The sequence below is a fragment of the Melopsittacus undulatus genome, chromosome 4 (genome assembly GCF_012275295.1).
Source record: "Melopsittacus undulatus isolate bMelUnd1 chromosome 4, bMelUnd1.mat.Z, whole genome shotgun sequence".
Classification (NCBI taxonomy): Eukaryota; Metazoa; Chordata; class Aves; order Psittaciformes; family Psittaculidae; genus Melopsittacus; species Melopsittacus undulatus.
The window spans coordinates 8,117,556-8,240,032 of record NC_047530.1 but is presented as its reverse complement, the minus strand read 5'-3'; the positions used below and the strand labels follow the sequence as shown (position 1 = coordinate 8,240,032).

General features: G+C 44.5%; 3 protein-coding genes across 5 annotated transcripts; all 3 read right to left on the bottom strand.

Moving 5' to 3' along the window:
• Positions 1 to 1,466: 1,466 nt before the first annotated feature.
• On the bottom strand, positions 1,467 to 5,833 carry LOC101871727 (acyl-coenzyme A thioesterase 1-like). The gene is made up of 3 exons (XM_034061964.1): positions 5,305 to 5,833; positions 3,837 to 4,039; positions 1,467 to 2,335 (listed from the first exon to the last, which is right to left on the bottom strand). The coding sequence occupies exons 1-3, from the start codon at positions 5,756 to 5,758 to the stop codon at positions 1,733 to 1,735; spliced, it is 1,260 nt and encodes a 419-aa protein (XP_033917855.1). The 5' UTR covers positions 5,759 to 5,833; the 3' UTR covers positions 1,467 to 1,732.
• A 612-nt stretch (positions 5,834 to 6,445) lies between these two features.
• Positions 6,446 to 15,430, bottom strand: JMJD7 (jumonji domain containing 7). The gene is made up of 8 exons (XM_005143919.4): positions 15,361 to 15,430; positions 14,543 to 14,696; positions 13,352 to 13,605; positions 12,529 to 12,585; positions 12,038 to 12,133; positions 10,225 to 10,301; positions 9,134 to 9,293; positions 6,446 to 7,567 (listed from the first exon to the last, which is right to left on the bottom strand). The coding sequence occupies exons 1-8, from the start codon at positions 15,425 to 15,427 to the stop codon at positions 7,479 to 7,481; spliced, it is 954 nt and encodes a 317-aa protein (XP_005143976.2). The 5' UTR covers positions 15,428 to 15,430; the 3' UTR covers positions 6,446 to 7,478.
• A 134-nt stretch (positions 15,431 to 15,564) lies between these two features.
• MAPKBP1 (mitogen-activated protein kinase binding protein 1) lies at positions 15,565 to 114,724 on the bottom strand. 3 transcript variants are annotated; one of them, XM_013127716.3, is made up of 30 exons: positions 114,403 to 114,519; positions 85,697 to 85,788; positions 62,944 to 63,006; positions 62,295 to 62,352; positions 59,351 to 59,521; positions 56,518 to 56,655; positions 55,546 to 55,728; positions 54,218 to 54,378; positions 52,138 to 52,327; positions 50,999 to 51,145; positions 49,902 to 50,086; positions 49,699 to 49,790; positions 49,192 to 49,317; positions 47,273 to 47,343; positions 46,710 to 46,831; positions 45,617 to 45,692; positions 44,488 to 44,599; positions 43,872 to 43,935; positions 40,409 to 40,534; positions 33,913 to 34,061; positions 33,178 to 33,227; positions 32,448 to 32,684; positions 31,339 to 31,508; positions 29,569 to 29,714; positions 28,901 to 29,071; positions 27,956 to 28,034; positions 26,090 to 26,400; positions 24,273 to 25,325; positions 21,331 to 21,416; positions 15,565 to 20,368 (listed from the first exon to the last, which is right to left on the bottom strand). In XM_013127716.3, the coding sequence occupies exons 1-30, from the start codon at positions 114,517 to 114,519 to the stop codon at positions 20,075 to 20,077; spliced, it is 5,040 nt and encodes a 1,679-aa protein (XP_012983170.2). In that variant the 3' UTR covers positions 15,565 to 20,074. The 3 variants fall into 3 exon arrangements, with proteins under 3 accessions (XP_012983170.2, XP_030900403.1, XP_005143979.2); XM_005143922.2 differs by having other exon boundaries at positions 19,861 to 20,368; positions 24,423 to 25,325; XM_031044543.2 differs by lacking the exon at positions 24,273 to 25,325 and having other exon boundaries at positions 114,403 to 114,724.
• Positions 114,725 to 122,477: the final 7,753 nt, after the last annotated feature.

The window sequence follows — 122,477 nt, the reverse complement described above, 5'->3', positions numbered from 1 at the left end:
GTTCTTTGATGCTTTGTTTTATCTGAAGCCCTTTTCAATTACAAGTATAGTACAAGAACAGCTTTCCCCATCCAGTTTGTATTAGTGATATCAGTTGTGCTTGATATAGGCTCTTTTGCAGCTAAAGGTCAATTATCTTTAGTTAAATAACAGCTTTCACATTGCTCTTGAATAATGTTGTCTGTATTCTGTACAGATGACTCTGTACCCTGACTCTGTAGGCTGCAATGAGAAGAATTTTTGCCACTATCCTGGAAAAAATGTGATCTTGGCCTCATTTGTCTCAATCATCTCTTCAGCAATGAAACATCAAGTAGTCAAAGCCTCCTGCTAAAGAACATGCTTAAAAACAGGCACAAGCACCTTATGGATGTTAGGCCATTTCCCATTATTTTATATTACTCTCCCACCATTTTCCAGTTTTTATTTCCTGAAACCAAGTTTCAAACTTGAGTTTAATTTAAAAAGACCATCTGATCTAAAAAGAATTCCCAGTGCAACCAAGTCGGCTGGCATATTTTCAAGTCACATTCGATTCTTTGGTTTTCCTGTTTGTATGTGGCATGGAGCTGCTCTGCTCAACCAGCTTTTGCAGCCTCGCTTGCCGGATGCCATCCATGTGATAAAAAAGGGCTTTTAACTGGGTAGCGAAGTTTTCATTCCAGAGTGACAAAACAAAGAGGTCCCATGTGCTGTTGTTATCGATGGATTCACCCTTTAACCTCTAGTTTCAGCACTGTTTTCCTTGCACCTGATTGATGAGTGTAACAATATAAGAGCTGGTATGAAACCACCACTGACCATATTGTTGATTTGCTGATGGAAGTATTTTTCCTTTTACTGGGAATTTCCTATAATGTATTTTTCCAGAAGCCCACTCCACAGGGCTCCTGAAGACTCAGCAGCAGCAGTGGCTTTATTCCTTCTCTCCAAAATGGTGGCTTTCAACATTCAAAAGCAGATACTCAGCACATCTGTATCACCCCCATCTTCAGCACTGTGCAGATCCCTACTGCAAACTCCACCCCTCCTCTTACTGATGGGATGTAAGGACTTCCATATATCAACTCTTCTGCAAGGCAAATGGAGTTTGTGACCACACCAGGATTGCTGCCTATATATTTATAGGCATAAAGACAAAGACTTCATTCAGATAATTTCATAAACTGTGCATACACATATACACATTGTCTTTATTGAGTAATGATATAACCCCAATACATAACCCTGATATGTAACTTATCTGCATCAGAAGGACGTAACAACCAATGCAACCTGAGTTAGATTCACTTCTGGGTTTTGAGGTAGCAGAAAAAAATAGTTACCACTGCACTTCAGAATAAGTCAGGAGAGTGCCTCTCTACTTAGTTGAGATCAGAACTGCCACGACCCTTTTACGAGGAAATGTGAGGAAATGATATACCACAAGGAAAGGTAAGTGTACTAAAAAAAATGATTACAGAGTATAAATGCAGCCCAGAATGATGAGAAGCTGGGCTTTCTCAGGTGACGACAGCACACAGGCAGATTAGATGGTGATAATCTGCAGTGCAGCTGGGGCCAGAAGACAACTAAAATTCTACTAAAAAAGTGGAAAATTATTTAGGAATGAAAATAAAAGCTATGTAACAGTGGGGGTTGGAGGAAGGCAGGCTAGGAAACTTCGAACAAGTTTCCAAGAGTCAATGAGAGCTGAAATACCAACCCTACTCAGCATCTTTGACAGCTGCCACTACAGCTTGCTCTTAGGGATGTCTGAGTCCATCAAGTGTTGCCAGAAAAAGGCCTGTATCCTGTGCCATGCATCTTCTTGGGCTCTGGCATGCTCCCTCCACCGCCCTCCCCAACGAACAAACATCCCAAGCACTTTGTGGATTGAAGCCTGGCACAGAGGTAAGTATGGTGGCTCCAAGAGGTGCCCTGCTCCAGGGTAGGAGCAAAACTCCACTTCCCGTTCACACTGCTGAAGGCGCTGAACAACATCCTGGCAATAGAGGTCACTTTTCCAGTTCATGTCATCCTGGCCAGACAGGAAGAGGAATCTGGCCGAGGACCTCTCCATGGGAATGCGGCAATCCCAAGTTGCTGGGTCCCTGTGATCATCTAGGACATCGGAAAAATCTACTAGGCAAGAATCATCACTGGTCTTCACCCTCCCCAGATTATAAGGGTGGGTAGGAAGAGTGAAGCCATTCCCCTTCAGGGGAATGAAAGAATTAAAACCACTTCCAGATATGCTGACAACTGCCTTGATGCCAGGTAGAAATGTGGCCATGGAAAGGGCTAGATCGGCTCCTTTAGACAAGCCCAAAATGCCAATCCCAGTATCTTTCACCTGAAACACAGTTATGAAAACAGCCATTATCAACCACTCCTCATTTCCTGGGCTGACAGAAGGTCTCCAATTCCAATTCCTCACCCCTTATCTGAACAACACCACCCGTATTTTACCCCTCCCCTCTCTCCATTCATGTTACATCACTCCCGTATCTATCCCTTTGCTGAGCCTCCACAGGAGTGACTTTGAATTCAAAACTCTTCAACATTTCTCCTTCTGTTAACCTCTGTAGACAAAGCATCTTTGCTTCCTCCACATTCTGGCTACACACTTGCTCTCACTATCATATTTTCTACTGCTCCTGCCTCTGGTCCCCGTTGATCTTCCCTCCTCAGGTCCCCTTTGCAAAACCACATTCTCATAGGTTTACTTGCACTATTTGCTTCCATGCTATTGTTTTTTTTTACTCTCCTACAGCTGACCTGTTATCTTCTGTTTTATCTTGGAACCAAAAGGTTCATCACACCTGAGCCTGAGTAAGCCATATAACTATTTAAATCAACTTCTTTCTAGTGAAGACTCTTCACACTAGATTCAGTTTGTTATGCGCGTCTTGTAAGATACTCTGGGAGTTTCAGAGCTCTATGAGGAACAAGACCAACAAGCAAGGCTGAATTCTGCTCTCACACTGGCTACATTCCTGGTGTCCATATGCTAGAAAATAAATAACGTTGTGAGATGAATACCGCATTAAGTAGCATTCCATTCAGTTTAAATGCTACTTGACTTCTCTTGGTCTCTGTTGGCTTAAGCGTCATGATACATTGCTATAAAAGCATCTTTCTGATCCCACATACTTGTCCTAATACAGCCCCATCTTTTTAAGACATGGCACGCTCCCCAGTGCTACAACTGTAAGGGATTCTGTTGTTAAAGTGGTTTAATATTGTCTTGTGAAACTTACTCAGAATCTAAAGCCTGTAACATCTCAGAAATAGTAGGGAAAAAAAATCAATGGAATCTTTTTCCTCTAAAATCTTGACAGATGTGAGTTTTAGTGTGAGGTGTCCCTGCCCATGGCAGGGGGGTTGGAACTGGATGATCTTAAGGTCCTTTCTAACCCTAACTATTCTATGATTCTGTGTAAAAGTAGGGGGAAAAAATTAAGATTCCCTGCTTAAGCAGGAAGTTTTATATAAAATTAAAGGTCTTTTATGACCTTTATGAAGTTTTATATAAACGTAAGACCATAAAACATAAAAAAACCTTCAGATTTTTAAAGTAAATCTTAAGTTTTATCCTCCTACTTCAGGAACTACCTTGATTAAACTTTACACCAAGACTGGTTTGCACAATGCTCTATGATGGTTACAACACACTGCAAAACCAGCTATTCAGCTACTTGGGGTTTTCATCTCTCAGATGATGCTGCCATTCAGACAATGCTGTCTCCTTATAGCACCTTAGATACTTAAGTGCATTTAGTGGCATATAGCATTCCAATTAGTAAACCAGAAAATAGTTTCCTACAGGAAGATTACCATCATTAGTCTCTTACCTGCTGCTGCTTCCGCAAAAAATTCATAGCTTCCTCAAAATAGCTCATTTCAAGAACCTCTGGCATAGCAGGAAGATCTTCAAAGGCCATGTAAGCAAGAGCCAGAGTCACAAAACCTCTGCTAGCCAAGAGACTTGCTCTGTATTCAACAAGACCTCCTCCTGATCCATACAAATCGATAAGCCCAGGGAATGGACCAGGCCCTGCAACAAAACGCATGTACATATATAATCAGAAAGTTCCTACAGTCATCCCTTCAGTAGTGCCCCCTCAGCACATATCAGGACAGTAAATATCAGAAGGAATGCACCCTCTGAAACTTTCCACAGGGGCTGTCATTCTCAGGCACACTCACAAACACTGTAAAGACACCAATTCAGGTTATTTCTTCTCTCTCTTAGGAATTCACTATAGGAAGTTCACGTTGGGCATCCTTCCACCATGAATATCAGCGGACATTGGCCTAGATGTTCTCAGGCCATTGGAGACTGATGAACAAACAGCTTATTTAGAAGCTGTGCTGGCAGGTTTTCCTAAGGGGGGGAATACTTGGGTTATGAAACGCACCACAAATGCCAGCACTGGCTTATGCCAACTCAGGCTTTAGTGTGATGTAACTAGCTCTGAGCTTTCCAGTTCTCCTGCAGCCATAGGAATTTCTTTTCCTGCTGCTGCTCTGCTCATTCTTATACCCAGACTTCCTCTACAAGATTTGGTGTCACAGCAGCTGCCAGGGGACTTTTATTCATTACAGAGCAAGATACCCTTGTTTAAGTACTGCTCAAGGAGCATCAAGAGTTCAGGGCTCAGAGCAGCTTTATACAGTATTCAGTTTCAGCACTATCTCTGTACAGAGCTGTGGAATATGGCACCTGTTTAATTAAAGACCTTGCTTTTCCCTATGTGTCTCCTATCTTCCTAAGCATCCCATGTGGTCAAGCTGCTCAACAAGGTAGACGTCTGTCTTTTCCTTATCCAAAGAGAGAGACAGAGAGACAAGTCCAAAGCCTGCAGGAAGATCCAAGGCAGCTGCTGGAACAGCCTAGGCTGGCTGCAGCTCAAGTCCAGTGCTCCCACCATGCTTCCTGATTCCTCACTCCACAGCCAGGGCTGTCACACTTCCCAGCATTGCTGAAGACCAGGGGCTTCTTTGCCTTCTCAGCTAAACAGGAGAGCTAAGAAATAAACACACTTCCCCAGAGCTCTCACAGCAGAAGAGGTCCTGACCCCTCAGTCAGGAGACACCTCGTGTTACCAGTGCTGCCATCCCTGCATCCCTCCCTGCCTTGGCACTTGACCTGCCTGGGCAACAACCACTGCTCCCTCTGTGTGAGGATCCAAGCAGCTGGACCAGGTGCAGGTTGAGGGAACCTGGAGCTGAGGCTTTGCTCTGGGTTGCTGAGGGCATCCAGGGACCATGGGGCACAGCATGTGACACCTGGAAAACCAGTATGGCATTAAAACTCACCAGCAGGGAGGAAGAGGGTTGCTTTCAGACGGCCTTCTCTGACTGGAATCCTCTTCACACCCTCTCCTAAAAACCATCGTTCATTGGTGCATTTTCCCAGCAAGCAGCTCATGTCCCCGTGGCCCTCATACACTTCCAAGTCCACATAGTAAGGGGTCAGCACATTCCTCTTTGCCAGCCGCTTATAGGGCGCTTTAGACTGCAGAGACCACAGCAGCCCCATCGGCTCCACTCCTGAATAGCTGCCTCCCACGGATGGGGAGCGGCTGAGGTCCAGCTCTCCGTTGCTCCCTGCTCTGTAGCGAGCGTGAGCTTGGAAGAGCTCCCCGCTCTCATCCAGCAGGCTGGCTCGGAGGGTGACCTCCTGCTGCGGCTGCAGACCTGCCACACGGATCTGCACGGGGTCATCGAACAGACACTTGCTTGAAGGCAGAACCATCACCCGCACCGCCATCGCAGCGCTGCTGGGGGAGAGGAGCTGCGCTTGGCTGGGGAGAGACACGAGTTGTGTGGCACAGGATCGTCGGGAATCAAGTCGCCTGTCGCTCCTCAGGTTTAAAATCCCAAAGTCCAGGAGGCACCCCCGTGACGTAACGGCTTCCTCCAGCCGGCAGGCACGGGCTGCTGGGAGACGTAGTTCAGAGCACGCCCTCCTCCAGGCATTGCCGTCGGAAGTGGCACACCACCACCATCCACTTGTACAGCCACAGGCTGTCATTTGTTCCTTACTTTTGGTTAGAGAGACGCGAAATTAAAACCCCCAAAGTGACAAAATGAGATATTCAAATCACTCTTCCTCCCATGGTGGGAAAGTCCGGATTCCACTGCAGAACTGGCTTGGGCACCTTTGCCCAGTGAGCACAAGTAAAATGGAAAGCCTGAAGTAATGCTGTATCTTAATGTAGCTGTGAAACAAAGCCTGCACTTAATGCCTCTGGAGTTTTCAGCAATTTCTGGACAAGCACCAGAAGACAAAAGGATGCTTTAAGCTTTATGTTTCTTTAAACACAATAGAGACAAAATGAAACAATTATATATTTTTTCACAATAATCAATCTGTCTAAAGGGTATCTGCATTGTCCTAATTAATACATGGAAAACAAATTTCCCCCTATATCACCAATGTAAGAACTATTCGATGATCTGATGTCAAATACCATCTTTTGGGTTTCATAAACAACAATACTGCATTTTTGTAGTGTTCATGTATTTAACAGCCTCTTAGTCCTACCCTGCAGGTCTCAGACACATGACCAGTTTCATCCCATTATGTGGAAATACAAATGGGACTTAAGGCTGCAGAAATAGGCTCCTGATTCACACAACTTGCCTCATCAAGCATTAGGCAGCAATTAATAGCAAAAGAATAAACAATGAGCCTACAAGCTGCAGAACCAAATCATGCCAGGAGACCACAGGTGATGTGCATATTGACTGTAGACCTGGCAAACAACTCTAAAATCACCACTCAGGATGCTGCTTGACTTCTCTTGATGTAAGAGAATGTGGTTACATTTAAATGTAACAGTGGAAAGAAACTAAAACCAGCAATAAAAACATGTAGCCTAGGACAGAAAATAGCCAGCATTTACTTACACATGTCCTCCTAGGTGTCCTCCAGCCACCACATCATTAGGAAAAAGAAAATAAGAAATTAGCACAGAAATAAGATTTTAGGCTGACCTTTTATTGCGGGAGTTGTAATTTCTCACTATGAAAACATCACAGCCACCGAACTTAGTGAATTACAGCTGGACAGGACTTTTGCCTTAAGCAGAACGCATGTGTTGGACTGATGCAGCCTGATGGTGATAGAGCTGATTCTTCTTTGTCCACTTGTGTTGTTATCAAAATAACCCGTAGAGCTGCATAGTCATGGCTTCCGTGTTGGGACTTCCAAACCCTGTCTTGCCTCCTTTCCAATTTTATTTTGCTCACCACCACTGAGGCAACACGCAAAGACCTCAAAATGCTATTATCAAACCTTAAAGCCAAAAAAAATCTGGCCAGTTGATCTGGTCTCTGAAATCAAGCAAAACAGCCATCTGTCTGACAGACATTGTCAAAGACAATTTAATGTTAGTTCTTTTCCCCTTAATCACATTTGTACTCCAGTCACAGATGCTGATGGTTGTATCACAGCAGAGATCACAAGTGCAAGTTTCCCACCTCTGCTATAGCCCTTTCACAGTTTTTGTGAGACAGTCTAGTAGCTGATAGTAGCTGTACTTAAGGTCATATTCCATGTCATACCAGTAATTCACTGAGGAGACAAGAAAAAGGAAAAACATTTCTAAGGCTAGAATGTAATGCTTTACAAATGTGTTCACAGGCTGGTTTACACAGTTCAGTTAGTACAGGCTTTTCATTACTGATTGACTATTGAAATGAGCTAATCTTTGACTACAGCCAAAAATAACATAAACAAATATTAGAGGTCTTTAATACTCGCAATGCAACTCTGTCTTAACCCAAACTAGCTCAACTTCAGACTCTGCTGGGGATTCCTTTGAGCAGAAGCTGGCAGAATGTTCAGAAATAGAAAATGTATGCTCCTGTCTCGATCAAAAATACCAAATACAATAAAGAGTTTAGTATCTGGATGGGAACCTCTCTTCCTCTGAGTAAGTAACAGATGGGAAATTCACCACTAATTCACAATGGTCATCAACTGGACAGTGCTTTAATTCTGCTTCTCGTTCTAATTTGGATGTATGTCTCCCAGGAAAAAATAATCCAAGCAGTATAATATTGTACCAATGCCTTTTGGAAGAGCATATACTCTAGCTTCAGACATTCACTGGATCAGACCCAGAGAATACTGGCTTTTCAAGTGTATACAAACTGTAGTGCAGTTAACAGACTAATGGCCAAATAATGTCAACTCTTTGGCATTTCTGCTAGACAGACAAAAAAAGAGTGGCTGAAACAACTCTGCTTTTCTCTTAAAGTCTTTAAGGACTGGTGCAGCACTACTGGAAAAAGAGAATCAGAAATACTGCTGTAGTGATAGCTTGTCTTTTTATCAAAGTATCACAAATATATTGTTCAAAATACTTTTCCTGGGTAGACAGGATTATTCCAGACAAAGGACAGCAAAAAAACTCTTCCTCAAACCATGTAAAACTTAGGGGACCTAACGATCATGCTCTCCACCATCCCCACCCCTCCATCTGCACCAAATAAGCAGTGCTTCAATTTCTGGGAATCTCTTGTGGAAGAAATAAAAAAGGTAGTGAGGGATGATAATAAATCTTACAAAGAGATTATAACACATTTGATACGTGCAGGGAATAGTAACACAAGCACAGGCTTATTAGCAAGGTAGGAGACTTGGTTAGAGCAGATTCCAGCTCACATGACATCTACGTTGTTTCTACAACCATGCCTAAAACTCATACACTTTCTGGTTTCCTTTTCTTCCCCCAGGTCCTGTTTTGCTGGTGTGATAATGGCACAAGCAACCCGCAGTTTCTTTGTGAAAGGTATGTAGATGAGCAATTTGCAGTTGGCAGGCTAGGCAGACAAACTGCTTAGCTCCATGTCATAAATAGAAACTGGATCATGATCACTGAATTAGCTATCCTTCTCCAGACTTGGAAACAAGGAAGACTTTTTACTTCTGCTATATCCCTCGCCAACAATATTAAGAATTATAAGCAGGACTGCAAGGAGGTAGCCCCAGGGCATCTGCCAAGACTTGTTTCCTCCTGAGGAGAGGTAGATGACCTTAAAGAGACCTTTGGACCTAGTTACTCTTTGCTGTGGGATATCTAGGTGCATACCCACCACAGTTCAGAAAGGTATCTGGACATACTGTGTATTTTACCTGCTATACAGCCATGTGATTGCCGAACATGATGGAACCAGAGAGAAGGCAGGTATAACATCTCACCAGCTCTCACTGTACACTGCAAAGGTTTTGCCTGAGCATATTCTGGATATTGTTTCAGATTTGGGTTCAAGGGGTCCAGGGGGATCCAAGGCACCTAAAAGCAAAAGAGTATGTACATAGTACTGACCCCAGAAAAAAATTCCAGCAAGCTTACAGAAAAGCAACTGATAACCAAACTTAGCGGGTGACAAAACCTGTATTTTCCTCGTAAAACACATACAACTATGCAGCTTTCCACATTGAACCGGGAGCAGGTTAAGGATGCAAAAATTTGCATCCTTCAGCACCTCCTTCAGTGAAGCATTTCTAATTGGGAAAAGGTGCTAAATGTCACAAAATGCCATGAAATTTCAGTCTTTGCATACTTTCAAAACACCTTCAACCCCTTATATCACTTGGTGCTCCTGCATTTAGTACTTTACTTTATGTGAAACTCTCTTTTTAGACATTCCTTTCTTCTAAAGAGGTAAATGGGGAGAGATTAGATACAAAAGGCTACTAAATTTCTGTAAAATGCCTGTAGAGTTTCTGTAAAGTTACCAACTTCTGTAAAATATATATAGATCAATATATATTTGATCTATATATGTTTTAATCAAATAAATATTGCTCCTAGCAAGAAAAAAAAATATTAATTTAGACAGATATGTTTGATGATATTGCTGTAGAGCAAAATCTAGCCCTGAGTAGAGGGCACACAGAGCATGAATGCAGAAGAGTTTACTGCAGTCTTAATGACATAGATTCCCATATTGTTGATTCATTTTAAAGTCCTTTACTGGATCTATTTAAGTTTGGTGCAGTGAAGACAGTTTTTGATATCAATTATTTCAGGTGTGCAGTAAATTTTTTTTCTGGAAGCTGGGTATCCTTTGCAAATAGTAAAATACCAGTGAAATATCTGGGCATTCTCCTAGCAATGAAAGATTTCTAAATATCAATCAAAACCCTCCATCTGAGATCTCAGCAGTGCCCCAAACTACTTTTACTTGTGTATTGACTGTGTTCTTTATATATATTTATACCTTATCTGCACTCTTCTCATCCACAATTTCAAATGAGCCATCTTCTGATACCTGGTAGGTTGCTGGCTGATAGAGCTCTGGAACCACAGAAGGAATTAAATGACACAATTCAAGAGTAGTACTCAGAGAAACTAATGGCAGGCTACAGCACACTTTCACCAAGTAAAAGAAAATTAAGACAAAACCATTTTCAACTTGCTGTCCTCACTGTCCTTTGTCCGTTTCAAATTTTGCCCATTTTTCATTAAGTCAGACTGAATTCCTAACTGCCTTCAAGTTTGGAATTCCAGTCTTCTTTCTTCACAGGAATTAGTCTCCTCAAAACCATTTTATTCCTGGTCCTATGCTGTTACAGTAACTGACTTGTTTCCCTTTCAGAAGTCATAAATACATCCCTGACTTATGCATTGTTCTGTATTCTGGTGTTTCTTCTTAGGTCAGTCTAGCAAGATAGCACTCACAAGAATTAGTGCCTTGTGGCCAGCCTTTCATTTCTAATCTGATAGGGCTCATTAGCTCTTCTGATGCTGAAGGCTGCTTTTACATCACTGCTTCAGCGTATTTGCCTTTCTAAGCCTTCTACTGAGAGTTTCTCTCCAAACAGATGGAGTTTTTTTGCTATACACTATAAATGTAAGCATTCTCTCTGTTCTATGCTTTAATGGTAACTTGTTTTACAAAATATGACTCATATATGTATTTCATACATTCATGTAAATATAACACCACCTCTTCTATGAAGAAAGGCTGAGACAGATGGGGTTGTTCAGCCTGGAAAAGACTCCAGGGAAACCTTACTCTGGCCTTTCAATATATAAAGGGGGCTCATAAGGAAAAGGGAAAGACTTTTTACCAAGGCCTGTAGTGGCAGGACAAGGGGAAATGGTTTCAAACTGAGAGAGGCCAGGGTTAGATTGCATAAAGGAGGACATTTTTTACAACGAGGGTCATGAGGTGCTGGCACAGGTTGCCCAGCGAAGTTGTGGATGCCCCATCCCTGACAGTGTTCAAGGTCAGGCTAGATGGAGCTTCAAGTAACCTGGTCTAGTGAATGGGAGGGGAGATGGAACTGGATGATCTTCAAAGTCCTTTCAACCCAAACCACTCTATGAATCTATGATTTCAAGGTTGTAAACAAAATAAAACCAGCATAAATAAAATACTGCAGCAGCACATGTATCTAGGCAAAACGTTAGTGTCATATAGCACTCTGCATTCACTTAATCTGATGGTTTGAAAATCCAGGGATGGGAAGATAAAGTCTTATTTTATGAGGTATAAAGTTAAGCTGTCCATCTTCTAGATGACACTGCAACACAACAAATTATTCTACTACTGTGCACATAGGAAGGAAACAAACAGAATATAGGCACTGTGAAGTATTGCTGCCATAAAAATCTTTTTTCATTTCTCCAGTTTTCAGAGATTCAGTTGTAACTTAAATATTTCATTAAATTGCAATTTATCTTTCAGCTTCCTGCCTTTTTTCCTAGAGAAGAAAATGAGCAGGCAGGACCCAAAGCTGTTGAACATCAAAGATAGCACGCTATAATGCTGACAAGGTACTTAATAATTTAAACATTCTAAAGCTGAAGAGACTGCCATGGGTATCAATGAACCTATTACTTTACAGGACTAATGCTTGTATGACAAACTACCTGCAGCACAAAACAGAAGAGATTCATTTTCACACTGTAAAGCATAACACTGTATAAACATCACAATGTTATCCCTGCTTCTTTTTTTGTATCTTTCAACCTCTTAGTCTCCTCCTTTCCAGCCTCCAGATATAACTGCACAGTAAATTATGTACCATATGGGATGAAGGGACGGTCACTCGGTGGATGCAGTAGAAAGTATTTCTCTCCAGATATCACACAGTACAAGTTCTCATAATGATCTTTATGTACTAGGATTGAGAGAAAAAAAAAAGAGATGTGGAGAAAGAGAGAAAATAAGTGTTACTTCCTTCTCTACACCAGAAATTATAGCAAACAAAGTGCCAGCTTCTCCTCTTACTATCGGGCTGCTTCTTCCTCTTGCTGCCAGTGGGAGTGGAAATTAATATAATGTTGTAGCAAATGTATTCAACAAAGCAAATCATCAGTGCTTTGTATGACACAATGCCAGGTAGAGGCACCCAGAGACACAGCAGCAGAGGCTGCAGAAGTGCAGAAGAAAGAAAGTGTTGAACTGCCTTGTCAGAAAAACCACACAGTCCTACTAAGCCACCAACCCAAAATGAGCCCATTTAAACCCACAATGAGAGCACTCAGAAGACTTAGAATGACAGACAATACATACAAGAGGTCACAGCAGCTGATTCCCCAAGCCAGAAATTCACAGCATCGGGCTTCTTCCCTGTATGGTTAGGGAATAGAGAAATGCTGTCAGCAAAAAAAAAGAAAAAAAAAATCATGTTTAAAAGTGTTTTTTAAAGTAACTTTCTGCCAAATGCTGTCCTTTAACTTCCTTCATAATTATGCCTGGTTTCATTGCAAATAGCATTCTGTGAGCAACTGCAGCCTCCTTCTACACTGGAAGCCACTGTAGCACAAATCAGACTTGTGACACCGTACTATCCATCCCAAAACTGATGGTTGCAACCCTTTGTTTCCACATTCTGAATTCATAAGACTCAGCTCACAGAGAAACTGCATACAGTTGCAAAAACAAGATGAGATCGTGGTAATTCATTTTCATTGACATTTTAAGGAAAGCCATGCTGTAAAATAGAAACCAACTGAAGCAGAACAGGGCTTAACTAAACATCTGTAATTTTACAAAGGGGGTAGGTCTGTGTGTTGTTTCAATCCTTTGTTATGCTGCTTTCAGTAGCAACAGCATGAATCTGAGTAGAAACATGACTCTAAATCAGAGAAAAGCCTCTCTATGAAAAGAAGCGCTATTTGGCAATATCACCACATTGTTTCAGTTCCAATACACAACTGAGATACTGATTCTGGAGTAATCCAAACCCAATATGTGGATCACTCTGTCTTCTATTTTCTAAGGGGATGAAACCAAACTGAGCTGTGGCATCCAGAAAAACAAGCATTCATTATGCACATGATTGTTTTAAAGCTCCATACAAAGTATTTACAGAATACAGGAGAAATAAGGTTACCAAGTGCCTCACTCATCCATGGTATGTCAGGCTGCACATCACAGACCAGTTCATGGAACTCCTCGGTGAGGTTTGAACACTGCTTCTGCACATAGAATACGTTGGGAGAGGTCACTTTCTTCTCCACAATGTCCAAAAAGTCTGCAAAAGGCATTTGGCGCTCCTCTGGCATGACAAAGCGGTCCTGAAACACGGCATCTGCATAACCATTTGGTGTTACTGCCACACTCACTACCTTGGGACCTACTACCTCCCTGCAAAACAAATCAAAGGTTTGCAGCCAGATCTGCACTTGGGCCATCTATTGGACACTGGTTACTTTACAAACAACATTATACGGGCAGCAAAAACAAGAAGCCTTTTTTACTGTCTGGCAAGGACTCTGGGGTTCTGCTCCAACTGCTCTCTGCAGTCAAGGATACTGTAGTACCTTCAGCCTCTCTTATTCCTCTCCTAATAGGCAAGTTCACAAGGAGCTCCCTCTTCCTCATCTTCAGCAACCCTCTCTAGTTGAAGATGCGCCTGCTCATTGCAGGGGTGTTGGACTAGATGAGCTTTGAAGGTCCCTTCCAACCCTAACTACTTTATGATTTGATGATTCCATGATTCATCTGGGCAGGCACAGGGCCCTCTGCAGCCACTTAACAAATCATGGCAGAGCTTGATATCCCTGGGACCACTCAACCCAGCCAAAACCAGGTGGCCACATCAACAGCAATCAAGGAAGAAGATGTGGATATAGACTGATAGATACACACATCATAAGGCTAATAGCCCTTAGTTCCATAAGAGATTTGGCTTTAAATTCACAGAATTAGGTTTAACCATAAATCCCCTTTAAAGAACTTTTCTTTCAAAAATTCAATTATCATTAAAAGTCTCATTGCTTGGTTTTGGTTTCTGTTTTTCAAACAATTAGTACTCAATCAAAACCAAGTCAGTCTCTTCTATCCTATCACTACCATCCCACTCCAGCTGGGGGGCTACAGGTTGGATGGGTCTTGATAGCCTGAACACAGTGTCTGTAGGAAGAAATTTACACACGTTGGGCAAGACTGAATACATTCATACATAGAAGAAGCACAGAGGAATCTGAGCTAATCTTATAGGTAAAAGTGAAGATCAACCAAGGGCCTCCCACTGAGGTCAACCGAAGCTGGCCCCGAGCGCTGCTCCAAGGCTCGTTCATACCTGAGGTACGCTGAGGTCCATTTCTGCAGAGCCGGCCAGTGGCTGATGGCATTCTGAATTATACAAGGCTTATTCGGACTTACCCATTCCCGATAAAACTCCAGCGGGGTCGGAGGCCCATCAAGGTAGGGTATGGACTCTGTCCACCCCAGCTCTGCGCAGGCAAACGACAAAGAGCTTTAGAGATCCTTAGAGAGGCATCCCCTGCAAGCACACTAACAGGCTTCAAACCCCACACCACAAGCGCTTCGCTCACAGCAAGCCATGTCCTCTTAGCCCCAGAAACTGCTCTTAAAACCCAAAAGCCTTTAGGGAGGGTTTCAGGCCAGGCAGATAGCCCAGGCCACCACTCTGCTACTCTAGTGCTGTCAGGCATAGCTCATCTTACAGGCAGCCACGCTGTGGGCTGACAGGAGAGTGGGCATGATCTATATTATGTCCTTCACAGGACGTGTTACAGGAGATGCACATCTGACACAGATAATACCACAGCAGGATATTTGGAAGCTGCAACAATGCGCTGTTTTGCTGTTTCATACATAGGAAATTAACCCGAAAGGCCCTTTTTTTCTTGAGTTTAGTTTCCTTTCACAGCACCCTTTCTGCTGCTTCACCTCAGAAACATGGGGCCGAGAACAGAGCAGGGGCGCGGCTGCTCCAGTTCAACCCATGCGGGCTCCGAGGCAGCGGAGACCGGGTTTTCCTTCCCACAGCGCAGCCGGGGGCCCCTGAGGATCGCCAAGGAGGAGGTAGGGCCCGGCCCAGGCGCCATCACCCACCGCTTCCCCCCCTCCCGGCACCCCGGGCCCAGCGCTCACCGCGGGCCTCCCTTGGGAAGGCGGCGAGGCAGCCCCTGACGGCCCGCAGCGCCGCGGCCTCCGCCATGCCGCTGGGCCCAGGGGCGGAGAACGGGCCGCGGAGGAGGAGCTGCGACCGCCTCCTCCTCCCTCCTTCCTTCCCTTGTTCCTCCATTCCCCCCAAGCACCCCCAAGGCGCTGTAGGTCGCGCAGCAAAACCGCATCTCGGTAACAAATGGTCACATTTTATTGAAACGTTTTAAGACAGGGAGTACAAATGAATACAGAGTTAAAAACAGCCCCCGGGGGAGCCTCACAGTGCAAAACAACCCAACGAAAGATTCGTAGTATTATTTCTTCCAACTAAAAAAAAAAAGGACATTTAAAGGATTATTTTACCTAAAGCCAAAAGTATAAAAACACACATTTATAAATAAAGGAGGGATTTTGTCTTTGTCTAGAGGGGTGAAGGAATGGGGTAGTGTTGGAGCACACGGTGCTTGCCTGGTGCCTCAGCCGTACACAGGCATGCGGAAGGGACATGGCTTATTCCTAACGCTCCTGGCCCCTGTAGGTTATCCCTACGGACATTATCCCTACGGACACAGCTGCCCCCGTGCTATTCACACATGCGATCCGAAATACGGGACGTGCTGGTCCCTATCCAGAGAAGGAAGAACCTGTTCAATAAGGGGCTGTGAGAACAACCTGTCTTTTAAATGAGGTTTGTGTCATGTCGTATCCTGGATGCTACACATCCGATGGGGTGGGGTGGGGGGAGACACCGCATACATGCATGAATTTGCCAATGGTGTTTAAATACCTGTATTTTTTCCTTATATATAATTATATACATACTCTTTCTTCTTTAAAAAATTAGGTCTGTAGGTTCCTACTCTCAGGAAGAAACGCCCCAATTCCTCTGAGTCTGCAAAACGGGGGACTGGAGAAGGTGCTGCTCTAAAGCCTGCCTCAGCCATGAGCCTGGGAGGTGGCTTGGAATGGAGAGGACAACCTGAGAGAGGAGGTGGGAGAAACACAAGACTCCCAGACACACAGCTCCTGGGTGCTACAAGGGATGGGGAGGAGGAAGGTGGTACCTGCCTGCAGCCCCAAGTAAAACAGAGTGTGCCGCCTTCTCAGCTTGCAGCCCTTCCTACTGCATCAGTTTGAGAGAGCCCAGGAGTGAACCCAGGGGTCCCACAGGCAAAGCAATACTATTTACAGGATGGGAAACAAAAACCCAAAACCAACTACTGTCATTTTGACCAGGAATGTTGGGTTGGAGGGGGCAAATGGATGTAAAGAGGATAGGCAGGGCCAAATTATTTCTTCAGGCTTCATGTTAAACAAATAACTCATCTCAATAATATTTCTGGTTGTGCCTAAGCTAACACCAACACAAATCAATAAGAGGGATCACAACCTAGTAAGAGGGATAGACTCAAGCTTATGACCTCCTCCCACAAGCCTCTTCACTTCCCAAGCAGTTTTACCACTCGGTCTTTCTCTGCCTGGCCCAATGGACAGCCTGTGGTGAAACATATTCACAAGGTGCAACAAAATGTAACTCATTTACGCTCTCTTTGTTCTGTAAACTAGAATTTTCAGGAGTACTTCCTACCGCCAGCAATAGGAAGCTATCAGGGAAGAGTAAGTTGGATCTGTCTCAAAATATAAAGAGCAACACTTATCTCCTCACCACATATTATTAGCACCAGCATCTCCTTTACTGGACTTCTACTACTAAGTTCATAACATCCAAGCTGAACAGCTCATGACTTTGCCATTCAAGAAAAACTAATTGCTTAGAGGACAGCAAACAAAGAAACAAGAGGTCCAACAGGACACACTGAAAAACAAACCCCTTCCAATTCATTCTCCAATTACAGATCACCACCTCACTCCTAAATCTACTTTCCTGAAGCTTTTCTGTACTATCTCTTTCTCAGGTATTGGCCAAATGGTGTTCCTCAGGCCAAGACCATCTCTATTTCTACTCTGTTTTCCTGAGTATCCTACATCTACTATTCTAATTTATTTTAAACTATACAACCTCCTCCAGCTGATCTACTTGCCCAACACTTCTCTTGCCATCATTCTGATCACATTTTACCTCTGGTTTCCTGTAGGCAACTATGACCCCAAGCAAAATCTATTCCAGGAAGCAAATCTCACTCTGATCAGCTTAAAAACTATATTTGCTTCACAAAACTCATTTTCAAGGAGCTTTATTTCATATGTCTATGCCATCGTCACTGGCTGTCGCTCTTTATCTTAACAGGAATTCCATTCTTGCCACTAGCTTTTCCGTATCATCTCTGACCCTTTTTGTCACTACCTCAAAGATTCATAGAATGGAATAACATTGCACAGGGAAGTAATATAAAAGACCCTCAAACCATTATTACCAGTACCAAAAGATACTTGGGTTGAAGGGACTGCTATTTTACCTGAGTGTCTTGTGGCCCCAGTATTTCCTGTACACTAGGACATATGTTCACAGTCTGAAAGTGAAGGAACTAACCACCTCAAAAGCAAGCTTAACCCATACTAACTCCATCACAGACCCAACATGACTGTCACCATACATTCCACTCGTGGCATCTCCAGCACGCCTTCTCGCTCAAACTGCCAGAAATCTCTCCCCTGCTTTTCAACTTGCTTTCCTTGGCAAAGTCTGTCTGTGCAAGAGAAGCTGCCTACAGGACTAAGCACATGAACTGATTCAGCACACAGCAATGCCGAGGCAGAAGTAGAAAGCAACACTTTTAAAGGTTCAGTACAAGACCATGGAAGGAAAGGTTAGCAAGGACACCTGAAACATGATTAGGCAGATTTAACTTACAGACAGAAGGAGCTGGAAAGCTCTCAAAACTGCAGAGTATCCAGCCCTGGAGTTATTCGGAATCCTACACTGGTCCAGCCAGCCCGGTGTTAGAACAGGCTGCACTGCAGATCTCCAGTCACAGAAAGACAGAGAAGTCAACAGACCACATTTCCAAGTGCCATGGGGTTTCAAGGAGATGACAGCCAGGACAGTAAAATGAAAAGAAAACTGCTTCAAGCCTGTAACCTGTGGAACCAAGTGATGCTGCCTGGCTGCCTTCCACAGTGACTTCCACAGCTGCTAGGAGTCTCTCTCCCATGAAACGTTGCTTGCATCAGTTTTATAAACTGGGATCAGTTTTATTCACTGGGACTACTGCCTTAAACTAAATACAAGTCAGGCTGCAGATGGAGGAAGAAATAAATAATTTGGGGTATTTGACCCTGTTGTGGAAAGGAGTGGGGCTAAGGGGGAAGGTGCTGAAGAATTTCATTGGTTTCAAATTATTTTTTCTTAGTTAATCATTGACTAAAAAAGCTCACATCACCGGACAGTTTTACACCAGAACAAACACAAGTTAGCATGGGCTTCAAGAAGCTCCACAGGGTGAGAAGAGTATTGCACATACAAATGCAAGAAGCAAAGATTTTCTATTTCTCAAACCAAGAATTCATGAAAAGCAAAGAAGCTGGGGAATGGGGAAATGCTGGTAATCACATCCTAAAATATCCTGTTCAAAGTTCTCACAAAATCATTCTCTGTGGGTAGTTGAAACAGGTTTAACAAAAGATCTTGGGATGTAAATACTCTGTTTTCCTATCATAATGGAATGAACAAATACCATGGATGAGCTGCTGCACTGAAGATACCTCAAATCCAGTTACACTGTAAGAGATGGAAACCAGCTTTTCCATGTTCTCAATAAATAAATCATCAGCTCAAATTTCCCAGTTACAACAAAGTCAATATCCAATTCCTATTCATGAAAGGTGGCTGAAACAAATGTCCATATTTGTATCCAAATCCCACTTTTAAAATGGCTGCAGAAAACCCAGTCACGAAGCATCAACATAATGTCAAATTCCAGATTAAAAAATACCACTACTGAATTCATCGATGAATCTCCAAAGCATGGTCCAAGGGTTGCAGAACCTTCCCCCAGAGGTGAATGCAGATAAATACAGTGTGGGGACTGTCTTGAAAGAGAAAAGCAGACAAGGTTGTCATGACAACAGGAGGATTACTCTACATAACAAAGCTGAAGCAGGAAAAGAAAGAACACCAAGACAAGATTTAAGCAGAAAACAGTTCATTAATTGCACAGACACTCCAGCCTGTCTCCCTGTTGGGGGTTTATAATACAGAGATTGTTTCTCGCTGGGATATGGGAAAGGGATTGACAGTTTTTGTTAAAGGACAAAGATAATAGCCACAAATGTGACACAGAGCAACAGTCAGAAAAATAAATTAATAAATAAACTCATTAAAAGTCTGCTTCTTGATTCTCATGAAGCCTTGGAGAAGGGATTGGCTTCAACTGGACTCCTTTGTGTTTAGTCAGCAGTTCAGAATTTCTTGGATAGCTTGTGTGCACTTTTTCCTTAGGTGCCACCCAATCCTGACCTCCCGGCTATGAAGAAATCTCAAGGCAATTTCTCCAAACTCCTCTTTCAAGATTTTGTCTAGAGACGGGAAGTTGAAGACCATTGGGAGAAAAATGTATCAAAATTGTGGCCAGCACATTGCTAAGAATTAGTCAGTTGTAGGGGCTTGAGGAAATCAACTTCTAAAGGTCTCCCCACCAGCCCTAGAGCAGTGTGATGATAGCATCAGTCTGAAGCTCTCTCTCTGGTCCTCTTCGTGGGATTATCTCTGTGTATTCACAACACCTGAAAGCCACCCCTCTTAGAGTTTTTTGTCCATGCGTCGTTCCACAGCTTGTAGCAAGAGCTCTGAGTACTGTTCCAGCAGAGCTAGTGTCTGCTGATCCCCCAAACTCTTGGGACTTGGTAGATTTGCACCACATCCCTCATTTGATGGAGTAGTGGTATCTTGTGGCTTTGTCAGTACCTCCTTAACCTTTGGAAGCTTTTCCTCTTCCTTCAGAGAATCCAGTTCTTTCTTCATTGAGGAGAATGTTTCTGTCAGGAGGCCCGCTATTTTATCTTTGTCAGTAGAAGACTCTGTATCATTTAACACCTGGAAACAGAGAGGAAAAAGAAATGATGTATTGGGATTTAGGCTGAGCACTGAGTAAGCGGTTTCAGTCCTTCAGAGAACTGAAGCCATGAAGATTTGCAGACCACTCAAGTGTTGTTTTCTTCAACATTCAAGACTTCCAATTTAGGCATAAAGCAGGACATGCATCCAGTTCTGCTAGTCACACAAAATCCAGAGGCATCACGCCAATAGGATAGACGGGAAGCATATTTTCAGGTAGTGTTCCCCTTATACTGCGCCTAAGGAGGTGCTATGTTTCCCAGCTGCAGTACATGGCCAGTCTCCTCTTCTTCCTGCCTGCCAGACACAGGTGGTCACAGGAACTCAAGCAAGGTCAGAGGAGAGTTAATGCAAGCACTAAGGGAAGAGCTGCAGAGGACCACATGGCAGAAGCCTGATGTGGAAGTTTCATGCTCATTACAAGAGACCTGACAGACTGGTGCTAAGCAAAGAAGGGAACAGTTATGATATTGCTCTGCATGTAACTCTGGTCTGGCAGTGAATGGGACAGGTGAGTGGTTGCATGTTCCTTCTCACAGCTGGATTCCCATGGTATCTCACTTGCTAATCCTTTTCCCAGGCATCAGAGACAGAACAGATGGAGATAATAAAACTTAAAACTCTTAAAACATTTCATCTCTCTGAAGCACTGTATAAATATTAACTAATTCCCTAATACCCTTTTGAAAAAGAGCATACCATTATCTTCAGTTAACAGATAGGCTAAACAGACTGAAAAGAGTACCACAGCAAGCCACTGGAAAACCCAACAGCTGGAAATCAGGACTTCCTGCTTCCCCAGATCAAGCTTAAGGTGCAGTCAAGTGGACAACCAGGCAGCAGTAAGGAGAACCCCTTGAGCCGGGAAGCACATAGATTCAATGCCCGTGAGCTGTAAAAGCCAGATCACTGTAACAGAGCCCCTGTTGGAGGTCACTCACCATGCGGTAAAGATGAATGGCTTTGCGCATGCTGTCCTGGAGCTCAGATACCATGTGCTCACACTGCTCTACGCTGATGCACGATCCTGAAAGGGAGGAAAAATAAAAACCCAAAGTAAGGCACAGACACACTCCAATATCTGCTATCTCACAGTTGGGTACATAACCTTCCTTTTGTTTAATATGTATGAAAGACAACATGCACACAATTCTCATTGAATTTATAGGGCTGCTTTGAGCCAATTATTAAACAGACAAGTTCTACATAATTTTTCCTTCATACCTAGAGATGCTGCTTGTTTCAAACATTGCTATTTTTCCAGTCTTTAACCTCTCCAAAGTGAGCAATGTTTTTTCTCAGATCACACATTTCTGCTGCATTTAAGATCAGCACAGATTACCCATGCCATTCTCAATTACAATTAAAGTCAAGTTTGAATAAAGGCTTCCAGTAGCAAAAGGGACTGATTTGAGGAGTCTCTAATTTAGCCTCCACCCGGTCAGAAATCTACACGCTTTCCCTCATGTATTCTCCACATGGGTACAACAAAGTGTACCACACAGTATAGAATTAAGTGCTGAAGATGAAGGATTATACTGAATTATCACAGTGTTCTCTAGTGAGGACTGAGGTCCAGAGGCATGTGGACAAACAAATTCAATCACAACACAATCACATTTCTGAGCCACCCAGAATATGCACTGCTGACACACTGTAATTCAAAGATGAAAAATAAAAGCAAGGAACTGAAGGACAACATCTTCTGCCTACCCCCACCAGACATTATCCCAAAGCATCATTTTAAGGCCTGCAATGTTTTAATAAAATAAACACTTTCATGAGTTAAACCACAAAGACACAGACACACACACAATCTGCAGTTAACTTCAGTTTGCAAAGGCCTGGATTAAGGCCATTCGACTTCCTTTAGTTAACTAAAACCAAACCTTGGTCACATTAGCACTATTATTTCTGCAGTTCTAAGAACACTGGCTTTGAATAGGCTGGAGGGGACCTTAGCTAATTTTATGAATACATCTAGATGTATAAACAAATATTACCTAGAAGAACATCTATCTATACATAAACACATACAGAAGAACAAAGGGGCATGAATAAATCCTTCCATCTGCAGTTTTTGTTCCCAAATCACCCAGCCTTGTAGAGTTTGAGGACAGTAGGCTTCAGTGCAGTCCAAGATTCTTGCCTTTTTTTCACCCTTTCTTCTTTCTGTCCCCCCTCCTCCCCTCTTTTTGGTTTAAACTCAGCTGTTTCTTCTCATGATCATTCCTGGATTTCACCTCTGATCATGCGTTTTATGCTGGTCTCTGGCTCTGTGAGCTGCCAGGTCACAAACATAACAAATGCTTGAGTAACAGGCATTTTCTGCCTCTTCGGTGTGCACAACAGAGCTCTTCAGAAACCAGCAGAGAATATTAAACACAGCAACAGTACTAAGCACATCTATAGCATTGTAAGTTTAGATGTCAAAATGCTTTAGCAAAAACAATTAAGTCTCTTTTATCTGCAGCTGTTATACAGGCAGGAAAATGGAAGGACGGAAAAGTTAAGTGGAAACCCAAAGTCACAGAGCAGGTCAGAAGCAGAACAGGTCTCTGTCAACCCTATAGTTCTAAACTGCTATACTACGATATGCAGAAGCCACAGTGGAAGTTTCAGATACTCTCACTGTTCTACAGAGCAGCTATGCTATGAGAACAGCAGGCCCTCAGACATAACATCACACTTCCTGTTCTACATGAGAGTGTTTCAATCTTAGGCATTTGATCCCTCTAGAAATGCAAAATGAAAAATAACAGGGCATGAAACCCAATCTTTCTGCAATGCTTCAAATGCAGAAATACTGTGCTTAACCATTGTGATGAATGGTGGAGCAGCCTGGCACCACAGATAGTAATCCATCAGGGGATTACAGAGGTATCCCTTCACAGATGTAAGAACAACACAGCAAAAGGGATCTAAACTGTGCGGTGTATAGCCCCTGAAGGTACAAGGTATCAGTGCAGTACTTAACATCCAGCTTCCTACTGCACGACTCAGCTCAGTATTTCAGGAAGATGCATTTCCAAAAGAAAAAACTCTGTCAGTTTCTCTGCCACTGGCCTGGAGGGCAGGATTTCTGCTTCAGTTTGAAGTTACCTGCTAGTTTTCATTTGACTGAAGTATTCTAAACCAGGGCCTGTAACAGAGCTGAGGGCTGTTCCCAGCAAGTAAAACAGTTTCCCACCTCGTGCCTTTTTCTCCAAACTGAAATTAAACTATGTTCTTTATGCTCAAAGCAAAGTCTAGGCCTGCATATGTGTTGCATGCCCAGTCCGCAGACATTCCTCAAAGCACAGAGACTTTCTCACTCTCACAGGTCACTACAGCAAGGAACTCACCTTGGTCAAGCCTTACCTTACACAAGACAGTTGTATGCAAACCCTTCTGAAGCCTGCACACGTACACATTAACAAAGTAAAGCCTGAGCTGCCTGGCATAACCACTGCCACTATTATCTGTGCTTGCTATGTTTAGCTAGCTCATCTTGGCCTGCACATTCATCTGCTGGTCAGAAATGCTCAGAGAGGGGCACAGGGGATGTGATCAATACATTCATAGAATCATAGAATAGTTAGGGTTGGAAAGGACCTTAAGATCATCCAGTTCCAACCCCCCTGCCATGGGCAGGGACACCTCACACTAAACCATGTCACCCAAGGCTTTGTCCAACCTGGCCTTCATGGGGATTCCAGCACATCAGCTTTTAGCATTGACCTGAAAGAGGTTAGAGCCCCTACAGGTTAATTGTACACCTGCAAACATGAGTGAGCTGAGGTCTACAAAACATTCAGCTAAAAAAGGACTTTCAGACATAAGACCCAGAGAAAATGGAAATCAAAGACTGAGAAAAAGATGTCAGGTTGAAGAAGTGTCTCACCATTGAGGGTATGGCTTATGGAACGAGACAGGTGCAGACAGGACGAGACAGGCCAGAAGCTGGACGTAAAGAAATGTGATGGGACCGTGAGGCGGTTCACAAAGACAGGAAACAGAAGGGGGAAGATAAGAGATGGGTATCCATGCACACCTGAGACCTGTGCCAAGGCAGTTATAGCTGTAGGAGACCTCGGCCTGATGGGGTCTAGGGGGCACAGTCCAGGCTGGTTGTCCAGCACACAGGCGATGCCGGTGATCTGCTCCCTGCTCCTGGGCAGTGCGCCCTCAGGAGATTTTGGGTGCTGGCTCTCTGACAGTTTTGGACTAGCAACCCCTGGCTCATCCTGGCAACCCATCCTTGAGGCTGTACTCTCCACTGGGCTCTCCTTAGTAGGTCCTGTTGAAACCTCTCTACCAGGAACCAGAGACCCAGCAGTTAGGTTCTCCTTCTTGGAGGCTCGGATCTCAGGAAAAACAGGTTTCTTTTTACAGGCCCCAGCAGGTGACTGTGGAGACTGTGGCTCAAGCAGGGTTTTTGTTTTAGTAGTGGGTGAGAAGGAGGCCAGGGTGGGTCTATCAGGCAATGGCTTGGGAATGTCAAGAATCAGATGTGCTCGGTTTGATGATGCCAACTTGCTGTGGAAGGACTTGGGAGATGAGCAGTTTACAACTGGCGGAAGTGCTGGCTTCACTGGAACATTTTCTTTCACCGGTGGCTTCATCTTCTCAGCATCTGCTGTGGAACTAAGTTGTGTCTTCTCTGCCACTGGAGGGCTAGTCCTCCCATCTGCCAGCATTTCAGAGGAGTAACCAAGGTACAGATTTTCCCCTACAGATATGCTCCTTGACATCTTAGCCCGGAAGCTGGTTGTAGGGTTCATGTAGGACTTGGGTTTTGCAGCCCTGACATCTTTGGCCAGCAGAGCACCAGATCCATCCATCTTCAACATACTAGCTGATAACACCCTGCAACTGTTAGGTCTGGGATCCTTCTCAACCACCAAAAGAGTCTGAGGACGCTGCTTGGCAGAGGATATCACTCCAGGACCCTTATCTGTAAAAATTAAACAGACAAACATACCAAAAAGAGACAAGAGCCTGCCGTGAATTCCAAAATCGGAAAAGTAACAGAGCTGCTCCAGCCTCAGCTCAGCCCCTGGGAGAGGTGTACAGAACCACTGCTTCAGGTTAATACCACCAAGCCTCAACAACTTTCTTTTTTGCCCGTCCATCATCCTGCTTACCTGGTAAGAGAGACTTGTTCTTAAGTGTATGGCCAGAAGACCACACACCACTGTGACCATTAACTGAGAGGCCAGAGGAAGCAGGCAAAAACTTACTTATGATGTTGTGGTGGTAAGCTTTATTTTTTATTTAAAACAAACTGAGTGCTTATTGATGGTTCATAAGTTGATTGTTTCAAAAGCAGAGCTCTTCCATACAGAGGACATGGATACAGTAAGCTCCCTATTACTGTCTCCTCCTTCCCTCTTTCTTTCCTCCCCACCCTGGGGAGCTTCAGTCTTGGCCTGGAGCAACCACCCACAGCAAGAGAGAATTTCTTTACACATAGTTCATTTCACCCTTGGCATTGCTCCTCTCGCAGCTGCCAGACAAGTATCAGAGACTGATAATTAGGAGATCAGCATCTGCATTACAAATCAAGAATATCTTCCCATGACAGGCTAAGAGTTAGAAGACTCTAGAAGCCTGTAGCTCAGAATGCAGAAAGACAAGCTTCAATTGAATCTATAGTCAAGCTCAAATCTACCCATTTCATTCTCAGGTTTAGACCACCACCCCAGCCTGTGTCCTTACCCTCATGAACGAGGTCATGAACTGACTGTGCCTTTCTCATCACTGCATTCACAGGGCCTTCTGGAAAGGATGCAATAACCCGTCCAGGAGCCATACCAACTCTGCTGGCCTCCAAAGCTGACCTCCGTTTTTTCTGGACATAAGGAGCCTGATTTGAATTTACACTTTCCAACAGCTGGTTGTTCTCCAAAGCATCACTAGGCTGGCTGCTGCCATTTTTCAACAGATCTGGTGTAAAATGACTGTTCTGGGTTGGCGGCTCGATGGGCTTTGAATCCAGTATCAGATTTGACGAAGAGAGTGACAATCGTCTAGAGAACACGATAAAGAAACCTCAGTTAAAACAAGTAAATATAATTGCCCTGGACAAACAGGCACGCACATTAAGCCAGTTTCTCTGGGATAAAGAGCCCTTCCCTATCTGTTTGTTTTGGAGGGTTTTTTAAAATAAAAAATGCCTTAGTCTGTTACCACTTTATTCTACCCAGCCTGAAGCACTGGTCTTCAGGCATTTGACCTTAGGCTGCACAATCACATATAGTATTGGGTCACTGTTTCCAGGGAGAACACTGTGAAAGGTGAAGGCAAAAGAGTAGGAAAAATTTCAGGCAGAGGGAAGACTGGGCAAAGTCAGGTCTTTTCTCCCAGCTCACCTTACCAACAATTAAACCTTTTCAATCCTAAGATAACCTAAGAGGAAATACTTATGCTTTCCTAACATTCTGAAAGCATAATTACCAGGAAACCTGGTCAGTATCTTCAACAGGAAAGCCTAATTTCCTCCTTCTCTCCACTTCATACAAGCACAGTGGGCTTACTTCAGAAAGGAAGCGACTGTCAATCTGGCATGTTTGAACAGCTGAAGTGATTAAAAGCCCAGAGATTTTTATAACATAAAACTGCCTCTCTTATTACATCTCTAGAGCACCAGTGACTTCCTTCGCTCACTACTGCAACTCTCCAGAAGCTTACACATTAGCTATCCACTGGCTTTCTTTCCAATACTTAAGGTCCCAACACAAGACAGACTAAGAGGCACTCCTGACAGCAGCAACAGCAGCTGAATACAGCAGTGAGAAAAAAAATTCCCTGACATGGTGAATCCAGACACAGCTGGTGAGCCATAGAAGATGTACTCAAATCTGCTCAGTCCTATACAATGAAATTACTTTGAGCCAAGATCTCAGGTTGTCATTTATGGGGAAAAAAGGAGTATTTGTATAAAACATGTATGAGCCCAAATCAATCAAAGTATTTATCCCATTTCTTGTTTGCTTTTTTTGTTTGTTTTGTTAGGATTCCTTTTAAACAAGGGAAACAGCTTGGAGAGGCCTTTTGGGGTGTTTTAGGGTTGAGGTTTTATTGGAAGAATAATATCCCCATGGAGCTATTATGAGACACCAGAGCACTCCGTGAAGGCATGGGACTGAGAAACAAAGCTGAGTAAGAAAGGACTGCAAGACAAAGGCAAAGTTGACAAGCCTACTTTCATTGTCCAAGCTGAATGAAATGCAAAAGAACAAAAAGAGTATAAACAGTGAGGAGTAAATTAGATTAGGAGCAATTCCTCCAACTTAATTAATTCAGGCATTAATAATGAAACAATTAAGTACATCATTGAAAGAGGAAAAAGGACAAAACAGCATTGCTGTAGGAAGAAACATAACAGCTGAAGTGACACAGGATGGCCTGTCCAAATCACAAGGGTCTGCAGCCAGCCTGCCAGGTGCTATGCTAACACTTTTCTGGGCATAAGCACACCAAGAGCAGAAGTTTGCTCAACTAGTTTGATGCAGGGCCTAGCGTAAGACCTACTCACATTAGTAAAAACAGACAGACAAACACCCAAAACAAGCAGAGCCATACCTGAGAGCCGGGGACTGGGAAAGAAAGCGAGAGGAAATGCTGAGGTTTTCACTTCCTTCCAGATTCCTACATGAGCCACCTAAAATTTTGGTTAAAGGGGAGAGAAAAGGGAGCAGTTTAGTTACAGAACAAACATTCTGACATACGCATTTTCTTATTGCAGAGACTAGCAAATGTTCCCCCATATCCAAGGGGATTTTCTGAGCTAAAACCACAGAGAATGAAATCATTTCACATTGCCTTTGCCTTTTCTCTTCTACTTAGATTACTGTGCCTTAACTGCTACTCTCCCTAAGGGTACGCCTCCTCCTTTTTCGCTTCCCTTTGTGTCCTATCCTGCCTGCAGGACTGTGAAGAGCTGGCATCAAGCAGAAAACAAACCAATCAAAAGAGGAAAAGAAATTAAAAATTAAACAGCAACCAGACAACTCACATAGATATTGCTGCCTGCAACCATTATCAACTCTAAAAAGAAACGCTTTGTGCTGGAGTTGGTCGGGAAAGACTAACCAGCTTCTTTGCCACTCTGATGTCTCCTCTTATTCCCTCCCTCCACCCAGCATTTCAGCCTTTTCTTTTGTGACATTTGTTATGCCTTAACAGACCACTAGAGGCCACTACATGTCACCTATGGCGGGTGAACACGCAGTATAATACCTTCATACACAGCTAGCCTGGAACTAAGAGGATGTTTCTTCAGGATTCCATGGACAACCCTTAACCCAAACTGACACAGACCCCAATCTCATTCACACAGACTTACACACAGACCGATGGAGTTAACATGTCACTTTTCTTTAGGCCTCTATATTAGCTACCCCATTTTTGCCCTCTCGTACACACAGCCACAAAAGCCTAGCAGAACTTATAGCCTCATTTGATTTATACAGGGAATAAATCTGGAATGCCATCCCAAATTCCCCCCCACCGAGCAGAGAGCTGTACCTTTGCCATCAGTGCTGCCCAGGCTCCCAAAATGCTCCTTGAGGAACTTTTCCTGATCATGAATCTGGGGGATTTCTCCCTCTGGCACACTAGTAGCCACGTCCTCCTCTCCTTCCTCTCCCTCCAGGTCTGAGATGCCGTCCACACTGAGCGGCTCAGTGCTTTCAGAATCTGGGAAAAGGCAAAACACCTCAGTGCTGTAACAGCATAATCACAGTAACATTAGCCAGGGTAAAAAACTGAACCAAACCCCAAACATTCAGCAAAGATGCTAAATCAAACCTAGAATGTTAAAGCAAATGTCAGTCAGCATTAATTCTCTAATCTACCATATCCCACAAGCAGCATAGCCTATAGGATAATCAATACTAAACCTGCCTCCTTATCTAGGCAATGTAAAAGAAAACCAAAGGTGTGCACGGGAAATGCACTTTAACCAACTCCTGCTTCAACAGTGGCTTCATTGAAGTGTCTGTTGAAATGCACCTCAATCTTTACAGCAATACTAGCAAGATTAATAGGAGTGTGACCTCAGTCCAGCTTATTAAGAGGATTAAGTATTACAGATCAGGATAGAAACTGATAAACACAGCACAGAACCACCCCAGCAAGGTCCTGCAGTGTTCAACATCATGTATAATCACACTTGTAATGTCTCTGCATCTTACCTTCATTTGGATGGTCTGGGCTGGACAGACGACTGCTGCTGTAATCTACAGAGCAGGCACTGTCAGGACTGTGTTTGTCTGGGCATCCATTACTGTGGTAACCTCTATTTAGCTTCCCGTGGGGCAGTGCTTTTACCTGGAACTCACTACAAAAGAGACGGGAAAGATACAGCACTAGAAGACATATTTGTTTTACACGTAAAGAAGCACATTCTAACTTTAGTGAGGCCTTACCTGTGTTAGTAACACCCTTGATTACAGAAGTAAGGCTTTTAAAGAGAAAAAGTAGTTGATTTGTCTCATTACACAGTATGGGTTTTGCATTTCATTAAGCTTGGACAGTGAAGTCTCAAGGGGACTGTCTTTCTGGGTGTTGGCAGTTTCCCATGACTACCAGGCACCAGCACAGCACTGCCCTGGCTTTATTTCCAGCACAGGTGAGGAACAAATAGTAGAGGTCTCTGCAATGAAAAGGGGACTAAACCCAGGCCAATACCCACATGAAACAAACTCCGGTTTGCCATAGATTTGAGCCCTAATACACTATTTTTTCCATGTTTATGACCTGCTTATTTGGGCAACTTTTGTGTTGCAAACTAGAGAAGACTGTGGGTTCGAGCAAGACTAATTTACTGAAGAATGTCATAAAAAATACAATGTTTTGGGACAGGGTTCCTCGTTTCTGTTGTGATCTCATGAATCTTACTTTGTCAAATGATGCCAGCACCATTCTTTTGCCTATTTTGCCTGATAAACTGAGGACTTCAGTTTTCCACTTTATGAAATCCTTTGGTTTCAGATGTACTTCAATGCAAAGGTAGGATGCAGAAGTCACCCAATGGAACTGAATGGCAACTACCCCTCCCAGCTTGCAAACTCTGAGATATGTCCAGTCTGTATCTAACATCACCACAGGGCCTCCCTTTCTTACATGACAGAGCAGCACATGGGTCTGCTCTGTCCAAATGTTATCATAATAGAATTAAAGATGTAAATAAAGAGAAACTGGGAGAAGCCTAGCAGCTTCAGCTGCAAAACCTTGGCATGCACTCTTGCATAAAAGCCTGTTTAAAGCTGTCAACCCACTGCGACTCTTTGTAACAGAGCAGAAGGAGACAGAGGAATTAAACAGCTATTTGCATCAGGTTAAGAGGGGATGGGAAGATTAAAATTCAGGGAAGGAAAAAAAATGGAGCACAGGAGGAAACAGGAAATTAAATGAGGTAAAACTAAACCAGAAGAAACAGCAGCAGAAGAAAAAGTCTGTGCTGTCTCCAGTGTCCTTTTCAATTCCATCTATCTCATGCAAGCCATTCTATTTCTCACAACAGGGTCATCCCATAATACATTCGTTACATTCTTGCCCAATTAGGTTTGAAATTCTCATGAGTAAGTGTCCTGTCAGTTCTCCTGCGCAGACATTTCACTGCCATGTACACATCAGTGTTGGGTTTTTTCCCACTTTCCAAGTTTTCCCTTGCTTATTTCAACCCAGATAAGGCAAAAAGCAAAAAGGCTGCTCCAAGTTGTTTATTCAACAAAAAAACTTGGAGGAAGCTACTAATGTGCAGTTTCCTCAGAGGAAAGATTATATTAATGGTGCCTTCTGAGTTTCAGATTCCTTTAGTATCCGGCTGGCATAAAGCTCTCAGCTAAACATGCTTGACATCAATCAGACAGTAAGTCAACTCATCCAAGTTACCACACAAGCTACAAGCAAACTAAACCAGAAGCATCTAAGCCATGCACAGCAGAGAGCTTATTTTTAACCTGCTAGGGTCTGTGGGATGGATTTCATCTTGCTCAGGGTAGATTACACATTCCTCACTCTCAGAAGGTTCCAGTTCCTGAGAGAAAATCCCCTCCTCACAAGACACAAGCCGAATCATCTGGGGTCGCACACAGGACCGGTTATCTTGGGGAGGTACTGAGCTGCCAACCTGGTTTCAAAAGAGAGAAAACTGGATATTAACAGTGCTTTTCCTTAAGGCAGCAAGTGCTGTGCAGAGGTAGAAAGCAGGCATTACAACACAGAATATGATCAGAAATCTGATAACAGCAAACACAGCACTCCTATGACTTTCCTGTTCCTTATTTACTGAACTTGACAGACTACTGCTGTAGTTTCCTATGTTGTTAACTGTTTGCAATCCTCTAAAATTCCCTGGTAAAGTACTGAACTCCCTATCCCTCTTTGACCACACATCAGGAGTAAAGCCATGTGGCAGCAGGTTCTTCCATTACCTCTTATAGGCTGATCAGACATAATCCAGAGAAGGCTGTGGGCCATGGCTGAAAACCACTGATTGACTGCATGCAACAAGCCCAGCCCTCTTCTCAGTCATGCAGTTATACAGGAAGGAAAAATTCTAATGAAGTTAGGCACCAGGAGAGATTGCTACTGGAAAACAGGCATTAGCTTTCTGAGGTATGAGTACACACTACCTGTTGTGATCCATTGATATAAAGATTAAAGAGAACTTCATAATCTACCACAGCCCACAGCTAAGGGCGTCATACGAGCCACATTTCAGTGGCTACTGGTCAAGAAACTGCACCCCAGCAGAGCCAGCTAACAGGTAATCAGGGACACATCTGTAATTCTGAGCTCAGCTTCTTTTTTCCATAATCAAAGAGCTAGAGAAAAACATGAGGGCTTCCCTGTCATTGGAAAGAAACCTTGATCCTAAGATGGCAGAATCACACAGTGCAGGAGTACTAATTACAACAGAATTATCTAAACAAGCTTCTCTGAAGGCATTTAGAGCCACTTCTAATGATATGAAAAATGTCATCAGGTAGTAATATATGCAGGTAACAATAGAGGCAGGACATATGCACTCAAGATTAGATTCACCTCAGAGTTGTAATGCCCTTACTTTGTTAATGTGCACAGGAAGATCCGTCTGCTCTTCTCTGTCATCCCCATTGCTGTTCTGAGACAGAGAGTCTCGACTTGGAGAACGGGAAACAGAGAAAGATTCCAACTGACGCAAGTCGAGCATGGATTTCACAGTCATCTCTATGTTGCTGGTTGGCTGGGACCAGCGCCCACGCTGCCGAGGCATCTTGCTCATCGGTGCCTCTGAGCGCTGGATTGCTGCTATCTCTTTGGCCTGAAGGAAATTCAAAGACAGGCTTAGGGATGGAGCTTTCTGCTTATGGAAAGACAGGAGAGGAAACACAAGGCCCACAGAAAGACATGATTATGTCCATCTCCATAAAAGCTGTCTGTGAGACAGCTTAAACTTCCTCCATTAATCATAAAGCATTAAGTAAAGATGATGTTGCTGCTTCTTGTATAAATGAACATTTAAATGCATCACTCAGATCCAAGTATATGATCAGCTTCAGTATCACATAAGATTCAGGCCAGAATAAGGGAGCAAAAGCATGACATCTGATGTAAAGATCCCCAGTGATCCCTGTCTCTTAAACTAGGCTCTACTTTGCCACCCTCCAGTCACTCTTCACAGAGAGGCTTCTCAATGGTTTCCCACCGCAGCTGCACCTTTCCCACCAGGGTAAATGAAGTTTTTGATCTCCATGGGAATTTCTTTTCCTGTTTCACTATAACAAAAAACACAATTTGAAGGTTTAACAACTCACCCTCCTCATTTCCCAGTGGGAAAGGCTTCTTGAAAGGGTAAGGTCTGGATCTGGAATGGCAAAAAGATATATACCTAGTTGATATCTTTGACCAGCAGTTCAGCTTTTTAAAGACCTCCTATCTCATTTTTCCTCAAAGGCAGCATTCCTACACTTTTTGAACCAGCAGGCATTGCTAACACATGCTTTCCTAGACTACTACACAATATTAATGGAGGTGTACTGTTTTATATAAGATTTTTGCTTACTCAACAGACCCACTGCAGAATGCTTGTCATAGGGCAATGGCCCACTAAAGCCTTAGGAAAAAATCTGCTTCAAAACACTAATATCAGTGGCAAAAATACCACCAGTCAGCAATGGCAATCGCCATGGTGAGTTTTATCAGACATCTCCAGAATCCTCCATGAGGTACCTTTTGATTTCTGTGGATTTCTAGCAGCTTGTATACCCAAGCAAGGACACCAACTCAGACTTTATTTGGCCAGTTGGAACAAGCAAGAAACTTGGCAATTTAACAACTGATCTCTAATCAGAGAACACCAAAACACATCCCTCTTCAGACACAGGGATGGGCAACTCCACTTTTCTCATTGGTATCAATCCGTCTGTTTCTGTCTTGGTCTTTCTCCTTCTGCCCATATCTTGTTATCCCTAAGCCAGTGTGTTTCATCTCCCACTTCACATTCATGCCATTTTCCTCCATCTCTGCACATGCCCCTCTCCCTTTTATACCTGAGTCTCTGTCAGTGTTGCAGCTGGACTGAACATGGAACGACTGCAGCCCACGCAGCTCATCTTCATCATTCCCTTCATCTTCACCATCCTTGTCGCTGTCTGATGAGAGTGCAGGTGCAGAGGACAGGGCAGAGATGGACTCATGCCTGGGAAGCAGGAATTGGAAGAAATATTATGGTCTATCTCAAGAACTGCCCACCATTTCAGTCCTTACACCAGGTACTTCTCCACCTTACCTTCATAAACACTCAGTAGGCTGCCTCAACTCTCCCAAAGAGTCCTTGGCTCTAGCAAACCCCATCTCTCAGAAACAGGGTAAGTTAAACCCTGCACAAAGGTGTGTAGATCCTACCACAACAAATCACCTCATACATGTGGAAGGATGGCAGAAATCAGAACAGAAGAAAACAAGTCTGAGAAAGTCAACTGGAATGAAGCTTGGCCTTCTGTATCAGACCCTGCCAACTGATAAGGTCAAGATAGTACAGGATATTTGAAAAGCAAAAGTTTTTACCACCCTTAAGCATTTCCACTCTGGAACTGTTTTACACATCAAAAACGTCATAGAGATACTCCCTGTTTGACAGCAATTGGGTATATGGCAAATTACCATATAAAAGACAGGTTCATACCAAGGATTGCACAAGGCACAACCTGAAGGCACAGCCCACACACTGCAAGAGCTCCGTGCTGCCTTTTTTAGCCTTCAAACACAAAAAATGATGTAAAACATGTTTTGGGAAGATCCTTAATCAAAGTAGATGAGACAAGTGCTCCCACACAGACCTCAGAGGCACTCCCAGCATAGAATTCCCTAATACCAATTAAGGATACTCAGCAAACTCTACCTTCCCTCTTTCTTCTCTTCTCCTTCCTCCCCTCACCCCCCTTTAGTCAACAGAACCAAATGAACTTTGGACAATACTTGAAAAAATGAAGAATTCCTTAAATTTGAGTAGCACCCACTCCATGGTTTTGAGCTACAGTGCCAAACTCATCATTAGTGACAGCTATAGGATATCACTGGTGGGTGTTGAGTGCCAAGCATTATTCATGGCTTAAAAATAGTTCATCTACCAAATACAGAGCAGCCTGGTGAGGGGCTGACTTCTGCAGCTGACAGATAGCAGGCAGTATTGAAACATGGTAAGAAGGAGTTAAGGCATTTTAATCTTTTCCCATACAGTGCAGAACATTCATTTCCATTTTATTAGGAGTGGCTCAGCACTCACTACCCAACCCTTTCATAGGAGCTTTGAGGTGTTCTGCCAGAAAGCGTTAAACTGACTGCAGTCTGCAGTGAAACAATTCCATGTTGGCTCTCCTCATCTCCTTTGGACATTCAGTTTGTCAGTCTCCTCATCTCTCCTACTGTCTCCTTATGTGTCCATCTTGTCATTCTCACGTCCTTGTGTCTGAGCAGGGGAATCCCAAGACAGTTCAAGCACCACAGTACATTTGAAGTTATGCACTGTTTTATCCTATAATGTATACTAATTACATTGATACATGGTAGGAAATACTAACTTTGTATCAGTAACTTTGACAGCATCCTTCTGCTTGTATTCATCACTATGAGGGTGGTGAGGCACTGGCACAGGTTGTCCAGAGAAGCTGTGGCTGCTCCATCCCTGGCAGTGTTCAAGGCCAGACCGGATGGGGCTTGGAGCAAGCTGCTCTAGTGGAAGGTGTCCCTGCCCGTGGCAGGGGGTTGGAACTGGATGAGCTTTAAGGTCCCTTCCAAACCAAACCAATCTGTGATTTATGATATGATTCTATGATTGTTTAAGGAGTTTATTGAGGAAGAAGGGTGGGGTTATTAGACATTTTAATAGACATCTAACTGGTTGAATACCTCATTATGATGAAATGATATGACAACACAAGGTTAGGTGTTTGCTAAGCTCTCACAAGTGCTGTCATTGGTGTAAATAGAGAAAGGAGTATTGCTATCAATGTAGTTTATGTTACAAATAGAAAGATGGCCTCTGTCCATCTTGTGACTGACAAAATTAGTAAGGGGGTGGGGAGGGTAATGTTCCAACATCCTCAAAGGAGCTGAGTAAAAGAATGTAAAAACATATTTTTGGCGTTTTTTCATACTTCAGAGCAAGTTCCAAACAAATTATGAAGTCACATGTGTTTGATACAAACGTAAGGTTTTTCTGCATTACCCCTGCAAAAATGTATTCTCCCCTTCCACACCCTCCTTTTTATAACTCAAATATGCTTTTCAGACTCAGCCCTCTGACTTGAAGGGAGATAAGTGAATGAGGTTTTCAAAAGGACCCTGGGCCCATTGACGTGCAGCTGAGATATACTCCTGAAAATGAAATATAGGTTAGCAAGGTCTTGAGTGTTTTAACTATTGTGGTTGCCCAAGTCAATCCCTCAAGTTGGACTTCATTTCTCCTTTCTTTCCCTGCCTTCTTCTATGTACTTTGGCTTTTCTTCTAAGCCCTTCTGTTGCACACGTCTCGTAACACTCTTATTCACAAGTTCTTGTTCACACTTAGATGGAAGGCAGAGTAATGCAGGATGAGATTTCAAGCATGGAAGCTGCTTCCAAATAAGCACCATACAAGAGCAGTTTGAAAGTGAAGGATAAGAGCTCTGTGTTTTGCTGAATTCTGGCTGAGAGTGGGTTCAGCCAACCCTAACAAATCATCATTATATCAGAGGGAATGTTTCAGAGTAGCTATTCCAGAACAGCATGTACAGACATGTCCAATTCTCACCATACATGTGAGTGACTCAGAGCAAGGATTTTAACTGTCCTTGCTCTTCTTCCTTTGCTGAGGAACTATCTCATTTTAGTACTAGGCCCGGATCCTGATCTGTATGGATGAGCACAGCCAGTTGCTCAGCTTCTAGTTCCCAAAGGGTGTGCCAGAACAGTGTCAATGACAAGGAAGGACCTTCAGTTACAAAGTCTTCAGGACAGATACACAGACTTAAAGGTGCCACAATGCCTTTACAGAGTTCTGTATAAAGACATCTAATATTAGGTACTCTGTATTCTTCTGAATACATGTCCTGAATGTCCTGAATTCAACCCTTCTTTCTTTTGTTAAAACAAAACAAACAAGAACGACAACTATCCATTTAAAGAGGTATGTGGTCAGCATTCCGCATTCCCATTCTGATCTTGTGCTACTTAAACCCTCAGGTTTAGGGGGCATGCTTATGAAATCGTACATGCTACGTGGTAGGGATCACTAGCAGATTGCTCCCCCTCTCCCCCACAGATGCCTAAGGGTTTAAAAAGAAACTCACCCTGCTCTTCCCCACAGAAAGATCACAGTGCTGCTGACTTCAGAGTTTCCAGGGTGTTTCAATTGCAGTAGTTCAGCACAGACTCAGGCAATACTTCTAATCCAGCACCAAAAGCCTGCCACATTCTGAGCCCTGGAAACCACACAGCTTTCCTGGACTGGACCAAAGCCTCACTGAGAATTTGATAAGGAGTTCTTCTTTCCAAATATATCTGACAGCACACAGTGCTTCTTCAGCATACACATGAGACAATTTAATCTGGACAACGTTTCCATCTCCTCCTATATTAGAGCTTCAATAAAAGTCAAATAAAAAGTGACTTTTAAAATTACAATTAAAAGCTCAGCTCACACATGGCTCTAAGCCCTGTAAACATTCCACAGGACAATTCATTTAAAACTTCCCTTCCAAAAATTTGAGACAAGCTTTTCTAAACAACAAATTCATATTTGGATCAAAATCAAAATCCTACTAAAAGGCCTTTACATGGTTCTCTGAAAATACAAATGCCTCAAACCCAAAATGTACTAGCAATATCAGCTGAGTACAAGTTCTATCATCCTAAACAATCAAAGCTCCTCATTTTCAGCAGATGAAAGAAAAGGACACATCCGATTATCACAACCAGAGGGTCTCAGGGGTACTTTGGAGAACTGTGGGTCACACAGGTCAGATTAGTTCCAAACTAGTCCAATGTCTCATAAAGGTGAGTCAGAGAAATCCTTCAAAGGAGAAACTTTAGTCTCTCTAGAAGTTTTTGGAGAAAGGGAAGAAAGATGGCTGGGATGCTTTAGTTTACAGAGAAGGCTGGATGGAGAGAGGTTATGATAAAGGTTTACAAAACCATGGGGACTGCAGATAGCTGGATGCAGAACAACAGTTCACCAAAGCTCACAATATTCATAAGTAATGAGCTTTCAACCAAACCAGGAGAGTGGTTTAACAGAGATAAAAAAGTTATCCTTTCCACAAACAGCAGTGAACTCCAGGAACTTGTCACCAAAAGGGGCTGCAGAGGCAGATGCACCTCCTAACATCCCTGATATAACAACTGAGCATGAGGCAAATGGACCACATAGGTTCATATAGCAAAGCTCACAGTGTCTCACCAAACACCATCTTCCACTGCCAGCATCACAGGCAGAACACTGGGCTTCTTGAAGCACTCGCTTGACCCAGAAAGGCACCTTCTCTGTGTGTTTACACCCCAGCTGTTATTCACCTGGGCCAATCCCTGCCCTGGCAGTCACAGCTGGACAGAGACAGCACTGTCCTGAATTGGAAATCTTCATCTCCCCACTGGCTCCTCAGCTCCGTTTTGTTTCCCAGTATTACTCTGATTATACATCCTGTTGTACACTCATGTACACTATGGATCCAACAAAATGCATTACTTCCCCACTAAGTTCTAGCAATACTGTTCTAGAGAAAACCTCATAGAACAAATAATATCTCACCAGGCAGGGAGCTGTCTTGTACTACTGTTGAGTCCTTTGGAGACAAAAGTTTTACACCACAAGATACAACCCAACTCTCTACTGCAACCTAAAACAGATTTTGGAAACACAACCAGAACTAGTACAGGAGATCTAGAAAAACCAATCTTACTCAAGTTCATTAGTTTCCCTTCTCCCACCTTAATAATGCTGGTCCAATAGGCTCTTCTTCCATCTTCAGTCCCAATCCAAAATGCTCTGGAGTTATGTCTTTGCTGATCTCCACTGACCACAGCGGTCACTCAAAACTGAAACCGAGCTTTCAGAGCTGACCAAACAAGTAGATTCCAGCCTCGTAAAGAGGTTACCAAACGAGTTTAATAAAGTTCTGGGCTTGGCGTGGCACTAACACCGCCCTTTAGCAAGCGTCTGTGATGGAAACAAGTATCACCTAATGTGGAAAGAGGACTGGGATTATCTGACACAGGCTGAGCCTCGGTAGGTTAAGGCAGCAGCTGCTGGAATAATGGAGAGTCTGCTATAAAAAGCACATTGCTTGACAGCTCCAGAATTTTGGCTAGGAAAAAAAGGTTTCCTGAGTTCTCCCTGCATCATTACCACAAGCATTTATTAGACAAGACTTGTTTTAAGAATGAGCAGATCAAGGCTTTCCCAAAAGAAACTATGCAGACAGACTTGTTCCAACACTACTTGCTCGCAAAGGGAGTGGAAGGTCCTTGTGATACTCAACAATCAGTGTTGTAAGTCCTCCATTGCTGTGGCACTTTTTTATCCAGAACTCCATTTGTCGTCATTTGTAGGAGGAAAGTGGTGGGATATAGCATCAAATATATCTGTGTTTATCCTTTTTTCCCCCACTTTTATCCCATATCAGCTTGGTGAGGACTCTCTCCTGCATTGCTTACAGTCAAATAAGTCTCAGCTACTTACTAAGTACAGAGAAACCAAATACATTACGCTAATAATCCATAATCCCATCGCTTCTGTTTTGGTTAAAACAGGGTCTGTGTTTAAGCATCGCTTTTTAAAGAAAGGTCACCAGATAAATTTAGATCTATTCAGTTTGTAGGTTGTGGCAGTTTGCTTTTGGATATGTCCCTGTCCACGGAAGGGGGTTGGAACTGGATGATCTTAAGGTCCTTTCCAACCCTAACTATTCTATGATTCTATGATTACCAAGCAAAAATAATATGATTTAGCTGCCAAGAATTTTCCCCATGGAAATGACTTTTAGCTTTATTATTTTTATTATAATTATTTTTAGGTGAGCTTTTTCAAAGCCTCCAGAAAACACTTAACAAAGACTTTTCCAGAATCATGATTGACATGGCAAACTCATACCACTCACAAGTATACAGTCAGTACTGCAGAAAACAATCTTTAAATTGCATTCAGGCTAGATCCAGAGGAGTTTATTCATGAAGGAGCAAGGCTTCCCTGGTGGGATGCTGTGTAGCAGCCACAGGACTGCTACATAAACTGCTTATTAAAGTTTCTGACCACATCATTAAACTAAATTAAGACACAAGAGGCATTGCATACACATTTCAATCAGTGAAGCAACACTAAGTCTGTCTGGAAGATCTATCTCCAAAGAATTGGGGCACAAAACCCATGGCAAATCAAACAGGAAAATCAGAGAACTTTTGGAAGACACTGTCAGTGAAGACTGCAGAAACCTTACAGCTGATTCCCAGAGCCACACTTTGCACATTCAACCCTACAAAGCCAACCACCTCCTCTTGGTCTGCTCTGCTCACCTCATGAGTCCAGCAGTCTTGTGCGGAGGAGACTTTTCTGCCTGTTTCCCTCTCTGCTTCATGTCAGACAGTCGCTGCCGCATGTTGATGGTCATCTCTGAGCTCAGACGCCAGATGAAGATACAGCTGAAAGAGGGAAAAGTGAGGCTGAGGTCAAGTCTCAGTTCGGTTCATCGCTATTATCAGTTTCCACTGCAGAGGCCAACAAGAGCCCTTCTGCCTGTGGTGGGAAGAGACACACAGAAACTCAATCCCATCACAAGCCTCATGACAAAAGAGTAAAACCTGCCTGGCAAAGACTCCCTGTGGGCGAGAGCAACTGCAGAGATACTTGCACAGACTCATCTCTGATCCTGCACCTTTATTTGACTATCTGACCAGATGCTGAAGGAAATGACATAACAAGTCCCTCCATGGTCAGGAGGATAAGTAGGGTCTACAGATGTCGCTAACAGGGGCTGAGCTGCAGCCTCTAATTGCAACTACACCCACAGGCAGGCCCTTCGTAATGCCCACCAATCTGATGGGGTCTCTGTAGTGTTACCACAGTTAAGCTGATGTGGCAGTACTTTCTGCAGCCACAGTGCTCCTAATATTTTACATGGGCTTCCTCCAGCAAACTTCTAAGGAATTTGATTGAATTTGGTCAGTGGATTCAAAAGTGTTTGAGAGCAGGAAAGAAACAGTGTGAGCTCATCGGTCTCATTTTCTTCAGAAATCTGGCTAAAGAAAAATAAATTCCTCATCACATTAGAGAATAAATACTGTATCTCATCTTCAGCTGCTGCAAAGTGAAATTATATACATGTCCTTTGAAATTTAACCTCAGTGCAAACTAATTCTTTTCATCTCACCCATCTTTCCTGTCTAGCTGGGTATACTTACACTGATGTAGAAATAGAGGTGGTGCTTCTGCTGTCACTTATAGAATAGAATAGTTTGGGTTGGAAGGGACCTTAAAGCTCATCCAGTTCCAACACCCCTGCGATGGTCAGGGACACCTTCCACTAGAGCAGCTTGCTCCAAGCAACATCCAACGTGACCTTGAACACTGCCAGGGACGGGGCAGCCACAGCTTCTCTGGGCAAACTGAGCCAGAGACTTAACAGGGAAGAGCTTCTTCCTAATGTCTGATCTGAATCTCCCCTCTGGCAGTTTAAAGCCCTTCCCCCTTGTCCTGTCACTACATGCCATTGTAAAAAGAACCTTTCCAGCTTCCTTGTAGGCCCCCTTTAAGCACTGGAAGGCTGCTATAAGGTCTAGGCTGAGCAACCCCAACTCAGCATGTCTCCATAGCAGAGGTTCTCCAACTCCCCAGTCGTCTTCATGGACTCCTCTATACTTGCTCAAACATCTCCATGTCCCTCTTGTGTTGAGGACTCCAGAGCTGGATGCAGGACTGCATATGGGGACTCGCAAGAGCAGAGTAGAGGGGGAGAATCACCTGCACCATACTTTGGAATCCAAAGAGGATTTACTCCAGTTCTTCAAGACCCATCAATGCCACCTTACTTCTGGATACTCAGTTCCTGAAGGAGTTTTCAATGTGAGGCTTTCCCTTCTTCCTTGCTAGGCTGTAAAAATTCATTTCCTCTGCCAGTGCAGACCATGAACAGTGACCATGAACTCTGGTTTCTCTGACCATTGGCAAATGCCAAAAATGCCAGGATCCTGAATACCTGCATCTTCTACAATTTTTCCCTCTCATGAGAAGACATTTTAAAAGGTTTTATTTCCACACCACAGAAGTAGGAAGCAGAAAGCCCACTCTGCAGTCTGTGCACATCTTAATGAAACAGTAAAAATGCCCTTCTTGCCCCTTCTGTGACAAAGCTCAGGAGCATCAGCCCAGCTACAGAAGTCACACACAGAAACACTTCCCATCAACACTGTCATCCTCCTGCCCCAACTTTTGAGCCAGGAGAAGTGGTGAAGTGCTGCATCTGAGAGTTATGGCAACCTGGGGCAGCCAGCTGCTTCCCCTCAAGCAGCAACTCTCTCAAACACAACATCAACCCTGAGCTGCTGATGGGAAAACACAGAAAAAACAGAAACAAAATTCAGAAAGCAAATCTGGCTTATTCCTTTATCCCACCCCCACAGCCATCAAACCTAGAGATAAGCAGCAAACAGCATGAGATTGTAAATACACCAGCGTTCAACGCAAAGCTCTACAGAAGAATGTTCCCACCTACTCCTTTTGCTGCTGTTTCATTTTTCCCTTGCAGTACTTTTCTCACATGGATCTCCCAGTCCTTGTGCCCTTCCTCATTCTCTTTCTACTCTCAGTTTGATTTTCTGCACATGCTGCTACATGTGAACAGGCTGTTCTCCCTGTTTCCTCTGAAAAACACATTCTCATCAACTTACAGCAAAGTTCTTTGCGAATCCTTTCCTTACTTCCACCTTCTCCACACCCTTAGTGAAGAACATTACCCTTTTGCTCATGCAAATGGACAACAAGGGAATCACAAGCACCAAGGGACCTCAAACCTTCCATGTTTCTGGAATTTATTAGAAATCCACAAGAAAATGGCTCCTCCTCTGCAACTTTTCCCCTGATCTATTCACACACATGAAAGGTAAAGAAAGAGGAAAATTATTTACTTTTTACTGAAAGGCAGAAATAACCAACTGATGTGATTTAAGGTGATCTATTGTATGGTCTGCAACAACTTGCCCTCTGCAGTGCTTTTTCCAGTTTCATTGTGCTTTATTATTATAAAAGAAAAAGAAAGAGAGAATCTGGGTTGCTCCGACCTTGATGTCGCACTCCTGGAACCAACTTTCTCAAAGGAAAAAAACTATTCAGCTCAGCTGATCCCAGTAGCAGGTCTACTCACCTCTACAATCATCGTATTAGGTATATCATCATGTTATGGTGAGCTGATTTAGCTCACCAGATCAGCAGAAAACTCAGCTGGAGGGGGGGCTGATGTAGCGACCTGAATCAGCTTAATGGGGGCTCAGTCTCACCTCAGCTCACTTTGGGGTTTGGGGAAGAAGACCATACGGACATGAGCAAAGAGTGGGGACAAACCTCTCCCTTTTGCTGCCACACAGGCTCATTCACCTGGTGAAACCTCACTAACAGGACCACTGCAAGAAAGTTTTGGCACCCCTGGTTAGAATGTCATAAGCTGCCTTACATCACAGGCCTGAAGGCTGGTAAGGAAACAGGCCACAACCCTGCCTCCTTGCAGAGAACAGTACCTACACTCAGAAAACCACAAGGGAAGTACATCACATGGGCATCTTATTCCATGAAGGGATAATATAAGCTCTGTGAGCTTTGCCAATGGTATGCATTTAGGATTCAGAAAGCTCTGAGGTTAATTTGGAATTCATAAAACATCCCTCATTTAAAATAAATAAATAAATATTCTAACTTCCTTCAGGACACATACTGGATCTAGCGTGAGATAGCATGAGCTGACGGCACAAACAAGCAAACCTCTCTTACCTGTCACCAGAAACAGAGATCAGATGTTTGCAGTCATTACTGAACTTCATCCCGGTTACAATCTCTGTGTGAAATAAAGCACCAGAAAACAAAACACCCCTGAATTATTGCAATGGACAGAAGAGATCATCAGCCAAACAGCCCATCTGCGCTTAGCAACTCAGATTAAAGCCAACAAACTCCACAGATCAATATGCTCCAATTAGCATAACCAGCTAATAAAGAATCTAGGCTTGAAATGGAAAGGGTATCCCACAGTAAAATATTACAGAATAATAGCATAGCCCCTGCATGATAGGACACAAGGGTAGATCATAATGAAACTTAATATACACTGAAAAAACCAGACTCCCTTATAGGCTATTAGAAAAACTGTGTAAACAAATACATGGCCTGACAGGCATACGTGGGCTTGTGTTTTGCAATGCAAAATGCAGTCTGGAAAGGTTGAAACTGCAATGAAATAAGCTATCATAATTTCATCCAACTATGACCTACTCCAAAATACCCACTGGGTAAACACTGGTGGGGAGGAACCTTCAGAAAACTTTGATTAGTATCAGACCTTACTATATAGTCATCAGCAGAAAAATGCATTTCAGGAAGTGTACCTTACCTGAATGTCCATACATGGTTGCAACACACTCGCCAGAATAGAAATCAAAGATGGAGAGGTTCTTGTCAGAACAACTAGTTGCAATGTAAAGACCAGAAGGATCTGTTTGCACCTGGTTTAGGAAATGAGAAGTACAAAGATCTGATGAGAAAGTGCCTTCAAACTTGATGATAGCTAACAGAATAAAAGGCAAGTAGTTTGCACAGGATTCCAACCAAACATGAGCCTATCCAGCATCCCAGGACAAATCTCCAACCTGGCTGAACTGTTAAAACCAATCTCCAATATAATCAGAGACTAAAGGCATTTACATTAAAAGCCTTCATGGCTGTGAAGGCACCACCATCAATGGACAGGCTTATACCTCTCTCTCCTACCTCATTTTAATCACTAGGGTCTTGCTTTCTTATTAACAAAACCCAAACATGCCAAGACACACACACCAAAAATAATCAGAGATCACAGAGTTAAGTGAAACATTAAAAGACTCCAATCTTGAGGAGAGAAACCAAAAATAACTCAGCACTGCAGAGAAATTATCTTTGATAATGATGCTGTCAAATCTCCAGTATCTGCAACTTCTGTTTTGGCATTGGTGTTGCTTTGGAGTTGATTTTTTTGAGCAGTTCTTGTTCATTTTCTGCTTGGTTGTTTGGGGTTTTTTTCTCATATACACCCATTTAGTGACTCTACCTTTTTATCAACATGCAGCTCCACCTTAAAAATCCTAACAAAAATAGCCAAGAAAGCCAGAATGAACTCTCTGGAGCAGAAAGTAAAGGATTAAAGTAAATGGACTAAAGCATCACCTGACAGGTATTGGTGCAATTCTACTTGCTTTTACAGCATGGGCCTGTGCCTCACTTCAGAAACAAGACAGACAGAGAAGTTATGTATCAACTTGAGCATTTATTGGCTCTTTTCCTGTTTAGCCTAATAGAACCCAAATACATTACCAGCCCTTAAAGATGGAGGTAGAAGGAAGCAGAACAAGGGACAAAGCATGGAGTGAGCATCAACCACCACCAAAACAAGTTACTGTGTCCAGATTTGTATTTAATTTTCCAAGCCCTGAGCTGCATCCAGAAAGGAAAAAAGGAAAAGGGAAGAAAGAAAGAAAACCACTTACTTTGATGAGGGTGCCATCTTCACCTTGGGATCCCTTGTAAAGCTTCTTCTGCTTCCCACTGCTTATATTGAAAACCCTGAGGGAGATGACATAAACCAACATGGTTCATTTTGCCCAGGTACTGTTCTGAGGCTCTTGTCACCAAGGTGCTTTTCTCTTTCTGTTCTTCATTCCATACGAGATACAGGGCATAGGGCCAAGCCACAGGAAGTGGAGAAATGATCTCTATGAACTATAACCACCAATCATTTAGGTGAACCTCAAAAGTAATGTAGAGGCCCAAGACTGAAGGATATGATATCAAGCAGATTATCTGAATTAAAATTGAGGCTTGATTTTCAAGCAGATAATAAAAAAAACAAGCACAGCATCATGGTACTGAAGGAGAGATCAAATGGGAGGAGAAAACCTTGTCACACCTTTTAATGGCTAATGATGATGTAGCAGAAATAGCACCTAATAAGCTTCAGTTAGTCCTCCCTGCTACAAAAATGCCTATGGTTCCTTCATATTAAGGCAGAAGGTTAAGAGAGCAAGACCCTTTATCTACATTAGAATACAAAACCAAATTACATTCACTAGTGGTATTTAGCTATGACCAAAACTCCTGCATCTCACCCAGATACAACAGGAGACACACAAACAGAAAGTCTCCTGTGCCTTGAAGGTAGAAGCAAACAAATTGGAGAAATGGGTAAAAAGGGAGCAGACAATGGATTCCACTTATCCAAAGACAGTCACACCCAGCTCTGTTTTAGGTTTCAATAGCCTCAGCTGTCCCACAGGACCTCACAGCTTCTCACTAGACACAACTTTAAAAGCAAAAATGACCAAAGCACAGAAGTTCTTGCCCCAAAGCCTAACGATGTGCCAAGGAAGGCACACTTGCTCTCCCAGTAGAAAGACTTTGCTCTGCAAAGCAACCCAGTGAGAAGCCAAGGGTCCCATAGGCATCTGCGTATAACCACAGGTTTTTATCTTCTTTTTTTGTCTGAAAATGCTGTGCCAAAGAGGAACAATGATGGGGATGGGGTCACCCTGACCAGCTCATTTATGACTGCAAAAATATTTTCAAGACAAGTAGTAAACTAACCTGATGTTACGATCCTGGCATCCAATAGCTGCGTATTTCCAGCTGGGGTCCACATCCATGTCATACAAAGTGGTCTTCCTAACAATGTGATGTGTTCGGGTAAACTGAACCCCTTCTCCTGTCTAAGCATGTGGGCAAAGATTGTGTCAAAATCAAGTAGTTAACCCATTATCAAGAACTCCTAAATATAGATGAGTCTTCCCACACAGCCAGCACAAACCAACCATTCCCATTAACCAGGTCTGCTGGGAGCAGCTGGGACTGCAGGCACAATGAACTCTTCCCTCCAGCCCTTACTCTTTCACCACTTCTCACAATAGCCCTGGCACTGAAGTAAAAGCAGATATCCTAACAGCTCTCTACTCTGCATCTTGCTGAGAAAGGTCAGACTGGGAGCAGCTGCATGCTTCACAGAACTGGCTCTCTGAATGTGATCTCTTGAATTGAGTCAGTGGGAGACACTAAGACTGAATATCAACAAGCTCATACAGAAACACTGATATCACTCTTTAAAGTAGCTCCTTTGTGGAGAGACTATTAAAAAAAAGCTGTAATAAGTTTACCTTCTGTGCAGTGCGGAAATAGATGCTCTTGTCTGCCCCACAGCTTATCATTCGCACCTTCCCATCATTGGCTGCAACAAAGAGGCAGGAGCCCATCAAAAGACAAACACAGATACAAGGTGGAGAACATGTTTTAATTTATACCATTTATTCCAGTCCTGATTAGCTAAGACTGACTCCTACTTAAGCAGCAGGATGCTGCAGCAAAACAGAAGCCCCTTCTCAGGGACGGCATTTAATGCTCAGTGTGCTTGAGGCCTTAATACAGAGGTTTTCCCCAATATATTAGCATGTAATTCTGTCTTCTCCTTCAACAGTCATGCTCTGTGGTTATTCTCTGTGTGCTACAGCACTGTTGCAGTATGACAAGTTCACACTCAGTATGAGCTGAAGTTGGACAATGGAAACTGAGAAGAGCCTAAGGTCAGCTGCACGTTTCTTACTGGCCTGTCTTACTGCAGTCAGGCTTCCCTTAGCAGTCTTTTGTAACCAATCTGCTCCTTCAGTAAGGCAACACCTGATAAATCTCTGTGTAATGAAAATGGCAGCAGCATTGCTGACCTGTGCCTGGCCACATACCCTAGTGGTACGAATCCTGACACTCACCCATGGACTCAGCTTCCTGATTTCAACCTGAACCTGCCTTGCTGCCATGGGTTTGGCAGGCATTGAACTGTGGCTGAGCTGTCTCACTGCCTCCAGACTGATCCTGATCCTGAACTGCTGACCTGTCTTTACCACTATGGATTACTGCTGTCCTCAACATAAAAAGGACACGGAACTGTTGGAAGAAGTCCAGAGGCCACAAGGATGATCAGGGGACTGGAGCACCTCCCGTATGAAGACAGGCTGAGAAAGCTGGGGCTGTTCAGCCTGGAGAAGAGAAGGCTGCGTGGAGACCTCATAGCAGCCTTCCAGTATCTGAAGGGGGGCTATAAGGATGCTGGTGAGGGACTATTCATTAGGGACTGTAGTGACAGGACAAGGGGTAATGGGTTCAAACTTAAAACGGGGAGGTTTAGACTGGATATAAGGAAGAAATTCTTTATTGTTAGGGTGGTGAGGCACTGGAATGGGTTGCCCAGGGAGGTTGTGAATGCTCCATCCCTGGCAGTGTTCAAGTCCAGGTTGGATGAAGCCTTGGGTGCCATGGTTTAGTGTGAGGTGTCCCTGCCCATGGCAGAGGGGTTGGAACTACATGATCTTAAGGTCCTTTCTAACCCTAACTATTCTATGATTCTATGATTTGTCTGGTGATCAGGACTATTGGCTGGATCTAGTTACTGTCACTGAACTTGAACTGTTCCACCTTGTTTAGGTACTGTGGGACTTTCCCATTGCCAATAAAGCCACTACCTTTGACTGCCTTCCTGTGATCCTTGGCTATGGGTTTCCCCTGGCAGAGCAGCCAACCCTTGCTGTTCCTTGGCAATACATCACACTCATGTCTGACCATCAGTAGTACCTGAGTGCTGGGGATGCAATGTGCTCCATTACCATGAATGCAAAGTCTTATATTGGTTTGTTATGACAAATTTATTTGTGAATAGTTAATTCCAGAAGATTTTTGTGGGTTTGGGGATTTTCTGGGAGGACGATCGTGCCACAGTTCTCCTCATTAAGAACAGCATGTAGCCATCTGACAACAGTTGAAGGGAGTAAATCATTACAGAAAACAGCTTTCCAAAGAAATGCTGAGGACTTCAATCACAAGAGGCTTTGTGAATGGGGGTGGAAGTGAAGATTAAAAAGCAAAATGGATAAGATAGCAAGTATAGTCAAATATCACCTTCTGTTAGGATATTGCAGCTACAGAAGATGCCTAACCCTGTGTTTAAGCAGTTAAAATTACTTTACAGCCACAATGGGACAACAGCAGTGCTCGAATCCAGCTTTGGAAGGAAGCCATGATTCTCTACCTGCAAACTTGACAGCAGTGATGGAAGAAGAATGTTCATCCAGGGTCTGCTGCAGGCTGTAGTCCTTTCCAGCATCCAAGACATGAATCAATCTATCCCGACTGGCTGAGGCTAAGAGCTTTAAGCCTGTCAAAGAGTTAAAAAGAGTGCAAGACCATTACTAAAAAGTCATGTGCTTTTCCAGTCACTATTTTAAAACAGCTTCTCAAATCATCTTAGGGACATCATACTGTGGGTAACTGCATGGATGGATGCAAAGGAATGCCCCTGCATTTCACCCTGTGATTACAGGCAGAACAATTTTCAACCTCAACCTACAATATTCCAACGAAAAGTATGAGAAAGAAGCTGCTTTCAAAGTCTGGCTCTACTGCCCCAGTGCTACAAGCCTGCTCTGAAATCCAGGAGTAGCTCAGCACTGAAGGTTCTGATATACCATGGGTGGACATACTGATTTGCTCAACGCTACATTCATATGCAAAAGGGAGGAAGCTCAACTGTATTTACCTGTGTCAGGTTTGGAGTACTCCAGACACAGGATCTCAGAGTCATGGGCTTCCACCTTCAGCATTTCTCTCAGAGACTGCAACTCATATATCCTAAGACACAACACAGCTGATTTTAGTACGTTTAATAAAATTAGCAAGATCTGGTTTTCATTCTCATGCCTGCCCAGCCCACAGTCTGCACAAGACGCTCCTTGGGATTACCTGAGAGTGCCTATCCTGTCCCCCGAGGCCAGATGCTCCCCACCGGGACTCACACAGACAGTGCGTATTCCCACCTTTGTATCCATCACTTGTGCATCAGCTTTGTCTGCACTTCCTGCTGAGTTGTAGTCAGTGTCCAGGAGTACCTGAGTGTTGTCATCTACATAGATGATTTTCATCAAGTCCTGGGGATACAATGCACCCAGAAATATGAACTAGTTACAAAACATGAAAGTGAAGCATCTGCCTTAGAAACTGGGCTCCTCGCCAACATACACACTTCATCAGCAGTAATGCTGTAATCGGTGGGATCTTTTAGCTAGGTGTAAGCACTCAGCCCCTTCATATTGTATGATGAAAGTTTCACAGCTGTGTCTCACAGTCACCCTTTGCAAATGATATCCCTTCAAGCTAGAGACTAACAGCATGTCCTGCACAGACAAGCTCTAGGATTAGTGATTACAATGCAGTAGGAGACACAGCTGGAATCCAAATGACTTCTAGGGATCATCCAAACCAAATCATGCCTTTTAAGAACTGACAGAAAAAGGAGTAATTTTTCCACTATGAGCAGATTGTTAAGAACAGGCAGGTCAGGGCTGCTGTGCTCATGGATCTTCCAGCACTACTGAGAATGGAAGCAAATGTCCGTAAGTAATGACTGTTCTGTACAAGTATCCTCCCTGTTATATAGATGAAGTGAGTGTAAACTGCTCCTCATTCAGTTCTCCCAAATCTCTGCACCTTTTCCAAACAAATCTTAAAGTGGTTACATACTGTAGAGATGAAAAAGTGAATCCCAGCATACGGGATGAGCCATTTTGCAAGAGACTAAGCTAAGTGAATCCTTGGGTGGTTTGTGGAAAAAGCAATAGTCTCCTGGACCATTTCAGACAAACCATTCTTTCCAGCTGATACTTCCTACTCCCCATTCATGATTCTTGAGGTTCATAAATTTTACCAGATTTTGCTCTGTTTACAGAGAAGTTTGTGTTGACTGACAGATCCAAAGAAGTTTGGGCCTTAACTTGGGAACAGCTGTGCATGAGGAAGAGCAACCAAAAGGGCAAGAAGATGATCAAAACCTAAGATCTTACATTGCTAAGGATGTTGCGGTGCAGAGCTGTGCCATGAATGTTGGAGCTCTCAGTATTCCACAGGCGAATGGTGTTGTCAGAGGAGCAGGTGATGAAGGAACCAGGGGGAAGGCACGACTGATTGCTGTCCTTCACCTCTGGATACACCTACAGACAGGTAAAATCAGCTCCTGAGTGAGACTGCCTGATAGACACGAATAGCAAGTTTCAAAACAAAATGAAAGTGCTGTCCTTTCCTTTGTAAAGGTGAAAGCCAGCCACTTCTCCTACTGAATACCTGCTTGCAGACCACAGCTTCATATTCACTTAAAACAAATGCTGAGCTTCCCCAAATGAAGAACGTCTCCTTAAGAGGCATTCAACAAGCCAGCATCCTTTGTTTCCAATAGTTCAAAGAATGCCTCAAAGATCACGCAACAACAACTGTGCAGCAACCTTGCACTGTTGTTTGCAGCTTTCAACTACTACTGTCCATTTATAATCCAAAAGGAAAGGGTGAAATGCACTTAAGAAATAATAACAGAGTCTTCAGCCTCTTCCCATTTTCTTTCCACTTCCCCCTTTCCTGACCACTGTTGGACACATTTCAACATATTACCAATTACATTGTTTCCTATACTTCCTTTCCTTCCCTCTGAGAGAAAGCCAACCAGACAGACTGGAAGATGATAGCCACTTGAGGGGCTAATCATGGGTGTCCTGGTAAATAGGTTAAGAAAGATCAGAGTTGAGATCTTACCACTTGTTTTGTTCCTTTGACTATGGAGCACTTGCTCACCACAGACTTCAACTAATTCCTTTTGAGGTCTGCAGTAAACTCTTGTGAGTTTTGTGAAAGGAGCCCCTGCATTCATCTTTGTGCAGTTCTGCTCCTTCTCCCACCTCTCACCTTCAAATGGTGAGATTTTATTTCCCCAGTAACACACTGCACCTAACGCATTTGGCCAGACACTGCAGTGCAGCCAAAGAGCTGTTCCTAGCTCCAACTCAAGCCCCGCAGCAACCACACTAACCACAGGAGGAAATCTGAGCCAATTCTTTCTCTCTGCAGTAAGTGTCTGCATTCAAATTCAGCAGCTCTGCAGATGACTTCTGCAGCTGCAACTGCAATCCAACACTTGTGTGTACAGACAACATACCTCAATGTTCCACACGCAGGAAGAGTGGTACAAAGCAGAGTACACCTTGCCCACTTTCTTTGGGTCTTTGACATCCCACACATACAGGCTGTGGTCGTTGTATACACAGGAAAGCCACTGGTTGGTGGGGTCAAAAGTCAAGGCAATCGTGTCTGGATACTTCGCATCAGCCATACCAGAGAAAAGACGACTGCACAAAGAGAGAGCAACAGCCTGGTTAGCCTGCACTCCCTTGGAGTGGCAAGGAGTCAGGGCATGAGAGCTCAGACTGTCCACAGGGCATTGGCAAGGTGAACAGTACGTTGTGGCATGTATAGGTAGAGAGTAGCTGCCAGGGAAGACCTGTCTCTTGAACTAGCAGAGTCCCAAAAAAAACCTGAAAGCTCCATGGCAAAAGTCATTCTACTTGCCATCCAACTCAAGAGTTCCACCACAAAAAGGCCACTGACTTTCCCTGAAGGACCAAACAGAACACTTAATCATCACTGGAGATCATCATTATTTACCCCCACCTAAACAGGTGGTAAAAACCAACTCGAACAATCTCAGAACAAAGGAGAAGATCATCTTTTGGTGGGTACTGTATATTGCTCACTGATTGCAGAAACTGCTCTTGTGTGGGACCAAGCAGAAGAGTACATACTACACTCAAGAAGATAGAAGCACACCAGCACTAGGGACAAAGGAATGATTCATTTCAGCAGCAGCTTCTCTGACATGGTTCCCTTCCACCCCTAACCCACACACAGCTTGGGATGGGATGGGGGCCAAAGTTCATGTAGCACACCAAACAACTGAAGCCTTGCTTCTGCAAGTGCAAAGCTCTGAGGGCTAGGAGAACACAGCACAGATCCTATGGAAAAAACAAGTCCTTGATACAGTCGTGGGCAGTTATAGGCAACTGGCATCTTACAGACAGGCTCTGGCATGCACAGGAATATAAGGAGTCCTGTGTTTCCAAGCTTCTTTGGAAGTAATTAAAAACAAATAAATAAATTATTAAGATGCAATCAGTGCTACAAATGCATGTTTAAGACTCCCATGAATATTTCTGCTAGACTGATGAGTGAGAACAGCAAAGAGCATTTTTAAAGGGTCCACATGTATAATTGCTTGACTTTAGCTCTATCAGAAACTGGTAACATTTTAAATTGGAGTTCCTTTTCCAGCTCCCTTACTGGAATATCATTATATCCCACTCATCTTCTGGATGAGGACTATACAGTGCACTGTTAGAACCTTTACCTCAAGTTCCCAAGAAAAGTTTTAAAAAAATCTGTTAGGGGGTTGGGAGTATGTATCTGTAGGTCTGGGAACATCAGGTATCCAGTGAAACAATGGCTGGTAGATTCATAAGCCTTTGGATGTCATTCCTCAAAAGTGACAGAAGCAAAAGAAGGCAACGTAAGATTGGGCAAGCCTTCAACCAGAACTGACAAACAGCAACACATGAAGGATTTTCTCTAGCATAAGCCTTCACAAGCTGGCAGACAAAACTGTAGAGAAATCACATTACCCTCCTCAGAAGGTGAGAAACAGAGCTAGGGCAGAAGATACTGGAGCACGGTAGGAAAACAAGACAACAGAATGCACAAGATTGAGTCAGCATAAAGACTACAGACAACAGCAGATCTAGGGCTATAAAAGATTGCAAGAGAGCCCTTCAAATAAAGCCCCATGAGAGCCTGGGCCTCTCTTAGCAACATCATTATATTGCTACAGAGGAGAGTCTTCCACCCTTACCAGTGATAAGCACAGGAAGTACCATGGTAAAGGAACAACTGAAGTATGCCACAGCATCCTGTGCCCTCTGCCTGCTTGCCTATAGCAACCAACATCAAAAGGCCACCAGACCCTACCAGTCCTAGAGACATGAGGAGCAAGATATGCTGTTTCATCCAGCAACTGGCTTTGGGCTGTAGCCCACCCATGCAATGCAACCCTGCAACACCTCAGGCAGATCTGCAACAGGCTGCCAGTTTTAATCCATATAGAGAGCACACACCAAATGGCAAAGATCTGGGGAGCAGTTCTAACCCCCACAAGCCTCCCTTGCTCCCTTCCACCCTCTCCACGGTACCTGGCCTCAGTCACACTTGCGATGTCTGTTCCCAGGCAGTGCGGCTTTGGCAGTGTGGTGACAAAGTGAAGGTTCAGAGGGTTAAAGATCCTCACGGTGCCATCAGCGCAACCACAGAAGATGTAGTCATGGTTGACAGAGATGCAGTTTGCCACAGTGGTCTGAGGAAGACACAACACACAAGAGGGTGAATAAGCAATGCACTCTCACTTCAAAAGTCACCAGACACATGACAGGGAGAACAGCAAACCGACAGACAAAGGAGTCATGGTCAGAAGAGCTGAAGTCGAGCACTGGGAGTAAGGAAAAGCCTAAAAATCCAATCTTCCTTTCTGAGGAGGTTCCTAACCACATGCTATTGTAGATTCCAAGTGGCTAAGGAAGAAGCCCAGCTCCCCACTGTGCTCTCCCTCCCCACTGAGAGGACAGCAGAGCCACACATTTGCTCCAGATGAGCATCTCTGAACACTGGGGATTTTGTTCCTCTGTGACATTCAGCACCACCAGCAGGCAAGGAGCATCTCCCCCTGTACTAGAAAAGCCAATATACTACCTGTCACAAGGGGATATGAAAAGAAACAAAATGGATTTTCGTCCCTTCCCATTGGGATCTGTACAAATGGCAGAAAATGGTACGAAATGGAGTGTGGTGATAAGGGGATGAGTTCAACGCAAAACTGTTTTCCAACTTACTGTGAAGCTGTCTGTATTCTGAGCGAGAGTGAAAGGCAGATTTTAGAGAAGAAAGGAAAGAAAAGAAGAGGCATTTCACTTCAGTGAGAGAGTGGAAACGTTTTTTTCCCCTTGATTTTAATACGCTGGATCCTTTCAGGTGCCATCTTACATTCAATTGAAAGGAAAATAAACATGATCAAATTCTTAACTATGGGCCAACCTAGTGGTTTAGAATAGCCAAACCAAATAGTTCCTTGGGAACCTGCATTTGAGATGTACAAGCCAAGTAAGACACTGCAGAGTGGGCAGAAATCAGAATCTTTTTAAAACAGAATCTTTCCTGCTCGTCCAGGCCAAGCCAGGAGGGACAACGCAAGGGTTGCCAAAGCTATATAAAGGACATTACTTTGCCAGAAAGGCAGTAGCTGTAATACTGAGGTTTGAGAATGAAAAAGCTTCAATAATTAATAAAATCCCTTTGCCAAGAAACAATGCTATTTTTGCATGGCCTTCCAGAGGAAAACAAAGTGGCAGAGGCCCAGTGACTTTCACTGCTGGTGGTCAGCTTGTGCTTTGAGTGCCCTTATTACTGCTTGTTCGTGTTCTGCTTCAGCAAGCACAAATATTGCAGGACAGGAGGTTGTAAAACTCACCCTCAGCTCCACCCACTTGTCCAGCAGCCTTTTTTCATTGAATTCACAGAGCAGGCCTGAGGATGTGATGCAGAAGGTACTGTCAGCTTTTTTGCCCTTTCCACAAGCCACGTCCGTAAAGAAGTTGTTCCTCAGTTCTCCAAGCAATCCCGAGCGACCTAGCAAGGGGACTGTGGCATTGACCTACCAATAAAACACAGTTTGTTAGAAACGGAGCGAGGCACTCCAGGCAGACAGACAGGTTTTAGAACATTAAACACTGTGTGCTGAAGAGCCTCGCAGAAAAGAGAGCTGCAAACAGCCTACAAGGAGAGGTAGTGACATGTTTTACTTGCTGCAGACCCATTGCTTCCATAGTGTATGGGACCATCAGTATTAGTACATCAGTGGAACAGAACACTACTTATTCCACCAAACGGTGCTTCCAAACATATGATCCAGAGAGAGCAGATCAATCACTGGAAGAACAACCTTTCCCTGGCCAATGTGTGATTGATACCAAATGCCAAAGCAGGGCCCAAGCACGAATGAGGAACATCTGCTCATGAGCATGCAGAAAAATTCCCACATGTGGATTCTGTTCCCCAGAGAAGAACAGAACAGCTGTAAGTTTAAACACTATAGTTGACCCTTCAAAATAACACAACATCAAACAGCTCTCCCCACCTCTGTGCTCCAAAGGGTTCAATGACTGCAGCTCTTTCTAGTCTTTTGTCCTTCATTATATGTGACTATTAAGGAACAAACATGGTGCTATTCAACTCCAGGGGCCGTGCCTCCACATCAGTGCAGGATAAGACAAGCTTCTGGTGCCACCAGCCCATAGGACACTGAGACTTGAGAGCCAGAGGTATGGGCTATCCCCACAAAATCAAAGAGCTCCCACTTCCCACAGCTCACTGGGGCAAAATCCATACTGCTGCAAGATGGAAACACCTATTCACAGCTTGGCCCTGATGCACCTTCTCTCACCTTTGAGGTTTTGCTGTCATCCAGGTACCAGAACTTGATGTGTCGATTTCCAGCAGTGACAAAGTAACTGCAGTCCTCTGAGAATGACACCGCAGTCACTTTACTTGAGACTTTGTTGGCTGCCACTACGATGTTTTTCTGGAAATATAATTGTTTAGATAGCTTAATTTCTTTGCTCAGAAGCAAAGCGAATTCACTTCAGTTACAGGCACGTATCCACTACAAGTGCTGCAGAAAGGAAAAGATGAGGCCCAAAGTATTCCTCATACACCCCTGAAAACAACCTCCCCCACACTAGCTGGGAGCATTGATTTGGCAGATAGTACAATCCACATTTACATTCAATTCCACTTCCACATTGACTGGCTTCGAGAACTAATCAGCAGGCACTAGTGCCTGCAGGAACCTGGTGTGTGAGTCATAACAAACATGTTGGTTTCACAATCACAAGGAGCTCAGAGAAAAACTATTTATTTCCCTTTCTAAACAGCAAAAACACAAGGAGCTGTCCTGGCTTCCAGGCAGCAGTGAGGGCAAGGCACTCAAGGTGGGGAACCGGTATTTTCTGCAGGGAAAATAATACTGGTTCCTCCATAAATTCTCTCTTCTCTTTAAAGACACTTTACTGAAAGACCCAAAACACAAAAAGACCATGCCTTTATTGGAAGGGACAAAGCAAAATCTGCAGCACTTCACATGTGCTCTTCAATATGTCAGAGTTCGGGAAAGGAGAAAGAACATGGCACGGACATGAGAACAGGAACAGACCCTGCTCAAGCAGAACAGTCAGATAGCAGGAGCACCCTACCCACAATACCAGTGCTCAGCCTTTGTACCCTGCCTTTCCCCGGGGATTGGTAAAAGTGAGAATAAAAATGCCTTCCCTTCCACCTGTGGTGGATTTTCAACCATGCAGTACATGCTTGACAACAAAGCAAAAAAAGCAGTGATAAAACTATCACCATGGAGGACCCCCAGCCTAGGGGAAAAGCAAGGGGCCAACCATTAACATAACTTCTTCCTAGACAGCACATAGAGAAAGGCTTAGGACCTTTGTAGACCTCAACATCTGGATCTCTGCTGTGGTCTTTCTTTAGGGAAGCAAGGGGACCCTACAGATAACAGGGGGTTTCTTTTCCATCACAGTCAAATGACTAAGTCTCCCAGCCAGGAAAAACAGGAAATTGAAGCAGCAGCATAGGGGGAAGTACTTGAGGAGATCTGTATTCACATCTTGATCTCGAATTCTTCTTTGACTTTGGTCACATAAAATCTAGTTTTGGTACCCAGCCTGCAAAATAAAGGCTAGCTGGACCTCCTCATAGTCACAGTCTGACGCATAGGATTAAAGTGCATGTTCTTCAATGCTGAAGAATAAAATAGTCCTTACCTCACAAGCTCTCATGCACATAATCATAAATAGGATCATAGTGAACAGGAAAACCTGCATAAGCAAGGTGAAATGAAGCTACCTGTACTGTCCCATACATGCCATGCATTGTGATCATCTCTAAGTCACTACTTTCGTTTGTATAACTAGAAAGAACTAAAAGGCTGAGTAGTTTTCAACACTGGCATACACAGGTGTTACCACTATATAGTTCAGCTATACACAAAAATAGCAAGGTCAATTTTCAGCTCATGCAGGAGAAAACTAACAGTGAGATCTTAAATTACAGCACAGAAAATGTGGTGAAGGAAGTAACATACTAAATGAGCACAGACTTACAAGCTGCAAGAGAAGAGAAGGCTCCAGGGAGACCTTAGAGCAGCCTTCCAGTATGTAAAGGGGGCCTACAGAAAAGATGGGGAGGGACTCTTTATCAGGGAGTATAGTGACAGGACAAGGGGTAGTAGTTTTAAAATGAAAGAAGGTAGATATTAGGAAGAAATTCTTTACTGTGAGGGTGGTGAGACACTGGCACAGGCTGCACAGAACCTCTGGATACCCCGTCCTTGGAAGTGTTCAGGGCCAGGTTGGATGAGGCTTTGAGCAACCTGGTCTAGTGTGAGGCATCCCTGCAGAGGCTTGGAACTAGATGAGCTTTAAGGTCCCTTCCAACCCAAACCATTCTAAGATTCTATAATCAGGTGAGATTTAACAGATGCATTGTGGGTTCTCTAAATCACATCTCTTTTTAGAGAGGATTACAGCACCTAAAGCAGGAGCAGGAGCTGAATATGTGCTTAACATTTATTAATAGAGAAGCCTAATGACAATAAATGTTTCTTTCCTTTTATACAAAAAGGCACACACTTACATGTTTTGTAGAGGATAAGACATGGGCTTTGTTCCCACAGTGCTGACCCAACCCATTGGTAGGCAGTGACTTTCACTGGCTTTCACCCACTGTGATTTCTTTATGTTCCCTTTCTTAGTCATCAAGGGTGGGATCGTACTATTGCAAACCCTGACACAACAAAAACAAAACAAGCCACGAGCACGCACTACACCAGGAAAGAATTCCCTGACTGATGAGAGTTCCCTTCCTGACCCTCATAAATTAGCTTTTAATAAGCCCATAAAACAGCTCAAGGTTTTGACAAGGTTTCAAAGTCCAGGCTTTCCTGGCTGGACAGCAAGATGTCACATGTCTCCAAGTATGAGGAATATCCTTTCACTGAAGCGACTTAGAGCTTCCCTAAGGGACCATACTTCTCTCTCATATCCAAACTTGTCAGTGTCTATGACTGTCAAAAAACAAATAACAATAACAGATTTAAAGAAAAAGAGCAGAAATAAAGACAGAACTGCAATAGTTTATGGATAAACTGTCCACTCTTCTTCATTTAGCAACATCTTGTGGTCTAGCCAGCCTCCCAGAGAACTTACCTTCCATGACCACACATTGACAATCATGTCATGCTGGTACCCCACTGAAACGATGTACTTGGAGCTGGGGGAGAAGGCCACACAGGCCACACCATACTTGTGCTCCTGGAGCTCAGCCACCTGGGTTCGCTCGGCCACATCCCATACCCGAACCGCTGGCATGTGTCCACTCTGGAAGGACAAGAACAGACTGAGAACAGGGAGCAGAACCCCTGAGATCAGTTCTGGCAGATTCAAGCATGTAAATATGTGGGGACTGGAAAAAGGTGTCTAGATGGTGTGTTCACAATAGGTTTAAAGGTTCCTTTGATTCTGTAAAGCCCAGGTTGAGGCTGACAACATAAGGAGCATATGCATTTCAACAACCTAAGGAGTATATGCATTTCATAATGGAAGAACTAATACATCTCCCCTGCTACTCACAGAACAGCCAGAGACTAGAACAATACTTTTGATGCACATCCCTACCCTTTGCAATGGAAACTCACAGCCAGATCATTAAAAGGATTACAAGATCACATCTCTAGATTCAGCGAACCAAAATGCCCCCACATCCTCTGCTCCTAACATGACATAGTCATTTGAGATCTCAAGCCAGGTCATGCCATGCAAATATATGCCATGACTGTAGTGACAACTATCACACACTGTTTGAGGGAGGCCTCTGGGACAACAGCAACATCATTTCTGTCACAAACGTAACACAGATGCATGTTGCCTGAAAGACTATGGCCAGGGTAGTGACAGAGAAAGACACTGAGAGAGCAGAGCCTCTGGTTTTACATTTGTTCTCCAGAGACACAGGTCACAGCCTTCAGAAATGCCAATTCAGCACTTTCTGTCAGACAATTCTGCTCTTCTCTTCGTCCAAGGCACACAAGATGAGCTGAAATGCTGGTCAAAAATACGCCTGAGGGGCAAATCCTACTCAAGAGCCTGCTCGTGGTTTCTCACTGAAGTCTGTCAAAACCGTAGCCTGCAAAATAGCATATCCATGGCAACATGGTACGTTTTCTGATCAATGTTAAGTCAGTCAAATGACTGCGTGGGAGTGACAAGTCTGATCACAAGGAGAAGTCAAAGCTTTAAAAACTCAGAACTGCACAGGTTTTAATTGTCTTGTTCAAGAGCTTTGCCAAGTTTTATCACTGCTTGTGGCCTGGAAAAACACCATGGTTAGATTTTACTGCAGTTCTCCCTCCTGCCAGGCAAAGGTCAGGTCTCAAGGTGTCTGCCAAGATGTTACCATGAGCTGAATCAGCAGCTCTCCAAAGCGACTGCTGTACTTTAGCACACCTTTGTATATTTCCCAGCATCTTAGCATAGACCCCAAGACCTTAACAAATCGAATTTGTATTTCATTATCACCAAAAGTGAGCTGTGTGTAATACCCACGGATGAGGAATGTATGCCTTCATGGGAACAAAGAAAAAATACAAGACAAAAAAGAAGGAAAAGATCTGAAATGCATAAAAGACATTCAATATGTCTTTTATGTATTTAACATGTCTATTATGTACTAAGACATTTAATATGTCTTTTATGTATTTAGTATGTCATTTAAGATGGCAGCCAAGGACTAACCTCCCTGCTCTCCTTCCTAAAAAGCCAGCCATGCACAAAACTAAGATGTTAGTAACCAGAATTAGAATGGGGCAGGTAAAAGTGAGCTTGACAAAGTGAACTCAGAAAGCATTTCCCGATGGGGCAGAGGTTAAACCGAGACAAGACTGCTGATACCGGCAGGGGACACTGCTACACTAAGTAATAATTCAAATGTCAGACACGTGGGAGGATACTGAAAGGAGAAACGGCTTTACAACAGGGCAAGAGAAGACATGTTTTGTAACAAGGTAAAAAAGGAAAAGCTTTTCAAGCGTAACTTGAAAGGCTTTTTCTTCTTTTTTAAACCTGAACTTGCCATTTACCCCAATGATGTTCCAAACTGAAAAGTCTGAGTTGTTAGAAAGAAAAATACCCACTTTGTTTTTTAGCACTATTTCTACTCCATATGAAAGGAATAGCACACCAGACATTTAAAAAAGTAAAGGATAAAGGAAAGAAGGCATCAGAATAATCAGAACTTAACACCAGGGATAAAAAAAATGTATTATATATATTATAATTCTAATATAAAGAGGTTTTATTACATTAAGACTTTTAGAGCATAAGGAGGCATTAAAACAAATTATAGCCATAAAACCTCATGCTTTCACTAAAAGGTTATCACAACCACCGTCTCTAATGCTCTAATGTATACTTGTGCTTACTTTTTAGTGTCAAAGGCAGCCTCCATCCCAAAACACTGTCGTTTCTATCCTTGGCCTGATCCATGCAGGATTCAGACCCAGCTTGGGAGCCACCCAGTGACATGACAGATGCCATCATGGGGCTGCACTAAGGATGAGCCCAACTATACAGGGGACAGTCAGCACTTCTGCAGATTTCTAACATCCAGCAATTCCAGCCTCATGACCCAGCCTATGCTTTGAACTTCTAATGCAGAACAGACATACAGTGCACTCATCCTCATTCTCCCTCTTGGGCATGTTTGGAAAGAGAAATCAATTGTCTCCTCCAGCCAAACATGCAATGCCAAACCACAAGCACCAGCATCTTCTGTCACTGTTCCTAAAACTCCATCCCACATACACTTTTCACTTTTTCCACAACACTGTTACTGGCTTCAGTTACTTCCTAAATCCTAAAAGGACAATGCTAACCTGAGACTGAGATTAAGGGCCACCCAAATACTCTTCATTGATGCTAGTGTAGAGCCATGCTGTGTGAACTTCCACTTATTTTCATTCTACTTTCAGTCCACCCAGAGATGCAACACTGAAATAGGTTTGTCTGTGCCATGGCAACTCATTTCTTCTAACACCCTCCTGCCCCGCTTCGAAATGTGATGGACAAGGTGTGCCCTCTCTCCTCTCACACTTACCTCTCCTGTAACCAAATATTTTCCATCTGGAGAGAAAGCAAGTGCTGTAATTGTTTTCCTAAAACAGAGAAAATGACACTGAGAAACATTTCCAACATGTGATTTCATTTCAGTACATTAAGACTGGGGAGTAGGTTGGGATGAACTGGAAAGAAGCTAAAATCACACGTAACAGCCTGACACAATGATTTGCTTTCACCAGAGCTCTTAACACTTCCTATGGGGATTCCCTGCTGCCCAAGTCTCAAGCAGCATGCCCACAGCACCAGAAAAGCTCCATAAGTCAAGGTTCATCCTTGTACCTCTATTGCAGATGCGGGACCATGTTTCAGTCCTAGCTTCAATAATGAGGCCACAGTTTTAGGTGGAGGTTAAAAGAAAGCCAGATAGCATTAAGTTCTAGTAAAATCTCCATGTCATGCCTATTAGCAGTTCCTCATGAGACCACAATGTTTATGAGGTGGTACTACGTTAGCAACAGCACTTTACATTAGAAGGAGCTGCAGTCAAACCAGCAACCTCTCCCCAGGGCAGCTCTCACTGAGGGGATTTAGCCTGGAGCAACAGCAGCTCCTGCACTTCACTCAAGCTGTAAAACCCTTGAATCCACCTCCCACAGAAAGCAAGCCCAGCTTAGAGCTTCACTCACCTGGAACTGTTTAGAATATGGTGTTGCTTATTCTTCCTAGGGTTGAACAGCACAACAACACACCTAGATGGAGGAAACATAAGAACAAAAAATATTGATATACATGGTCCTATCAACTATGTATGTATATACCATATATACATGTACGTATATACCATATATAGAAAACTAAAGAGCTATCCTTGCTGGCAGAACAGCAGCAAAAGCAGCCCCAGAAAGCCATTTCATCCCCTCATCTCATAGACTGAGCTGGGCTTAAGCTGGACAGAAAGGTTAATGTCCTGGTTTCAGATGGGATAAAGTTTATTTTCTTGCCAGCAGTTGGTACAGTGTTGAGTTTCAGATTTAGTACGAGAATAATGTTGATAGCAACAACTAAAAACAGTGTGTTAAGCAGTGTTTATAATAAGGAAAGGACTTTTCGGCTTCATATGCCCTGCCAGAGAGGCCAGAGGGGCACAAAAAGCTGGCCAGCCAGTACAGCTGACCCCAAGTGGCCAAAAGGATATTCCATACCATAAAGCATTGTGCGCAGTATGTAAACTAGGGGAAAAGCTGGGCAAGGGCAGCTGCTGGGGAGCTGGCTGTGCATCAGTCAATGGATGGTAAGCAATTGTACTGTGCATGATTTGTTTTGTATATGCTAATTCTTTTATCTTTATCATTATTATTTTCTTCCTTTTCTATCCCATTAGATTATCTCAGCCCATGAGTGTTCTCAGTTTTACTCTTCCAGTCCTCTGCCCCATCCCTCTGGTGGGCTGGGGGAGCAAGGGAGCAGCTCTATGATGCTTAGTTGTCAGCTGAGGTTAAACCATGACAGTTTACCATGAAAGTTTATCCAACAGCCTTTATTATCTCCCCTGCCATAAAAGTGACCCTATGTACTGGGCGCCAAACCAGCATATCTAGAACAGAGTAAGAAAGTCAGGAAGAAGGAAAAAGGGGATCTTTCTGAAAGGGGTGAAAAGAAGGGGAGGTAGAGGGGCTAAGTATCTGTGCCTGGCTGTAATATTAGACAGGACAGAAACAGCTGAGTATAACACAAGAAGTGGCTAGCCAGCTGAGAAGTGAGACAGACAATGTCAAAAACTATTGACCCAAAGGACATCTGAATAAACAACTTGCTCAGGAGCCTTGAAGCAAGATGAACTGCAAAAGCAAGCAGTACCAAACTCTTTATAAGCCATATAATTGCTGGCACTGGGAGCAAAACAGTCACTGATAGCGAGGGGAGTGAAGGAGAAGTAGCCCCACTTCCCCACTAATCTTGTCCACAGCACATTGCTTTGGTGCCTCAGCCCATCGCAACCAGCCTGGGACAGTTTGGGTATAGGAACCTCCCTCTTCTCTCCACAAACACCCCACACACGATGTTTAAATCCTCATATAACAGCATTTGTCTAATAGCAGAGAGCAGTAGTGACGAGTAACAGAAAACGCATGGCCCTGACTGTGCCTCCCAAAAGCACCTCTGTTAAGTGATTACAAGGAGGTAGAACAGGAATTGCTCTGGTGACCTTGTGTCCTATTTCTCACTTCACCTCTAAAATAGAAATGGTGGGGTTTGCCCATCCCTCTGCTAGTACACACTGCCAGAGCTTGGAAAGCACCAGCTCTTCCTTTGCTGCAGTGCCAGGGAGTGCTACAGGATGCCCCTGCTCCCCTGCCAGCAGCTTTCACCGCACTGGGGACTTCACTCACGTCACCATCGCGCTGGGGCTTGCCCACAATGCTACAGCCTGTGCCAGGCTACAGACATCACTCAGGGGAGAAACACACAGCACAGAGAAGTAGAAGAGCTGGCCTGCAGCAGTCAAACAGCCAGGCAAAAGCTGAGACATCACAGAAACGAACTGCAGCACCTCACCCACAGACCTCACCAACAGCTCCAGGCAGGCAGTGCACACTGCTGCACAGGTCTAAACACACCTGAAGGCCAAGGCAATGAAGGCACCAGACTCTCAAGAGTTAAGGCAACCAGCCATGGTTGGAGACTTAATCTTGTCGAAAAGCAGGGGAAGTGTAAATAAGCAGTTTGTTCAGGCTGGGATTGATCCTTCTGCGCTTTTTACCCTGGGGAACCAATCTGGAGAGTTTCAAGTCAGAGCTATGCTACATATTTCTGACGGATTAGTGTAAAGAAGCAGGTGGTTTGTGATCCATTAACAAGTCAGGGGGGTTAAGCCTTACAAATCACAAGATATGAAATAGGAAGTTAGCAAATGTGAAAATCTATCTAATCCCAAGCCTCTAGCTAATCAGAAAAGCCAAGCAAAACCCCATTATGGACAGTAGGATAGGGTTAATGGACCAAAATCCTGCTGAGTTATGACAGAAACGAACTGTGCTCAAAAAAAAAGCTTAAGAATAAAGACACAAAATCCTGGCAAAGACTTTCCTATGCAGCTCTGACGTTTCTGGGTTTATTGTGAGGAACTCGGCAGAAAAACAGGACTTCACAAAAGTTCACCCAGTCTAAAAAACACAGGAAAGATGCAAAACACAAACCATGGTCTTCAAACCAGGCAAACAAACAAACAAACCACTTCCTAGAATAGTATAGTGAACCACAAAGGTCCACGGCTTTGCTGTTACCAACTTCTATGACAGAGCCTTTGGCCACTGACAGTCACGAAGTTTAGCTCAGTTGCATTCTGGAGCAGGCTGTATGGAGGCTTCCAACATACAGCACTTATCAGCCTCTGCCCAAGTACAGAGCCCACAGTGAAGGTAAGAGCCAGCTCACACACCAGGGCAACAAACCTCTCAGAAAGCCACACAGCTCCTAGTGCCAGAGCAGCCACCACAAACATGAGTATTTTAACTTTGTCTTAAGGCAACCCTATGCTCAATTCACAGAGTTTGAGCCATAATACAATCTACTGGGGGAAGGAATAAATCACAGTATCTCTTTACTGGTCAGCAAGCATTGACTTATGCCACGAAAAGGTAATTTTAACGCATAGACTCAGTGAAACAAGATTGTGTGTTGCTATGTGAGTTGTAAACCAATGACTAAAGCAACTTGCTAATTGGTTATAACCTTCTATGCCAGTAACGTCATTCAGACAGGATAAACCAGTGCTCTAAACTTGCTTTCTCAAGTTAGCTGCTACCCAACAAAAGCTACCTTACTGCTCTACTGTCCCATGCTGACTTTCCACCATCACTCTCCTGTCTGCCATACACAAGAGCAGTGAAGGCTCCAGCCAACTCCAAGGACACCTCACCCAGCAAGATGACAGGCCTCAAACTAGTGATCTTGCAGCGGGACACAGATACTGCTCTGGGAGTCAGGAGCACCGAACTTTGAAACCAGGCTCCCTCAAAATGCTTAGAAAGGTTTCTAGTCTACTCCATCCTAGAGAGCACATCTCCTCAACAAGCAGAAACTAACCACTTCTAGGGCTTTAATCACTTCCGATTGTTCAGAAAATGGCCTCAAGTCACACCAAGAGGATTAGATTGACTATGAGGAAACATTTCTTCACCAAAAGGGTTGTCAAGCACTGGAATAGGCTGCACAGGGAAGTGGCTGAGTCACCGTCCCTGGAGGTATCTACAAGACATGTAGATGAGACGCTCAAGGACATGGTGTAGCAGCCAACTTGGCAGTGCTGGGTTAACGGCTGGACTCGATGATCCTGGTCTTTTCCAACCTAAACAATCCTATGCTTCAGGCTGGCCTCAACTGCCTGCTCAGACACTCACAGCTCAGCTCGGTGTGGCCCCAGAGCAGACCCCATGCAGCTAGCAAGTCGTTCTCCAACAGAAGCTGAGGCGATTTCCCAGACAAGGTACTTCAGAAACAATTATTACTCTGCCTGTGCTCTGACTTAGCAGAGGAAATTGGTCTGGCAAAATAAAGGGAATGGAGACACTGAACATTCAGATCGATCATCCACCTACTCCACACTGCCTCCGAGTCCTGTAAGGCTACCAAGCCTTCAGGAGACTCAAAGTATCTACTCCTTTCTGTTTATGCTGGTTTTAATCTTAGAGCAGTTGAAATAATAAGAATAATTACCATGGAAAATTAATTGCATACACGAGCATACACCCATCTATCCACTCTCCACCTTTGTCTGCTCCTTTGTAAGACTGCATTCAGCATTTTACACCTAGAGGGATGGAAAGGATGCAAGCAAAGAGAAAACTGATGGGTTTGTTCCTAGCTTCCTATTGTGGATGTAGACCAAGCAAAGTACTTTAAACCTGCACTTCCATAATGGCCACATCACCTCTTTCACCTTCTCCACCCCGTTCCCAGACTTAAGCTTTCAAACCAAATTAAAGTTCCCAGGACATCCTTGTCTGAAGAGACCTTTTTACATGCTAATGTTAACACACAACCTAAGACTAGCTCCAAAAGCACCTCACATGGGACCTACAGAGAACACTGACCTTGGCACACACTGGCAGTGTAGAAGGTCAACAGTGTTAAGTACTTTTGTTTCAGCACAAACCCTATCTCCTCTGCAGCTGCGGGCAGGGTTTGACAACCACAGCACTTTTTACATCCACAAGTACATTCTGATTTCCAAGATGTTTCTAGAAACTCTCCACTGCTGTACGGATTACTGCTGTACAAACCATCTATCAGCCAGCTAAGTGTCCTGTTTGTTTGCATCCTGATTCCTGCAGAGGCCATTTGCTATGGTATTTAAAGGTATTATTTCTAGGTCTATGATGCCACCACCTTTAAGTTCACCTTCCTGATAGAAGCAGCTTTTAAAAACAACTTGGCTATGTCATCTCTCTTCTTTCTTGTGGACATTCAGATAACCTCAAACACAACGGAAGAACAGAATGAGCTCTCACAGTGATGTCAAAGGTTTTGGCAGATGACCTAAGCTCTCTCCATCAGGGAGCATATCTGGGTCAGCCGACAAGAAAGTGGTGAAAGGGTCCCTGCAGAGCTTCCAAACTCCATGAAAGCACAGCCCTATTGTTGTATGTGCCCAACTGTGCACCATATATGCAGCTAAAAAGCTGAGCTGGGGTGGGGGGAAGTGTCACAGCAGTTTCCATTGGCTCCAGTAACAGGGGGAAAAAATATATATTTTATATATATAAATATATATATAAAATATATTATATATATATATATATATATATATATATATATATATAAAAGAAGCAATTTCCCTAAGCTAAATATAGAAGCAGGAATGGAGAGGAATGGGACATCAGTCACATTTACATGAAGGATCTAACTCACTAAGTCAGCAGCAGTGTGCCACTCCATGCAGCTCCCCTCACCTTTACTTCTGTCTTTTCTCCTACTGGCTTCACTCCTGCTCTTATCAAAACCCTGTGTCTTTTTCTCTTCTCTTTGTCCTCCCATTTCCCTGTGCATCCCTCTGTTCTCAGCTGCCTTCCCCAGCTACCTCCTCCTTCCTCACCCTTCTTCAGCAAGCTAATAAAAAACATATTTCTGCAGAAGTCAGTTTTCCTCTTTCCTTTCTCTGCAGACCACCCTCCCTTCCATGGGGTTTGGAGGAATTAAAAGCCTGTGATAGTATTTCTTTCCAAGTTATCCATCAACTCAGCACTACCCTATCTTGTGGGCCACATGACTAGAAGCAGAGTCCATGGGTCAAGTCCTCCTCTCCTAAATGCATGCAGCCTATGTTATAAAGAGGATGCTGTACAGAGGAAAGAAAACTCCATTAAGACATCAAAACAAATGTTGGCTTTCTCTTTTTTCCTTCCCACAATATATTCCTTTCATGCTGCTGCAAAAATAAATGAAAAGAGCAAACAGCCCCTTCCCTTTGAATCCACTTCTCAATTTCTGGCTTATACTCTGCTCTCTATCCTCCCCCCCTCCAAAAGCTATTCAAATGAGAGCGCAATAGCTTCCTACGCACTAAATGCAAGAAAAAGAAAAAAAGACATTGATAAGAACAGAATCCTTTTTACACTGCACTGGTTGCCTAGGGAAGCTTGATCAGAGTGAAGCAGCATCTACAAAAGCTGGTGTCTATTTTCTATGTGGCAACTCTTTCTGCCAAAAAGCTTCTTTAATTCACAGCCGGTACTGGGAGTGGGTTAACAGAGAGAGGATGTGCACGCTATGTAACTGGGTATTTTCATGCAAGTTATATTAATTAAATGCCTGCTGAGAAGAAAGATGTATCTGTTGAGAGGTTAAGACTTGGGTGTTGCTGCCTGAGCAAAGAAGCCTTCAGAGCTCCCTGCACCAATCCATGACCAAGAAGATCAGGAAGGTGGGAGCCTGAGAGATACAGCTAAATTCACACTTCAAAAACCAGGCAGGCTAATAAAAAGCCATGAATACTGAGCAAGAATCCCACTGTGAAAAAGCAAGCAAGCAATACCTTTAGTGTCACTAGACTAATCCTGTAGGAACTTCTGCTTGCCAAGCAGGGACACGTTTGTTCTGTTTAAAGGTTATGTGGCACCCTCAGCCTCCAGGAGTGGGAGCTCAAAGGTACCACAGAACAGACTCTAGCCCTAAATCCACAAGAAAAAGCAGGCCAAACTCAAGTCCTTGCCTCCGAGGTTCTTGCCTCCAGAAGCCTAGGGAAGAACAGAGCAGATTTCTAAGCTATTTGTCCAGACTGTTCTCCCAGCCTCTGGAAATTTGACATTCAGAGATAGCTTAAGCCAGTGGGCACCTATACACAAGAAAAGGGAGAGCAGCACAGGAAACTGAGTCTACAAGAAGGCAGAGCAGAACTGACCAGAAGGATTTGTAGGGCTAATCCCTAAAGGTACAAAGGCAGCCTCTGCTCTCTCCATCATTTCAGCCTCCTGAATTCACATCACTCATTACATTGACATAGACCCCACTGAAGTTTCAGCTTTACCAGGAACACAGAGGAGAATCTCTGCACGAGTCCTCCTGACTGCCTCCTACCAGAGCAGAGGTGCTGCCTGCACACAGTGATTTCCAGCTGATCTTACTGAACATATCCTTGGAAAACTTCATCTTAGCATGGAAACTTCCAATGCCAGGTTATTTCAAGGTCTCTTTTTAAGGGAGCAGAGTTAAGGGAGCAGTTAAAGTTTAAGCAGTTTAAGGGAGCAGTTAAAACTGGCAACCCTTCGGACACTGGGCAAACATAAGGCAGAGTGATGATTCAGGAAAACAAACTCAGACTTCATGCTTCATGGAAAGAGATGCAGGGACAAAAGACAGCCTGGGTCCTGTCTCCCACTGGGTGAGTTGTGCACAGCTCCACAGCAGCCACACTGGAGCCACAGATGCAGTGGCAGTGCCCTTGGGAGGGTGATGGCTTTTCACAGAACTTCACAATAAGGAGGCATCTTTTCTGGAAGGCAAAGGGCTAAGCCAGACAGATTGTGAAAGACTTGAGCAAGAAGTGCCTATGGGGAAAGCAGAGGGGAGAAAAGAGCTCAGAGGAAAACCACGAAATTTAAACCAGCTTACCAACTGGGAATCATTACAATTGCAAGGAAGATGAAAACGATTCCAGTTAATTGTTCTGGCTCAACGCTGCCTAGTCACCAATGATTCAGCAGGAACTTCACCTCCAAAATGTTCCAATTCCCTTCAACACTCCAAAGCTAGAAGAGGGAAATAAAAACCCTCATGGATGAGAAACCAGGGACAAAAACCTGCCCCACCAGAACTAGGGACAGGCCATTTCACCTGCCTTGTGGAATATCCTTCCCATCTCTCCTCCAGCCTGCATCAAAGGTAGGTGGAACAATGAAGCCAAACTGTGCAAAGCAGCATCTGCACATACATGCACTTGCATGTCTGACAAGCTTCAAAGGACACAGGGCACTGATGACAAACACATGTGCACACACACATATATGTAGGCATATGAACAGGCACATGCATACATACAGCTCATGACTGACTATAATACACACACAAGAGTCCACATTTCTTTCTCCTCTGCAAAACCACTCACCTCCCTAGGGGCAGGGAAGCAATGCCAGCAATACACCTACATGAAGCATTAAATCAACTGGGCTGGGAGCAGGAGTTGCAGAGCTACGTTTTGTTTCAGCACTCTTGGCAAACACCCACTGAACACTGAAATGAGCAGCAGCCCTGGGGGCTAGAGTAATGGGCAGCTGATGATAGGAAGGCTGGAGGAATAAAAGGATCACTGAAACTGTTCATGACAAGAAAATGTGCTGATCAGTCAGACAGGAGACACTGAGAAGCAGTAGAAAAAGGAAGCCTTGAGCAGAGCCTGGTGGGTCCTCGGTGCAACCAAGAGCTGGAACATGGCTGAAAATCTGGACAGCTTTGCATTAAGGCAGGAAATGCAACTTTCCCTAGTGTGGATGCTACAGAATCACAGCATGCTGTGTTAGTTCTTGAGAAGAGACGTGTCTCCACGTGCTGAGGTCTCCTCCCAGAGTTATGTTCTACAAGTAGAAGAGAACAGCTCTCCATCCTGACAGACAAAGCCAAGACACCTGCTTCAGGGATCTCTTGCTCCCCAGTTGTGCTCCACCTCTGTGCTTGCTCTCAAGAGCCAGTCCCTCTCCCATCAGTGTCTGGCTGACAGCCTCACATTTGCCATTCTCAGCAGCAGACTGCAAGCTTTGTACTGAGCCTGGAAGCTCTCAGGCTTCCTGGGCTTGTGCACTTGCTCGCTCTGAACTTTGCCTGACCTGCCTGCAGCTCTGGTTTACCTGGTTGAGCTGTGACAGCAATTTCTGTAACTGACCAGGTACCTCTGGCTAGTTTGTTTTACCTCTGTTTATCTTTGTGTGATACAATCATACCTTTATACACGTAACAGTAACAAGCAGTTCTTGTATGTAGACCGAGGTACTTACAACTAACACAATGTACAGGAAAGAAATGCAGGCATGGTATGATAGCAGAGGCTTTGAGAAGTGCAGTTGCAGGGTGCAGTGTAGAGGAGTACAGGCATGGCATGATAAGAGATGAGGGACGTGCTTGGCAGTGGAGACCTCACAGCTGTGAACAGCTCACCCATGGTCTGTTAAAGAAATACAGATCTGGAGCTGAGCAAAACAGAGTTATGGGGTAACAAAGAAAAAAATATCCAATATGCATGAAAGACACTGTACACAGTGAATTCAGGAGCATCGTGGAGCTGCAGACAAACCGAGAAAGGGAAAGGTATGAAAGTGTGTTAGCAAACATAAAAACCCGCCCAGATGGACCTTGGAGTGAGGAAGAATGCAGCAACATTCACATCATACTCCTCCCAGTGAAGGGCTACAAAGGCCAAAGATATATGGTGTTACCCTCCAATGACTGACTTCGGGATCCAGAGGAGAAACAGAGAGGTGAACACAAAGCCAGGAAAAACAAATAGAAATGAAGAAATGTGTTACAGTTTTAGCCATGTTATCACAAGTAATACCTCTTCTATATAGTAGTATTCTATTGCATTATTCTGTAATCATTCATAGTAGAATAAAATGATTCTTGAATTACAGTGTAAGGATGCAGTTTTACCAACAATAAATTCTTGCCTTTTCTAATTTATGGACACACAGCCCATATATATACATAATATATATACACACACATCTTTGCTCCTAGAAAACAGTGAGTATAACAAAGCCCCAAGAAGAGTGCCTCAGAGAAAAGAAAATGCACAGATCTAGGGGAAGAAGCAGCAATGAAAGACAAGTTGAAGAAAAAGAGGAGAAAGATATTTTAAACCCCCAGGCAAACAGCAGTTCAGAAAGAAAAGCAAGAAAGAGAATCAAAGTTTACAATAAAATTCCTGCAGAATCATCAAATCTGCCACCAAGCACTGAGCAAATTCAGCTCTCCAGCCCAACTGTATAACACAAAGATGGGAGCTCTGAAGTCACCTCTTGGGAACAAGCAGCTCCCTGCAGAGATGTGCAGACCCAGCTGGGCTGGAACAGGAACATCTTGCTCTACACTTCAGGTCTGCACCAACTTATCTGCAAGTGCAGTTCCCTCCATGACACAAAGCCTCAAAAGCTGAATGTCTTCCTTTAAAATCAAGTCTCAGAGGAAAAATATATCCTGCTTGAACCAATTGGCCAACACCTCTGTTTCCAGCATAAACGCAGCCAGAGTATTCGCTCATTGTGTCTGAGCAGCTCAGGAGTGGGGTGAAAGATTGGTAACATCAAACTAATCATCTGGGGCAGAGGAACATGACAGCTCATGGCAGATGCCTCAGGGCTCTAATTGTTTTACCGTGAGCAAGCACTGTAGTCAATAGTCGAGTGGCATCAATCAAAGGAGCAAAGCAAGTAGTAATATAATTTAGCTCTCTCCCCTTTCTCATCTAATTAACCTTAGGAAGAAGCAGAGTGAGGCAGGTCTGTCTCCTAGCCCCCTCCCCACCACCATCTCCCTGGGGAGGATGGCCGGAGGGGTAAGACACTGGGCAGGCTCCTCTGGTGCCCATTGACCTGTCGTTGATCTCTCCTGCGTTGCAAAGCAGACAGGCAAGAGCCCCCACCGCGGCAGAGAAACTGGAGCAGCTTTTCCCCTTGAACGCTTCAGCGAGCACAATCCTTGTTGCAGCTCTGGGAGAACGTCAGAAACCAAGAAATAGAAACCCAAACCCGCATCTTGGAAAGCCTGGAGTTACGGAATCACTTGCTCAAACCATCAGTTGTGTCCCTGCAAGGCATGGGCATAGCTCACAGCTGCCGGGGACAGCAAGGAGGTAATAAAAACTCTTGCCAACCCTGCCTAATCCTGAGCCCTGCCCAGCCAAGCTGGTACATGCTGAAGCAAGGGACAGGGGAGAGCCCATTTCTCCCCATGGTTACTGTCAGTGCCACAAACTACAGGGAGCTTGCTGCAGCTCCTGGGCCCAAATGGGCCAGCTCTTGCCAGCTCCCTGCTCCAGCCCCACCACTTCCCAGAGTGGGAACAGCTCAAATGTAGCCAGATTGGTAAAATTCAATTCTGTTTGTGTTATCTTTTTAGAAGCCTTGTGACAGCTCTGGCTTTAACGGAAGATGAACATTCACTTCTGCTTTGCCTGTATCTCAGAATAACACAGAGCATTTTAAATGCACTAAAATTTTTCTTCAGTGTAGCTAATGAGCATCACTTGTCAGATCAAAAAGACAGCTTTCCTGGAAGGAGAAACAATCATGATAAAACTCAGTTTTGCTTTCTCATATATCTACATGGCTTGTCAAAGAGAAACATTGCCAGGTTAGAGTCCAAGTCTAAGAAGCATTAAGTCAGCATTGTCGAAGCACAGCAACTGACACTGAAGGCAAGAACAGACTGGTATCTGGTACTGGCTCTGTCAGTCCTGGATTGCCAGCAGAAAGACCCAAGTTCAGGTGCACAACAGGCCAGCACACATGTGCTGGTGCTGCAGAGAACAGCTTCCAGTGGAGGGGGGGCAAGCCGTACATTTGCAATAGTCAGGGCACTTGTGGGCATGCTTACAATAACCAGAATACACAGCCTCCTGGCACTTCTTAGCTATCCTAACACGATTCTCTTTCACCTTTCACCTCCTGCCTTTCTGACACTGAGTGAAACACAAGATCATCTACAGTGCCACATGTTACAGGAAGAGGAACAGGACTGACACACTGTTGTTCACCCTAGTGATGGGCTATGTCCTTTGGACTGTATGTACTTCTTTTAAGTTAAACTCTGTGATTTGTGTCAAGGTTGCCAGGAGACAGAGGGCCTGTTTTGCGGTTCTGAGAAAGGGTGGAGCTCTGCTGAGGCGGCTGGTATCTCATTTTCATCCCAGACTTTGCTATTCAGTCCCCATTCCCCCCCTCTTTGCTCTTATGCAAGCTCAGGACTTGGCTCAAGAGCAGCTTGTGTTGCTGCACCAAAGCGCTAGTTGCTAGGAGGTGTAACTGCTGAGGAGATACAGAGCAGGTAGAGAAGAGAGCAGGTTGCTACCTGCAGGTACACAGGCTTGCAGGCACTCCTGCTCGGTGTCATCCCCCTCCTTTCTCAGGAAATGGCCAAACCCCCAGGGTTGCAGAGCTTCAAGCTGAGAAAAGCCCTACACATTCCAAAACAGCCAAGGCAGCATGAGCTTTACAACCACTCCTCTTCCCTGTTTCAGTAGCAGGCAATAGCTTTCCAAACCTGTCAAAGCATCCCACTTGCAGAGCTCTACCAGAGTGTTTAGCTCTGTTATTAAATAAAGGAGATGTGCTTACTCTCTCACTTCAGTTTCTTTGCACATAAACTGCAAGTGACTCTTGCCACAGGACTGCCTCCTTTTTTCCCCTGGTTTTTAAATAGTGACTTCCCCTTAGTTCACACGCTGCAAAATGAGATCAAAGCACAAAGTAACAAATTAACCATCTACATGGGATTATTTCCAGTTTGCCTCTTCTCAATTTAAAGCTCAAATTAGAACAACTGGCACAGTGAAAGACTGAGGACGGTCAGCATTTCTCCTAATGAGGCAGGTTAAAGTCAAATACGACCAATCTAATCATTAAACCAGCAACTGTTGTATCTATTCTGACAGGCACGATAACACTCTCCTGGTGAGGGAAGTGGAATGGAAGCAGTAACAAGTATGTACTATATAGTTCTTAACATGGTTCGTCAGGCAACCTAAAGAGCAGCAAGCACACAGGACTCCTCCAAGCAGCCCTACCTTTCCCTGCTCACAGCCTCAGGAATCCAACACAGGGAAGTGCTTTTCTTTGTCACAAGAATTTTCACCACAGCCTCACAAAGATAAAAGCATTCCCATATCCCTGGTCTCACTTTCTTCACCACTAACATTTCTGGCAACAGCAAGAATCCACACTCTAACATAATCATACTTGAGGGCTCAGCCAGTACTTCTAGGCCCCCAGCAAACATTGCACAGGCACTGCATAGTGCCTGGACCTGCCACACCAGTTGTGCGAGGCAGTCTAGAGCTGAAGTGAACTAACCAGACGTGCCCTACCACACCACCAAACTTCATTTAGGGCTCACTCACACCACTGCAGCATCATACACAGGATGAAAACCCCTCTCCAGGATTTCCATCACTGAAAGTGAGAGCACATTCATGCTGCCTGCACACACACTGCAGGCAAGGAGACTTCTTTGGTCCTGCAATTCGTTCTTACACTAAAAATATCCCCAGCTTCACTGTCAGTTAAGCACAAAAGCTGCTTACAGTTAAGACCATTGTGTGCCATGCTGTGGTTCTGCGGGGTCAGAGTTCAAAGGTGCATAGTAATCCAAGAAATAGCACGTAAAAACTCTGCAAAATGCGTGACTGAAGAGATGCTTTTGCAAGCTCTATCCCATTTCCTTCTACAAAACCATTCTGAGAGCATTTCTTTTCAGTGATGTCCCTTCTGTTCTCTTCCCTTTGACAAGATCTGGCTTGCTCAGAGCTGGGTACAGGTACAAAGGAGGACACAGAGGCAGTGAAGTCAGCAGCATCTGGTGTTCTTTACTTTAATCATATCTTCAGCTTTCTGTGCATACACCTACCGCATCACCTGAGCTCATGTCCCACACGTGAAACCTGCAGAGGCTCTTAGGGAGCAGCACAACGTGTCCTTGTGGCCTGTACCACCTTGAGGGCTGGCTAGTATGTGATGCTGGGAGAAGAGCATCTGCACAAGCAAGGCTGAGGACTGCTGTACAAGACAGAACATTTTAAGGTTTGGGTTTTTGTTTCCCCCTGCCCAAGTCACCTGTTTAATACCCAGCTTCTATTATCTACAGCTCTGTAAGGAACAAACTAGAAAACTGTTAGGTTTTATTTTTAGATAAAGGTGCAAGCTGGGAGAATCACAGTAATTTTCTCTTCCACTCAGTCCTAAGGCACACTAAAAATAGAGGGGAAAAAGTCTCAGTTCTCCATGTCCTACAATACATTGCCTCTTCCCCATTGCTGCCTTTTATCAGAAAAGTCTTTCTGTCCTTCAGACAGACTCTATCAGCCTAAATACAGAACAACAGACTTTTGGTGAGACCCCATCTGGAGTACTGCGTCCAGCTCTGAAGTCCTCAGCACCAGAAAGACATGGACGTGTTGGAGAGGGTCCAGAGGATGGCCATAAAAATGATCACAGGGATGGAGCACCTCTCCTATGAGGAAAGGCTGAGAAAGTTGGGGTTGTTCAGCCTGGAGAAGAGAATGCTCCAAGGAGACCTTATTGCAACCTTTCAATATCCAAAGGGGACTTGTAAGAAAGATGGAGACGTTTTAGTAGGCCTTCTTGTGACAGGACAAGGTTTAATGGTCTTAAACTCTGAGAGGGTAAATTTAAACTAGATATAAGGAAGACATCTTATTTATGATGAGGGTGGTGAGACACTGGCACAGGTTGCCCAGAGAAGTTGTATACAGATGCCACATCCCTGGAAAGATTCAAGGTCAGGCTGGACAGGGCTTGAAGATGTCCGTGCTCACTGAAGGAGGGGATTGGACTATTTTGATTCTCCTGCCCCCAACCCTGCAATTTTGAAGGTGAGGAGCAGAAGGAGGAATACAGTTCACCAGCCATCTCTGAACTGCTCAGCTCAAAGCAGGACTGCCCATATCCCAGGGAAATGCTTTCAGGCAATTTGTCCTTGGGAAAGGCACGTGCTCCCACTCACACACTCCCTCTCTCCACAAAATTCCCAGTGAACAAATCTGTGAAGCCTTTTCCAAAATGCTTCATTGCAATTGAACCATTCCCATTAAAAATTCTCATTTCAGTCTAAATGTCCAAAACCATATGGCAATCTGAACACAACAAGGCTCCTGTTGTGGCTTTTAGGGATTTGCTTTGGGGTTGTTTTGGTGGTTGGTTTATTAAACAGCAGCAAACTCTGCTACAAAGTGTCACCAGACTTCAATTCATCCCTGAGCCCAGAGAGTGGGTACAGCCTGTCAGCAGGGAGGGGGGGTCCTCCCACTGGATGTGCTGCAAGAGGAAAGCACAGATTGCTGCTCCTCACTTAGAGGGTTTATAATGACATTGGGATACAGCAGCACACCCATATGCTGAGCAGGGATGCAGAGTCCAACCTTTCCCAAGTGCCTGACAGAAAGGAGGCAGCACAGAAGCATGAGTGAACAAAGGCTTAGGATGGGGTGCATAAAGGAAGCATTTGGGGGAAAAGGGCTCATACCATGTGGCTTCTGTGGAAAACGAGATAAACAGACATGTTGGTACCTGCTAGCTTGAGGGAGGATGTCGTATCAGACTTACTGCTGCTGTCAGATCCTCAAATAGTAACTGTGGGACAAAGCATCACATTTCATCTCTATTTGTCCCAATGCTGTCGCAGCTGGTTACAGAACAGCAACCCACCCCCTTGTAACTTGAAGGCTGGATTGGTTTATGGCATCCTGGAGAAGTAACCAGAGCTCCATGTACTGCAAAAACAACAGCTTGTCCCAAAGGGAGCTGGCAGCACCAAGTACCAGCACTGCCCTAACTAGTTTTTCAATACCAACTGTGACACAAGGCACAAAGTCACACAGAGACTGAAGCCAAGCATCCCACAAGATTCCCACTGTCCACAAGAGCTTCAACCTACCCCACCTCTGGCAAAGATGCCATTAACCATTAACCAGCAGCTGAGCTCTCAAGAGTCAAGGGCTCACGCTCCCAGTACCTTCCCTCCAGCAGCCTGACAGCATCCTGCAATTTCAGTGCATGCAGCACAGACAGCAGCACTGCTGGGATAGACCTGACAAAATCTCCCTGTGGCTCAGTAATAAGCTTTTCTGCCCAGCTATTCTGAGGTTTTGTCCTACTTTTCTCCCTTTTCTGCTGGGTTTGCTGCAGGTTTGCAGATTCGCGGCCACCTCATTATTTAAGAACTTACCTATTGTTATGTCCTCAGTTTGTTGCAGGTAAAGATCTTACATTAATTAGACAAGGCATCAAAAGCCCCCACACACACAAACACAAACTGATGGAAACTGCCTGAAAGTCAATTCGACCAGCTTGACTCCATCTGCTAAGGACTCAAACCAGGGGAGTTTTCCCACAGCTCTAGGTGATCACTGGTACCACTTTGTTTGCTTCTTCATCTCCTCTGCCAAACCAAGTGAGATTACAGCTGAACTGGATCAATACACAAGGTCTTAGCAAACAACTCTACTTTCTAGATGCAGTTCTATTACACAGACATGGATTCAATATGAAAGAGTCTCCAGCACTCATAAAAAGGGAGACCAAGCTAAAACCAATGTAGGAATTCTTGCCTAGATGTACATGGAAACAGCTCAGATGAATAAGACTACACCTATTCCATTATGCAGGGTCTTTTCTGTCTGAAGTGATTGAGGGAGATTCAGAACTGAACCCAGCTGCTACCATAATGAGAAGAGGGCAATTGCTCCAGAACTGCATGGCTGTTACCTGTGAATCAACCAGGCCAACAGCATGAGTGCAAGAGAACAGCCATAGTCCCCTTAAATCCACCTCTGCGAATTAAAATATCAAAGTTATGATTCTTTGGCCTGAGAACAGAGCACTGTTGCCAAGGGGATCTCTATTCTCTTGTTCCAAGTATAAAGAGTTTGTTCACTTGCCAGAAACTAAGACTGCATTAGTCTTCCTCAGCCCACCCTCCCTGTCTAATCAGCATTAATAAAAGAAAGGAATGAGAGGAAGTATTTTACACTTCAGGTCTCCATGCCTTAGTGCAGATATGCTCCTTTCCCCCCCACTGCAAATTTCAGACAGGGATATTTAAGAGTGAAAAGAAGTATCCCTGCTTCTTTCTGAAAAATCTGCTATTGCTGAGGAAGGGGAAGGAAGGGTTTGGCTACTTTTCATCACCTCTTTGGTCACTGAACCACAGATGAGAGCTTCTCTTCATTTTAGAATAGGTTTCTACAGTCTTTACAATGCCACAAGATGCTCCTTTAGAAAAGGACATAAAAAGAAGGCCCAGAAATTCTTCTTCAGAGGTTTGGGTAAGGTAAACTTGAAGGACCCAACACCAGCAAACTGAATTTATCTACTAGCAACCCAGCAGTTCAAGCATTTCTATGTCCCTGTAACCCATTCAAGCTGCATTTGGGATACAGCCCAACAGCACTAGGATTTATGCTAGGGGAAAACTATTGAAGAACCATACCTCCACAGAGCAGTAGAACTTTGCACAAACTGCATATGTACCCAAAAAGTGCACGGGCACTATGAAGAAGTAGATTCCTTCTGTGTATCTACAGCTTTCTGAAGGCAACTACCATTGTGGTGTCCAACCAAAGTGATCAATCAGCAAAGAGAATCATACAATCGTAGAATCACAGATTGGTTTGGGTTGGAAGGGACCTTAAAGTTCATCCAGTTCCAACCCCTGCCATGGGAAGGGACACCTTCCACTAGAGCAGGTTGCTCGAAGTCCCATGCAACCTTGCCTTGAACACTGCCAGGGATGGAGCATCCAAGAAAAAGAAAATACAATCTGAAATAAGGCAGGAATACTTGTCATGTTACAAATTAGGATTTCACTGCCCACATAGCCACCAATTCTGACCTGCCCACAGTGGTCATAAAGTCTTGAATGACTGAAGTTCAGAACTGCATTTTGCCTCATTCACTTAATCTGCTAGATGTGCCTCTCACAATTCATTCCTGTACCCCACTGACTAAAACCTTCCACTTTAAAGAGGAAAGAAAGAGCAAGGCAGCATCATGTCTGGTAAAGGTACACAATGTTCATCCTAAATATTATCATTCCATTGTGGGTTATATGCAGCTTAAGGTAAAAGGAAATTGTTCTAGGATGATAATCTATTATGTTATGCAGTAATCTATATGTAACGATGGAAAATTATGATTCAAACTTTCCAAGAGACTCCACATGCGGATGGGCTGGAAACCACTTAGCCTTACAGCCTATCTACTGGAACTGGAAAGAGGTATATGGGAGCAAACCAATAACCACTCCTGGAAAAGATAAATCCCCACTCTTTCAGCTCCCAGAGGTATTTACCACTCAATTATGTGAGACAGCTCCACACGTGCTGAGCAGACTCCTGGCTGGATTAAAACCAAGTCACTCATTTCCTGCTGTGCTCATCCCCTTCTTCCCTTCGCTGTGACACAGACCATGGTCACTGCCCTGACAGTGCAGGTTCTCACACTCACCTCCCTGGATCAGTAGACAGGGAGCCAAGAGGGGGATGAATCAAAAGGGTTGACAGAGTTAAGGGGCTTTCACTCAGTACTGCAAATCAGCCAAGGATGAGGGATGGAACAAGAGGGAGACATGGTGAAACAAGAGGAGACTGCAGCTCGATTCTGCTGCAGCGCAGGTTGGCACATGAGAAGCTGCTGCACTGACATTAAGCAAGCACAGCATAGTAAGAAATAAATAAGATTTGAGCTGGGCAGCTGTGCAGTTTGCTGATTTTGGACACATCACACCACTATTGCCTTCTGAATATTAGTTGCCCTATCTCAAAACATACCTCAAGGTCATAAAACTGAAGCAAGAACAAGTCTAGCTCTTCAACAAGATCTTGCAGCAAAAAGCAGCAGGAGAAAAGAATTAATATCTTCATCTTACCTTGGATTGTATAGCACCTCTTTTTGTTATCTCTCCTATCTACAAACAAGGGTGATTCATTCTGAAATGGTACAGAACATGGGGGCATCCAAATCATTTCTTCAGCAAATGTACTTCACATACACAAAGCTGGCTATGTCTGTACTGACTACAGTAACCCCTAAAAACCCAAAGAAACTCATTTCACTATGTCTCAGACAGGATTCACTATATTAAATAACTAAATACATTCACTATATATAAATTCACTATAGTAATACCTTCAGGTGGAATTGCGGCATGTACAGAGCTATTCTAGAGAGCTGAAGGAAGGGAATACTATGCATGTCAAAACCAATCAACTCATCACACATGCTATGTATGAAATACCAATTTCCCCAGCAAGAAAAAGTAATGTGGAAACCCCCTGAATTCTATCAGAGTTCTATTCTATCTGAATTCTATTAGGAATTGATAAGAAAAGCTAGAGAGAAGCTTAAGCTGGCCAGAACCTATGAGAACAGTGTTTAAGCGACATTGCACACTGAACTTCAGCACACTGAAGCACTACGTTTCTGCTCCTATGGAAGAAAAAGCACAGGCTGCTCCTTCAAGCAGGCAAATATCTCATATGCAGACAGGGTTCCCAACCAGCTCTCATAACTAATTGAGAGCCAAGGAAAGAAGAATATAGAGAAGCAAAATAAACTGGTCAGTCCTAGCAAACTACAGGGCTTAAAAAACAACTGCACACAAAACCCCCAAACCAAAACCAGATAAGCTGACTCAAACCATCTGAGCAGCTGGTATAGAATTTAAATGGACAAACATTTCACCATGTCCCTTATTTTTTTCCCTGTTTTAATGCTAGTCATCCTCAGTGGATTTTCTGAGCTTTGTTTCTCTCCTTGTTTCTAGGGAACAGAATCTCAACCAGCTACTGCAAAAGAAAAGGAATAAACCAAAATGAGAGAAGAGTGGGGAAAAAGCAAAGGGAGGAGAAACTGAAAGGAGAGCAGAGCATTGGTCCTGCCACACAAAGTAAAATATTAAGTACATTTCTGTCCCACTCACTCCTCCCACAAGGTTTTGATACTCCCTGCATAACCCTAAACAGAGATTAAATTAAGCAACTTTGGGTTTATTTCACTTGCCAGCACAAGGACAGGCAAGTGCAGGCAGCAGATAAGACTTTCGAGATGTAATTTTCTCTCCTGTATCGTCTTATCTCCCAGGACAACAACCTTATATAAAAGTAATGACCCAGAGTATCTGCAGCACTCAAGTACCTTTAGCCTTTATGGCAGAAATGAAGAAAAGATCTCCTGTAACACAAGCATCCCACCAAAACACTACCAGGGTCAGCAAAGCTGCTGTCACACATGGCTGGACAGAAAGCCTCAATTAGGGTCAAAGAAAAGAAAGAATAAAAGGTTCATAAGCCAGTGACAAGGAAATAATTATGTAACATTTGGGTCTTCGGCACGACTGTGCAGTTGGAATGCACTGCATTGGGAACTGCTTCCCTCAGGAGATTCAGAAACTCGAGGAAAGAGAAAATTCAGGAACAGCATTGCTAGGGTTTGGGTGATTTTTTAATGATTTTAGGCAAAACAGAGACCAGAGTAAAGATTCTGCTCAAAGAACACCAGAGCTTCCCATGCACAAGTTTTCACTCTCATAGTTACTCGTATGCCTGGTGTGGATGAAGTCAGGAAGCCTGGGGCAACTGTTTTGATCTTAACCAAATGAATCTTGGTATGTTGAAAGTGCTCTTAGGAAAATACAGAGTTATTACGTAAATTCAGCTTTTGGGGGTAGGACAGACTGGAGGAGCAAAGCATCTGCATGTCAGGATTGTGAAACCTCAAAACATGAGCAGAGTATCTTCAATACGTGAGGAAATCACTGGAATACCTGGAGCACAGCTGAAGTTGGTCCAAGCTGCATGGACAGGTCATGAACCACATGTGCATGAGCCATAACCACTCTGCTACATCAGCCTCATGTAAGAAGCTTCAGTGACCAGTACTTTCAAACAAATAGAAACAAAACCAAACAACATATAAGGCAATGTGCCAGAATTGCCAGGATTCTTGCAAATCAAGAGAAATTTAAAGGGAATGAGAATGTGAAAAGAATCCACCAAAATCAAACTGAACTTGCATTGACTTAGTGAGGTCTGCACCTGTGCCCCTCTCATGTTTTGACTTCTTAACTAGTGCTAGCTTTGTTCCAGATTGTCTTGACTGCAGCGAATCACAGCAGCATCAAAAACAGGCCAGATGTGGCACAAAAGCAGCAAGTCACATAAGCCATTAAGCTGCTACAGCACACATCTGGTATACTCCATAGGTTTCCTGCCCAGGTCAGGAGATGCTACCACCACCAAGTAAGAACAAGAATTCCTCGGTAAAGCCCTAAGGAACCATGTAACCTTTTAATTACCCAAAAGAATTCTCAGGTGTTCTCATGCTTAATTAAATCAATGTTAGGCATGCACAAGTTCATTATAGGACATCACTATTAACAAAACTAATATAGCTTTAGCCATGCCAAGAGCCCAAAACATCTGTTTAATGCACTTGTTTTCTTCTCTCTCCTTGAACTCTTTAAGCATCAACATATTCAGTGCCACAAAAGATGCAGAGGAAGAAGCAACACACATTGGAATGGATTTGCCTGGCTCCAAGGAGTTGAAGCATAAAGGATGCTGCCAAGTGCAAATGTGAATCTCAAATTGTCTGCAGTTAACAGACTGCCCACTGACAGAAAAGAAGCACTGAGCAGAAATCAAAACACACGAAATCCCATTTGAACACAAAGGAAAAGTGGAAGAAAACAAACACCCCACCTTTTTATTGTTTGGTTGGTTTTGGTTTGTTTGGGGTTTTGGTTTGGTTTTGTTACTGCGAGAGTAGTCAAGACACTGGAGTATGTTGCCCAGAGAGACTATGAGGTCTCCATCTTTGGAGATATTCAGAAGCTGGTCCTTGGCAACCTACTCTATGTGACCCTGCTTGAGCATGGGGATTGGTCTAGATGATCTCAAGAGGTGCCCCCCAAACACAATGATTCTGTGAACCAGGATATCACCAGGATGGACAAAAAGTTCTAGCCAGTTCTACTGACCCAATCTCTCCTTTTGGACGCAAACACAGAACCCCCAAGTATTGCTAACCTCTCTCTTGTATGCTTGCAAACACCTACAATTGTTGTGGAAGTTCCTTTCTTCTAATTCCAGCTTTCACATCTTAAGAGTATGTCAATGCAGCACCACTTGGAGATACCGCCCTTCCTCTTCTCCTTTAGCTTGCTGACCACCAGAATAAACAAGCTCAGAGGAAGAGCCAAGCTTATATGAACTTCTGCAACCAAGACAGTTGGAGTATCCCCACATGGTGCTACAGTAGGTAGTGAAGGCTTTTCCTGAAGAGTCACTCTTCTGTCTTCCCAATCTATTCCCACTACAGTATTGTATCTTTTCATTTAAGCCATAAATATACCTGAGCTCAACAGCCATGCTTCCACTGGCAGGGTAGAACGTTTTTCCTTCCTAGCTTTTTCAAAATGCCATCCCATTATGAGACCTCTACAGGGCTACAGTCTTTCAGAGAAGTCCCATCCCACAGATCATCAACTCTGATCTGCTCGGCTCCTCCACGGACACGTACCCTCCAAGTGAGATCTACCTTCAGCAAGATCAGAATCTGGGCCCGGATGTCTATGATTTTGTTAAACATGCAACTCACAAAGCCACCTCTCCAATCCTCAGCTATCTCCCTCTAGGTAGCTCTTTTGCTGTCCATCAAGTTCTCCTGGATAGCTCTATTTGGACTTAGACTGCAGCTGATAGATGTGCTGCAATCCAGAGAACACACGTACAAGGTGCTGTCAACCTGAAATCTTTCTCCGCATTTGGATGAGGAACATGGCAAGTCATAAACTGCAGGACATAAACAAGAAGGCTTTTATCATTTCATTGGAAGTATCACCTGTTCCATTAGGTACTCACTGGCTTGAGAATCACATTGAGTTATGTTTAAGTTCACCACAATGCATTTAACTCCCAGCTTAGAGCAAGAGGAAGGAGAGTGGTTCCATTAGAAGGAATCCCATTAAAACTTGACAGGTAAAATACAATCCCTCTCAATTTCCAATTCATTAATGGTCTCATCATTCTCTGGTGTTAAAAGACTAAAGAACAGTAAGTAGCCCTCCCATAGAAGACCATAGTGGAAACACCCTGAATTATCATGTTGATTCATCAGTCCTGGTTTATCTTAGCTTTGAAGAACATGGTTAGTGACTCACCCTGCTGGATAAGCAACGAGGCCGGTTTTGGGGTCACAGGCTAGTCCTCTGCCACCTGACACAGTTATCCCCAACACCTTCTCCAAAGTCACCTAGTGCATATGAAAAAGAAAACAAGAAGTATTATGAAACATGAGTGCAGTTCAAATGGACCCATACACAGATGCTGATGATCTAGTTCACACTGGCACTGGGAAGAGTTGCAGCTCCTAGAAATTCACTGACAAGCATGCAGGTACAGAAGCAACAGTTTTCAACACAGGCACAGGAAAATATCACTGGAGTACAGAAGAGGAGTCACCAATCCACTGACTACTTTGTCTGTGTCAGGGAATTGCAAAGACAGGATTTCAAGGAGCAGAACGTACTGGTGAAAAGCTGAGATGCACATTCGCTGCCCACTGACTCCCATCCTCCCAGGAAGAGCACCAAGCCACTTATTCTCCAGAGCCCCTTCCCAAAAATCATTTCCATTCTCTTTATCTCCTCCATCCAGTGGGAGGTGCCTCAGCCTTGTCCCAGACAGAACTGAATAGTGCTTGAATTGGAAACGACATCCAGTGGACCAGGGCATCCCTCCCCACAAATCTCGAGACAGAACAGTTTACATGACTGGGTTCACAAGCCTGCATACCAGTGACCCATGCAAGAGCTGTAATCCAAAATGGTTGCTTTCCCCCTGAGCAAAGATCTCAACTATTTTTAGGAAGAGAAACATAACTGGGAAGAGCTACTTGGAAGATACAATGACTCATAGCCAAGCCTCTGTGCAAGAAGCTGGGAAAAGCAAAAGGGGAAGGAAGGGCAACAGATAGACACAGCACAATAGTTTGGGGAGCATTCCCTGGCAGAGAAAGCATCAGAATTTAGCAACTAACCCAAAGTAAAAGGTTGCAGTGGGATTACACAAAATCTAATTTGTGGCATGAAAGGACTCAACCTCTGAGCACAAACCAGTTCCCAGCCCTGGAGTTGTTTTGAGCAACATGAAATTGTTCTCTTTCCTTTACATTTGTGCAGCTTGATTTTATTTATTATATATTTGATGCATACATTCCTCGTCAGCATTGCTGCCCCTGCTAAACTCAAGGATTTTACTGGGTCACAGTCTTGTGTTTTTAATTATTATCATCTAAGTCACATTTGGTTAAGGCCTTAAGGGCACGGACGCAGCAGAAGAAGTTACTATTGTAATAATTACTACTATCTTTAATAGCTGCCCTGAAGACTAACATCTTGTATTTATACCAATGTGGCGCACAAAAGGCAGGGGCAGGGCAGGTTTCCCACGCCACCCTGACCACACAGCTCACCAGAGCTCAGGAATTCAGCTGTAGGATGAAGAAATAAGGCCTCATTGAGCTCATGGCCCAGGTTACTAGAGAGGGTGACAGAAGTAATCCCATACATAGAACTACCTTGCTTCAACAGGCAAAGCAGGGCTGAGGTGCCACCACTTGAAGTGAGCCATCCATGCTTCAGTTTGCTCAAATTTGGCCTCCCTTCAAACCAGTGCCATGGAAAGCAGAAGATTTCATATCCCAGTCTCTGGAATAACTAGGTCTTTTTGCTTTCCTTTTAGTAATAATATACTTCAGATACTTCAAGACAGTAAGAGCACACCAAATTGTCCCCTTCCCTTGCAAAATGAGTATCTCTGGACACATGGCTTTTACAAAACTCCACTGGATTTTCATTATGTATAAGAACATACAATTAAAATGCATTTACAAATCCACTGGTAAGGAAAGAAAACAGTTTTGTTCCATCTTAATGTTGGAACAAAAATGCTGGGGGGAAGGAGTGAGGAATGCAAGGAGGGTATCTGCTCTTCTAAGCTTGTTAAGAATACTTCAAAACACATTTACTTTTAAAGCAGCCTCACAAATGCACAGAAAGAAGAACCCCAGGTTTCTACAGCTGAGATTCCAGCTTGTATCAGCAGTTCTCAACCCATCAAACTAAGAGAGGTTTAAATTCCTATAGAAACAGCATTCTTGATAGGGAAGGAAGTGGAGGAGACATGTTCCATTCAAGCACTCCAATACAGATAAGGCACCAATTACTTGATGCTGTCAGCAAACATCAATTTAGCAATGCTGTGTTTATGCTGCTCAGCAAAGGCTTCAGCTCAGGCTGGCTGTAATTGCAACTGTCCTAAAAGGTACTACCTGACCTTGGCAATGCAGCAATTCAGCAACCTGCTTTCACCAACAGGTACAAATTTGCTCTAGGAGCATGTGTATCACGCATATCAAGCCTCACAGCATGCAGCCAAGCTGAGCTGATCTTACAGCTGCCTGCTCTGGAGGGGACAGGTCCTTCCCCCTCATCCCACTCAGCCCAGTGACACCCCCTATCATTTCCCTGGCACCAGCACTGGCATGGAAACTGCCTGCCCAGCAAGTCAAACCAGCAGAAAGCTATGTTGTTGTAGTTCTCGTTTCCTGTTTGCCAGCCAGGAGAAGCCACAGGGGGCTCAAACCCAGTTGCCAGTGAAAGTCTGCTTTCAGCTTCCTCTTCTCACTCTAGGGCCTGTGGAGACCCCATGCTGTTATGCCCATAGACTATTTGTGGCAATGCCACAAGGAGGGGGAAAGTCTACTACCTTTCTCCTGTGGTCAGCACATAGCTTGACACAAAAAGAAGTAGCTCAGTCTCTGGGTCCGATTATTCTGCTGCCAGTGAGTATCTGTTGGCAACCAACAGATACATTAGAAAGACAACTATCAAGGCTATACCACTGTATTGAGAGACCTCATGCCACAGAAACAGCTACCTGTGTCCAGAGAATCATAACTAACTTCCTGGAAAACACTCTACTTCTTTCCCTCCTAGTCTTAGCTTTAAATCCTTCTTAATGTAAAGAATCTGAAACACAACCCCATCAGCCTATCCAATAGATGCCCTTACAACACCTCTGAATAATAATACTTGAATATTAAACCAAACTTGCTTCAAAAAGGAGTACACACACACATTTAATAGTTGGTCTTAAGACATGTGTGAGCTCTTCTTAGTCACTTGTTGTAAAACTTCACAGAAGAATGGAAAACATTTCAGAGAGAAAGAACAATAGGTAGCAATGCAGTATAAAATGGATCCCTCTCAATCTGCCAGCTAAACCAAAGACATTATTAATATTGTTTATTAGGAAGAACTACACCAACTTTAACTTCCTAATCTGGAATTAAGATTTGTCAGCAAGGAGCAAATCTGTCGACACAGGTCTGCCATTATCCCACTTGAGAAGTTACAATTTACAAGGTAGGAATCCACTTCCTCATGTGGCAAGTGCAGTCTCCCAGTCCTACACAGCCATAACCACTGCCATCCACAGGAGTCTCCCTGGTGGTACTTAGCAATTCCCACCCAGAGATAAACTCCCTGACACACCTTTCTACATCTGATCCAAGCTAACCCCAGCCCCTGAACAGTCTCCTACACACCTGAGACACCATGTTCATTACCAGCAGCTCCCACGTCGTCCCAGTTTTGTTCCCACAGTCGTCAGATATGACACTGGTTGCTCAGGCCACCTCACCACCCTCATCCAAGGCTGGAAACAACTGCAAGATTAAACCTGTCATTTCATGCTCCTAAATTAGAGGCACGGAGAGGAGGCCAGCTATCCACATTTGTTACTTCATCTTGAGCCTTCTATTAATAGTAATTGGCACTTTCAATCCTGGTTCTCTACATGGTTTGCAAGTGTTACTGAACCAATCCACACGCAACGTGCTTCCACAGCTCACTATACTACCTGTAACCACCCATCTCCATTCCTTTCAGGTCAATTTCTCTTTTAATTTAGAGGCTCAATACATGCACGCTCTTAGGCACCAAAACCAGAATCAGCTGTGTAGATAACACCTGTCTTGCAAAACCTGACATTCATCCATTTTACAGGCTTACATCTAAATTTGGCTGCTGGGAATTGCACAAACGTGTGAAGAAATTTCAGTGCATAAGCAGATCACCCTGTTCCTTCCACATCAGATCCCAAGATAGTTCCCACTGGAACTATTTGATCACCTGTATAGCAGAACCAGACCAGCAAAGCCCTGAACTGCAGGACTCAAGCTGCCAACAGGTATTCATGGTAGCCAGGGCCTCCCAAGGAGAGGGGCCTTGCTGCAGCGCAATCCCACCTGGAAATCAAAGGACGCATCTGAGAGCAGCTCCTGCTTCCCATACAGCATAAGGGAAAGCCCACACCTGTGCGACAAAGTCACACCAACTCTGCATGTTGCGATAGGGCAAGGGGTGATGGTTTTAGGCTAAAAGAGGAGAGATTCAGGCTGCACATGAGAAATAAATTCTTTACAATGAGGCTGGTGAAACACTGGCACAAGTTGTCCAGGGAGGTGGTGAATGTCCCATCCCTGGAAACATTCAAGGCCAAGCTGGATGTGATTCTGGACAACCTGATCCAGTTGAAGATGCCCCTGCTCATCGCATGGGGGTTGGACTAGATGACCTTTGTAGGTCTCTTTCAAACCAAACTATTCTATGAGCCTATAGCACTGAGGTGTAGATAATCCCTTTGGAAAGACTGGTCTAAACAGCCCATGCCAGCCTTGTTTATCTCTTCAGGAAACAAGCTGCATGACCAGCTGGTCCTTGCTCTGAGAGCGAGTTTCATACTTGTGTGAGCTCTTTCTGTTGTTTTGAGGAAGTTACCACAAGCAATTGCTTCCACATGCTAAAAGGACAACACAGAAATCCTTGAAGGGTCGGCCCAGCTTCACTCCCCTGAAAACACTTTCCTCCTTCCCATCACTTGTATCCCTTTGGAGCCATCTACACTGCGAAGCCACATAGGAGATACAGGAGGTAAACACTGCGGCCCTCACATCTAGGCAGCACGCTGCTAGAAAGCAATAGGAAACATACCCAGTGCAGTAATAATTTCCACCAAAATAAGTGCCAAAAGGGACAACCTGGTCACTGTGACAGTCCTTCCTGATGCAAGCACACACGCACTCTCCTTACAGCTGTACTGTTACACTACTGAGCCACCACTGCTACATAGGAGCTCCTGTGTCTATGTCTTTGCCAACAGCAGACTCCTGCAGTCTGGCTTCATCATGAAGAGAGAGGGAACGAAAATTTCAAGAGAATGCCATTTTTAACAACAGACATCCCTCAAGGAGTTTCAACTGTAGGCTGCATACTCAGCCCATCATCTTCCCCAGGCAAGCAAAAGACTACGTAGGAATTCAGTAGTGTTTCAGCCCCTCTTCGCCATACAGAAATCAGAGTTTTCTGACTCTATGAACTCACCTCCTGCCTTCTAATCCTACCCATGGTCTCTTCCAGGCCCAAACCTTCATCATTCTCTACAAACACAATTTATTTAAGTATGGGCTGATGCCAACCTCATGAAGTTTAACCATGCCAAGTGCAAGGTCCTACACCTGGGTCAGAGCAATCCCAGGCACAGCTGCAGGTTGGGCAGAGAAGAGATTCAGAGCAGCCCTGTGGAGAAGGACTTGGGGGTGTTGGCTGATGAGAAAATGAACATGAGCCAGCTTCAGTGTGTGCTCACAGCCCAGAAAGCCAACTGTATCCTGGGGTGCATCAAAAGGAGCGTGACCAGCAGGTCAAAGGAGGTGATCCTGCCCCTCTGCTCTGCTCTTGTGAGACCTCACCTGGAGCATTGTGTGCAGTTCTGGTGTCCTCAATGTAAAAAGGACATGGAACTGTTGGAACAAGTCCAGAGGAGGCCACAAGGATGATCAGGGGCTGGAGCACCTCCTGTATGAAGACAGGCTGAGAAAGTTGGGGCTGTTGAGCCTGGAGAAGAGAAGGCTGCGTGGAGACCTCATAGCAGCCTTCCAGTACTTGAAGGGGGCCTAGAGGGATGCTGGAGAGGGACTCTTCATTAGGGATTGTAGTGACAAGACAAGAGGTAACAGGTTAAAACTTAAACAGGGGAGGTTTAGATTGGATATAAGGAAGAAATTCTTTACTGTGAGGGTGGTGAGGTACTGGAATGGGTTTCCCAGGAAGGCTGTGAATGCTCCATCCCTGGAAGTGTTCAAGGCCAGGTTGGATGAAGCCTTGGGTGATATGGTTTAGCATAAGGTGTCCCTGCCCATGACAGGGGGGTTGGAACTGGATGATCTTAAGGTTCTTTCCAACCCTAACTATTCTATGATTCTATGGAAATAAAGCAGCAAAGCATCTGAGAAAATACATGCAACTCTCCAGTGTTCAAAAGGACCAGCAAGGGGAGAAAACTGATGTGACTGTACAGGGCTATCCACAAGTCCCAGTGCCTACAGCATAAGGCAGGAGGCTCAGCCTGGGACAACCACGTCCAGCAAGCAGATGTGTCTGTTCCAGACCTCATAAAATTGACCATCTTGGATCAGACACCAGTATCCAGCCCTGATTCCTGTTTCCATTCTCAGTGAAGGAGAAAAGTCAGGAAGAACAGTGTCATACACAAATATATAGACAAAGTTTAAGAGCAGGAAAAGCAAATCTGATTCTTTCTCACCTCCTGTCAATCTCCCAGTCTCAAAACATTCTCAGCTTTTAACTTATTATAATAGAGTTCTCTGCCATGAACTTATCCACTATGTCTATAAAAGCTTAGCATTTATATCTCTTGGCAGGGAACTCCACCAGTTGCAAGAAGATCCATCTTCATTGCTTGTTTTAAACCTCACTTCTGTTAGGTTCACTTGATGTGCCCTAGCTCTTGTATGGAAGAGAGAATGAATACTCAATCCCCACCTACCATCTTTAGATGGTTCACCACTTTGTCAGGAGCTATGCTATCACCCCAAGTCCTCTGTGTTCCAAGCACAAGAGTCTTTACTTTATGGCTCTCCTAAAAACCATTTCATATCTTTGATCAGCTCTGATGCTCTTCTGTGAACCCCCTTCCAGGTCCCCTATATCCTTCCTGAGATGAAGAGGAAACATCAAGATTGCATACAGCTTTCAACACGTGGTTACCACAAGTATTTACAGAGCAGAATAACGTAGTTTCCCGTTTAGTTGTCCATTCTTTTTCTCCATTAATACCTTACACTCAATCTGCCTTTCTGATAGCCAAGATCATTTACATGCAGCAGCATGAAGTCATCCTGCTCAACAAAGACACGGATAAGAACTCCTGCTGCTTTGCAATTAGAATCTTTTTCCCCATTCTCTTCTCTCTGCTCCCCTATGGAAAGGGAAATCCTATTCTTGAATCAACAGTTTGATTTTTAGCTTCCCCTTTTCCTCTCCATGCCTTTGTGAGCACTTACTCATCCTCAGAGGGAATTCTTGCAGCGCAATTATTCCATTCCACTACAGAATGGCCACTTCAATAAATGTCCACATGCAGACAAGTTCTATTTAAAAAGCGTTCCCATGGGACTGTGTATAACACAGTTAACATTTGAATCCATTTAATTAACCAGCAGCATTGGGTCAGCATGGAAAGACAACATCCATCAGAGTTCATCTAGCATCCACTGCAGAATGTGCCTGCCTGCATCCTTCACCTGCCTGAATGTGGGCATATTAATAATGTATATGCAAAGAAAAAGAGGTGGACAGAGAAATCCCACAGATACATAACTCATGAGGGTTACTTTGAAAGCCTTGCCTGGCACATCAAGTAATCAGTTACCACCTTGTCTCAGGAGTGGCTACATAATTGTCTGCTCTTTTGCCTTTAAAAAATTGCTTTTTTGGCTCAACTTGAGACCCCAGCACTCTTCAATACACTGACAAGGGAAACTTCAGCATCAGGTCTGAGTTTCAGAACAGCACTATGGTTTTCACCTCCATCTCCCTATATCCTGCTCCCAGAGCTTTCAGCACTGCTGCACACAGCCCACTGTGTTTTCCATGCCATGACACAGCCAAGTTGGATCAATGCACACCAGCATCCAATACGTGAAAATGCATCATAGCCGTACATTGTCAGCATGAGCATTTAAGAAATAGCTGTCTATTCCTTACATAAGTGAAATTCAATGCAGAGCACCAAACCTCACAGCTGGCCCTGTTTGTACATCTCTCCTCTGCCCCTGAGCACTACAGCCAAAAAGCACGTTTAACCTCCAGGGAGCAGCACGCACGTTGTAGGCTCTAATCCACCATCTGAACACACCGTCTGATCTCCTGTTACCGCGGCAGGAAAACAAAGGCTTGGCGTTTTACATTTAGCTCTGCTGTGCTTCATTTGGCACATTAAACACAGAACACAATTACAGTATACTCTTCTACTTGAGGGGCTGTCAGCATTTCCACTGCAAAGCCTTCATTTCAGGGCTTTATAACACAGCTGTGAAATATTCATTCTGCACTTGAGCTTGACATGCAAAGGTCTGGCTGTGGCCCAGGTTCCTCTGCCTGTTTGTTTTTTTTGGGAGTTGGGGGTTTTGTTGCTGGTCTGGCAAGAAGGGCTGAAGATGGGTGGATGGAATTAACTGCAGGGGATGTTTGACTTCCAAGCGCATGCAAACAACAAAACCACTCAGCTCCCCAGTTGGTTTCTGTCCCTCACCTACCCAGTGCTTCCCTCTGTTTTTATAAAGGGTATGTTCTGTGTGCACATACAATGCTCTCTTTTATATACATTGGGTTTTTTTAGAGGGCTTTCTATCCTCTCCCTCCACTGCGGCCTGAGCCTTCTGTCCCTCAGCATCTCATGCTGGTAAAGAGTACTGCTTTGACAAACCCAGAGACTGGAAATATTCCATCAGCCAAAGCAACAGTAGTAAACCCAGCTCCAACACACAACCAGTTCAGAACATCTCTGCTTTGACAAAGCAGTTCCGTGTCTCTCACAGTAAGTCTCACTTGTCTTGTTCACTGCCATCACTGCAGAGTTATACCAACTGCCCGACTGACCCTACAGGAACTACTGCAAGACCATCGAACTGGTTTCATGCAATCCACCACACAGAGTGGTTCATAGAATCATAGAATAGTTTGGGTTGGAAGGGACCTTCAAAGCTAATCTAGTCCAACCCCCTTGCGATGAGCAGGGACATCCTCTACTAGACCATGTTGCCCAGAACCACATCCAGCCTGGCCCTGAATGTCTCCAAGGATGAAGCATCCACCACCTCTCTGGACAACCTGTGCCAGGATTTTACCATCCTCATAGTAAAGAACTCTTTCCTCACATCCAGCCTGAATCTCCCTTCTTTTAGGTTAAAACCATCACCCCTTGTCCTGTCACAACAGGCCATGCTAAAGTTTCTCCCCTTGTTTCAGCATTTCAAGGTGTTTCCTACCAATGCTCAGTCTGAAGCAGGGTGAAACGATTCAGAGCAAACCCTCACATTTTAACCAATTTGAAAAAGAAACCCAACAAACAGACAGCTGACCAGAACACAATCATCTGCAACAACCAGTTATCAATTCTATGCAATTTGATTTCAAGATAACCACCTTAAGCACATCAGGGAACAATCTCCCACAACACAATTATGAATGACATGCCATGGCACAAGAACAGCAAGGGCAGAAACTCACTTGCCCAAAGGTTTTGAATCAGCGATTTGTGGGAAGCATTACATTTCACTTGCAAACCTGCATGAAAGCAGAGGTGGGATGGGGGGGAAGTCCTGCAGGAAATGCTGAGCCTCAGCAATAATGGCTCTGCCAGGTGTCACTATGATGGTTGCACAGGGGTGTGCACACACACGTTCATTAAAAATGATCCAGGCAGTTGAGGGAACAGGGAAAAGAAACAGGGAAGGAGGTGGAAGAAAGAGGACGTGAGCAAGCCAGGGTCCCTGCAGGCTGTTTCCACGTGTGCCTGCACACAGCGTGCGTGTGTTTATCCATCTCTCCACACAGCCTGCTCTCCCCTCCTGGCCTCCCCACCATGCTGGCTGCTCTCAGCCCAATTCCAGCTGTCAGGACCGCATTCCTGCCCCGTCAGCCCCAGCTGTCGGGGTGTCAGGGGCTACGTGCTCGATCTGCACTCTGCCTTCTTCTTCATGCACCTGGGGTAACGCAGTCCTGGGGAGGCCATAAATACCAAGGCATAGCCCCAGAGGAGAGGGTGGGAGGCAATTTAAAAGCACCTCTACCAGAGCCATACTAAGTGGACTCAGAATTGACAGCAGCACACAACCGCAGCCTCCCTGTGGCCTGTAAAATGGATACATAGGGTTAATCTCCTGCCAGCTTCTGCAGCATTACCTAGCCACCATTAAATAATTACCTTCTGTTTCTTCACTTAACACCAACTTGATCCCCTGATTTTCTCTCCCCACCCCCACACCAAGGTCCAATTTCTTCCAAAACACAGCAGGGATGAAGAGACATGTGTGTAACCTTATCAACACCAGCTAAACATATGGCAAGCAGCAACTTCTCATCACATTCAGCCATCATTCCCACTCTAAAAGCAACCCCAACTCAGATTTCCATGAGATTCCACAAAACCTTCAGAATATCTCAGCTTCAGAGATACAAGTGTAATGAAAGGACAAGGGCTGGAACATGTGTAAACCATCCACCTTTGTCAGTGGAATGATGACTGGCGTGGAGAAATCTTCCTGTTGATGTAAGCAAAGTTTGATAAGATTGTGTGATAAATGTATATTTTGAAAAAGAAAAAACAACAAACAGGCTACAGGTTTGCTGGCACATAAAGAGTCAGTCCCGATTTATTCCAGACTAAGCATCTGCACATGGAGTCAATTGGACCAGCTCAATGGACAGGCAAGCCCTATGGGACACAACAGAGACATGTATCCTGTGTGGGCAAGCTTCAAAGAAGCCACTCCTGGAGCTCTCAGGACCTGGAATTGTGCAGGATCATTTCTTCAGAAGGCACAGATTTTTCCAATTTGTGAATGTGCGTTACTTTTTCATAAGGAAAGAGAGCAGGCAAGATACCAAGCTTTATGTAAGGGGTGCTTTTGCCCTCCCACATAGGCAATATGTCCAGGGATTTCTTTTTCTTCATAGTAGATAAAGGAACCAATTCACCTTCCCCTGCACAGAGAACTACCTGTAAGAGGACTAGGTACAAGCAAGGATGCTGCCTGAAGAACAGAGATCAACAGAAGCTTTCTTCTGCTACTTTCTGGTAGCATTACATACTGGTCTCCTCCAAATCTATGCACATGGCTTAAATACAGGCAAAGAAAGTGCTCCAGTGAGAAGTAGTAAAAAAATATATAAATAAATAAATAAATAAATGCAGATTCCTTGGGCAGTGTTTCAGTTATTCATATAAGGGTTTGAAATCAAGCAGGAACAAACGGTTCCCTCAGCATAAGGGTCACTGTTTATCATAGTTAATCATCACTTCCCAGATAGGAAAGGCTTCTTCCCCTCTGCTTCACCGAGGCTTTAAGCACTCATAAGAAACAAGAGCCAAGAACAAGGATAAGAGCCAAACAGGAATGTGGGCATGGGCTGGTAAGGCTGCTCCCTCTGCAACTCTGCCAGTCCCTTCCCACAGCCTCAGCCCCGAGCTAAACCTGCTCCTAAATACAAACAGCTGACAGTTAGAAGTCCACAGCTTCATGTCAGAGATGTGTATCCACTCCAAGGAAACCCTGGCAGCTCTGCATGACTCCGGAGAAGTCAAACACAGGGGCCACAACACAGCGTTTCTAACACCGGTACCACCATGGCAAGGAGCTCCGTCCTAAATCACCTCCTGCTGAACTCTTTAAACAATGCAAATGTTCAAACTAAACTTGGACACAGGGAAGACAAACTGAAAGACAGGACACAGAAAGCCTTCCCCACAGTTAACCCTGCTGAGGGGAACCAAAGGAGGAAAATCACATCTCAGCCTCACAAGAAAAGCACCACTTTACAATCCCCTTCCCCTTCATTTCTTCCCACTGAGGCTTATTTTTGGTATAAACAGATCAGTACACTGTTTGACAAGGCCGGGGGGGGGGAGCTTGGTGGTTGATCTGGAGTCCAAGAGTAGAAACACACAAGCTACAGCTACACAGGGTGAAGAAAACCCTTTGGATCAGCCTGAGGTAACACTCATAATTAATTTGCGATTTCTTTATTCATGCATAACGCCCCATGCTAAATCAATCTATTTTTATCCTTCACCACTGATTTGCACAGCAGTTCTGTCCTAAAAGTCAAAGTCACCAACTGCCAATTCTAAACTGTGCCTCTAGATCTCATCCCTACCTACTCTTATTGCCATGAAGGTAACTGCAAGGTCTTCTGGAGAAGGGGGCAGCTGTATGTAGTGTATTAAGTCCCCAGGAAAGATTTAAAGAGACTCCCTGTATGTAAAAGCCTTGTCTTTTTATGCTCAGATTCCTTACACAGAGCAACTATCTGTTTCCTCTGAAGGGAGTCAGAGAACTCGCCTCTCCTGGTGCCTGAAGGAGAGGAACACTGCCTGGAACACCTTAACCACTCCAGGACTTGACACCTTGTCTTTCCATGCATTCATCTCCCTAAGACTGCAGTGATGTTATGGGGGAAAGTACATACATCCTCAGGGGATTAGTAAAAGGTTTTGTTGTAATAAAATTTAAATTATATTGAAATATAAAAGATGCCAAAATTGGAATAAATATATCAGGAGGGAGAGAGTACACAGTATTTATTACACAGACAACATCCCTGTGGAAGGAGGCAAGTGGTGAAGAGATCAGTATTGAGTCTTCCCCTAAACACTGTCTGGACTATTTAGTATTTGTTTCACATTATGTGCAAGAAATCCAAATCTACATGAAGGCCTCCTGTGCTTACAGCTGGTAGCAGTATGTACTCACACAAAGCTTGTCATCTACAACCAGGTGTAAGAGGACTAGGTGACAAAAAACCCAGAGACACTGAGCTAACAGGTCTTGGTCACAGCCATGCAACAAATTAGCAGTATTACTCCCAAAAAAAATATTACACTGAGGAAACCTCACCTCCTTCCCAAATTCCAGCAGCTACCTACTGCATGGACCATGTTGCACCATTGCTGTCACTCCTGCTCAAGGCTAGGGACAATATCCTTCAAGTGATTAGAAATGAATCAAAGGAAAGCATGAGAAACTTCTTTTCTTCCCCAGACCAATCAGGATATACAGGAGCCACCCAAGCTTCCTGTCCACCCCCAGCCACCGTTCACAGCCTAGCCCTTGGCAATCCCTTCCTGCCCTCTGCCCAGAGCAATAAGCTCCTTACAGAGCAGCCTTTATCATCATCTGCCCTTTGTGCATCCTAGAATTAAGAAGTTCTTCGCATCTGTCAGCCAACATGAATATTGAGCACCCAAAAGATTTCTCTTGTCAGCCAGAAAGGAGACCACCTTCTGCAGGGGAAGCGACACATAGGACTGCAGGGCAAAGACTGAGAAAACACATGTAAGAGAAGTGCACAAGCACAGATTTCCATTGTCTCCTCAACATCTCTTGTTCTACTGTGGCTGGAAGTCCTTCCGTGGCAATAGTGTCCCCATCACTGCACTGCTGCTCACGCACCGGCACAGCAAATCCACATGTGCTCACTCAGGTAACAAGCTGCCAGGCCATGTTTCTGCTTCAAAGATGCAAACAGCAGAGGAGGGGCAATCATCCTTCACAGTCACAGCTATCCCACATGCAGAACTTGGCTTAGTCTTTTCCGAAAAGTCAACATTTCTTGTATATTTTATGGCCTAGACCCAGCACCTCAAAGACCTGAATAACTCAAGTCAGTAGCAAGAAACACCATCAATCCTCTCTCCCTTACTCACACACACACAGAGGAAACCACCATTAGGCCATAAACCGTACAGAAACAAAAGGTTATAAAGATAACTACAAAGCAATCCTAAACTAACTCATTAAATCATTCATTCAGCCCACTTTCCTTTTTCACATGCTTTGCCCTTAAATCACTTCTTCCTGTGATTTTTCCCAAGCGCCTTTTCAGTTTCTTTTCCTGAAGGAAACAGTCTGTAAATAAGAGGTACAATAGTCCAACATAAGCCGACTTATTTGAGGAGTTCATTAAACATGACTTAACAAAAAGGGAGCAAGCTGCCACCTAAGTGACTTAAGAACCTGGAAGAGGGGGAGCAACACTGGAAAAGCAGGTCTCCTCTAGTTTACATTTAGGCTCAGCAGCATGGGTAACGGGTAGAATTACCAAATGTGAGAACTGTGGAAGTAAAACCACTCTCAGAGGAAGCAATTTTTATCTACAGGCTTAAAAAGCCCTTTTGTTGTTGTTACCACCTAGCTCCTGCCATACTTAAAAAAGCAAACCATTACAATGTCCACAATTCCTTTACTGCCCTTGTTTAGACATTCAGAAAGCCCTAGATCCAGGCACACAACCAACTGCTGTTCCTCCAACACTTCACTGAGTACTTCTGGTTTTACATGTTTAGTTCTTGGCAAAAAAATGCTGCTGTAAAAAGCAGAAGACAAAAGGAGAGATTATGGAAATCCAGTCTTCAGCAAAGAGTCAGTACTCCAAATGCATGAATTTCTGGTCAATAGTTTTAGCAGCATTTATCTACAACACATTTAGCACAATCTGTCTTAGTAAGAAAAAACTCTGAGTGACACATGTAGCTCAGAACTGAACTACTAGTCCCAAGTACATTTCTAAAGTTGAAATAAAGAATATAAGCAGACAAGCATGTGAAGAACAAGCAGTAAGAATGAACAGCAAAGCAATTCTAAGAGTCACAACATCCCTGCTGACTGACACTGTTATTGAACCACCATGCTAACCCTGCTCAAACTGTTTCACATTCTCCAGCAAAAGGACAGCTATGAAGCTTCTAAGCAGTTTGTGTCCACTCCTTGCTGGGGTGCATTGGCAGTTAGGTAGTGGGCAACTGCTGGATACAAGTTTTATGTCAGCCTGCACAGGAACCGGCCCTTGTGTGAAGCCAAGCTGCAATTCCCATCACCGAGCAGCAAAGAGGTGTTGGATGAAATGGAGCTGATTGCCTGTCAGTTGTGAGACTGCAGCTGATGATTTGGACTCATAAAAAAAGGCAGAAAGAAATAATTACAGAAAATTGTTCATGGAGCACTGAATCCTGGAAATATCCCTACCTGTATATAAACTTGCCTCTTCTAATTGTATCAGTATGTTAAAGACATTGCTTCTACCTGCAAACCTTGCCCTTGCCACTCTTACGTCCTTAGAACATCACAGGATGATACCTGCAATAAAGCACTTACGAGACAATATTGTGGAAGGATCTGTATATAAATTAGCCAAAGACAAATGAGTACTTAAGAGTTCAAAGATGGAATGGCAGCCAAGCTGACCAAGCAAAGACTTGAACTAAACAATCTCACACAAAGAACCAGAAAGGTACCTGGAAACGGCAGAAGTCTGCTTACAAACACTGCCTGGGAGAAGTCCTATGCACACTTCACAGGGTTCAAAGGATGACAGCATCATCCCAATGCACCTTTGAAGCCACAGAACAATGTCACTTCAAAATACTGCTCCTTACAATATGTTACAACATAATGACCAAGGCAACCAGAAGCTCTACAAGTACCCAAACTACTTGTCTAATAGCTTAAGCAGGGAAATGCCTGACAAGTACAGGAACACTCAGCAATGGTTTTGGAGTCACAAGCAGCCAAGTGACTGTCACAAACCAAACGCTGTGGTTTTGCAGAACCAGGCTGCTGCGAACTGAACCCTGTGGGATTTCTGACAGATGTTCCGCAAGAGAAAAGAGCTGAGCAACACCAAGCAGGAAGGCAATGCTCCAGACCCAAGTATCTCACACCTCATGCTCTTCCCTGAAGGCTAACCATATGGCATTTTGTAGGTGTTTTCAGATGCCTTTCCAGCCCTTGCCACTGGAGACGGAGCAGTGGGAAGTCTTCTCAAATCAGCTTTAAGGAAGGGAAGCCCTGGTGCTACCCCTCTCTCCTATTTATACCAACTACTGCAACAAACATATTTTATATATAGCTCTGTGGCTTTTTTCCAGACAGAAGTAACTCAATGCGGGTGTACATATGTTTAGACCACAGCAATTGGAAAGAATGTCCCATAAACACTGTTAACCCTGCTCCTCCGCTGCAACCAGAACAGGCTCTACCACTGCAGAAATACAAGCAGTGTTATAGGGGGAGAAAAAAAGTCATCCACCAGAAGCTAAGCAAGCCACTCACCACCTGTACAGCACTGACAGGCTTCACTACAGCCCCAACAGATTTATAGCTGCAAGTCAGCAGCCAGCTCTTGTCACATCAAGATATAGCATCCAACTGCCAAGAGACCACGTAGGGGTGACCAGGGTGTGGGCCAGCACGAGGGCAGACACACAATACATACAGCATCTGCCAGCATCCATTTGCATTTTAAAGCAATCTTGCAGACTTAGGGGCTGGGCAAACAGAAAATAGTCAGATTTGCACAGCACTGTATGCAAATCCTGCTTGTACTGAAAATATCAGCAGTGCCACCATATTTTAATGAGTAAGTTCACACGCTGAAAAGAAACAAGAAGGGCAAAATGCAGGAGCCATGGACCAACATCCGAAATGTACTTCCCTCAGGAGTGGTTGCAGGAACCTCAGGGACATGTAGGTGAGAGGTGCTGCTATAAACCCACAGGATGCTGATCCCAGTGCTAAGCCTAGATTTTAACATGACTCCAGGTGAGCCAAACCCCAGGCAGCAGCCTATAGGGAGACACAGTGCCTGTTATATTCCCTTTCCTAAAGGAAGGTGCTCCTGCTGCCACATGTACACAACTATAAGGTGATAACTACCATGCCTTTCACCAGATTGTCCCTCTGCAAAGACAGCTCTGACAGTCTTCCCAGAACACATTAAAACAACCTTTCATCACATTTTTCTCTACAACAGATAAATGCTGGAGTGGGGGAAATTAATGTGTAAAAAAAAAAATGTCTTGTGCTTTCTTATATCTGAATCCAATGGGACTGGACTTTAAAGAGGAAGAAAGCATAAACACTTCAGAAGCATCTAAAAAGGCACAGCATCTTTGGTTATGTGATGTGGAAAAGTTAATGACCACCATCTCATGCCTCTGCAGAGACAGGCGTCTCTTGTCCTGGGGTATAAATAACCTAGCTTTATCCTTACATAAACCTGTTTGTAACTTCAGGGATGAAACTGCCCCTCCTGAATACATCAGGTCAGCATCTTGCTTGGTTCAGAGGAGGCTGTCAGGGAACTTCCAACTGGGGAGAACAGGGGAAACCAAGTTCACATTCCGGGGATGATGGTGGGGGTACAAAAGAAAACCAGAATGTCTCTGGTTAACTGTTTACTAGGGGAATGGTAAATAGGTAAAGAGAAACAGTCTTTGTTCCAGGCTTCACAGAACTGGTTAGCAACATGTCTGGTGAATACGGATTAATGGACAAAGTGAGTTGGTCAAAACAACAGGATGTACACAACTGCATGATATACATATAAGGCATGCACACACATACACGCATGTGCATGAAATGAATCATAGATTCTGATCCTGCAATCGACCACAGAGGCACTTATCTTCACATCCAGTGGGTGAAGTGGAGCTACTCACACTCATACTACCTCACACGAAATTAAGCACATGCTTAAGTATCCACAAGAATGGAGTCAGAGTTTGCATTCAGTCTTCTTTTAAACCATTTGAGGTCATCATGACTGTAAAAATGTTACACAAAGAGTTGTGAAAGACTTTGAGTACATTGCAGCTGTAACACAATGACTGTGTCACTTTATAGGCAGGGGAAAAGGGTGGATTGTAAGTTACTGTACTAACAGGCACACTAAGAAAAGTAACATACACTCAACCAGAACAGAGTATGTTTCTCCTATTAAACACATACACAGAAAAATAGAAACATACTCATACCATCATCCAACCAGGCCCCAGCATTTAAATACGCTCTACAACACAAAATCCCGCTTGGCAGCTGTTTACAGTACTTTCCTTTCTGGGGATCTTAAAAAAGCATCCAAATGAAATCACACTGCAGAGTGGGAGGGCAGGACGTGGGACACAACCCAGGCAGCAGACCTGGAAGTAAATCTCTCTTCCAAAGCGATGGCTACAATACATAGTCAGCTTTCCCTCTGCTGCCTGGAGAGAAGACCCCCTCCCCAGCAAGGGAAACCACCCACTTTGACATTTTATAATGGATTTTGCTTCTAATCCCTTCCTTCTGCCTTGCTTCTGCAGCTTACATAGATCACTGATGATTTACAGTTCCGCCATCTCCTCAGCATGAGAGCTCCTCGACTCTACTGATCCCAGATGCTACACAAACATGCTTCAGACTCACAGCTCCCTTCCCCACTGCCTACAGCAGGAATACCAGCTCCTCTCTGCCTGGAGAGTCATAGTATTCTTTACACAGCCTCCTCCCCTCCTCAGCTAAGGCTGCTGGCTAAGGCGGGTCAAGTCGCTCCTCCCTGTACAACAGGCCCTAAGTGCCAGAAAAAACTGCCAGTAAAAAGAAGGAGTTTCTGTTGCCTGCCAACAAACCTTTAGGCAGTGGGTGATGAGTGTTCCCAGTTGTTTTAAACCTCTGGGAAGCACTGAGAGCAAAACTAAATGCCTTATCGCGGCAAGCGCTCTTCCCACTGGAACACCACAGGACTCTCCACAGGCACTGTTCTTCCTCCCTTCGTGTCCTCAAGGTGCCCTGTAAAATGGTTTTCTTTCACAAAATTAAAAGGCAGATTCTTCCAAACTAAGACAGCTCAGTTCCCTTGTCAGAGATGCAGAGGTGGGAACACCTCATGCAACCATATCCTCTGCCACACAGCACAGTGTTATTACCCAGGCCAGGTCGATGCTCACTTCCAGACTTGCTGGTCAGCCTGGAACCTCGGTCACCAGACCTCCACCACAAAGGACCAGACAGACTGGAGACAATGCTGACTCTGAGCATATTATATAGGGTTTGTCTAGACTGGAAGTGTGGTTCGCCTGCTTTTTCCAAAACCCATGTTTAAATTAACCAGCATGTGCTTACACAAGTGTGCAGGCCCTGGGAAGTGCATCGGCAGAGAAGTGCCCAAAGAAACCCTCCCAACTGTATGTGGCTGCCAGTGGATAAATATAGTACTGCACACATGGCTATACACCACAATCAGAAATGGATTTATCACAGGTTGTGGACATCAAAATGCTGATTTGCAGCCCTGCTACAGAAAGCAGGCCAAGAACTTCACAAAGCAAGCATCTACAAGCCAGCCACCACATCGGTGATGCAGCAGAGCCCCTCCTTCAGAAATTACAGCTAAAATCACATCCAGAGCAGTCAGCGGTGAGGAAGCTGAAGCAAGCTGCCTCCAACCCAGAGCACCTTCCCCTCATCCTTCCCTAGCACCAGTTATTTGCAGTGCTGACTGCATATAAAATACATCTCAACAGCTTAGCTCAGGGAGCCTGCAGAGACACGCAGCACAAACCACGGATTATGAAGCAGAAGGATTATCCTCCAGTGCAGGAGAAGGTGGAAGTCCAATTCCAGTCTCAAAAGCAGCTCAGGCTTTTAGAAACAACTATATCCACAGAGGCCCACCACACACTCCTCAGGAATAGTTGTCAATGCATTCCATTAAGAGCGTTTTATGTGATGTTGTCTCCATTCCCCTCTAGCACAATTCCTGTAGCAGGATTCAGGGCACAGGCTGGGCAAACCCCCCCAAGCTATCCTTCATGGTGGGGAAGATATAAAGAAACATTTTTGAAGCGTAGCTGGCCATGGTTCAGTCCAAGAAAACCAGATGAGCTGGGACAAGGTGGGCTTAAACAAATGAAGCAGATCACACATTTGTCAGTTCCAGCTGACAGTCAGCAACGCTTCTGGACCCAGCTGCCCAAGAAGGATGACACCCCAAAGCAGGTTTGAAACAACTATGCTTGGGACTGCTATAACTCATTCAAAACTGGGAGGTAAGCCAAAAGCAAGGAGTTACGCACCTGTTTTAAAGTCCTGGATGCTGGGACACTTTGCAGTAAGTGGATAAGTATCCTGCCTGTTTTACATTGAGGGAAAAAAAAAACAGGCTCAGAGATCCTAAAAAGCAGAGCACAGGACCCAAAACCAACTGCACTATGTTAAAAATTACACAGCTCTGTTTCAAGGTTCACTCTGCCTTTACACATTTCAGCAGCACAGAAAGCTTTGGTTAGGAGAATGAAAAGCATCACTCTTGGCCCAGACAAAACTGTTGCAGAAAAGACTCTAATATTGCTGCAATGTAACTGGCAAAAAGAAGCCCTTTCACTGGTATAGCCTGTTTCTTTGAAAGACAGGCTCACTCAATAGACTCTTCTGATGCTGTGTCACCATTAAGACAGTGTGTCATGGAAGCTTAGCCTGCAAATGCTTTCAGCATAGACAAGTGCTCAATCACAAACACCCTTACTCATTGGAGTATCCAGCCCTCTCTGGATACCTCCAACACCATCCCCATCCCCTTATGGTCCATGTCCATGGCTGAAGGACATTTCATGGCAAGTTCTGAGCACCAAGAGCAGACATGAGGCAGGACTTGCACAGACTTCTTTCACTCTCAGTCCTATTCGGTGTTTCAGCGACTCCAGCAGCTCAGTTGCATTAGAGACTGTATAATGAACACAAGCTCCTTTGCTGCAAAGTCCTGGGCTGAGCAACAGTGCCTTGCTTGGGTTTTTTTTTGCAAATGAAAGCATCCCTAGTACAAACAAGACTTCAAAGGCAAGCAGCCCCTTATGTGCTACTCAAAGGTGCGCAACCAATTTCAAAGCCCTTTGGAGAGCTCAAAGGCTACCGCTATTGGGCACAGGAGACACAGCTAACACTTCAGGACTGGCACTTCAAACAACGATTGCCCTATGCAGAGCCTGCTTGTGGATAGGGAAGGGTTTTGAACAGGCAGCACTGCTCTTCACAGTGCCTACTCGGCAGAAAACCAGGAGCTTTACAGGTCTGTAATCCTCAAATCCACTGACAATACCATAAAGTCGCTTGCTCGTTCTCTCAGAAACTCCATCTGCCTGCTCTCAAGCCATTTGCTAATGGTGTGACTCTCTACTACTATGCAGCCTCCAATAATCAACTGTCTTCCAGAGAAAGGAGTCTCTCTGGATCCCTGATGGAGGAAATTTCAGGCTAGCTATATAGTTTTGTTTGGGAGATGCAGAAATTCAAGAACCATCACTGTAAGGAAGGAATGCCATTGTTCAAACTGCACCAGGTAAGAAATCTCATATTAGCTATTAAATCACATGAGACTGCTTGACCAACTACGAATTTTAATACTGTATTTGGGAGAACAAGCGGAACCGCCTTTTATTGCTATTGACTTGGAAACCCTGAATACACCAGCAGTCCATAAACTTTTTTATAATACTATTTTCAATCAAAGTTTCCCCACAGTAACTAACAACAGTGCTGGTCTCCTGGGACACAAGCAAAATTACAAAGCTTACTGGGGTTTCCACAGTTCTAATTCATATGGTGCTTAATCTGCTTGGGCCTGTCAGAAAGTCATCATCACCAGAGCTACCAAAATCATTAGTGACAATGGAACTAAGTCAACATTTACAACAGCACATTCTGGCGACTTTTAAGCAAATAATCCTAAATGAACACACAGTCCTCACATGGGAGATGTAAGAAACATTGCTGGTAAGCTGCAAGACGCTGGACTTTGTGGCTAAGGCTAAGATATGGCCTCAGAGGATCAGGATTCAATTTCTAGGCCTGCCTCAGACTTCCTGTGGGAGTTTGGAGCCATGTCTGCATAGGAAAAGCATGCTCCATTCCACACACACACCTTTTATTCAAGGCTGGAGCTTCTCTAGTTTGAGTCTAATTTATCCTTGTCTGTCCAAATGCTCACCAAAGCCAGGCAGATGGGATGCTCCTGCAGTCTATGGTCATACAAACACCAGCAGCAACTCGCCTGTGCACCAGTGTTTTTGAAGACAGATCCCAAGGCACAGATCCATTGCTGGTTACAACAACTGCAGAGCTCAGCTGTATTTTCCTTGCACAACATGCAGACATGCTCAGGGCAAGGCTAAGCAGCACTGTGGTGAAAGGAAACAGTGGGAGGTTTTTCTCAACTGCAGTAGCCACCCTTTGATGGGTACAGCCTCAGCAGAGCCTGTGAGGTTTCAGGCACAGGGACCAGCCCACATCTGGAGCTGGAAACCAGAGCAGAGAGCACACTACAACCCATCTCCCATGCTCCCTGCATCTACAGAAGCCCTCAGAAACTTCCAGCTCAGTGGAGGCAGGTACATCAGATACAAACAGAAGGCTGAAGTGACTGAAACGGCTTAGTGCTAGTTAATTATTCAGACCCTAGCTGGGATCACTCAGCACTAATATCAGGACTCCATTCTGGAAAGCACTGTTTGAGCACCATGTAAGTGCCACTCCCTGCTTCAAACAAGACAAGGGACCTTTACAAAAGTCAAAGGCTAGCTAGTACATGGTGTCTGCTTTCACTCTCACAGAGAAAACTGCACCAAGGCTAACCAAGCAACTTCTTCAGACCTTATCAACAGGAAGCAAAATATCTACTAAAATTTCCCAGGCCAACAAAACGCTGATCAGCACTTTTTTAGCTTGAAATGGAGGTGATGTCCTGCAATAGCTTTCCACTAGACACAGGGGAGAGTGAAATAACATACAAGTCATTTTACAGGTACTTACAGACCCCTTACGTTACAAAAGCACATAGTGGTCCAACCTGGCCTGACTTCCAAACATCACTCAACAGTTTTGCCCTCCTGAAACAAATGAGGTGATACGCCACAGCATAGACAGGCAAACAGGTGGTACAATTTGGAGGAGGTTTCTTTCCACTGTGTCTGTGGACATCTTTCTCCACCAGCATTCCCTGCACCACAGCGAATAACAGCTCTGACCAGCAAGCAGCAAATGCAACAGCTCTGACCAGCCCTGACCTCTGTCATCTTACTATCCCAGACAGTAAAGGCTCCAATACACGCTTCACAGCCCACTGCAGAACAACAGCCCACAAGCAAAAGGGGATCATCAGTCTGTATGCGTGCACCTTATCCAGCACAGCAGGGACACAGTAAAACCTGCTTACGAGTCTCTCCAGTCAGGCTAGCTGAAATCCCACGCTCCTTCTCAGAATACCCAGCTCATCTGAAGGAGGTGAAGAACAATGTGCAAGGCAAGACCACAGCAGCTGTAAAACACCATCCAGGTTAATCAGCATGTGACCACCCAGGGGAAGCAAGAACCATTTGAACCCACTAGGCAGATGACCTGGTTTGTGCTATTTATGCTGTATGTACCCCACCTGTTGGCACATCATTCCCCTATCCTGCTGTGCAGTGGTCTTCCTGCAGTCTTCCACAGTAGAAACAGCACATTTAGGGGTGGGTAGAAAAGAGGATCTTTCCAGCAACCTTGTCTCAAGATTAGCAAAAAGGACCACAGTGGTTCATGGACAGAGTTGCAAGCTACAAAAACAAACATGTAGAATTGTTATATGCTTTTATATCCACCATACTTCAAGAACCAAAAGCAATGGGTGATGCAGTCCACCAGCAGAAACACTTTGGCTTTGATATGCTCTGTGGCTATAAGTCACATTTACCGCTCATGTTTGTTAGGAGAGCTAGCCAGATTATCCTGTAATTTCAGGGCAAGGTATAACATTCATGGAGTGAAGAATGGAACAAGGAAAACCTACACCAGTGTGTGAAGCTGTTAACATAGTGTCATCTTCAGCACCATGTATTTGAAGATGGAGTAGAGGGGACCACAGCAGCCTCGGAGGGAAGGATTCAGCCCCTCCGCTATGACACTCTCATCTATTCCACTGACTATATGCAGATACATACCACTGAAATGCAGGTCTGGCTATGGAGAAGCTAACCAGCCTTTGTTTCTGCTTTAAGGGACACTGTTATAAGCCTGACCAGAGACAGACATAAAATCCCTTCTATCTCTGGACAGCGGCCCCTAAGCTGTTAAAGCAATTGAGTGTGTTTAGACTGAGCAGTGCAGAGATCCCTAGCTATCAACCAGGGCCACACAACATTCATGGATGCTGAAGCAGAACAGGCACAAGCAGAACAAGCAGAAAACCAGGCAATGGTTAGATGCATCCTCTCAGCTGTGCCACTGGCTGCACTGGTCCCAGACCTGGTGGTCTGAGCACAGCTCAGACTCTAGTGGAGTGGAGAAGAAAAATAGGGCAATACTGTGCTAACATCTCAAAAGCACCATCATTATGTAAAAGACCCTTCCAAATCCTGCCAAAGCAAAAGCTTATGACAGCATCAGACAGGCTGCTCTCTACTTCACCCACACAGTCAGGCTGCTCAGCCCCACATCTAGCTCCCTAGGAAGTGCTGCCTACAAGGAACCCAGCAGGCTTTGCTGCTGAAGGACCAAGTTGTTCCCAAAGACTTACCAAGAATCCCACTCTGCAGCAAGCCTCAGCTGAGCCTTAAAAGATTTAATAAGAGGTGATGATTTCTGAAGCATTATATCAGTGAAACAAACTTGTGTGTTTTTTGATTCTCTTCCAGTTCAGGTTCAGCAGCTCTCAGCTGATCCAGTTAAGACCAGTAGCAGACTAAACTGATTTATTTTGGAAGCTACAGTATTTTCAAACAAAAAGACTGTGTACTGGAGGCAGGAAGCTACAGCCAGGCCAGAAACATTACTCCACTTTCCTGTGTCCAGGACAGCCTGTGGTCCTAGCCCAGCCCTGCAACTTTTAAGAAGCTGGAGAACTGTGCTGGGAATGCAAGGGGCATGACAAGGCATGGAGGGACTCAAGCTCCTATGGATCTGTTTCCCTCTTAAAGCTGTGCCTGTCCACTTGCAGGACACAAAGCTATGTGTATGGGTTTCAGCTGCCCTAACCAGGGAGCTACCATTAGGCTGATGGGAGTCAGGAGGTGGGCAGCAAGAACAGACCATGCCTCACCAAAGGAGGACAGGAAACCCTGCCTCACCAGGAACATCTTAGGTGTCATTTTCAGAATGAAAGCCCTCAGAAACGTTTTGCAGAGCCACCCAATCCACCCCAGCATGATGGAGTGGAAACAGGGGCTCCAGCTGCATGTGTTCACATGACACTTGGTGAGGGGAGACCACGATACAACAATCCAAGTGCTGAATGACTTCCCGCTGGGGAATGTCAGGTTTAGTCAAAGAACTCTTTTAAACTGGCAACATGAAATATTTCTGGCTTAGAAAAAGAACAGGAGAGATCAAAGAAACAAGCAGCAAATTCCAAATGTGTTTTTTTGACTCACTGGTTTACTGTTTTAGGAAAAAGCCTGCAGCAGGTTTTGCAGCAATTTGTTTCTACATTGACATTCCTAATCTGCTTTGACTGAAGATACCCACACAAACATATCCTAAAATAGGCACAGCTACATCAGTTTTAAGGATGCTTATATTTACAAGAGTAGAGCTTAACAGTATGAACAGCAAGAACTATACCTGCTCAGGTACATTACTTCTGTGAGCAGAGAAAGATTTATGTAGTCAAGTTGCAGGCTAATGGAACAACCAGTATATTTTAGCAATAGGAGATGGCTCAACACTTAGCTGCCACACTGTTCTGCTATTGCCACTTATTAGGGTGATCCTACGCTGCTCCAAAGGTACTCAGTGCCCTGTTTCTACCTCTGTGTCTCCACTGGAATCACTAGCACTGTGGCCAGATGCATGGCTGGATTTACAATAGGGCTAGAAATCCCCTAGAAACTGAATGCAGGCCAACCAACCTGTCTGAGGAAATAGTAGCTTCCAGCCACCACACTCGCATGTTATAATCCCAACCATCAACAGGCCTAGATTTAAGTCACTGTGCTCCAGCTGTATATTGGTTCAAGATCCAGAAAAGACAGGAAAAGTGGATTCAAGCCATCAACATCAGAAGACAAAGAAAAAAAAGAAGTCTAAACACAGAGCTCATCAGGCAGTAGCAAAACTCAGGATTCTCACAGAAGTTGTTTTCAAAAAGCAGCAACAAACCCAAACACAACATCCAGTTTGTCAACAAGCTTTAAAGAGCTCCTGTTCCTTCCCCTTATTTTATTTATTATTTCTTTAAATATCCATGATTACGTATTGGTTCCTTAGTTCTACTCCTGTGGAGGTCTTCTGCAGCTGCACAGCAAAACCATGCCTTAATTATAAGCAAAAAATAAGTCCTAATAAAAGCACCAAAACAAGTTCTCTCTTGTATAGCTCCCAAGTAACACAGTGCATGTCCTGCATAGCCCTCATGCAAAGTATCTCCACTTACCCACACTCCCCCTTGCAGAGCAATGCACAAACAGGTCTCTGCAGAGCCAGCCTCCCACTGCCTGCCTACATCCAGCCCAGCATTACATGGCTGCTTCATTGAAAGAAGCCAATTTTCAGTGTCACAAACTGCCCAAGGGGTCTGTCCCTGATCACTGAGCCTGACAGACCTATACCAACAAAGAGCTGCTTAAGAAAGAGCAGGGACACTGAGGGTGCTTGACCATCTTAAATTGAGCAGCCCGCTGCAATAAAAGCTTGAGGGACTCAGAGGAACCACAGGGCTTCACCTGTATGTGCACATACAAAGCACAGTATGACCTTTCAGATGTTAATCTAGGGCAGCCGTCCTGCTCCATCCTATGTAATCAAGCAGCAATCAGCTCAGATGACCAGCCATAGCTACCAGCTTCACAGGCCCTTCTGAATTTCCATGTGACTAGAGTCACATACATCTTTTGGAGCAGCCATTTCTCAAAAAGTCCAAGAGACAAATATGCCTGAGGATTTCTCCCTGCAGGTCAGCAAAGATCCTTGAAGAGCCATGTGTATGATGCTCGATTTCAGCCCCAAGGGATCTACACTTACACCTGATATCAGAGAGGATCTGAATCCTGCTGGTTTAGAGAGGTAGAGCTTCTCACCTTGGAAGGTAGAAGAGCACACACACAGCAGAGGGGATATCTCAACATATATCCAACATATGCTGTATCTTTAGTAAGGGGCCCACTCCCTCTTGTCTTGCACATTCCAGCTGTCCCACTGACAGCAGGCTGTAACTCACTTGAGGGAAACTCAGAGCAGATCCCTTTAGGAAACCAACACCAGCACCTACCACATCAAATGACAAACTGAGCTGATGATGAGGACGTAACAAATTGCTTCTGCCAGCAAACTCCATAGCAGTTCCTTTGCATCTTACTGATTAACTGCTCTTAATCCAGCCCTCAAACCCTAATTTGATGGTGTGGAATGAATCCATGATGTCCCCAGGGGATCAGACAGCCCTAGCTGCACAATGGGAGAGACAGCACAGGGGATACAACAGAGCTCTTCCAAAAGGCATGTGCAAGGAAAACAAAACCAAACAGGTACCAGAGAATACCCTGGGTACATAGCAGCAAGTCACAGTCCTGAAAAGGAGTGTGCAGATCTCAGCTCCTGTTCACAGAGCAAGAACACAATGCTCACCGTACATGGTGGTATGGGTGGATTTTGGCTCTTTTGACAGAGGTTTCTGCAGAATACAGATCAACAAACTGCTCTTCAGCCACAGCTACAAAGCACCTTTCACTGGCAGACCACAGGCTGCATTAAATGCAGTGCATGCATGCACATGAACACACTGAGGTCATGCACAAACACCAAGGACTCTCCTCTAGACAGCTCTAAGGAAGCCAAGCAGGTTTTTCCCTTTCTTGGCAAGAGAATACTGTGCTCGTTGGCATGAAATAGCCATCTTAGGGAAACTGACCTGAATCAGAACAAGATTTCATGCTGGGGACAGGATACTTAGGTAAGGTGTCATTTACTTCCCCTGAAGTTTTACACACACTCTTCACTCCAAGAGACAAATTTTGAAGCAGTATTGTTTTGAGACAAATGAGTGCACTTTGCAGTCATGGATTACAAGCATTTCTTATTTACTAGTGAGCCTTCACAAGGGGGGAGGGATTAACCTTTCTATTTATGGAGAGAGCGAGCGACACAAGGCTGAGTGATTTGTACAGGGTTACAAGTGAATCAGTGAAGGGACTGAACAAGGTGCCCTGACTCAGGAGCGCCTGCCATCGACACAAGGCAATGCCACCCAGCTCCTGTTCTCCCCACAACCAGGATTAAGTCATCCTCCTCATGACACCAGTCAATTCCTAGTGAGTGACTGTCAGGAATGTTCCACAACACCAGGAAGAATGATGGATTTTTCATGCAGAAGCATTATACCACAGACATCTCCAAGGGAAGGAGGTCTGAGGCACACAGAGGAGGAACATGGAGAAAAGCACATCCAGGCCTATGGAATGCAGACCCCCCATCTGAACAGTCACCTCCAAGACACATCTCTCATCCTCCGTCTCTCAGACCATCCCATCCTTTCCCACATGCTCAGAGAACTCTCCTTTGCAAGGCTGAGTGCAATTGCTTACACCGAAGATCAGGTCTTTGTGTATCACCAGCTGCCAGGAATGCAGGTTTGCAGTTGGAAACAGAGAGGAAGAGGCAGTATTATATTTCTCCTGTCAGTCATCTGTAACAACTCCACACACCACAGTGTGGAAAATCCCAAAAGCTTCCTGATACAGAATGGGGTAGATAACCACACAAGCAAAAGAAGTGCTTCAGCAGAAGAATAAGGGCTTTAGCAAGGATATACAGCACAGTAAAGATCCCAACTAAGAGACAGACTACAGTCACATCTCAGTTGCTCTGCATCACTCTACAGTTACATCAGGTCTCCCAAAGTACTGTTACTACAGATTGGACCTTAAGCAACGCAGCACTCACCTTGCTGCCTATGTCTTCACGCTTGTTCCCAGGCTTGCTCCTCCTCAGCTTAATGGAAGGGGAGCGAAGGAGATTTTTGATCCGACTTGTTATTGTAGACCCTTCGACCGACATCATCTCCAGGTGCCAGAGGGTGTTCACCCCACACACACGAGCCCAGGGCCGAGGCAGAAATCCCGATGTGCTCAGCTTTGCTTACACCCGTTCACATAGCTCTCAGCGATTCTGCTTGGGAACTCCACTCCTGTTACACTGCAGAGCTATTCACAGAGGCTGGCAGACTTTTCTCTTGCAGATTCCAGAGGATCAAATCAGCAGTAATCTAAACGGAAAGATGTACCCATGGGTCAGTACAACATTCGCAACAAATTCTACCCTCATTCTTCGCAAGAAATGCCAAATGCAAGAGTTTATGGTAAGGGTGGGTGCAGCATTGCTTACTCTCAGAGGTTTCCACGAGAATTATTATCCTTTTAGTAGTTATCGGCACATCTAAACCAATCATCAGATCAAAAAATTGTATTTTACACTTCAGTATCATTTTATGACAAAGATAAAAATCCTCACCGCTGGAGCCCACTAACGGAGTCCATCCAGCCCCTAGCTTTTGCTCCATACACATCCATTCTACCTTAGGCTTCACAGACAGGAAAGCACAGCGCTGTGCTTCATTATTAAATACCAAACCGCAGCAGCTCACCAAGAACAAACACGAGGGAGTTCTTAACTCTCACAAATTTAGCTCTGCTTTAAGTACGTACACACATATATATCTAGTGGGTGATATGTGACAATAAAGGCATATAAGACTTCACATCCCCGCACCCCTCGTTTATAAAGAGGGTGAAGAAGGAACTGTGACTGCTGCCAATGATTACAAACCCTTCACCTCTCCCGAAGCTCCGGTGCTTGCCGGGGGGAAAGAGGGATCTGGCCAAAGCCTGCAGCAAATATATCCTCCCGGCTTCCGCGCAAAATGGGGGCGGGGGGAAGAGAGAGCGAGAAAGAGGGAAGGGGAAAGAGAGAAACGTCCGAGTCAGCACAACCGGCGGTCCCCTCCCCGCGGCGGCACTGCAGGCTGAGGGGACGCGCCTCCTCCGCCCGCCCCGGCTCCTCCGCCCGCCGCTCCCACCTCTCCTACCTGACGCCAACAGCGGCTCCGCCGGCAGGGCCACCACCGCCGCGCTGCCCCGCCGCGCCTGCCCATGCAGCCGGCCTCCCCCGAGGAGGGGCTGCGGCGCGGGCCGCCCCTGCGGGCGGGGCGGGGGCCGTTCCCTCCGAGGGAGGCGGCCCCGCACGCGTGTGCCGGCCGGACGCGGGGGGCCGAGGCCGCCGGCCGAGCCCTGCAGCCCCGCGGCGAGCCCCGCTCAGCCGCTCCCCGCTGGCCGCAGCGCCGCACGCAGCCCCGGCACGGCCGGTCGGACACGCTACGGCGGCCCGCGAGGGTCAAACCGCGGCGCGCAGAGGAGCGGGGGGCGGGATCCGCGGGAGCCGTTACCGTGCCTAGGGCGGGGGCTGGCGCAGGGCGAGCTCCGGCGCTCTGTAGTGTTGGGGAGCTGGGAGTGCGGTTAGGGCGGGGAGGGACCCGCTCTGCCGTGCCCACCGCCCCGCAGGCTGTGTCCCTCCGCCCCCGTGCCGGGCAGGGGCTCCGCTCACTGGGGGTCGCATTCACCGTCTGCCCCTCACAGCCGGCGGCCATTTCTGGCGTGGCACCACGGGAAGCCTGTGCTGACAGGAGCCCGCACGGGAAGGGCAGGCTGTGCCACCCGCTGTGGAGCTGCAGGGCTCTGCCATTGAAGTGCGAGGGGGATAGGGTGCCATTGCTGTGGCAGTCGCAGGGTCTGCGGGCCTGCTTGATGTGACAGTGCTGAGGGTGCTTCTGGGAGGACTGGAGTTCTACATGTCACTATGGAGGTGAAGAAAGTTGAGTGCCTTACCACAGGGTAGCCTGGCTTGGACGATGCACATCTCATATCAGCACAGATGTGGTGCTTGGATCCTTTGCGGGGGCTGCAGTGATCACAGAGCTGGTGCAGAGGCTGCTGGCAAAGTCAAGACCATAGCACCTGAGGTGGGTGTTACCAGATGATTTCACAGCCCCAAAATGGCAGGGTAGGACCCCACTGCATAGGTACCTGTAAGTTCCCACCTATGATCTTAGAATCAGCTAGGTTGGAAGAGATCTTGAAGATCATCAGATCCAGTTTTTACCCCGAACACTCTGCCAACACCATCACTGAAGGCCTCATCTACATGGGTTTTGACCACTTCCAGGGAAGGTTATTCCACCACTGCCCTGGGCAGCTTGTTCCAATGCTTGATTACCCTTTCAGTGAAGAAAGTTTTCCTAATATCCAATCTAAACCTCCCCTGCTGCAGCTTGAGGCCATTTCCTCTTGTCCTATGACTTCTCGCTTGGGGAAGAGACTGACTCCTACCTCACTCCATCCTTTCAGGTAAAGAGCAATAAAATCCCCCCTGAGCCTTCTCTTCTCCAGACTAAACAACCTCAGTTCCTTCAGCTGCTCCTTGGAAGACAGGAAGAGCTCCTTCTCCCCTCAGCTCCATAAAGTTCTTATTAGGAATCTGGCAGCCCAGTGTCACATTAAGATGTGGGGATGGAGCTCAGGGAGTTGGAAATTTGGATGTTTGTGTGCTGGCTCACAGCAGGTGGGAACCTAGAAGCAAACACGCACGAAGCCAGCAAGAAGGCTTTGTCCTGAAGCTGCCTGATAGCTGGTCCCCATGGAAGAGTTCAGAAGCCACTGAGCTTTCCAAATGGGGGAGGAGACCTGCCCTACTGTACCTTCTAACCACATGAGAGGAGTGGGGAGTCAGATGTCACAGGCCACCAGCTCTGAATTGCTGTCGAAGGGCAAACATTTAGGACATAGCACTGTAAGAGTTCAAAGCAACTGTATAATGTCCACACTGGCCTAAAATACATCTCCACAACAAAGCCCTAGAGGGCAGAAAGGAAACCAACATTTCTTGGGATGGAAAAGTCCTGCTAGCACCCCCTTCCTCAACAAATTCTGTTGTTTATTGCAATCTGGCCTTTGTCCTTTGAGCATCTTTCTGGCTCCCTGTTTCCAATTGTGGGTGCCCTCTTCCCTTTTCCATCTCTGGTGACTGTCCCATCTTCAGTGACTAATTGAAACCCAGAGTATTCACAGCAATTGGAGATGATAACTCCCAAAATACAGCCCATGAAAATTTGCTGATGCTGAGGCACGGGTTTAGCACAACAGAGGATTCACAGGTGGTCTTCCCCTTATCAGTGCCCATTGTGGCCAGCACATTGCCACCATCAAGGTCTTGTGATTACATGAACCTGCTCTGCCTGAATTTCAGGAAAAGGCTGTTTGCATTCCAGGTGGGCTTGCAGGACTATGCTCTTTAGGCTTGACTGGTCAGAAACCTGCATTATATTGATGAAAACAGCCAGAGGCATAACACAGGATATCAGTCTAATCTCTAGCAGCTCCAGTTATGTGACTTAACCTGCAGGATCTTAATTTAAAATGTCGATTTCTAACCTCTATTAGGCTTTCGTTTTGATGCACAGGTGCCATTGAGAAATCCATGCTTGGTGCTGTCAGAAAGTCACAAGGTTCCAGAGCGAGGGCTTTCCAAAAAGATGCCAAATTTTGTGAGATTTACAATGAAATCTCAAGAGTTGGTAATGTTGCAACTACTTTTTAAATAATTGAAGTCTATAGGAGCTAGGAATATACGTATGAAATCATAGAATCATTTAGGGATCTTAGCTGGCAGCCCCAGACATGGCATGAAACCCAAAAGGTGTCACATAAGAAAAGGATTCTTCTAGTAAATGTGAATGTTGTCTATTCCTACCAACCCAATTGTCCTATTGCTGAATAACAGTGCCCTGTTGCTACGGGTGAGGAGAAATTCATGAAGGAAACCAGAGCTGCTGCTGCAAAAATAAAACCCTTCTTCTGTGAAGATTTACAATTGTGCTTAGTGTTATCCAGGCTATCAATTCTAGTGAGTGGAACTACTCACACTGGACATGGAGTTACAAATAGGCACCAGCCTCTAAGGAACTGGGACCTGGCATTGCACAGGGAAGAAAAAAAAACCCATAGTTGATGGTCCTAAAATTTCTGCCTTTCAACAGTAAAACATCAGAGTCATCACATTTGGGAGAAACATGCATACATTTGAGAAAGAACTGAGGGATGTCTTTGAAAACAAGGCACAGCTGAGATGTGTGCTTGGGAGACGCTGTTTAAATCAGCTAGCATTGTTCCTCCTTTGTTGAAAACTCAGCACACCATAATGTGATTTGTGATTACAATTCTTTGTGTCTGTGAAGCAACTGAAGAGACAGACTAACTCTGAAACATCAGTGGACTTCTAAAGGCAATGAAGAGGCGCTAGGACAGGGAAGGGATGTTTCTGATTTTCCAACTGAAGCATACTATTTTGCTAGTTATCTTTTAAGCAGGATAAAATGACAGACTTTCAGCAGCTCATACTGATGAAGAGTGTGAGGATTTTGCCTCATATTCTTCAAAGTATGAGGCAAAGAGAAGGACTTTGCCAGTGATTTTTAAAGAAACTTTTTTCTGTGATTTTATTAATACAAACACTTGCCCTTTTTTTCTTTGATCGTATTAATATGGAAGAAAAACAAGCAGGAATCACCAGCTTCCTCTAGGTAGTGCAGGACAAGCCTTACCACACACCTATTTCATCATTAGGAGGGCCCCATTTTCCAATTGTAATATCCAACAAGGAGAGGTTAGTGCAAAGCCCTTGCATTGACTCTATACCTATTAGCACTTTAGAGCTTTAGCTTGAGTGAAACTGGAGTAAACGATGATAACCTGCACAGCTCTCTTTTCCCAGTCCTATCCTCCAATAAGTACTGAATAACTTGAAATTAAGAGAAATAAACTTCTACTTTTCATCCAGTGGCATGTCTAGAAGCAATTGGCAAATCCACTGCTCCATGACATGCTTCCTGATGTTGCTTTTGGTCATGGTATCCAAAATAAGCTCTCCCACAGCAGCAGTCAAGCAGGTAATCCACTGGCCTGTCATTCGCTGCTTCTTCTGTCACAGTGCATTAAAGTTACCCATGTGTGGCTTGTAATGGTGTGTGTGCTTCTCCCTGTGCTCACTCACCCCACTGATTACTGCTGTTCCCACTATTGCTCACCTTTTAGTACATTGCCTTTACTTCAGGACAAAGCTTGTCCTTTACAGTATGTTCCTGTAGGGCCCATCTCCACAGGGCAGCACCTTTACTGAGATCAGTTAATGATAACTGAAGGCAATAGGATTTTCAGCTTCTCTCTAGAGGTCACGAATTCTTCCTTGCCAGAAAAGAAAACATACCATGAATAAATTATGTATTTCTTCTTTGGCATTTGTGGCATTTGGTCTTGAATGATGTGTTCTGAAAGTAGTCTGCTGAGAGAGAGCATAAATAATGGGAGACAACAGATGCCTCCATTAATTAAATGCTGTGTTTTTAAGTTAGGTAATGAAGTATATGAAAATGTTTTCTCTGTTGCAGAAATTCTCTGTCCTTTTGCAAATAATCCCATAATTGTCCTGTAGGGCTCCAAGTCAAAGAAGCATTTTAGAAGTGATTTAAACAAAATTCTTTCCCTACTCAAAAATATCATGATAAAAAAAGAGCATGTAAAAGAAGACACAAAGCAATGGAGTAGAAGTGCTACACAAGGCCTCTGAGTAAGATATTAAAACCTTTCCTTGAACTTGGTCTCCTTATACACAGAGCTCTTCTCATCACCTGTGCGAGGGAGTGTGAACTGACCCTGCAGCCAGCCATGGTCCCATCACCAGAACCACTGAGCATTACCCAAGCACTGACAAGGGCAGCAAGGTATTCTGTGCCCCCAACCCACATTGCAGCCATGACCCAGGATAGTTGCTTGATGAGCTTGCTTTTACCATTTCTTTATTGATTTCTTAGTCAGAGAAACAGTTACAAGAAAGGATTTCATTTTTCAGACACTAACATGCTAGAGATGACTCGTTCTCCTGGTGACAGAGTGAGTTCCAAGCTGGAAGTTGTGGCAGCCAGCATGAGCAATTGAGGCCAGCTCAGAGACCAGGTGAGTTAGTCAGGGATCAGCGTCACGCTCATGCAGATTCATAGCTTCCAGACAGCTTAGAGCATGGGTTGAACTTGCTCATGTGTGTCTGCAGAAATCATGGGGACAGACATTCTGCTCCACACCCTCATTTTCCTGAGCAGCTTTCAGGCCAAGCGACAAGCAGAGAACAAACTTTTCCCACACACTTTGAAACCTTGTGGAAGGAGAGTATTCAGTCTTCTTCTGTAAGAGCTGTCTACCCTCCTGCCTCCAAAGGACCATGGCACTGCTTTCCAGTTAGGCTAACTGCCATCATTTTAGCCTCACAGGGTGTTGATTCAGCAGGGTCATGATGCCTTTTTTCACCTGTTGTCTTGTTAGGAGAGTGAACAGCAGGCAGTCACATGGGGAGGAGGAAAGATAAACAGCTTTGGTCTAGTCCAAAATAAAAATAACTATATAAGAAACTAGACAGGCAGAGGAGAACAGAAGAAAAGCAGCTACCATGCAATATATAAAGGGTATTTTACATTTACGTTTTATGACTGCAAGCTTCTTAACAATTTCATTATTAACCTCTTAATCCATTGGGGATTCTTTGCAGGATGCACAGAGATCTCCAAAACTCAGTGTAGAGCATGTCAGGTAAAGAAGCCCAACCAGAATTAATTGGTTTTGTTGATTTGTTTTCCCCCACTGAGCTTTTCTCTCTCAGCTACAAGGGATAAGCAGAATGAGTTTCTGGAAATGGCTGCCAAATGTAGTCTGGGTCTTTTATCAGGCTCCTGATACCTGAAATGTTTAGATTCCAGCCAGCAGTTACACAGGATTTTTAATCCCTCTGTTCCCATGGAAAAGTCATGCAGACATCTATGGTTCATAATGCATCCAGGGAGAATACGCTTATATCACAGATCCCAGATGAGCTTTAAATATATATATACCTGTATGCATGAATGCCTTTCAGCTAGCTGCCAGGAAACTGTGCTGATAAAGAGAAACCATGGGGAATATGAACAAATGTGTATTGTAGAAAGAGCCCAACTAAAGATAGGAAGATGCTGCTTAGAAAAGGTTTGTATGTGCCAAGGATGGATAATTTCTGTAGTAAGAATAAAGGTGTGCAGATGTGCTTGGAAACCACAAGCTACACTTTTTTTTCTGAATTAGAAGAATGTGCCCTAAACTGGAGGAAAAACCTACACATCCATTTAAATGTTGGCTCTGCTATTGCAGCACATGAACTTGTCCACTTGATGCCTCACTCCTGTATTTCAAGGGATCAACAAAACCCATGCCCTCCATTAAAACTATTATTACTGTAATTAGCAATGTGCGTACATGTGCAGGCTCAGCTGTCAAACCAGAGCCATGCTCTGACTCACCTGAGGCACGTGTGCATCCGCTGTGCAGCGAGGAATGCTTCCAGCCCTGCTGGGAAGTGGCAGATGGGACTGATAGAAACAGATCTGGGCTGACTGATTTCAACCTGGGGGAATGGCTGCAGGATGTCCGACAGCCACCTCGTGCAGCACGTGCTGTGAAGGCTCCTCACAAGAGCCTCATCAGGATGTGGGTGCTGCAGGATTGAACAAGCCTGCCAGAGCACTGTGAGGGTTGTGGGCTCCCTGAGGGTGAAGCCTCAGCCCCAGCCACTTCTGTTCCAGCTGCTTAGCTGGTAGAGCACTACATATGAATAGTTACACCCACTGCCTGTGGCCTGGTGTTGCTAGTGGGGGTACCTGTTCATACGTAGTGCATTAACCAACTTGTGAAGGGAGATAAGCTATGTAAAACCCTGTTAAGTTTTCACCAGCAGCAGGACCTGTATTGTTCATTTTTCAGTGGCATCATGTGGTAGCTGCTAAATGTAAAAGTGTTGTGCTTCCTGCTGTCTATATGGAGGCTATGAGAGAGGACATATAGCAAGTACTGAGGCAAAACTCAGCTTGGACACTGTCAAACTCCCCACCATCA

Coding starts and splice junctions, on each gene's coding strand:
- MAPKBP1 (XM_013127716.3), bottom strand. CDS start 114,519: ATGATGTCGGTCGAAGGGTCTACAATAACAAGTCGGATCAAAAATCTC. Junction 54,379..55,545: donor ACAAGTGGGTGGAGCTGAGG/GTGAGTTTTACA, acceptor TGTCTTCCTCAG/ACCACTGTGGCAAACTGCAT. Junction 51,146..52,137: donor CCTGCGTGTGGAACATTGAG/GTATGTTGTCTG, acceptor ACCTGTCTGTAG/GTGTATCCAGAGGTGAAGGA.
- LOC101871727 (XM_034061964.1), bottom strand. CDS start 5,758: ATGGCGGTGCGGGTGATGGTTCTGCCTTCAAGCAAGTGTCTGTTCGAT. Junction 4,040..5,304: donor AACCCTCTTCCTCCCTGCTG/GTGAGTTTTAAT, acceptor GTTTTGTTGCAG/GGCCTGGTCCATTCCCTGGG. Junction 2,336..3,836: donor TTTTGCGGAAGCAGCAGCAG/GTAAGAGACTAA, acceptor ACTGTGTTTCAG/GTGAAAGATACTGGGATTGG.
- JMJD7 (XM_005143919.4), bottom strand. CDS start 15,427: ATGGCGGAGGCCGCGGCGCTGCGGGCCGTCAGGGGCTGCCTCGCCGCC. Junction 12,586..13,351: donor ATGGATGAGTGAGGCACTTG/GTAACCTTATTT, acceptor CTAACCATACAG/GGAAGAAGCCCGATGCTGTG. Junction 7,568..9,133: donor ATCACATGGCTGTATAGCAG/GTAAAATACACA, acceptor TTGTCTCCTCAG/TGAATTACTGGTATGACATG.